This window comes from Schistocerca piceifrons, chromosome 1 (assembly GCF_021461385.2).
Source record: "Schistocerca piceifrons isolate TAMUIC-IGC-003096 chromosome 1, iqSchPice1.1, whole genome shotgun sequence".
NCBI classification, from domain to species: Eukaryota; Metazoa; Arthropoda; class Insecta; order Orthoptera; family Acrididae; genus Schistocerca; species Schistocerca piceifrons.
This window is the reverse complement of record NC_060138.1, coordinates 220,465,373-220,609,551: the sequence shown is the minus strand read 5'-3', so window position 1 is coordinate 220,609,551 and position 144,179 is coordinate 220,465,373. Positions and strand designations below refer to the sequence as shown.

The 144,179-nt window shown below is 44.1% G+C and overlaps 1 protein-coding gene across 1 annotated transcript; it reads left to right on the top strand.

The window, feature by feature from the left end:
* Positions 1-67,336: 67,336 nt before the first annotated feature.
* On the top strand, positions 67,337-136,172 carry LOC124802662 (androgen receptor-like). The gene is made up of 4 exons (XM_047263612.1): positions 67,337-67,477; positions 126,079-126,383; positions 126,521-126,632; positions 136,056-136,172. The coding sequence occupies exons 1-4, from the start codon at positions 67,337-67,339 to the stop codon at positions 136,170-136,172; spliced, it is 675 nt and encodes a 224-aa protein (XP_047119568.1).
* The last annotated feature ends 8,007 nt before the right edge of the window (positions 136,173-144,179 follow it).

Here is a 144,179-nt window from a genome sequence, read left to right as displayed (position 1 = left end):
CAACTGCTTCTGGAGAGACCGAAGGTTAATTGCTCCACACAGTGTTGAGACTGGCCGCTGTGGCCGAGCTGTTCTAGATGCTTCAGTCCGGAACCACGCTGCTGTTACGGTCGCAGGTTCGAATCGTGCCTCGGGCATGGATGTGTATGATGTCCTTAGATTAGTTAGGTTCAAGTAGTGCTAAGTTCTAGGGGACTGATGACCTCAGATGTTAAGTCCCGTAGTGCTCAGAGCCATTTGAACCATCTGAAGTGTTAAAGAAACTACTGTTGCCGTGCCTGAGAATGCTGGACACAGTGTGATACTTCTAAATATATATTTTTACCTTCAAACTTCTACGTTTTTACTTAAACTGATTAACGCAACTGAACCTTCTAAAACTGCTGAGTGAAACTGAAGTACAGTCACTTTGCTTGTCTTTACCGTTTGAACACTGACCTACAGAATTTTCCCTTACAAACACAACCCTAACTTATTCTAATCATCAACAACCCGCAATATACAAGTACAACGCAATCTGACTATTAATTAACACAAAAGAATGGCCCTGAATTAGAAGAAATCCTAACAATAACCTTTACATTTCGTAAGGCATTTACGTCACAGGAAATCTTCATGACACGAACTACAGCAAAAACAGCAGATATGCAGCCAGCTAAACAAAAAGATTGTAACTACTGTAGGCTCTAACTACTAATAGGCATGTGGTTAGTAAAAGAAAGATTTTGTCGTAGAGCAAAAAATGTATTTAGCAGATTTTACCTTAATAGTGTCACATACAGTTCCAAAAATTATATAATCGTCCGTGACTTCCAGTTCCAAAAATTATGCTATCGGCAATAATACCATAGCCCACATTTTACAATCCATGTTGTTGTTGTTGTGGTCTTCAGTCCTGAGACTGGTTTGATGCAGCTCTCCATGCTACTCTATCCTGTGCAAGCCTCTTCATCCCCCAGTACCTACTGCAACCTACATCCTTCTGAATCTGCTTAGTGTATTCATCTCTTGGTCTCCCTCTACGATTTTTACCCTCCACGCTGCCCTCCAATACTAAATTGGAGATCCCTTGATGCCTCAGAACATGTCCTACCAACCGATTCCTTCTTCTGGTCAAGTTGTGCCACAAACTTCTCTTCTCCCCAATCCTGTTCAATACTTCCTCATTAGTTATGTGATCTACCCATCTAATCTTCAGCATTCTTCTGTAGCACCACATTTCGAAAGCTTCTATTCTTTTCTTGTCCAAACTACTTATCGTCCATGTTTCACTTCCATACACCGAGCGAGGTGGCGCAGTGGTTAGCACACTGAACTCGCATTCGGGAGGACGACGGTTCAATCCCGTCTCCGGCCATCCTGATTTGGGTTTTCCGTGATTTCCCTAAATCGTTTCAGGCAAATGCCGGGATGGTTCCTTTGAAAGGGCACGGCCGATTTCCCTCCCAATCCTTCCCTAACCCGAGCTTGCGCTCCGTCTCTAATGACCTCGTTGTCGACGGGACGTTAAACATTAACCACCATCACTTCCATACATGGCTACACTCCATACAAATACTTTCAGAAATGACTTCCTGACACTTAAATCTATACTCGATGTCAACAAATTTCTCTTCTTCAGAAACACTTTCCTTGCCATTGCCAGTCTACATTTTATATCCTCTCTACTTCGACCATCATCAGTTATTTTGCTCCCCAAATAGCAAAACTCCTTTACTACTTTAAGTGTCTCATTTCCTAATCTAATTCCCTCAGCATCACCCGACTTAATTCGACTACATTCCATTATCCTCGTTTTGCTTTTGTTGATGTTTATCTTATATCCTCCTTTCAAGACACTGTCCATTCCATTCAACTGCTCTTCCAAGTCCTTTGCTGTCTCTGACAGAATTACAATGTCATCGGCGAACCTCAAAGTTTTTATTTCTTCTCCATGGATTTTAATACCTACTCCGAATTTTTCTTTTGTTTCCTTTACTGCTTGCTCAAGATACAGATTGAATAACATCGGGGAGAGGCTACAACCCTGTCTTACTCCCTTCCCAACCACTGCTTCCCTTTCATGTCCCTCGACTCTTATAACTGCCATCTGGTTTCTGCACAAATTGTAAATAGCCTTTCGCTCCCTGTATTTTACCCCTGCCACCTTTAGAATTTGAAAGAGAGTATTCCAGTCAACATTGTCAAAAGCTTTCTCTAAGTCTACAAATGCTAGAAACGTAGGTTTGCCTTTCCTTAATCTTTCTTCTAAGATTACAATCCATGTCCAACCAATATTAAATCTGCATGACAGACACACGTCCAGATCGTCCGCTCGCTCTAACACTGCTTCTAACCTCCATCACTGCTAACAGTTAACTTCTAACTGCAAGTCCTTCCAGCCACAGAGTCTCTTACAGAGGGCGCACAGCGCTGTCAGTGATATTAATACAGTCTAAAGTGCTGCCAACATACAAACATGTAAACAGGCTACATACAAATGTGCGACCTTTGATCCAGTGCGCGAGGTGTGTGACGACAACTGAACATTCCGTGATCCTCCGTTCGAAAACTGTTGCGAATAGTTGTCAAATGGAATGCCCAGTGCAGTTAGTCTGCCATGGATGCAAATGGTTATCAAATTAAGCAACGTTTGTAACCTGAAATGTAAGCGTGGTACAAAATTAACAAATTTTTCCCTTCCATTTGGAAATTAATTTTTTGTCAACGGTTTGTTCTTCATTTCTCTTCCGTATGTCCTTACAAATGTTCCCACAGCGTGTCATTGTCCCACGATCATTCGTTTTTCATGAGGGTCCTCTAAAGTAGCGGAAGTTTAATTATAACGACCCCGCACTTCGGGTGTCTCTGTCGAATTACTCCCTTCCTATACCGTGCGCGAACGGTACTCGTAAAGATCTACCGGCGGTAAACATCCTCAAGAGCTCTAATTTCTCTGAAATTTCTTTTTATTTACTTAATGAAATGTGTATGGCAGATAGTAATATCTTGCCTCATTCTTTTTTGAACGTGTTGTGGTCTTCAGTCCTGAGGCTGGTTTGATGCAGCTCTCCATGCTACTCTATCCTGTGCAAGCTTCTTCATCTCCCAGTACCTACTGCAGCCTACATCCTTCTGAAACTGCTTAGTGTATTCATCTCTTGGTCTCCCTCTACGATTTTTACCCTCCACGCTGCCCTCCAATACTAAATTGGTGATCACTCGATGTCTCAGAACATGTCCTACTCTTCTTCTAGTCAAGCTCCTCTTCTCCCCAATTCTATTCAATACCTGCTCATTAGTTATGTGATCTACCCATCTAATCTTCAGCATTCTTCTGTAGCACCACATTTCGAAAGCTTCTATTCTCTTCTTGTCTACGCTATTTATCGTCCACGTTTCACTTCCATACATGGCTACACATGATGTTCATCTTATACCCTTTATACCCTTCTTTCAAGACACTGTCCATTCCGTTCAACTGCTCTTCCAAGTCCTTTGCTGTCTCTGACAGAATTACAATGTTATCGGCGAACCACAAAGTTTTTATTTCTTCTCTTTGGATTTTAATGCCTACTCCGAACTTTTCTTTTTGAACGTACGTTCTCTGAATTATTGCGATGAGCCTTCACGTCATGCGCAACGTCTGTCTTGTAGAGTCAGCCACTGGAGATTAAGGAATACAAGAGGATCTCGCGTTTACAAAACGAACCTGTGAGGAAACCTGCCTTTTCTTTTGTATCTCTTCTATCTTCCCTATCAATCCCACCTGATATGGGTCACAAATTGATTAGCAACACACAAGAATCGGTCAAGCTACGGTTTTGCAAATTACTTCTTATCGCAGATGTATTACATTCCGTTCCAACAAATGTCAGTTCGTCAACTGCTTTACCTACAACTAGTTTTACCGACTTATTCCACTTTACGTCGCTGCAGACTCATAAATCGAAATGTTTTACATTTTTTACTCTTTTCGTTTACTGATCGTCAGTTGTAGAATGGAATAAAAATAGGTCTTTCAGCTTTTTATGTCGTAAACGTTATTCTGATTTATGCTGAAGATCAACTGCCAATCCCAGTGCAAAGCTTTGCATGTTTTCGTGCATTTCACTGTAATTTCCTGGGATTGTGATTTTCTCGAATGCAGTGGTACTGTCCTAGCACATTTTAAAACTTGACAAGGTAAAATGAAGTGACAGAAATGAGTAAAATTTTAGCAGTTTTATTTACAGATTCACATATGACTGTCGTCCACATCTTGTTGGACTGTCCACTTTTATATCCTCTGTGGCGGACTTTTAATCTTCCCAGCACCCTACCTTCAGTGTTTTGCGACAATGCATCAACAGCAGATTTAGTTTTACTTTTTATTCCTGAGGGGGTTTTATATCGTGCCATCTATGGGTGGGTATTTGGCCTTCTCTCGGCGGCCGCCACCCTCCTTCCATTTTTGCACTTTCTTTGCATTTGTTTGTCTTGGTGGTCGTCTTTTCCCTACATGTGTTCATCTCGCCTTGTCTTTTTGGGCCGGTCGGTGTGGCCGTGCGGTTCTAGGCGCTTCAGTCTGGAACCGCGTGACCGCTACGGTCGCAGGTTCAAATCCTGCCTCGGGCATGGATGTGTGTGATGTCCTTTGGTTAGTTAGGTTTAAGTAGTTCTAAGTTCTAGGGGACTGATGACCACAGATGTTAAGTCTCATAGTGCTCAGAGCCATTTGAACCATTTTTGTCTTTTTGGGATAGACATTTTAATGTGTTGCAGAGTGGCTGGTTCATACTCTTTTATTATTGTGATGAGCCAGCCCGGACCATCTGCTCTACGGTTTTAATACCTTCTTCTGCTTTTCCTTGTGGTGTATGTTTTCCCAGTGTTTTGTTCGTTCCATTCGTTTTATTTTTAAGAGTGGTTCCCCATTCCTTTTCCCCCTTTTTCTTTCTCATACCTACTTTGAGTGTTTTTGTTCCTGGAGCCATACTTGCGCCAGGAAAAAGGGACTGATGACCTTGTAGTTTGGTCCCTTTATACCCCAGACCAACCAACCAACCAACCAACAGGTTACGGACGTGCAGCATCAATGTTCATATTACAATTAGCGGCACAGTTGCAAATGACTGCTTGACGTCCAGCATTGGTCGCTAAATAGGTATGCCGCATAAATCAAACTACCCGTTACGTTATCATACACACAAAGAGTCTCACAAAGTTTCTGAAATGAACCAGTAGATCAGTTACGTATTCGAAACTTTGACGCTAATTTCAGTCCCTGAAGTTTTCATCACTGAATGACAAAGAGAAGAAGCGACACGTCTTACGAAACGTATGAAAATGATACACCTGAAGGCCTTGAAAGTCATTTTGATTCTCAACGCAGAATTTATCAACAACCATCATACTCAAGCAGGAATAGGTAACAGTAATTTTCCTAAATTCTTTATAGTGGGGAGAAAAATATCACAGCCCTCTCTTTCTTACTCTGACTGGACCATACGGTCTACAGCTGCTCTACATGAATATGTAACCAGAATATCGGACGATTTTTTAAAAAAAGAAGAATTAGTGGAATATTTCTTAACTGTAAACAACACTACATGTTTTGTTGATACTTTCAGACTGTTGCTACACATCAGAGAAATACGCGAAGCTGTACAGAAGAGCAGGAGAGCTACATTCGATTTTCCTTCTCCTCTTGTTTCTTGCTCCTTTGCCTCTCCTTCTGTCAGTTCTCTCGCAGCTCGCAAAAAAAGGGCGAAAGGATGCTATTCTGCAGACTCGCGTATACATCTCCTATTGTACATTTATTTTGAAATTTACTTCGCCGGGATTGTGTACGAAGACATAAATTACGCTCCGTATCGGTAGGAAAATACGGGCGCAAGACACTGGGGAGCGCGGGCGAGGCGCAGCGGTCAGCGGGCCTTTATAACGAATGGCAAGCGAGCTTCTGAGGATTAAATTTGATCAGTGTGGACATCAAGATTCATTGCACCATTACAGAAATGATCTATGTCCGCTTTTAGAGGGAAACTACATTTCACTAACTCTGGAGACGCGATCCTGGTGGCCCCTCCCACACCGCCCCTTCTCTCCCCCACCACTCCGCTGTGCTACCGCCCCTCCCATCGCCGCCCTCACGGACGGTCTCCGCTCGCCCCCGCGGCACCACCCAACCCCCTTGACTCGGGAGCGGCATTTTTATTATTATCTAAGAGCTGGCTACTTCCTGGAGCGGAGGCTCGGTCAGCGGCTGCTGCGCTGCGGAATCTGCGGGCATGGGAACACGTCGCTGTTGTGTGCGGGAAGATGCACAGCGGAAAGAGGAAGTAGGAGGAAACAGAGGGCCGAAGAAAGGTGTTCAGTCCCTCACTCTAACATCGTGAAAGCCGTTACAACTGCTCACGAAAATCCTTAGACTTAACTTTTCTGCAGACAATGTTCCATTGCAGGATAGTACAAAAATTATCTCGACTACTTGATCTCGGACACAAAGACAGATTCACGTATTTGATACCTAGCTTACCCGTCAGTTCTATTTCGCGCATCGTCTACTACGTTACGATAGAACATGGTACCAAGAGTGTTTTCAAATGAAATTGAAAAAAAAAAAATGTCGTGTGACTAGGGCCTCCCGTCGGGTGGACAGTTCACCGGGTACAAGTCTTTCGATTTGACACCCCTTCAGCGACTTGCGCGTCGATGGGGATGAATTGATGACGATTAGGACAACATAACACCCAGTCCCTGAGCGGAGAAAATTTCCGACCCAGCCGGGAATTGAAGCCGGGTCTTTGGGATTGACTTTCTGTCGAGCTGACCACTCAGCTGACAGGGGCGGACTTCAAATGAAATGAAATAAATAGCAAGAAATTGAAAAAGAAATGATTTTCTAAAGGACTGAGTCAGCGCATAGAAAAGTTAAAACAACCTTCGGTGAAATTAAAATCAAGAGCGGTAACATTAAGAGTACAACGGGAACTCCACTGTTAAAAAAATAGCTCTGAGCACTATGGGACTTAACATCTGAGGTCGTCAGTCCCCTAGAACTTAGAACTACTTAAACCTAACTAACCTAAGGACGTCACACACATCTATGCCCGAGGCAGGATTCGAACCTGCGACCGTAGCGATCGTGCGGTAAAGACTGAAGCCACTGTTACACAGAAGAGAGAACGGGTAGGTGGAAAGAATACATCGAAGGCCTCTACGTGGGGGAGAACTTATTTGATGACGTGCTAAAAGAAGAGTCGATAGAGAAGACATAGAGGATGCAATATTAGACTCAGAATCTAAAAGAGCTTTCGACAACTTAAGATAAAATAAGGCAGGAGAGGTAGAAAACCTTCAGTCGGAGTTTCTAAAATCACTGGGGAAGCTGGCAACAAGACGACTATTCGCCTATGGGTGTATGAGGCTGGCGATAAACTACCAGATTTTCGGAAAAAATTCGTCCACACAATTCCCAAGACTGCAAGAGCCGACAAGTGCGTGAGTTATCGCACAATCAGCTTAATATCTCATGCGTCCTAGTTGCTGACAAGCATAGCATACAGAAGAATGGAAAGAGGATCTGTGAGATGACGATCAGTTTGGTTTTACGAAAGGTGAAGGCACAAAAGACTCAGGTCTTACGTTGCGACTGATAATGGAAGCAAGACCGAAGAAAAATGGAGATACTTTCGAGGATTTGTGGAACTGAAAGAAGCGTTCGACAATTTCAAATGGTTCAAGAGGCTCGAATTTCTGAGAAAAATAGCCGACCAGTGTGGCTGAGCGGTTCTAGGCGCTTAAGTTTGGAACCGCGCGACCGCTACGGTCGCAGGTTCGACTCCTGCCTCTGGCATGGATGTGTGTGATGTCCTTAGGTTAGTTAGGTTTAAGTACATGTAAGTTCTAGGGAACTGATGACCTCAGATTTTAAGTCCCATAGTGCTCAGAGCCATTTTTTTTTCTTTTAGAAAAGTAGGGGTAAGCTATAAGTACACGATCCAGGAGGAAACTGTACGACTGGAAGACCAAGAAGGAAGTGCTCGGATTGAAAAGGGCCTAATACAAGAATGTAGTCTTTCGCCCTTGTGTTCAATCTATACATCAAGCAAGCAAGGACGTAAATAAAATAAAGGTTCAAGAATAGGATTAAAATTCTGGGTAAAAGGATATCTATAATAAGCTTTGGTGACGACATTATTATCCTGACTCAAAGTGAACAAGAATTACGGGATCTGTTTAATGGAATGAATATTCTAATGAGTATTAAATATGAAGTGAGAGTAAATCAAAGAGAGATGGAAATAATAACAAGTAACAGCATCAAGATTGATGGTCACGAAGTAGATGAAGTTAAGGAATTCTGCTACCTAGACAGCAAAATAATTCATGACGGCAGAGTAAGAAGGACATGAAAAGGAGACTCACTCTGGCAAAGGGGTATTCCTGGCCAACAGAAGTCAACTCCCAATAAACATAGGACTTATCTAGAGGAACAAATTTCTGAGAGTATACGTTTGGAGCACACCATTGTACGGTAGTGAAGCGTGGACTACGGAAAAGCGGAACAAAAGAGAATCGAAGCACATGAGATATGGTGCTACAGATGAATGTCAAAAATTAGGAAAAGATGGAAGAAGATTGAGTTGAACGTACCGTCGACATCGATGTCATTAGCGATGGAGCACAAGCTCGAATTGCATCAAGGGTGGGGAAGGAAATCGACCGTTCCCTTTCAAAGGAACCACGTCGGCAGTTGCCTTTAAGCGAAGAAAGTAAATCTGGATGGCTGGACGCGGGTTTGAATCGTCGTCCTCTCGAAAGTGAGTCCAGTGTGCTAACCACTGCGCTACTTCGGTCAGTTTGAAAATTAGGTAGACAGATGAGGTAAGCAGTGAGAATCAAAGCAGTATATGGAAAACACTGACAAGGGAACCTCCCCATCGCACCCCCCTCAGATCTAGTCATAAGTTGGCACAATGCGTAGGCCTTGAAAAACTGAACACAGATCAATCGAGAAAACAGGAAGAAGTTGTGTGGAACTATGAAAAAAATAAGCAAACTATACAAACTGAGTAGTCCATGCGGAAGACAGACAACATTAAGGATAGCGTCAGCCGAGGAGAGCCGTGATCCCATGGTTAGCGTGAGCAACTACGGAACGAGAGGACCTTGGTTCAAGTCTTCCCTTGAGTGAAAAGTTTAATTTTATATTTGGCTCCGTGGTTAGCGTGAGTAGCTGCGGAACGAAAGGTCCTTGGTTCAAGTCTTCCCTCGAGTGAAAAGTTTAATTTTTTATTTTCAGACAATTATCAAAGTTCAGGCACATACATATAATCAACTTCGCTCTCCAAAATTCCAAGATATGTTCAGATTTGCTTGGACATATGCATGATTTGACGGTCTACACACGGTAAAATTTGAAAACGTTAAAAACATATGTTTTGACAGACCACAGGGAAAACTGTGCGACTGTGAAACTGTTGCATTCATTTGTTGCAGCTTATGTGACAAACTCTTATGTGTTCATCACTTTTTTGGGAGTGATTATCACATCCACAAGAAAACCTAAATCGGGCAAGGTAGAATAATGTTTTTACCCATTCGCCAAGTGTACAAGTTAGGTGGGTCGACAACATATTCCTGTCATGTGACGCACATGCCGTCACCAGTGTCGTATAGAATATATCAGACGTGTTTTCCTGTGGAGGAATCGGTTGACCTTATTTACAAACAAATGTTATCGGTTCCCATTGGAGAGGCACGTCCTTTTGTCTACTACTCGCACGGTTTTGCGGTGCGGTCGCAAAACACAGACACTAAAATTCTTACAGTCAACAGAGACGTCAATGAACGAACGGACAAATCTTATCTTTGCGAAAATAAAGAAAGTAAATGTTTCACTAGAGGGAAGATTTGAACCAAGGACCTCTCGTTCCGCAGCTGCTCACGCTAACCACGGGACTACTGTGTTTCTGAGCTGATGTTCACCTTAATGTTACTTATCTTGCACATGGACTACTCAGTTTGTATATTTTGCTTATTTATTTCATAGTTCCCCACAACTTCTTCCTGTTTTCTCGATTGATCTGTGTTCACATCTTCAATTTTTTGGTCCTGTCCTCCTCAGTTGCGCGTAATACTACGGTTGGCATTAAAACAAACGTTCAGTGTATAGTGCTGTGGAATGCAGAAAAAACAGCAAATTGGCGCTCATAGGAAGAAGAACAAGACCAAAAATGCAACAGGAGCGTAATATGTAAGAAACTGTCTACGCAACATGCCACTGATGATGCCTTGCAGAAAGTAAAGGCGAAACGCGTATGGCACTAAAATTGTGTTTTATTCAGTTGCTGTCAGACGGTCCATAAGTGAAAATCATCAACATACCGTAGTGATCTGTGTTCAGTTTTTCAAGGCCTGTCCATTGTGCCAACTTATAACAAAATCTGAGGGAGGTGCGATGGGGAGGTTCACTTGTGAGAAGTAGAAGGGACAGCATGATAGGACATGTATTAACACATCAGGGAATAACTTCCATGGTACCAGAGGTAGATGTAGAGAGTAAAAACTGTAGAGGAAGTAAGAGAGTACAATACATCCATAAAATAAAAGAGAACGTCAGTTGCTATTGCTTCTCTGAGATTAAAGGGTTGGCACAGTAGAGGAATTCGTGGCGGGCCGCATCAAACCAATCAGTAGACTGATGACTTAAGCACAGGGATATACTCGTATTCTCTGTACCGACCGTTATTGACGTATTCTGGTTCTCCTAGCGCCGACCAGGGTGGCCGAGCTGTTCTAGGTGCTACAGTCTGGAACCGAGCGACCGCTACGGTCGCAAGTTCGAATCCTGCCTGTGGCATGGATGTGTGTGATGTCCTTAGGTTAGTTAGGTTTAAGTAATTTTAAGTTCTAGGGGACTGATGACCTTAGAAGTTAAGTCCCATAGTGTTCAGAGCCATTTGAACCATATTTTTCTCTCCTAACAGTTACTATCACTGTCATTTCAGTTTCTTTCTCTGTCATTAACTCTCCCGTTTACACTAAACACTAGTTTAAAATTGAAAAACTAACTAATTTTATTGTTATTTTTTGTAAGTCATCTCTTATAATAAACTGTCATGTTATCTATCAGTACGCGTGCTGCGAAGCATTATTATTACTCAGAAATTATACAGTCAACAGTTTCCAACTGCTAGAGTAATCTTATATTTGTTTAAGTAGTGTAAGACACGTCTTTAGTCAGTAGTTCGGACTGTGGCCGGCCAAATATACAGGATGAGCACAACGTCTTGCCCTGATACAGCAATTTATTACACAATAACTGTTTGACATAATAATTTACATTTTACGCCGTTACATAGGTTAGTATTACTAGTTTTCTTTAAGACCACTTACGTTAGTAAGCCTCAGCGTGTGCTCCCTTAGTAGCTCGGAGAATGTCGAGGCGGTATTCCAGTTCCCGCCAGGTGTTTCGTAACATGTGTTCTGTCACAGTACCCACAGCAACTTGTATCCTAGCCTTCAGTTCGTCGACGTCAGCAACTTGTGTGACGAAGACTCTGTCCTTGATATAGCCCCAGAAAAAAAGGTAAGGGGCGTAATGTCTGGAGAGGGGAATAATGTCCGGATCGGTGGATTGGAAGGAACCGTCCTACACCTTGGCCACCCCGCTCTCCAGACATCACGCACCCTGACTTTTTTTTTCTGTGGCCATATCAAGGACAGAGTCTTCGTAACACCAGTTGCTGACGTCGACGAAATGAAGGCTAGGATACAAGCTGCTGTGGGTACTGTGACAGAACACATGTTACGAAACACCTGCAGGAACTGGAATACCGCCTCGACATTCTCCGAGCTATAAAGGGGGCACACGTTGAGGTTTACTAACGTAAGTGGTCTTACAAAAACCTAGTAACACTAACCTATGTAACGGCATCAAATGTAAATTATTATGTCAAACGGTTATTCTGTTAAAAAAAATAATATTTAGGGCAAGACTTTCTGGTCACCCCGTATTGCTTGACGCTGAGGCTTAGAGTTTGGTTGGTCAGCGTGGTCGGGCGCACACGCGTTCTGTCCTCTACGCCACTCTGAGTTTCCACCTGGATGGCTTTGCCTGCCGTCGTATTGTTCAAAAATGGTTCAAATGGCTCTGAGCACTATGGGACTTAGCATAGAACTACTTAAACCTAACTAACCTATGGACATCACACACATCCGTGCCCGAGGCAGGATTCTAACCTGTGACCATAGTAGTCGCGCGGTTCCGGACTGAAGCGCCTAGAACCGCTCGGCCACCGCGGCCAGCCCGTCGTCTTGTAAAGTATAGCGATTTATTTTGTGCTGTACGATGTGAGCTTTATGAAGCTACGCCGGCCGGAATTATTGGTGAAACGTTGTTTGCTCACGCTGCGTTATTCCATGTTACATGATTTTGTAGAATCATTTACACGACGTTCTGTTCAGGTGTGTATGAACGTCAGGAACGGTAGCTGTTTGTTCGATTCACGTCTTTCTTATAACACGTGAGGCTCAATGCCCGTTTCTTATCGAGTCATCCAATGATATCGCTTGCTTTGCACAAGATCGTTTGACCGTTTCAGACTAACTCACCTTTCCACAGATGTGCTATATGTAAATTAACTGCCGGCCGCGGTGGTCTAGCGGTTCTAGGTGCGCAGTCCGGAACCGCGCGACTGCTACGGTCGCAGGTTCGAATCCTGCCTCGGGCATGGATGTGTGTGATGTCCTTAGGTTAGTTAGGTTAAAGTAGTTCTAAGTTCTAGGGGACTCATGACCACAGCAGTTAAGTCCCATAGTGCTCAGAGCCATTTGAACCATTTTTGTAAATTAACTTGTGACAGCTGCTCCATATACTACATAGGGCAAACCGGAATAAACTTAGTAATTCGATAGAAAGATGCATTGAATTAGTCCCTGTAAAATACCTAAATAAAACGAGTTTTACTGCCCGTCTGCCATATTCATTCAATTACAGACATAAAAACCAACCTCCATATCTTACACACAGTAGGCAAAGTAGGTGGACGCTCTGGAGCAACTAGAAACTTTCATCCATAACAATAAACCACCTGACACAATCTCAGATGAAAAAGTTGATGCTACAGGTAAACCATTGTTTCAGAAATGCAAAAAAATCTCTAACCTTGAAAAACAGAACAGTTACTCTGAAGCCAGTTAGCCAGATTTAAACAGTCACACAAATCATCCGTGGTCTAGGGGTTAGTTCGGCTTCGAGCTCCGAGCAGGAAGGTTCTTGTTTATTTCACTTGCCGCAGCGTCGCTTGTGTCAACTTTTCCTGGTTAAGTGTTGTTCTGTCTGCCGAGTGAGTCGTAGCGCCTCCGCTCCGCCTTACTGTCTTCTGTGTTCGTCTACTTGCAGCTGTGTGGGCCGCTCCGCTATGGCTACCATGGTTTCTACGTGTGTTCCACGAAAAGGTACTGTGAGCTTTACTTTTAATAAAATAACGCGACACGTGCAGCCCGGGTCTCTAGAAACCCATGACTGGCTTGTCGATGCAATTCATGTGAACTCTGATCAGGTCCATTTTGATGCAAACGAGTCAGTGTTTTACGTGAAATTTATGGTTCCCCTTCACGTTGAAATATTACTGTCGCGACATAGTTCTCAAGTCCCGTTCAAGCATCGCTATAATTCCGCTGGTTTGGTATCACTCGCAGATGCTGAATTCGAATATACCAGTGCTCGAGTGTTCAAACTCCCGCCGGAAGTTAATGACAACTTTCTGAAGGACATATTAACTCCTTACGGTACCGTGAAAAAACATCCGTCGTGAACGCTGGTCTACTCGACACAGGTTACAGTTTTATAGTAAAATTCATTCCGTGGAAATGCATGTCAAACGCAATATCCCATCGCATTTACAAGTGTGTGGTTGCCAGGTTCGTGTTATGTATACTGGACAAGACGAAACCTGCTTTCTGTGTAATGGAAGTTGACACGTTCGGTCTAATTGCGTGCAGAGGGTTTTTGTATTAAAGCCGTCATTAGTGCAGCTTCGCAAATTGACGGTTGCTGATCTTGTTCCTCCCTCTCCCGCCGTCGGATCTACTTCTGCTTCGGATCATAATGAACAGACAAATGGTTCAAATGGCTCTGAGCACTTTGGGACTTAACATCGGAGGTCATCAGTCCCTAACCTAAGGACATCACACACATCCATGCCCGAGGCAGGATTCGAACCTGCGACCGTAACAGTCGCGCAATGAACAGACAGACAGTTCTCATAATCGTGTCAATGACTTTACTTCCGCGACAGGTTCAGAATTCTATTGCTCCCAGGGTAGAACCTGTAACAGTGACACACAAGAGACGTCACACTCAGGATGGTGATGCTGAGGATTTGGCTGTGCCTTCTGCCCCAAGCTCCTCCGCATCGATTGTGTCCCTGCACCTTACGATGCTACGGTACCTCCCGTCCGTGGTACGATGAGTGGCGAAGAAGTTATCTCCAGCATCGCTTCTGCTCGCGAAGTGGCTCCTACTGAGCTACTTGTGTGTGGACAGGGAGAGGCATTCCCCCTTTCGTCTTCGTGTCCGTTACAGTCTGAGCCGATGCAATGACCTGCTCCTTCGTCTTCAGCCGCCGACGGTTTCCTGTATTTGTCGACAACGGTAAATTCCGAGGAGAATAAAATTGGCGACCAAGTATCACCTGTTACATCGGCAGTTCCAGAGAATGCTTCCGCCTTAGTGACTGGATTTGCATTACATGACCCTAATTGTGAGAGGCAGGTAGCTGTGCCCATGTCCCCTCCCACACCTCCGTCTGCAGAGGCCGACATGCAATGTAGCCGACAGAAGCAGCGTATACAATCTGTCCGTGCTGGTACACGTAAGAAATCTAAGAAAAAAGGTTGCGATGACGGGGGTTCTCGTCCCCCGATGTCTGATTCCTCTGTGAATTCCGCCATGGACCCTGATTCTCAACTGTCTACCTAATTCCTCTCGGACATTCCCGTACAACCCAGTATAGCTGTAATTCATGACCCAAGCCGACACATTCTTTTCCTTAAATGTTAATCGTGTGGAATCAGAATTGCGATTGGCTTCGCTCCGTCAGTTCATTTGTGATTCAAGTGCGGACATAGTCTTCTTACAAGAGGTGTTATTTAGGCTTTTCTCCTTACCTAGTTTTCGTGCGATCCTTAACGTAGCACCCGAATATTTTACGGGGACTGCCTTACTTTTCGCGAAGGCATTCCTATCGGCGAGGTGGAAATGTTGGATTCCGGTAGGGGAATAGGTTGTTAACATTGTAATATTACCTTGGTTTGTTGCCGCGAAACAAATCTGAGTGAATTTTGTGAGCGAGAGCCTTGGCTTGGAAAGCATCGCAGTTTCGTGTCTGGTTTGGAGACGCAGCTCCAGGCCCTGTATCGACCCATAGGGGCTGTGGTACGTCAGTCGAGTCCTTACTGTGGCGTGCAGTTCACCACATTGCAGTATCCCAACAGTGTATGGTGAGCATTGCACAGCTTTAGTTTGATAGTACTACTGGAGGTGTATTGCTCAGCATGTACGGCGTCCGCCCCTGTAAGCAACAGCAGCTGTAGTTCGACATAAATGTGGCGCATTAGCGAGTAGTTTGCCGTTCACTATCTCTGTCAATCCAGTGAATTATAGTCAGAATGCATTATCCACACTCCAAGCGGGAACTGTGGTGTAGGACTCCACTCAGTCCTGACTTTGTCAACTACACTGCAGCATTTTTCATCTTCTTTCCAATTAGAAGTAATTATGTTTGCTTAGCGTATTTCATTCAATTGTCGTTCTGGTAATAAATCTGCGTAATCAGATCCAAAACCTTTAATTACGGTACAAAACAGAGCCTACAACTCTTTTAAAATAACTTATGTGGGGGACGCTAGAAAGAGTGGAGAATCTACTACATTATGTACAATTCACATTCACCATTACGGCCGAAATATTAATTAGATAAAGTCAGATCTTCGTTGTGTATAGTTTTATAGTGGTGCTGCTGAAGGGTGATTATGTCACGTAGAGTAATACATGACAGATTAAAATAAGGAGTGGTATCTCACATTACAAAAACAGACCCACGTCACGGGCGTTCCGTAACCTCGCTCTGCTGCAAATATCAGACTTTAGCACCTAACTAAACTGTAAAATAAAGGCTTTTCTTGGAACACTTTTATTTTTAAAATGATGAAAGACATTTAGTTTGCGTGCTCGCGCGAGCGCGCGTGTTTGTTTGTGTGTTTGTGTGTGTGTGTGTGTGTGTGTGTGTGTGTGTGTGTGTGTGTGTGTGTGTTAGAATGAATGAATGATGAAGGAATTCGTGCACAGTCGCAAGTGCTACCCACAACTCCTTCTCAAAAAAGAAAGCTAACTATCCACAGTGAGAGTACACACTTGTTACATAACATGCTTCCCCTGCATTACAACTCTCCATTGCAGCACTTGCTTGACCTGCACACTGCATTCCCACTTAAAATCAAACAAGTTCGGATGTGTGCACTATACTTAATGTTCGCAAATCACTTCATTGCTGCATTCCTTACTTCCGAACTGGTAGAAATTGGACAACTTCCGACTGTTAATGCTTTGTGTCTAACCATTCTAATAATAACAACAACAATAATAATAATAATAATAATAATAATAATTGTGAACAGCACTATACTAGCCCTTTTGTAGTTACTCCCGAGTCATGCTGGCGATTTAATTCGTTTATCTGTTTTGAAGCGAGTAATGAAGCAATTTCTGGACTATTGCACGTACTATATACAACTTTGAGAAGGCATTTTCTTGAGATATTTAGCATTTGTTACGTATATGTCTCACTTTTATCATCAGCGATGTACGGGAAAAAACAAAACTCTCGTGTGGAAAATTGGAAGTTGCACCGCATTAATATTATTAATTGAGGAAAAGTAAATATTGATAACTTATATAATCAATATTAGAGTCTTAAAAACTGTGATAATACTAACGATCTTTCGTGACTGAAACAGAATCGAATCGTTTAGTTTGTACATCATCATCATCATTTAAGACTGATTATGCCTTTCAGCGTTCAGTCTGGAGCATAGCCCCCCTTATACAGTTCCTCCATGATCCCCTATTCAGTGCTAACATTGGTGTCTCTTCTGATGTTAAACCTATTACTTCAAAATCATTCTTAACCGAATCCAGGTACCTTCTCCTCGGTCTGCCCCGACTCCTCTTACCCTCTACTGCTGAATCCATGAGTCTCTTGGGTAACCTTGCTTCTCCCATGCGTGTAACATGACCCCACCATCTAAGCCTGTTCGCCCTGACTGCTACATTTATGGAGTTCATTCCCAGTTTTTCTTTGATTTCCTCATTGTGGACACCCTCCTGCCATTGTTCCCATCTACTAGTACCTGCAATCATCCTAGCTACTTTCATATCCGTAACCTCAACCTTGTTGATAAGGTAACCTGAATCCACCCAGCTATCGCTCCCATACAACAAAGTTGGTCGAAAGATTGAACGGTGCACGGATAACTTAGTCTTGGTACTGACTTCCTTCTTGCAGAAGAGAGTAGATCGTAGCTGAGCGCTCACTGCATTAGCTTTGCTACACCTCGCTTCCAGTTCTTTCACTATGTTGCCATCCTGTGAGAATGTGCATCCTAAGTACTTGAAACTGTCCACTTGTTCTAACTTTGTTCCTCCTATTTGGCACTCAATCCGTTTATATCTCTTTCCCACTGACATTACTTTCGTTTTGGAGATGCTAATCTTCATACCATAGTCCTTACATTTCTGATCTAGCTCTGAAATATTACTTTGCAAACTTTCAATCGAATCTGCCATCACAACTAAGTCATCCGCATATGCAAGACTGCTTATTTTGTGTTCACATATCTTAATCTCCCCCAGCCAGTCTATTGTTTTCAACATATGATCCATAAATAATATTAACAACAGTGGAGACAGGTTGCAGCCTTGTCTTACCCCTGAAACTACTCTGAACCATGAACTCAATTTACCGTCAACTCTAACTGCTGCCTGACAATCCGTGTAAAGACCTTTAATTGCTTGCAAAAGTTTGCCTCCTATTCCATAATCTTGTAGAACAGACAATAACTTCCTCCTAGGAACCCGGTCACATGCCTTTTCTAGATCTATAAAGCATAGGTACAATTCCCTGTTCCACTCATAACACTTCTCCATTATTTGCCGTAAGCTAAAGATCTGGTCCTGACAGCCTCGATGGTCCTCAACTAATACTCGCACTTTCCTTTCAACAATACCTGAGAAGATTTTACCCACAACGCTGATTAAAGAGATACCTCTGTAGTTGTTACAATCTTTTCTGTTTCCATGTTTAAAGATTGGTGTGATTACTGCTTTTGTCCAGTCTGATGGAACCTGTCCCGACTCCCACGCCATTTCAATTATCCTGTGTAGCCATTTAAGACCTGACATTCCACTGTATTTGATGAGTTCCGACTTAATTTCATCCACCCCAGCTGCTTTATTGCACTCCAATCTATTGACCATTTTTTCCACTTCCTCAAATGTGATCCTATTTCCATCATCATTCCTATCCCATTCTACCTCGAAATCTGAAACATTACTGATCGCATTTTCACCTACATTGAGCAACTCTTCAAAATATTCCCTCCATCTGCCCAAGGCATCCACAGGATTCACCAGCAGTTTTCCTGACCTGTCCAAAATACTTGTCATTTCCTTCTTACCTCCCTTTCGAAGACTGCTAATTACACTCCAGAATGGTTTTCCAGCAGCTTGACCCATAGTCTCCAACCTGTTTCCAAAGTCTTCCCACGATTTCTTCTTGGATGCTGCAATTATCTGTTTGGCTTTGTTTCTTTCTTCAACATAACTTTCTCTATCTACCTGGGTTCTGGTATGTAACCATTATTGATACGCCTTCTTTTTCCTTTTACAGGCTGCCTTGACTGTATCATTCCACCAAGCTGTTTGCTTCATCCTACTTTTACACACTACTGTTCCAAGACATTCTTTAGCCACTTCTAGTACTGTGTCCCTGTACCTTGTCCATTACTTTTCCAATGACTGTAATTGACTACACTCAACTAACTGGTACCTTTCTGAGATTGCTGTTATGTACTTGTGCCTGATTTCCTTATCCTGAAGTTTCTCCACTCTTATCCTCCTACATATGGGCCTGACCTCCTGCACTTTCGGCCTCACAATCCCTATTTCACTGCAGATTAAATAATGATCAGTGTATCAAAGAATCCCCTGAATACACGTGTGTCCCTCACAGCCTTCCTGAATTCCTGATCTGTTATTATATAGTCAATGACAGATCTGGTTCCCCTGCCTTCCCAAGTATACCGGTGAATGTTCTTATGTTTTAAACAGGAGTTTGTGATTACTAAGCCCATACTGGCACAGAAATCCAAGAGTTGTTTCCCGTTCCTGTTGGCCTCCATATCCTCTCCAAATTTACCCATAACCTTTTCATACCCTTCTGTTCGATTTCCAATCCTGGCGTTAAAATCACCCATGAGCAGAACACTGTCCTTGTCCTTTACTCTAACAACTACATCACTGAGTGCCTCATAAAAACTATCCATCTTATCTTGATCTGTCCCTTCACAATGCGAATATACTGACACAATCCTAATTTTCTTGCTAGACACTGTCAGATCTATCCACATCAGTCGTTCGTTTACATACCTTATTGCAACTACGCTGGGTTCCATTTCTTTCCTGATGTAAAGCCCTACACTCCATTGTGCTATTCCTGCTTTGACTCCTGACAGGTAGACCTTGTATTCTCCCACTACCTCTTCTTTCTCACCCCTTACCCGAATGTCACTAACAGCTAAAACGTCCAGCCCCATCTTACTTGCAGCCTCTGCCAGCTCTACCTTCTCCCCAGAGTAGCCCCCATTGATATTAATAGCTCCCCATCTCATTACCATTTGTTTGCCAAGTCGTATCTTAGGAGTCCCTGGTTTGTCAGTTGGAGGTGGGACTCCGTCACCTCCAAAGGTCCGAGGCATTTTGCTCTGATTATTAGTTTGTACCAATCAGAAAATTTCATTTTACCTCTCAGGGGGTAATTACCTCCTGGATGAAATCACTGCCATAATGAAATGATCGGCACCATATTCGCACGACAATCGTGGGATGCCGACCAACGCTAGCAGCAGCGTTACGGAAAAACATACTGCAGTCTCGATTAGCTGTGGTCTTGCTGCTCTGGGATTCCGACGCATTTTGGCAGACGTTTCTCCTTCTTACACAAGGCGTGACAAACTCACAACATTCCAAAGTGATTTTTGAACGAGAAACCTGCTGCGTATCTTCCTTTATGTACAAAATGTAGATATCGTAAATGCTCCTACTTTACTGTGTGCTTAAATACTAATAATTTGCATATCCAAGCAAGTAGAACCCTTCACGCAACTTGAGGTTTATTTCATCCCGTCTTAAGGTGCTGCAGTTTTAATGGCCAGAATGTATGGCAAAAGCATTTATCGGAGAGATATAGGAAATACGCACCACTTAGTCTACACTGACGTATACTGGAGCACATTTCTAGTTGAGCCACTAATCCAGTAAATTAAAATGGGTCGGTAGCCAACAGCAGGCCTGCTCGCCGTTCTGGTCGTGCGGTCTGGCTCGCCCTCACGCCTCAATAGCGACCAACCGGCCGGCTCACAGTGAGTAATGGAAGGAGATGAGCAGGGTGCGGAAGGACGAATCGGAAGAAGGCTGCTCGACGCGACAGACAGTTGTAACCCAGTCTGTTCCACGGCGGCTAATAGTTCTATGTAGATGTACCGAGTCATCTACATATATACTGCGCAAGCCACCTGACGGTGTGTGGCGGAGGGTACCCTGAGTACCTCTATCGGTTCTCCCTTCTGTTTCAGTCTCGTATTGGTCGTGGAAAGAAAGATTGTCGGTATGCCTCTGTGTGGGCTCTAATCGCTCTGATTTTATCCTCATGGTCTCTTCGCGAGATGTACGTAAGAGGGAGCAATATACTGCTTGACTCCTCGGTGAAGGTATGTTCTCGAAGCTTCCACAAAAGCCCATACCGAGTTACTGAGCGTCTCTATTGCAGAGTCTTCCACTGGAGTCTATCTATCATCACCGGAACGCTTTTGCGATTACTAAATGATCCTGTAACGAAGCGCGCTGCTCTCCGTTGGATCTTCTCTATCTCTTCTATCAACCCTATCTGGTACGGATTCCACACCGGTGAGTGGTATTCAAGCAGTGGGCGAACAAGTGTACTGTAACCTACTTCCTTTGTTTTCGGACTGCATTTCCTTAGGATTCTTCCAATGAATTTCAGTCTGGCATCTGCTTTACCGACCATTAATTTTATGTGGTCATTCCATTTTAGATCACTCCTAATGCCTACTCCCAGATAATTTATGGAATTAACTGCTTCCAGTTTCTGACCTGCTATATTGTAGATAAATGATAAAGGATCTTTCTTACTATGTATTCGCAGCACATTATACTTGTCTACATTGAGATTCAATTGCCATTCCCTGCACCATGCGTCAATTCGTTTCAGATCCTCCTGCATTTCAGTACAATTTTCCATTGTTACAACCTCTCGATATACTACAGCATCATCTGCAAAAGGCCTCAGTGGACTTCCGATGCCAGCCACAAGGTCATTTATGTATATTGTGAACAGCAACGGTCCTACGACACTCCCCTGTGGCACGCCTGAAATCACTCTTTCTTCGGAAGACTTCTCTCCGTTGAAATTGACATGCTGATTTCTATTATCTAGGAACTCTTCAATCCAATCACACAATTGGTCTGATAGTCCATGTGCCCTTACTTTGTTCATGAAGCGACTGTGGGGAACTGTATCGAACGCCTTGCGGAAGTCAAGAAACACGGCATCTACCTGGGAATCCGTGTCTATGGCCCTCTGAGTCTCGTGGACGAACAGCGAGAGCTGGGTTTCACAGGAACGTCTTTTTCGAAAACCATGCTGATTCCTACAGAGTAGATTTCTAGTCTCCAGAAAAGTCATTATACTCGAACATAATACATGTTCCAAAATTCTACAACTGATCGGCGTTAAAGATATAGGTCTATAGTTCTGCACATGTGTTCGACATCCCTTGTTGAAAACGGGGATGACCTGTGCCCTTTTCCAATCTTTTGGAACGCTACGCTCTTCTAGAGACCTACGGTACACCGCTGCAAGAAGGGGGGCAAGTTCCTTCGCGTACTCTGTGTAAAATCGAACTGGTATCCCATCAAGTCCAGTGGCGTTTCCTCTTTTGAGCGATTTTAATTGTTTTTCTATCCCTCTGTCATCTATTTCGATATCTACCATTTTGTCATCTGTGCGACAATCTAGAGAGAGAACTACAGTGCAGTCTTCCTCTGTGAAACAGCTTTCGAAAAAGACATTTAGTATTTCGGCCTTTAGTCTGTCAACCTCTGTTTCAGTACTATTTTGGTCACAGTGTCTGGACATTTTGTTTTGATCCACCTACCGCTTTGACACAAGACCAAAACTTCTTAGGATTTTCTGCCAAGTCAGTACATAGAACTTTACTTTCGAATTCACTGAACGCCTGTCGCATAGTCCTCCTCACACTACATTTCGCTTCGTGTAATTTTTGTTTGTCTGCAAGGCTTTTTCTATGTTTATGTTTGCTGTGAAGTTCCCTTTGCTTCCGCAGCAATTTTCTAACTCGGTTGTTGTACCGCGGTGGCTCTTTTCCACCTCTTACGATCTTGCTTGGCACATACTCATCTAATGCATATTGTACGATGGTTCTGAACTTTGTCCACTGATCCTCAACACTATCTGTAACTGAAATAAAACTTTTGTGTTGAGACGTCAAGTACTCTGAAGTCTGATTTTTGTCACTTTTGCTAAACAGAAAAATCTTCCTACCTTTTTTAATATTTCTATTTACGACTGAAATCATCGATGCTGTAACCGCTTTATGATCGCTGATTCTCTGTTCTGCGTTAACTGCTTCAAATAGTTTGCGTCTGACCAGAAGGTCTAATATGTTATCGCCTCGAGTCGGTTCTCTGTTTAACTGCTCAAGGTAGTTTTCAGATAATGCACTTAAAAAAATTTCACTGGATTCTTTGTCCCTGCCACCAGTTATAAACGTTTGAGTCTCCCAGTCTGTATCTGGTAAATTAAAATCTCCATCCACGGTGGCTAATTAATGTCTTTCGTGGCAAATTTATTTCCTGAAACTGTAGCATTGATGAAAAACGACGGTGAAATGAAACTTTAATTTCTTTTAATTGCTGAGGCGAAGAATATGGGGCATCTAAGTTCGAAACATGATATTTGTTTAGACTGATGTAACCTTACGATGAATATCGTTTACGGAAGAAGTTTATCTTGATAACATGTATTTCGTAAATGCAATATAACCCCAGTGAACCGAACAGAAGAGGGGGGAGCTGGAAAAAATTGGAAAATTTGTGGTAAGGTGTTATGGGACGAAACTGCTGAGGTCATCGGCCCCTAAATTTACACACTCTTTAAACTAACTTATACTAACTTACGCTAAGGACGACACACACGCTCATGCCGGAGGGAGGACTCTTAACCTCCGACGGGGTGGGCCGCGCGGACCGTGGAAAGACGCCCTAGACCGCGCGGCTACTCCACGAGCCGAGGGGGGAGTTGTTTCGGATAACAGTTCTTTCGGTTGAGCCATGAATATGCAATATATACTGTAGTATTTTGTTTTGTAATGACAGTACATACTTTTTGTATGTTTTGAAGGTCAAACGAATTTAAAAATATCTTTGTAGGCTACAGTTATGTTCTCTATTAAATGAAGACTACATTTTTAGGATTACGGTACATTAACAGGAAGTATACCGTATTTAACAATTTGCAGCCTAGCACAAAAATACACGCGCAGCTGGAAGAAACAGCCATTTTCATGCGCTATTGTTGGCAGTTTACCTTTGTTTTGACTGGTGAGTTGGTGGGTGTCGCAGAATCTCAGATTCACGGGTTAACCTTCCCAAGCACACTCTCTTCTCGAATTGTTTCCGTGAGTACAGTTTTTTTTATCTGAGTTTCGGAGGCCTTTCGTATAACACGGGTTTCGGTAGTTCCGAATTCGGTTAACCGGAATTATACTGCATTTTATTCAAACGTTAAACAAAGAATCGCTGCATGTCGATGACTACTACTTATTTTGGTTTGGCAAAATCGTCGAGTGTTTCGTATCACTTTCTGAGCTCCGCTAATTCGACGGTAAGCCTTTAAATTGAAGTCTATCAATGAGCTTCTGTGGGTAGATTTTATTACCGTCATGGCGGCAAAAAGCTGCTCGAACAAATATGTAGGTCCAAATATCGACGCAGTCGTAGATGTAAAGTTGTGAAGTCGTGGAAATTTATGTTAAGGAAAATTTCATTCAAGATTACATGACTTGTTTTATTACGAAACTTGTACGCAACAGACTGTCACCCTGCCGCTCTATCAGTTCTAACTGTAGCTAGGAATCCTGCACAGACGTGATAAAATTTGATACTAGTGTGTCTGACATTCGCTTAGAAGTTCCCAACATGACCATAAGGTGCTTTCCATCGAATTTAAGAGAGCTGCTCTCCACTTTAAGCACTGCGCCATTAAGTACTGAGTAGTTATGAATAATGTACATCTTACTCACACAGCTCCAGAGCGGCCTGTAATTATCGTAAGGCAGCGAAACTTGGTAGATATGCTAGTTCGTTAATGCCGAAACGATTTTCTCTAGCAAGAACTAGCTCCGGTCTGGGTCATCAGTTGCAAATCTGGGGCTGTACACTGTTTGTATTACGATGTGACGTCCCTCCTGTCATTTGGCAGTCCGTAACGTGACTGAACAGTATTGCTGTCGAGAAGAGAGACCGGGCGCTTTTAGTGAAACTGTTTTATCTGACCGGCAGCAATTTCAGTGCTGCATTGAGAGAGTATCACCGTCTGAAAGATCTGTGAGAGGCCCAATGTCATTAAATGCTTTTAAGAAGACGGTAATTAAATTCGAAAACATGAGTGAACTTGGTATGACACGTGGAAGAGGAAGGCTTCCTATCTCGCCGTAAATTATTGACGAGGTTGTAGTTGCTGTAAGTGACCATGCTGCACGTGTCCTGGGTAGAGGGTTGGGTTGTTTGGGAGGAAGAGACCGAACTGCGAGGTCATCGGTCTCATCGATTAGGGAAGGACGGGAAGGGAGTCGGCCGTGCCCTTTCAAAGGAACCATCCCCGCATTTGTTGGAGCGATTTAGGGAAATCACGGAAAACGTAAATCAGGATGGCCGGACGCAGGATTGAACCGTCGTCCTCCCGAATGCGAGTCCAGAGTGCTAACCACTGCGCCACCTCGCATGGTCCCGGGTAGAGATAGTGCTCGTGCAGTGCCACGAGAATAGTCCATCCGTCGGTCAACAGTACGGGACTTTTTGCTGTCTATTTTGCACTGCTACCGGCAGACGGTGTACCAACTGAAACCTCATGATCCGCAGCAACGTTCTGAATTTGCTCTTCGGTTTCTGGCACGGATCGAAACTGATCTGATGTGGTCGAGTAGTATTCTATGGAGTGACAAGGCACATTTTATACTCTAGGGTGCAATGTATACACAGAACAGTGGAATTTGTGCTACTGTCAAACCACGTGTTATGCACCGCAAGCCACTGCACACGGTGTATGTGATTGTGTGGTGTCGATTCACAGGTACCTTTACTCTCTGTCAGTTCTTCTTTGAATAGAATAAACCCAGAGAGCAAATCGGATGTACCATGACGTCTGCACGTTATCGTTACCTCCTTGTACAGCATGGGGTTCCCGCTTCGGAAGAGACGCAACTGTGTGGGCACCATTGTTTTCATGCAAGATGGGACAAAACCTCATGTCGCTCGCTCAGTGAAAGATCTGCTTAATACAAACTTCCACGAATGTGTTATCTCCAGAGATTATACAGATGCATTGCCTGGTAGTTCACCTGATGTGATCCATGTGCATTTTGGCTCTGGGGACATATAAAAGAACTTGTTTATCAGGGATTTGAAGGCACTGTACAGGAACACGTTGCTCATATTCCACCTGAACTGCTTCTGGCGACAGTTTATCAAGTCTTTTTATAGATGCAGCATCTCGTCGACGTCTCCGGTGCCCAAACAAATGGTGTTAGCTGCGGTTAATAATGAAATTAACATTATGCCTTTCTCACTTGTTTGACATTTTCTGCCACGGCCCGTTCCCAATCCACTACATGTGGCCATATTTCTACACTTCTTTCTTGCATTCACAGCGTCATATTTGCACATAGTTGCCGAAATTGGAATTCATATTTTCCTCAGCTTAAATCGTTTTCGCATCAAACGAATCAGAGCATCTACGAAATTTCCCTGCCATATGGTATACACCATATACTGTACCTCTGTGCGTGGTTGCACTTTTAATTATAACTGCCTGGTGTACAGGGAATTCGGAAATTCTCGTTAAAAGATTTCAGGGCTTGTATAGGGGAGTGAATACATAATATTTTGAAGAGGAACCCACGTACGGAAATGTCATCCAACGAAGCTACAGAGCGTCGAAGTTATAGGAGCCGGCACCTCTAAATGTGGTGATGGTGGTTAGTGTTTAACGTCCCGTCGACAACGAGGTCATTAGAGACGGAGCGCAAGCTCGGGTTAGGGAAGGAGTGGGAAGGAAATCGGCCTTGCCCTTTCAAAGGAACCATCCCGGCATTTGCCTGAAACGATTTAGGGAAATCACGGAAAACCTAAATCAGGATGGCCGGAGACGGGATTGAACCGTCGTCCTCCCGAATGCGAGTCCAGTGTGCTAACCACTGCGCCACCTCGCTCGGTTCCTCTAAATGTACAGGTTGATTATAATTAAACTTTCAAACCGCTGCAGAAATAACACCACTGGGCAGAATGACGTCAAATTGCAGCGGAATGTCATCGGAGAAGGGGGAAACGTATGGCAGAAGAAAAATAAGTAGTTACAAACGTAGCACTAGATAGCGTTGTAAGCATCATAATTTATAAGTGATCGGCTACAAACGACAATGGAGTCATACAACAATGCCTAAGATGTACGTCTGACGTCAAACAAACTGTACTATTCAGTGTGCATGGGAGCACAGGTGTAATAATGTTAGTTACGTAAGGCCATCCACCACGGTAAGCTCATATCACATCGGATGGGAACAATCGGTTTTTAATTGTCCGGAGGCCAAAAACCGCATATCCATGAGAGTACTTGGTCTTTAGTAATTTAATTATTAACTCAATCTCCCTCTTGTCAGTATCACGGAGGAGCATTTCATGTAACAGTTTCGGAACACTTTTTTCTAAGAGCGCTATTTGATTCGCTGTTGGGACTAGGTTTCTATTTAGTTCACCTGCTATATTCAAAAAGTGATTATTAAATACTGTACATATATGCGACTTATCAGTAACACGGACATTCCCACTACGTACTGATTCTATATCCTCGACCTGTCTCTGCAGACCAGCCACTTCCTTTACGACTCACCATATGGTTTTAGGAACGAGATTTTCACTCTGCAGCGGAGTGTGGGCTGATATGAAACTTCCTGGCAGATTAAAACTGTGTCGGGCACACAGTTTTAATCTGCCAGGAAGTTTCATATGGTTTTAATTGTATCCTGAGACTTAGCTATTCTATCTGCATACCACATACTTTTTGCCTTCCTAATAACATTTTTAAGCACCTTACAATACTGTTTGTAATGGGCTGCCGCATTTAGATTTTTACTGTTTATAACGTTTTGATATAATTGCCACTTTGTTCTACAAGATATTCTTATCCCTCTAGTCAGCTACCCAGGCTGCCTGTTTGTGCTAGTACCTTGTTTTGAACGTTCTAACGGAAAGCAACTTTCAAAGAGCACGAGAAAAGTCTTGAGAAAGCATTATATTTATCGTCTACTGTATCAGCGCTATAAACATCTTGCCACTCTTGTTCCTCGATAAGGTTTACAAAGGTCTCTACAGCAACTGGATCAGCTTTCCTAAACAGCTGATGACTATATTTAACACATGTTGCACCACCAAAAATCTTTTAGAGTTAAAATTTGTGCATCATGATCTGAAAAGCCATTCACCCTTTTGCTAACAGAATGCCCTTCTAGTAATGAGGAATGAACAAAAGTGTTGTCTGTGGTTGTTCTACTGTTCCCTTGCACTCTCGTTGGAAAGAATCCGGTTTGCATAAGATTATATGAATTAAGGATGTCTACCAGCATCCTCTTCCCTGCACAATCACTTATACAATTAATATTGAAGTCACCACATATAATTAACTTTTTGTATTTCCTATAAAGTGAACCAAGAACCTCCTCTAGCTTTAGCAAAAATGTTGTGAAATCGGAGTCTGGGAATCTATAAATAACAACAGTTAGAAGTTTAGCTCCATTAAATTTAACCACACCTGCACAACATTCAAACACCTTTTCAGTGCAGTACTTTGAAACATCAATTGACTCAAATGGGATGCCGTTTTTCACATACATGGCTACTCCCCCACACCGCAAAGAGCTCCTCGAAAAGCTGCCAGCCAACCTCTATCCTGCTAAAGGAAGCCTCTGGATTATCTCCTTATTTAAGAAGTGTTCAGATATACCAATAATTTCAGAGTCAACATCTATAAGCAGTTCACTAACTTTATCTCTAATACCTTGTATATTTTGATGAAATACACTAATTCCCTCATTACGCGGATACCTAAGCTTTGTCAAAAGTGGTTCCTTTGTTAGAGAGACTTACCTTAAGCAGGAACACCTATCAGCTGACTTCAATCTAAAAAAAGGTGCAGCTCTAATACCCACTACTGCAGGAATTTTCCCATGAGTGATCCCACCAACCCCACTTATGCTGTCACCTATAAGCTTTGCCAACCTCCCCTTCCCATACCTGTTGAGATGCAGGCCATGTGTAGTGAAACCCGTCCTGCTGATAGACTCCACCGACACCACTGAAATGTGACCCATGCTTTCTGTCATCAGCGCACCCCCAAGTCTCATGTTATTACGCATGACGGCTGTATTAAGATGAGGCCGATCGTGACGCTGAAACAGTTCCACGCAATGCACATTCGTGTTGCCAGTCTGGGTGGCTATCTTTTCCAGGTCACCATCTATGTCATACTCCCCATCCCTATCAATACTATTACCAGCCCCACCCACAATCACTACCTGATCCTCTTTAGTAAAATCCCTACATAACCTCCCTATGTTAAGTCACCTGAGTCAATACTGCATTAGGCTTCACAATGCTGGTGACCTGGTACTCACTCCCCAGCACTTCCTGCAACTGCTGACCTACACCTCTGCCATGAGAACTACCTAACAGCAGAACCTCCTTCTTCCTCTTCGACTTTGCAACTGTTCTAGCCACCGTAACTACTGAGGTCTGCTGCATACTTCCTCCATCTGCAGCTACTAGAGATTCCTCTCCACTAGACTCTGACAGTTGGTCATATCTATTGTAAACACCAATAGTAAAACTATCTGAAAATCTTATTCTCCTATCAGATCTCTTGCCGACAGCCAGCTCCCATTCCCCAACCCCATTCTCCCTCCTCATCCTATCTAGCTCCTCCTGTGCGTTTTTCAACTGCACCTGAAGGGAACAGATCTTACGCTCCTGCTCCTCTATCAACTTACTCTTGCTACATAACCTGCAGTTCCAGGAGAGGATCTCACCAGAATGCCCACTGGCTTCCCCACTGCATTCCCCCCAGTGAAAATACTTCGAACAAGTCTCACACCGTAATCCACTACTCACGAACCTACGGCAAAGCCCACACTTCTCACTCATGGTAAAATTTTGCTTTTTCTAAGTTCCGCTACTACAATAAGAAGGTGTTAAAAACCTGTCTACAATAATTGCAAACTTACTCTATAAGGGAAGTAACTACTATTATTAACAGTATTAATAAACAACAAATGTGAATATAACAAAAGACTAATACAGAAAGAGAATCAAACGTGTAATGACACAGTAACGAAGCTGAAAACAGTTCCCAAAAGGTTCTTCTGAAATTATTTCACCAGAAAACACAAAAACCACCGGTTGAAAACTACTTAAGTTCCTAAATAAACCACTATACACAAACAATTAATTAGTACTTAGCTTTCGATGCGCCGCTACAGCTGCAACTGGTCAGCGCGGAATGTAAACACAGGTAAGAGGTTACGTTGCTCGATACAAAACACTCACAAATATCAGGTCACAACACAAGAAAGGCAGAGGTGAATGAAGGAACCACTAATAAGTCACTTATATAGTAAATATTATCACAAAAACCGTTAAAATATGTATCTGAAACCTAAAAATATATAAAAACTTGGAGAGCGATCTCACACGCAATCACTCGTTTATGACGTCACACCAAAGATCTTTATACCAACTTCAATGGGTCGTGCGCATGACAGGTGTTTTCAATTACGTATCCTGACACATACAGCGCCATCTATTGCTACATTTCGCAACTATTTATTTTTCTTCTGCCATACGTTTTCCCACTTCTCCGATAATACTCCTTTGCAATATGACGGCATTGTGACCAGTGGTGTTATTTCTACAGCATTTTGAAAGTTTAACTTAAATTATAATCACCCTGTATGTATATAGATGGTGATTCAGTGCTGATAGAGACTTTCAAGGATGTTGGAGAAGGATAAATACATCAGTTTGAGATAAGCGAACTAGTTGGAAGCCAAAACCGTTCTCTATCTCTGACGGTGGAATAGATATGCCGCTACTGTTGTTGCTAAGACTGTAGAGTATGGAACTTCTAGAGATGGTAGTATGAACGGAAACAAGAAAAAATGTCTAGTAAACATCACATTAGAATGCATGCCTGAGGAGCTATGAGCAGCTGTCCGATAGAGAAGTGTTTCACACTAGCGAAGGTGGATATATGCTCATAGCTCCTCAGGTATGCATTTTAGAGCCCATGTTTGAAGACTTTTTTCTTCTTTTGGTACATAGTACCACCCATGAAAGTTTCTTGGCCGGCCGGGGTGTCCGAGCGGTTCTAGGCGCTACAGTCTGGAACCGCGTGACCGCTGGGGTCGCAGGGTCGAATCCTGCCTCGGGCATGGATGTGTGTGAGTTCTAAGTTCTAGGGGACTGATGACCTCAGAAGTTAAGTCCCATAGTGCTCAGAGCCATTAAAAAGTTTCTTGCCCCAAATCTTAGAACAACAAATGGTTCAAATGGCGCTGAGCACTATGAGACTTAACTGCTGAGGTCACCAGTCCCCTAGAACTTAGAACTACTTAAACCTAACCAACCTAAGGATAACACACACATCCATACCCGAGGCAGGATTCGAACATGCTGCCGTAGCGGTCGCATGGTTCCAGACTGTAGCGCCTAGAACCGCTCGGCCACACCGGCCGGCTAAGTAATTGCAGCAGCAGTTGCCTTCCAGTTTCTGGTTTAAATTGCCAATACTAGTGCAAGTAATCGAATGTCAGTGGTATCAGAATGATTTTTGCTTATAACTTTCGACTCGTTCGTTTCCGGACCTGGAATCTATAACTCAAACTGATACATTTATCCTTATCCAACAGCCTTGAAAGTTTATAACATTGTCTCTGAATCACCCTGTATATACATACATTTAAAGGCGCCGGTACCTGTAACTTTCACGCACTGTAGCGTCGTTGGATGACGTTTATGGACACGAGTTGCTATTTAAAATATTATGTACTCAATCCCCTCTGCAAGTCCTAGAAGTTTGTAACGGGATTATCCGAACACCCTGTGTACGCTTGCGTTTCAAACTTGGACGAAGAGCACACAGTTTGCACTTGCCCTGAGCTACTTTATGGCGTCTGTCAGCCACTTTTACTGCTAGTATTCACCATTCAGGCGGCGAACGAGCGTGAGCGGTGGCGCTCGCCTAGCCACCTGCTGAACAGGCGTGGACTACAGTGTTCCTTGCAGCAGATACTATTAAATCGTTGCTACTGCTGCTTACGTAGTATTCGTTCTCAGCAAGTCTTCGAGGACGGGCGCAGACGCATACAATTTTGAGCACCTAATCTAGCTTCCAGAGGCGAGGCCAGAGGACAGCGAGCGACAGGCGGCCCGGAGAGCCCGGCACGGCAGTAAGAAGGTGGCGCGCGCGCGCAAGTTTTTCTTTCCCACTTTGCAGTTTATTAAAAAGTCAGCCCAAGTTGCGCTGTTACGGGACGCACCTGTGGGCCCGTTACCGCGTCGCGGCGCTAGGGTTATGCGGCGCTATGACTAGCAACGACCCTCCAAACTGGCTGTTAACTACCAGCAGCCGCCGCGGCGGCTGGCAGCACGGACCGCGTGCATGCGGGGGTGGGTGGGGGCGGGAGAGGGGGGGGGTGGGAGGAAAAAATAACAAGGAAGAGAGATGGTCGGAGGCGCGGCGCGGCGCGGGATCACGCCGAGGTCGCACGGGGCGCGGCCGCCCCGGCGCCGCCTTAATGAAGTCGTATTCGTCGGGGCGCATCTCGGCCGCCCACACCTGCTCGTGCAACATTGATGACACAATAAATAGACGGTCGGCCGGCGCGCGGCGGGGCGCCTTTTGTGGCGGCCGCTTCCTGCTGGTTGCTGCCTGCCAGAGACGCCTCCGCCTCTGTAAGGGCCAGCGCCTCACCAGGCGCCGACAGCACAGCGCGGCTGCAGAACTCCAGGGCTTCTGGGCTCTGGGGACACACGGTCCACCACAGCGCCGCCACTGCTTCTGTGGAACCATGCGTCTAGCCGCAGCAGACTCTGGGACCCTGCACTGCTGAACGCACCGACAGCCGTCTCTGTCGCCAAGGCATCGTGGTCCTAAACTGCGGCAGTTGTTCTAGCAGACGAATTAAATCTGAAACTCGTTACATCTTTCACTTGGTACATTCATTGCACTTTTGGAAGCCATTGGTTACTCTTTTATAATGAGGACCTGACATTTTCATAGTCGTTATCTACTCATGAAGAGTGAACCAAAATTGGCGCACCCTGATTCCCCTCGTATAACACGACAAACATATGAAACTTCCTGGCAGATTAAAACTGTGTGCCGGACCGAGACTCGAACTCAAGACCTTTGCCTGGGCGTGAGCCGTGCTTGGGTAGCTCAGTTGGTAGAGCACTTGCCCGAGAAAGGCAAAGGTCCTGAGTTCGAGTCTCGGTCCGGCACACAGTTTTAATCTGCCAGGAAGTTTCATATCAGCCTAAACTCCGCTGCAGAGTGAAAATCTCATTCTGGAAACATCCCCAGGCTCTGGCTAAGCCATGTCTCCGCAATATCCTTTCTTTCAGGAGTGCTAGTTCTGCAAGGTTTCGCAGGAGAGTTTCTGTAAATTTTGGAAGGTAGGAGACGAGGTACTGGCAGAAGTAAAGCTGTGAGGACGGGTTGTGAGACGTGCGTGGGTCGCTCAGTTGGTAGAGCACTTGCCCGAGAAAAGCAAAGGTCTTGAGTTCGAGTCTCGGTCCGGCACAGTTTTAATCTGCCAGGAAGTTTCATATCAGCGCAAACTCCGCTGCAGAGTGAAAATCTCATTCTGACTACAAACATATGTCTAACAAAATCTCGTCCCATGCATATTTTCGGTAGAAAATGAACGTCGAAGAAAGACAATATCTGAACACTCTAATCAAACATACGATAAGTATCTTGATTTAATACCGTATACTTGTGCTATAAAGTTAGTGCAGTGGATAAAGTTTGGTTTTAGAATATTCGATTTAATACTGGTTCTGATGTGTTTTTCTTTTTCTTTCTTGAATGGTCCTACTAAGGACTACGATCCAATTTCAGTTCCTCATTTACTATTCGTTTCGTGTAGTACTCTTTCGTTTGTTCTCTATTTTTTTTCTTACTGTCTTCTCAACACTTCAGACTAGTTTTCTTCATGCTTCTACTTTGGAATTCTTCCATATTCAGTACCTTCTCTCTAAACACTACTCTGTCGTTTGTTTACTCAGCTTTTACATAATCTTTTTTTTCTGAAAGCTTTTTATGTAATGCATCCGACTTGTTGTTGACTTCTTCTCGTACAAATACTTTTGTTCATTTATTGTCCTGCATTCGATAAAGTCCAGACACTATCATTATCCTTCTTTTCGTTACTTCTGATACGTTTTCGATAAATTTTATCATTACAACTGTTACAGGAAAAGAAAGTTACGCTGTATGTAATGGGTGTGGTTCTCTGCCAGATTTTGGGAACTGTTTCAGGACAAGAAGGTTTAGCTGTATGTGATGGGTGTGGTTCTCTACCAGGTATTGTATCGACGGGCACAACAGTAGGAGAAGGAGGTCCTGGTGATGAAACAATAAGTTCTTTATTATTCCTTTACTGATTTATACGGCTTGCAATCCAATGTGAAACTACTCAAAAGTGGCTGTGGACTGGCATGAGGGTGAACAAATCAGCTCTTTAATTGACCAGATGGAATTACACATTCCTGGAGACATACTGAGTCTCAACTTTATCGTCTGTAAGGATAGAAGCTGAAGCAATGAATTAAAATTTGTGCGAAAGCTGGGATTTGCACCTGAGTCTTCTGCTTACTAGGCAGATATGACTACATCACCCTGGCATTGCGACCAACAGAGCTGCTAGGGAGGGCACCGGACTAGGTTAGTCCATGGAGGTATGTTAGCAACAATGTCAGAGTGGTGCAGTGGAAACACATCTGCCTTGTAAGCAGGAGAGACAGGTTGAAGTCCCAGCATTGATATAAATTTTAATTCATTATTTCAGCTTCTGTGCTTGTCGAAAAACTCTTCAGTTAATTCAGCCAAGTCTTATTGTCACTTGAATGTATTCCTGTCTTGGCGCAACATTCTAGCGCTAAAGCTGCAAGGAAGGTAGCAAAGTATATGGTCGATACAAGCTATCCGGGAGCTCAGGTCCCTGAGCTGACGCCTGTGGTGGACAGCGTTGTGCTGGCAGTAGTAGGCGAGCACCGCTCGTGGTCTTCTGCGACGGATGAGGCAGCCGATGTCGACTGGCGTAGCGGAAGGTCGCCGTGTCCCAGCTACACGACCATGACCTGGCGCAGAGTCGAAGTCTGGACTGACGCCGAAGAGCAGAGACTGGCGGGAGACGAATTATTGCCTGTCCGAGCAGCGCACGGAAGCAGAGGTCTCTCGTTCGCTGCCCAACTGTGGCAGTAGCGACAGCGGTGGCCCCGGGTGATACAGACTAGGCGCCATGTACTGCCCAGCTGGACTGGCTCGTGCAGACTTAGGTGCTGCTATAGCTCGCTGACTTTGCAGGAGGCGTGCTATTAGTGTGTCGCGGCAAACTGTCTGCGCTGAAGGCAATGGTCGGCTGTTGTATTGGGGAGTAGTTCTGCCAGATGACTGGCCTGGTGTCGGTACACAGACGGTTGAAGCACTGAAGTAGTAGACGTTCACTAATCTCCAAGGCCACTGACTGGTGCGTAGCTGACTCCGATATCCAGCCTGATTACCGTTTTGGCATTCCGTCACTGGCATCAAGTCCCGTTTAACTTTATCGTTTATACCACGTAATTTACAACCTTTTATAGTTTTTTCATGAAACTAATACGCGTATTTTCCTAACGTATTTGCTGTAGCTTCACCATCTCCTAAAATCCTTTGAAAGAAAATGAAGTCTTTCAAAAAATTTTCCTAATGATTCGCCTTTCTAGGATTTCTTATTTATCTAAATTATATTGTAATGCAAACCATTCGCTTAACTATGGAATTCTTACTTTAACACTGTGTTGCAATGCTTTATTTTTGCATTTTTATACTGAGTGTTTGGTTGTAAAAGGCTTTTCTTATAACATAAGTGCTTCGCATTTTATGTCTCCTCTCCTCTGTTGCAGCTTTTTCCAAAACTTTTTCTTTTGTTATCTTCCCACTATATTTTAATTCTTTCATCTTTTCACTTTCGCCATTATCTGATTTCAGAAGTTTCGGTGCATTTTCATTGTTCGAAAAAAAAAAAAAGAATCTGCAGAAATTCTTAAGCCGCTTCTACTGGCTATTTCTTCCAGAAGACTGACTGGTGTTACAGCAGATGCCACATTTCCAGAAAGCGGAGCAAACTCATCTGATAATGCGACGCTATTTATTCCGGTGTTTTTGTTTCCTACTCCCATCTGTACTGGTGATATCTTAAATTGCGTCTCTTTTTTATTCCAAATTCTCATTGTTTTTTTCTGGAATACAATTAAAAAGAATTAGGGGTAGGCCATCACCTTGCCGCACACCTATGTTTGTTGTGAAGAACTGAGATAGTTGTACCACAAATTTCACTTCAGTAACTGTGTCTGTAAGTGTTTCTGGAACTGGATTTGCTAATTCAGATTTTGTACCCTGAACTTTCGCATTATTTTATCTGCAGTTTTTCTGTCAACGTAGACAAGGGCGTTTCTAAAATAATTACTACAATATCTTTTGAATTCAATAATCTGTGGCGAATGATTGACTTCAGATTAAATATTTGTTCAGAGCATGATCTGCCCTTCATAAAACCGCCTTGATGTTCACCTAAATGACTGTCCAGTGGTATTTCTACTCGTTTAGTAAAATATTGTAAAATATTTTATATGCAGCTGGTAACAAAGAAATTCCTGTGTAGTTGGTAACGTTTTCTTTTTTGTGTGTAGTAGCTGTATTGAGGCTACCTTCCACTCTCTTGGGATTTTTTACTGTTTCCCAGCTTTTCCAGAATATTAATTTTAACTGATTTTTGTTTTTTATTCTTTTTATTTCTTCCTTAAATTTGATCTTCCCACTAATACTATAACACGTATAGGTGCCCCTAGCAAAGACTCTCTCGCCTTGTCCCTCTCTCATCCTTTCAACTTGTCTGTTTTTATATCAAAATTCAAATGTTCAAATGTGTGTGAAATCTTATGGAACTTAACTGCTAAGGTCATTAGTCCCTAAGCTTGCACACTACTTAACCTAAATTATCCTAAGGACAAACACACACACACACACACACCCAAGCCCGAGGGAGGACTCGAACCTCCGCCGGGACCAGCCGCATAGTCCATGACTGCAGCGCCTTAGACCGCTCGGCTAATCCCGCACGGCTGCTTTTATATCACTCTTGTTTTTATAGCTTACAATGTTACCGTTATTCACTATATACCTTGGCACCGCTGGTCGGTATTTTCCCTAATGCGTTTTGGAGTTTCTGACATTTTATGTAACCTCCTTCCGAGGTCTGCCTTTTGCCACACCTAGGAGACCAGTATCTCATGTCTCGTAAGTTTCCCTTTGCTATGTTTTGAACTCAGAACACTTAGCGGTATCCACGGGTACTAAGGATATACCGGAAACTGGGTTAGAACGTAACTAATGACGTCGTGTAAAACAACAGACTTAGACGATGCGTCTATGTGATTAGCACGGTTCTAGGGGAGGAATCAACTAGGACAAAAGAGACATGTGTAGATCAAGAACGAGAACGGTAAAGTCGTCTTTATCCCTTGGAAAAGGAAGCAATGGTGACAATGGGCTAGAAAGCATGGAGGGGTGTGGGGCGAAAGAGAACAGAGTGAACCATATTTCACAAACTTCTTTTTCTTTTAAAAAAGAAAGCTGTCTAGGTATCGAGTTCTCAAAATCGATGCACCGCGAAGGAATTATCCAAATGGCAGAGAAATCGGCAAATGCTATGTACATGTACAGAGAAACAAATGATTGCAATTTCAGCAAAATTGGATGATTCATTCAAGAGAAAGAGCTTCACAAATTGAGCAAGTTATTAACGCTTCAGTCCACCTCTGCCTCTTATGCAAGCAGTTACTCAACAAGGAATTGATTGATAGTTTTGTGGGACTTCCTTCTGTGGGATTTCTTGCCAAATTCTAGGCAATTACCTTGTTAGATAATCAAAATTACGAGCTGGCTGGAGGGCTCTACCCATATTGCTCCAACCATTTTCAGTTGAGGACAGATCCGGCCATGGTAGGGTTTGGCAAGCACGAAGACAGGCAGTAAAAACCATCGCGTTCTGTGGACAGGCATTATCTTACTAAAATTTAAGCCCAGGATGGCTTGCCATCATGGGAAAGAAAACGAGGCGGGGAATATCGTCGACGTACCGCCGATGTAAGGGTGCCGCGTATGACAACCAAAAGGGTCCAGCTATGAAAAGAAATAACACCCCAGACCATCACTTCTGAGGCCTCATGGCGAGCGACAATCAGATTGGTATTCCACTGCTGTCCGGGGCGTCTCCAGACACGTCTTCGGCCTGGAGTCGAGTGCACCAAAGTACACTGGAGTTTTTCGAATTATCGATATATTTTCAAATGAAGTGGCATGTTCTATTTATGGACAAAATCGATTATCGAAGTTCTTCTTAGCAGGAGTCGACTGTACACAGGAAGTGCCATAACCAGGTTTTCCAGAGACTTCACTCAGTGCAAGAGGGGTCAAAATAAGGTAACACGTGACTCGGCTTATCCGTAGGTACTCCACTGTTTCTGGAAACACAACGGTCTCGTTTTTCTAGCTATTTTCAAGGTACAGTACGTCCGTTTCATCGCGCGATATCTTAAGACAAAATGGTGGCACAGAGGTTAGCGTTGTGGCCTATTAATTTTGCGCTCCTCGTTCGAAACCCGTTATTACTTTTATTTATGTTTTTATTGATATACCCAGGTCTGTAGAAGATTGCTATACAAATGTTTTTCAGTGTATAGTGATACAACGTTGTACTTATTCGTTTACTAATTGTATGTCATATGACTGAATTAAAAAATAAAATAAAATAATATAAAAGAATGAGAAAATTATTTGAAGTTTTTTCAGTGAAATTATTACCCAATTGCAAGCATTAGTTATCGGAAAGGTGACAGCGTGCTAAACCTTCACCAATGTTAACGACGTTTCTTTCCCGAGTGAGTTTCAAGCGAAGAAATGTCGTTGTGACAAACCTGCCTTCGCGCGATGCTCGTTCTGTTCGGAATATATGTGTTTCGAATGTTTCTGCGGTCGGTATCATCCAAGCAAGCGCACCAGATCTTCCTGAAGAATTAACATGTGAATAAAATATAAGAACTGATGTGGGAATGAAATATCAGAATATGAGGATTTAAAGAAGGTCCAACCTCTCAGCTTATCATACACACATATATTACATAGTAAATGTATGACTGTTACTGTGAAAACCAGCTGTAATTTTACAGTTAATATAGCACCCTTGTATATCCCCTAATTTCGTTAGAAACATTCGTGTACTAGCCTTCTATGGCCATGGATAGATAATTGAAAACAATAAAAATAAAATGAAGAGAATAATCAAGTTTTGAACAAGGGTGCAAAATTTGCAAGCCACTACGCTAACTACTCGAACTACTCGTCTTTTTTTTTTTTTTTTTTTTTTTCTGGCTCGGTACTTCAATGAAAGTTCAACCGACTGTAGTCAAACTTAGCTAATATCTGCTGAAAATTGAGGAAGCGATTATCTGTAACAAGAAAGAGAAAAAGCTTCAGAATAACGAGGAAACTAGCTCACTACCGATTATCAATTTTTTAATTTATTTTCTATTTTTCATTTTATTTTATTGTTTTGTATAAGGCAAAATATTGAACGAAACAAAGCTTCACGTGACTGTAACCAGAAACAAGGAGGAATCAGAGAGCTCAGGTGAACTTAACCAATACCCTGCAGATCAAAAACAAGAAAACGCGTACTGACAAAAAGCGCTCGATAATGTGGGAACCGCAGCCACTTGCAGTGCACGGTCTCCAGGTACACTGTGTGATCAAAAATATCCGGACACCCCCAAAAACATACGGTTTTCATATTAGGTGCATTGTGCTGTCAGCTACTGCCAGGTACTCCATATCAGCGACCCCAGTAGTCATTAGACAGCGAGAGAGAGCAGAATGGGGCGCTCCGCGGAACTCATAGACTTCGAAAGTGGTCAGGTGATTGGGGGTCACTTGTGTCATACGTCTGTACGCGAGATTTCCGCACTCCTAAACATCCCTAGGTCCATTGCTTCCGATGTGATAGTGATGTGAAGACGTCAAGGGACACGTGCAGCACAAAAGCGTACAGGCCGACATCGTCTGTTGACTGACAGAGACCGCCGACAGTTGAAGAGGGTCGTAATGTGTAATAAGCACACATCTATTCCCACAATCACACAGGAATTCCATAATGCATTAGGATCCATTGCAAATACTATGACAGTTATGCGGGAGGTGATTTCATGGTCGAGCGGCTGCTCGTAAGCCACACGTCACGCCGGTAAATGCCAAAAGACGCCTCGCTTGGTGTAAGGAATGTAAACATTGGACAAATGAACAGTGGTAAAACGTTGTGTGGAGTGACGAATCACGGTACACAATGCGGCGATCCGATTGCAGGGCGTGGGTATGGCGAATGACCGGTGAACGCTGCCAGCGTGTGTAGCGCGAACAGTAAAATTCGGAGGCGGTGGTGTTATGGTGTGGTCGTGTTTTTAATGGAGGGAGCCTGCACCCCTTTTTGTTTTGCGTGGAACTATCATAGCACATGCCTACATTGATGTTTATGCACCTTCCTGCTTCCTACTGTTCAAGAGCAGTTAGGGGATGGCGATTACATCTTTCAACACGATCGAGCACCTGTTCATCGTGCACGACCAGTATCGTGTAGACAATAACAGCCCTGTAAGGGACTGGCCTGCACAGAGTCCTGACCTGAATCCTACAGAACACCTCTGAGATGTTTTGGAACGCAGACTTCGTGCCACGCCTCACCGACCGACACCGGTACCTCAGTGCAGATCTCCGTGAAGAGTGGGGTGCCATCCCCCAAGAAACCTTCCAGCACCTGATTGAACGTACGCCTGCGAGAGTGGGGCTAAGGGTGGGCCAACACCATACTGAATTCCGGTATTACCGATGGAGGATGCCACGAACTTGTAAGTCATTTTCAGCCCGGATATTTTTGATCACATAGTTTATTCGTGAAAAACACGGGGATCAGTGTCGTTCCCTCCTTCAGCAACGTAGTGACCCTGGAGTCCGACGATCACATTCGTTTTCATTTGAGGAATACGAAATTCATCCAAAAATCGTGTTCAGGCCCTCGGGAAACAAACTGTCAACGATTGCAAAAACAGACATAATGTCTTATGGGATAACAGCAATCAGTGATTTTATAATGTTACTCAAAATCCGTCTTGATTGCAATTTTTTTATTTTATTCATATGACCGGTTTCGGTTCATTCAGAACCATCTTCAAAAAATGGTTCAAACGGCTCTGAGCACTATGGGACTCAACTGCTGTGGTCATCAGTCCCCTAGAACTTAGAACTACTTAAACCTAACTAACCTAAGGACATCACACACGTCCATGCCCGAGGCAGGATGTGAACCTGCGACCGTAGCAGTCGCACGGTTCCGGACTGCACGCCTAGAACCGCGAGACCACCGCGGCCGGCGAACCATCTTCAGATCTGATATTTCAGTTACAGGAGTAACCCATCCAAATCCAGCAACTTTCACATGCTACGTCATATGTGAAAGTTGCTGGATTTGGACGGGTTACTCCTGTAACTGAAATATCAAATCTGAAGATGGTTCTGAATGACCCGAAACCGGTCATATGAATAAAAAAAAATTGCAATCAAGACGGATTTTAAGTAACATTAAAAAAACTGTCAACGAATCCAGAGCCAACGATCCCGTCCACAAGAGACCAGCCTATGAAGTAAGGTATCAGTCTGGTGTCATTCGTCACACTGAAGAGCCGAGCGATGCTCTATGCGGAAAAGACGGTCGCTAGTTGGTACCAAACGATGAACGATCCTATGCCACAACGAAGTAATCTCCATTGCTAATGTAGGAAGTCTAAGATGAGACCAGACAATTTTCAAGGATGTTGACAGGGAACCTGTTTCAACAGGGGAGAGGCAAGTCTTCGGTTGAAAGCGTATAAGTACCTAAGAAACAGACAGTTGTAAAGCATTTAGGGGTAAGTCTAAATTTATGGTTAGTCCTGCAAACATCGACAGAATGAGTCAGATCGATCCGTTGGGGACAGGAAAGTAAACGAGATGTAATGGAATACGTCTCACGTTTGCATGTTAAGACACTGCGTTGTACAAACAACGAGGGAAGATCCAGTTCTCCGAGCTTGCAGGGTCTGGCCACCATTTCATACTGAACTCTAAAGATGTGTCGTCGCCATAGGAATCGACGGGATAGTCATTTGAGTTTGCGGGCCATCATCACAGCGATCGGGAATATTTGTGCTATGTAATACACTTTACTGAGAATATAGGTGTCTAAAATCCGCACTTGGTCAAGGGGGCTAAGGGAACAGCGTTCGTGTTCAAGAAGCGCTCCCTGAACTTTTCGCCAGCTGAGAGCCACCATTTGGGTCGGGTTGCGATCCATTATGATACCTACAGTCTTGTGGCGATCGGTCATCGTCGCCTAAGGAATTAGCACTTTGTTAAAGCCCTGCAACGGTAGAAACGTGCGTTTGCAATCATTAATGTGGGAACCAGCAAGGTGACAAAAAGACACCAAGATATTCTTGAGACATGTCGTCGGCATTTCGTAGTGAAACCACGACGTCATCGGCGTAACCGTGGACTGAGAACCGTTCTCCCAATATAATCCAGCCACGTGATTGTAAGCGAGGAAAAGTAAGGCCCCCGAGATATTAGTGGCAGTGGCCACCGAAACTACATCCCCACGTTCTATAACAAAAGTCAGTATCGTGCGACAGACACACAGCTTTGGTGAACGGAAATGGCAATGGTTTTGTCGAGTAACTGAGAGAGAGATGGGCGTTTACAGCTCGAACGACAATTCTGTAGTTTATATTTCCTTTGCTTGGTAACACTTTTTTTTCATCAGACTACCGATTTTGGTCTATAATGACCATCTTCAGATCTGTTTTGTAGTTGGAGCTTAGGAGAGTAATCAGACGAAGTGAGTCAAGAACAGGTCGACATTCGGTTTCTAGGATGAGGATCATTTTACCTTTCGTGAAAAGAGCAGAAAGCGAGGCACTCCGTATCAATTCATTGACTATCGACGTTATTTTGTCACACATGAGAGCCCAAAAATGAGCATAGAATTGTTTGGGGATACCATCCAATCCAGGTGACTTGATTGAGACACGATAACATCATCGTATATATCGTCCCTGTGGAAATCACTCAACAAAACGTCATTCAGGGGTGACGACGCAAACCAGCAAAGAGAAGTAGTAGTCAGGAAAATTTTCAACCGGAACGTAGACATAATGCACTTCAGTAAAGTAGTTAAAAATTAAATTGAAACTGTCAAGGCTGGACTTTGAAACTCGAGCAAACGCTTTTCCTGCACGCCCGCATATAGGTAAGATGGTATAGTGAGGTCATTTCAGTTTTAAAATTAAATGTCATTGAGATTTCGTCTGGAGTCCTTCCATCTGAAGTTGTTTTAACTGCAGCAGTCTGGCTTTAATTCGCTGTACATCCGTAATCCGTAGAGAAGCTTGCCTAGCACTGCCGTGAAGTCGACGTAATATCGAGTAATAAAATTCTCGAGTACGCCGGACGTCTGCTGGCCTTACAGCATCAAAACGCATGAGAGTTTCTAAGTATTTGTGGCTTGGCGTGCTGTCCCATCATTCTACAATAGAGGTTTAATGTTCTGTAGCATGACACAGACAAGAGAATGGTCTTATAGGCTAGCTATATAGAGCATCCAGGGAATACGATACAATTTTACCAGCTGCTGCCCAAACGAGTAATCAAATGTGCCGAATACAGCACAACATCAGCAAAACAGGCGGGGATCATTTCAATGTCAAAAAGTTGCCCACACAATGAATCACAAAGGTAAAAGCTATCAGGTCGACTGTTAGGCGTGGTTATAAAATTGAGTTGGACTTGTGTAGGATACCGATAAACCCTTGCGTCACGTAGGTGCAAGGAGCGTACCACGTCATCGAGTTCTTCGCTAAAACTAAAATTAGGGAGACTGATCCACCGGACGGAGAGCACAATTAAAATCGCCACCCAATAAAATCTTTGTAATCGATTTATGAAACAGGTAAAAGATTTCCTCTTTGTAGAAACGTGAACGTTCCGTAGAACTAGCATAGCCAGAAAGGGCATAAAGAAGAAGTAAAGCGAGATCACACCATCTACTTATTTATTTATTGTAAAACTAAACATCTGTTGCCTGGTGTATTAAAGCAGGTGGTACATCCTACAGTTTTCATTTGTCATCTTTTTTTGTAGTTTTTTTTTTATCTATGACGTGTGACAGAGAATAATATTGTTTCGAAATAACAATAATTTAAGGTTAAAATTAAATAAAGTTTTGTTGTTTCAAGAAGAATGTAAAAATATGATAGGATAGAGGAGATATATGTTAGTGCTATCACCGATTGTGACTGGCGGTGAATGCCTCCGAATGGTTCCTTCGAGCTGTTGTGGGGCGGCGGGTTAGTAGTAAGAAATAAGAGATATTGTTCGCCATCTCTTACGAGAGCCCGAAAACTATTTTTGTGGTCAGCCAGAAAACGATGGAGTACATATTGACCATAGTTTCCAGTCTGCATGTCCAAAGACTGGTGATGTCATGGCGCTAGTAACAGTGAACTGGAGTAAGTCCCTGCGCACTCACTCGCCTCCGTATCTCTCAAATGATACAACGCTTGTTTTGCCACACAGTCAGAACAGAAACTTTGGTTAGTAGTAAAGAAATAGTACTGCTAATCCTATACATTAACATTAGGTGCTGATCCATGTATAATATTGCGCGCTTTCTTGGCTAGTTCGCCAGCACCTTACACTTATTTAATGTTACATTTCGCCGTCCTTCTCCTGTTCCTCTCAGTGTCACTGTTTTCGCTGTCACTGTGAGTGTCGCTGTCCACCCTCTGGAGATTGTTGCTACGTTGCATATAGGCGTGTCTGTTATGTCGTATCCGCAGGCACTCTTCATATGTTGTTTTTGAAATACTGTTTGTCAATGCATTTAGCTGTGCTCATTGTTCTTCCTCTCTTATTGGTGCCTATATATCTATGTTTGTATCTGTATAGTCTAAGGGTAGTGTATGTCTATTGTTAGCATATTGCGCACAGAAAAAGACAGTGTGTTCTGGGGAACCTTCTCCCTCGCATGTGCACGCAGGTGTTGCCTCCGACTCACGCGGTTGAAGTACGTGGGATAATGTCCGATCCAGTTAAGAAATGTACCATACCACGACTGGGATCGATATGTTTCTTTCTCACTCGCTCCAATATGTCAGGGAGGAAGTCGTGCAGTCTACGTCCCTTATCACTTACATCTAACTCACCTTATCATGTTTCCAAACGTCAACTTTTAAGATGTCTTGTCGTATGTATCGGTACACTAGTTATTGTGTGTACTTTATCTAGTCTCTCCATCTTAAACCACTACCTTGTAGCTCTGAACTTGATCGTGTTGTCTACGGGGCATATTCCCAGCACCGCACACAGTGCATCCACGGAGGTGGTACCGAAGGCTCCAGATAGCCTAAGTAGAACACTTCTCTGTCCTGGTCAGAGTGATGCTTTGGTAGTGACCAGGTTAAGTCGTTGCTAGCTGCGAAGCTGTGTACACATTCAAAGAGCGCACGGTGATATGTCTGTATGACTGGTAAAGGTAGTCTGTACTGACTTGATTTCGGCCTCATCAGTTTATGTAGTACTTTTACTGCTTTGTCTGTTGTTAGCCTTGTGTGTTTGTGGAACTTCAATTTCACATCTATGTGTAATCAAAGTTAGCGCTTAATATCCTACACCTCAACCATCATAAAGAACTTCGAAATCTCGTAATGGAATTCCTTTCTTATAAAACGAGGCAGTGCCTTTAGGAAGTTCTGATGCCACATTAAAAAAGGTCAAAAACCGAGGAATTTAAAACTAGACAAATAACGTTTCTGTAAAAGAATAACATCTGATTCTTATAAACAGTCGCAAAGCGGCGAGCCGGGGTTCAGTACCAGTCCTGTTAATATTCAGAGTGAGGAAAGTCTGTGCTTGGGTAGGCAACTGAACTGGAACAAAAACTACAAAATTAGGAAACCATCATCGAGTGGAATTATGTACCAGTATCCGTAGCAGAACGAATGGACGACATGGAAGGAGAAGAGGTGTGAACATCTGTCCCGTCTTCCAACTGTTTTTTCTTCTTCCGTGATGTGACTCTCTCAAGCTGCACGCGTTGCTCACTGTGGTCCTCGGAACTCCGCTACCTCGTACAGTTGTATGGCTGGGTCACGCAGGAAGTCCGTTTCCGACTGATAGGGGGACACCCCCGCACCCCCTCTCCTCGACGGAGAGGGACTCGCGTGTGGAGATTTATTTAGTAACGACGGTGTCCTCATGTCCTTGGACATCAATCAAGTTACACTCATCAAGAGGTTGTGACGTGGACGTCGCGACAGAGGGCGCAGTAGTAGCTCGGGAAGCTGCGACAACAGTCGAGGTGTCCGATGGTTCCAGAAGAGACAAGTGAGGTCTCGAAACAAATTGCTTAACAAGAGGCGCCGACGAGGTGGCCTGGATGACGGAGAATCGACAGATGACTAATCAGTAACCATCTGATCACATGCAGATGCATCCACGGCTTCCTCATAGACGAACTTAAGTCAGAGAAGAGGGTCCTATAATGGAGGGCTATCCGAAGGGCGAGTCAAAGAAAAAGTATCCTCAGCTGCATCATCGTCCCGCGATCTGCGACGCTTGCATTTGATAACCGGACGACATTGCGGGAGTGACGCCGTTGATACCCCTAAGCGTGGACACCGAAAGAAAATAACGAGCACTATGCTTCAAAGATCCACTAAAATCCTCAATAATCGCGGTTGGCTCGGCTGCAGAATCCTGTGGGAGAAGCCACACTTGCACCTGCTGAGAGAACGCTGTAAAAGGCGCATAAAGTATCTCGAAAATACAGTAGTGGTCATTAAAATTGCTACACCAAAAAAAAATCAGATGATAAACGGGTATTCATTGGAAAAATATATTATACTAGAACTGACATGTGATTACATTTTCACGCAGTTTGGGCGCATAGATCCTGAGAAATCAGTACCGAGAACAACCACCTCCGGCCGTAATAACGGCCTTGATGCGCCTGGGCATTGAGTCAAACAGACCTTGGGTGGCGTGTACAGGTACAGCTGCTCATGCAGCTTCAACACGATAGCACAGTTCATCAAGAGTAGTAACTGGCGTATTGTGACCAGCCAGTTGCTCGGCGTCCATTGACCAGACGTTTTCAATTGGTGAGAGATCTGGAGAATCTGCTGGCCAAGGCAGTAGTCGAACATTTTCTGTATCGAGAAAGGCCCGTACAGGATCTGCAACATGAGGTCGTGCATTATCCTGCTGAAATGTAGGGTTTCGTAGGGATCGAATGAAGGGTAGAGCCACAGGTCATAACACATCTGAAATGTAACGTCCACTGTTCAAAGTGCCGTCAATGCGAACAATAGGTGACCGAGACGTGTAACCAATGGCACCCCATACCATCACGCCGGGTGATACGCCAGTATTGCGAGGACGAATACACGCCTCCAATGTGCGTTCACCGCGATGTCGCCAAGCACGGATGCGACCATCATGATGCTGTAAACAGAACCTGGGTTCATCCGAAAAAATGACGTTTTGCCATTCGTGCACCCAGGTTCGTCGTTGAGTACAGCATCGCAGGCGTTCCTGTCTGTGATGCAGCGTCAAGGGTAACCGCAGCCATAGTCTCCGAGCTGATAGTCCATGCTGCTGCAAACGTCGTCTAACTGTTCGTGCAGATGGTTGTTGTCTTGCAAACGTCAGCATCTGTTGACTCAGGGATCGTGACGTGGCTGCACGAACCGTTACAGCCATGAGGATAAGATGCCTGTCATCTCGACTGCTAATGATACGAGGCCGTTGGGATCCAGCACGGCGTTCCGTATTACCCTCCTGAACCCATGGATTCCATATTCTGTTAACAGTCATTGGATCTCGACCAACACGAGCAGCAATGTCGCGATAGGATAAATCGCAATCGCGATAGGCTACAATCCGACCTATATCAAAGTCGGAAACGTGATGGTACGCATTTCACCTCCTTACACGAGGCATCACAACAACGTTTCACCAGGCAACGCCGGTCAACTGCTGTTTGTGTATGAGAAATCGGTTGGAAACTTCCCTCACGTCAGCACGTTGTAGGTGTCGCCACCGGCGACAACCTTGTGCGAATGCTCTGAAAAGCTAATCACTTGCATATCACAGCATCTTCTTCCTGTCGGTTAAATTTCGCGTCTGTAGCACGTAATCTTCGTGGTGTAGAAATTTTAATGTCCAGCAGTGTACATCTAAAACTTAGACTGATGTTTTTTTCGGAAACGGTCGCTTGTCTACGAATAAGGCAAGATGCAACTTCACTTATTTTGACTCCTCTTCCACTCAGCGAAGTTCTTGGTAAATCGGGTGTTGGCACTCGTCGCGTTCTCCTCGTTAGTTTGTGATTTAGTAATACAGTCGTGACATGCACTGCACGACACTTAGTTTCCTTATGTTTGTTATTCAACAGAAATTCTTTTCAGTGCGTTGAAACAATAGAGGCAGTAAAGACGGAAGGCTGAGCTTTTCCTCGGAACTTGAGCAAAAGTGCCGATGCCAAGTATGAGGACAGCCTCCCGGACACTCAGTCGAGCATTGTCGACGGCAGTAATGGAACGGTCAAGCAAGTGTAGTGGCGCGCCGCCATTACTTTGGCCGGCCAGCAGCGTCGCGGTTTCATCTCCGGCGGAGCCGCCGCAGCAGATGCTCGCGCTCTTGTGGCCCTCAAAAAGTTATAATCCGCCACGCCGGCGCACGACCGGCCAGGGCAGGCCAGGGTGCCGCCACCGGGACGGCCGGCGTGACAATCTCAATCTGGCGCGCGCATTAAACTTGGCGCTAACTGCGTCCGCCGCGATATTGCCGCGAAACTCCCGCCAGGGCTGCCAACTTGTCCCGGGGAATCCCCCGCTGCCCCGTTATGCACGCGTGGCAGCCCTGCTTGCTGCCCGCTGCAGCCTGTGGCGAGCCGCTGCGCGTTATTGCCGCTGCCGCCTCTCCGACTTCCTCTGTTGCTTATTGGCCTCACCGCCTGTCGACGTCTTTGTCACGAGGCGCATCGCCAGTTTCATCCCTTGGGCACTGTTATTGTATTTGTGGCTGCACAGAAAACTGCAATTGCAGTAATTCTACAGATTCTTCGAAGCCTCCAAATAAGTTTCTTAGTGTCATTTGCGCATGGTGATAGTAATTCCGTAGTTGCCGACATCTTATTGATTACAGCATTGGTCTGACGAAGAGCTCAGTCTGTCAGACTCAGCATATTTGCGTTTAACTTATTTTATCAAAATATAGGCCGATTTAAAGTACACTGCCGAAAAAAGCACCAACACAAAAAAAAAAATTAATGTAGAAAAAACAGTTCAAATGGCTCTGAGCACTTTGGGACTTAACATCGGAGGTCATCAGTCCCCTAGAACTTAGAACTACTTAAACCTAACTAACCTAAGGACATCACACACATCCATGACCGAGGCAGGATTCGAACCTGTGACCGTAGTGGCGGCGCGGTTCCAGACTGACGCGCCTAGAATCGCTCGGCCACTTCGTCCGGCCAATTAATGTAGAGTAATGAAATTTCAGGGATACATTTGTCTAGGTAACACACCTAAGCGATTAACATTGCGAGATCACAGGTTATTGTAAGCGTAGGACAAGTCATTGCAAACTTGAAATACTGGTATATTAATAACAGGTGTAACCGCCAGAATGTTGAACGCAAGTATGCAAACGTGCTTACATTGTGCTGTACAGATGCCGGACGTCAGTTTGTGGGATAGAGTTCGATGTCTGCTGCACTTGGTCGGTCACTACAGATGAGTGAATGTTGGTTGTGGATGATGCTGGAGTTGTGGGCCTATGATATCCATACGTGCTCGATTAGAGACAGATCTGGTGATCTAGGAAGCCAAGGCAACATGTCGACACTCTGTAGAGCATGTTGGATTACAACGACGATATGTAGGCGAGCGTTATCTTGCTGAAAAGCACCCCTTCGAATAATGTTCATGAACGGCAGCACAGCTGGTTGAATCACCAGATTGAAGTAAAGATTTACAGTCAGGCTGCGTGGGATAACCACGAGAGTGCTCCTGATGTCATACGAAATCGTTCCCCAGATCTTAGCTCCAGGTGTATGTCCAATGTGTCTAGCACGAAACAGGTTGGTTGCAGACCTTCAACTCGCCTCCTCCTAACCAAAAAACGGCCACCACTGGCATCGGCAGAGCCAGCTTTCATCGGAAAACACAACAGACCTCCACCCGGCTCTCCACTGAGTTCTCGCTTGACACCAATAAAGTCGCAAATGACGGAGGATTGGGGTCAGTTGAGTGCACACTACAGGACGTCTGGCTCGGATCTATCCGTGAAGTAACCGACCTGTTATAGTTTTTTGTGTCATTGTGGCGTCAACGGCTGCTCAGATTGCTGCTTCAGATGCAGTACAATGCGCTAGGGCCTTATGCGAAACACGATGGTCGTCCCTCTCGATAGTGGTACGTGGACGTCGGTTGACCGGTCTTTTGCGACCATACATTCTCTCGACCACCGCTGCCGTCAGTAACGTACAGTGGCTACATTTCTGCCAGGCTTTTCTGCAGTATCGTAGAAGGAACATCTAGCTTCTTCAAACTCAGTGTGGTGTTGATAACGGCATCTTTGTCGCCTTAAAGGAATTGGTTCAAATGGCTCTGAGCACTATGGGACTCAACATCTTAGGTCTTAAGTCCCCTAGAACTTAGAACTACTTAAACCTAACTAACCTAAGGACATCACACACACCCATGCCCGAGGCAGGATTCGAACCTGCGACCGTAGCAGTCCCGCGGTTCCGGACTGCAGCGCCAGAACCGCACGGGCACCGCGGCCGGCCTTAAAGGAATTCTTTACTAACATCGTCTCATCATGTTCAATCTCGAAGGTGGCTAAGGCTTACGACCGTTACAGCGTTTATTTAAAGCAAACCTGATATACAACCGTTACAAGCAAACCTGGTATGCATCGTGAATGTGGCACTACTAGCTTGTCCGGATGCCTAGATGTAAGAAAATACTAAGAAAGAAATGGAATAGAAAGTGAACAGGTAAAATCAGGAAACGTATAGATGTGACGTGGATGGGTTTATTTGAGAGGCTGTGATGTATGGGAAATTCTAGAGGCCTTCATCCACCAGTGACTGTGAAATGGCCGATAACAACGACGATAATGATGCTGAGTGCCTGCGAAACAAGTACGTATGCGCTAGAGTGCATTCTTGGCGGACCTTGAGGCTGGTCTATGTAAATTATGAGTTGGTAGTCAGGAGGGCTCGCCAATGAGCCCTTACTTATATTGCACGTAAGCGTGCGCAGCGCGAGTGGCTTGTTCTCCAAGTATTGCGAGCCTGATAAGTTCGACAGGCCATTGTTGTGCTACCTAGCGTAACATCTCTTGCATACTTTAGGGACTTTGACCGGTGAGAACCAGTGACAATGAAAGTGCATGCCGCCAAAATTCGGTTGAATCATCGTGCCTTAAAACAGGGAATTCTGGGCCCGGCACATATAGTTGCGTCTGGTGCTATTTCTTGCTTGTTTTTGTAGGCGGAGGTGGCAGCTGCGGTTTCTCAGCATGTTGCTTTTGGGTGAGACTGCTGCCTGGTGACGGTCGGGGTGGCCAAGCGGTTCTAGGCGCTACAGTCTGGAACTGCGTGACCGCTACGGTCGCAGGTTCGAATCCTTCCTCGGGCATGGATGTGTGTGATGTCCTTAGGTTAGTTAGGTTTAAGTAGTTCTAAGTTCTAGGGGACTGATGACCTTAGAAGTTAAGTCCCATAGTGCTCAGAGCCATTTGAACCATTTTTTTGCTGCCTGGTGTAGGCTTTATCCGTTCGATTCACTAGCATTCCCCTTACATTTCTTGCATTTCACGTACATTTCCAAGTCATGTTAAATCAGAACAGCTTCTCGGATCCCGTGTTTCTTTGATTTGCAGAGGAACTTCAATATGTGGACGGTACATGTGGACGGCGTAAAGGTATCCTTTCATAACTGTGCCGCCTATGAATATCAATGCCTCGTAACATTTGTTTATCTTTCTATCTATTTAAAAAACACGATAACATCTAGTAGCTTTAATTTTGGGCCTCGTCAAAAGATCATACAATATGAAAGCTTTTGCTACACTTACAATGACGGTTTGGATTCTGAATTTGAAAAAAAGAGGTCAGTTGCTTTTCGCAGCCGATATCATTAACGGCAGTGGAGGACAAAGGTTCTGTTTAAACCCAATTTGGCGATCGAAAAGGGTGGCCTCTTTTCTTTTTAACGTTCTGCTACCCTGTGACGGGAACCTTCTCCTTCAACATATCAAATGAATTTAGATTGATTACCGAGATTACTCATTAATCGTGATGAAATGTTTTTTCTTTCCGTTACTCCTGGGCAAGCAATATCGTCGCTCACCGTAAGTGAAAGCGTCGTTACATTAATAGATTAAGCCGTAGTTAAACTAACGATAAAGACATTAAGTTGCGCAACGGATAGAATGCTTGGGATTCTGTGCGACCACACGGTAGCAAGCAATCTTCTTTGAAATAATTCCTCTTATTGAAAGGCAACGTGTTTCTCGAATGATCTTACTATCATTTAATATCAGTAGTAGTGGAGAGCGTGAGAAGGATTAATCAACTAGGAATCAGTTCCAAGATCTGAATATTTGTTACATAGAAATCTCTCTCCACATCGAAAGCAAAAATTACATTATTTATATTACAATAATTACATTACAAGCAAGCTCACTGACGTCAGTTACGCAGTGAAGTCTGTATTTAATTAACTAAGCTGACGAGGAAGAATCATGGTATTTGATGCTATGGAAATTGCCAAAAGGTAACAACGTGGATCGTCACGTATAATAAGTCACACAAAGGGAGGAGGAAACCCAAGTGCATCACACCTGACAAAACCAAATTGTTTCAACAAAATCTGACCCAGGGATTCGTTACATTTAGGATAAGCAGTACCATGAGATTAGAGAGGAATACAACATATAGGTACCTGTAAGGGAAGTCGGACTTACTCCGCGGAATAAGGGACGTAATTCCAACAAAACTGGTTTGCAGAAAATTGTAATCGAGGTCACAGGGACTCTTTATACTCAGAGAGGTGTGCGTGCCCTCCGATTGAAGGGATCGATAACCGTAAAACATAGATTGTGAACCACGTGGTGGTCAGTGCCACACAGAGAATTACCGAACTCGTAAAACTAACGAAAAACCAACAGACCCCGTTTAAATACAAAAAAGTAAGATTTCTGAAGGTGGTTAAGTGAAATAATAATGAATACAATTTAGATTACAAGGAAACAGGGTGGTGGGCCTTCGCTCATGATGCCTTAAAATTATCCATGTTAGAACAATTTCAATGTCGATGCTTACCGACGGGACGTCGTTTGATGAACGAAGTGATTGTGTCGTGTGAACCAAACATTTACGAACACCGGCTATTTAATATTGGCTTCCATTATGATGGTGCAGTAGAACACAGATACTGTTTGTGTGTATAAATTGAATGCAAATAAGATGGCTGCAGGTGTCTTAATATTAATTTCATACTGAACAGCCGAAGTACTAGTAACCACCTACTACAACGATGGACATACAATGATTTATCTTGCATGCATTCTGTTTTAGACGAATCTTATGCTTTGATTTCTTCGAACTTGCTTTCTGTTACTGGTCTGTAGTTTTGTCCCTATCATTTTTATTCTGTATGTCACTGATGCTGTCAATCGGAACACTTGCAGTATGCCAACAAATGGCTCTGAGCACTATGGGACTTAACATCTGAGGTCATCAGTCCCGTAGAACTTAGAACTACTTAAACCTAACTAACCTAAGGACAACACACACATCCATGCCCGAGGCAGGATTCGAACCTGCGACCGTAGCGATCACGCGGTGCCAAACTGAAGCGCTTAGAACCGCACGGCCACAACGGCCGGCAGTATGCCAACAGGTCTGATGTCTCCACAGTCAGCGGACAGAAGACCGGCAGGCAAGAATTCTTTTATCTGCTAACAGGGAAACGGTGATCGGCAGTTCAGCTGATTTTTTTTTTTCATGCAATAAACGTTTATGGCATCTTCAGAGAGTAAGAAGAGAACATACAAAATTCTGTGCTATTTATAAAACTACCAGCTTAGTCTCCGCTGCTTCGCTCGCGTAGATTGTATGGTCTGCACATTTTTTTTTTCTTTAATCGAATTTTTGTGTTTTTTCACAAATTGATGATGTCGTGTGAACCAAAGATCTACGAACATTGGCTATTTAATATGTTGTCGTATTGTGACTAGACACGACATTAGAGTCCTCCTAGTTTACGTTGGTCAAGGGGACAGAAGATGTGTAATGGAATATCGGAACTTGTTGCATGAGTAAATTAAATGTAAAAGAGACGGCTACAGGTGTTTTAATTTACATTCAATACTAAACAGCCCAAGTCCCTGCAACTATCTACTGCAAGGATAGATACACACGCCAATCAAGGCCACAGGAGCATGGACTTTTCTGTTACCTGGACTCAAAGGTTTTTGTTAATCATGCCTTTTCCATGGAAACTTTCATCCCCTGACACACATTTTCTTATATCTGATATAGAAGTGAAATACAATTTGTTTGTAATGTAACTACATATTTTCTTAAAATTTTTCTTCCCCTCGTATCACCCCCCTGGGGGTTGAATTTCCAAAAACAGTGAGACATATTTTTTTTTTTAATTTCTAACAGAGAATCCAAATACAAATTTTCATAATTTTAGCTTTGAAAATCCTTCCTTAATGAAATAATCTCATAAAACTCTTCATCCCCTGTTCCTTTCCCTTAGGAGTGGAATTCGGAACAGTCCTTCCTTAAACGATGCCAACGGTGTAAGATAAATATCGTCTCCAAAGGGGTTGAATTTCCAAAAACTGTTGAACACCCATTTTTTTTTTTTTGTTTCTAGCTGAGAAGCCAAATACCAATTATCAAAGACTTAGATTTAAAAATATTTTCATAATGAAATGTTTTCATTTCACCTTATGGGTTGAATTTCCAAATAAATTTTTAAATTTCTAACGGAGAAGCCAAACACAAATTTTTGTAGATTTAGCTTCAAAAATGGTTTCATAATGAAATATTTCCATAAAAATTTTCTTCCCATATTTTATCCCCTTAGTGGTTGAGTTTCCTAGAACAGAGAAACACGTATTTTTATATTTCTGACCGAGATGCCAAATTCCAATTTTAATAGATTTGGCTTTAAAAAAGCTTTCATAATGAACCATTATCATAAAAATAATTCATTCCCCATTTCACTCCCTTAGGGCCTGAATTTACACAGACACTGAACTGCATTTTTTTTTTTTTTTTAAATTTCGATCCAAGAAATCAGATACCAATTTTCATAAATATAGCTTTAAAAACTAGTAGTTCTTTAACAACGATTTATTTTTCAAAAGTAACTTTCATACACTATTTCACTCTATAGGGGTCAAACTTCCAAAAAAGCTGAAATGAATTCGGAAGTAAAGTTCTATGTACTGATTTGGCAGAAAATCCTAAGAAATTTTGATCTTATGTCAAAGCGGTAGGTGCATAAAAACAAAATGTCCGGACACTCTGTGACCAAAATGGTACTGAAACACAGGATGACAGACTAAAGGCCGAAATACTAAATGTCTTTTTCTAAAGCTGTTTCACAGGGGAAGACAGCACTTTAGTTTCTTCTCTGGATTGTCGCACAGATGACTAAATGGCAGATATCGAAATAGATTACAGTGGGATAGGAAAACAATTAAAATCGCTCAAAAGAGGAAAGGCCGCTGGACCTGATAGGATACCAGTTCGATTTTACACAGAGTACGCGAAGCAACTTGCCCCCCTTCTTGCAGCGGAGTACCGTAGGTCACTAGAAGAGCGTAGCGTTCCGAAGGATTGGAAAAGGGCACAGGTCACACACGTTTTCAAGAAGGGACGTCGAACAGATGTGCAGAACTATACACCTATATCTCTAACGTCGATCAGTTGTAGAATTTTAGAACACGTATAATGTTCGAGTATAATGACTTTTCTGGAGACTAGAAATCTACTGAGTAGGAATCAGCACGGTTTTCGAAAAAGACGTTCGTATGAAACCTAGCTCGCGCTGTTCGACCACGAGACTCACAGGGCCATAGAAACGGGTTCTCAGGTAGATGTCGTGTTTCTTGACTTCCGCAAGGTGTTTGATACAGTTGCCGACAGTCGTTTAATGAACAAAGTTAGAGCATATGGACTATCAGACCAATTGTGTGATTGGATTGAAGAGTTCCTAAATATCAGAACGCAGCATGTCATTCTCAATGGAGAGAAGTCTTCAGAAGTACGAGCGATTTCAGGTGTGCCGCGGGGAAGTGTCGTAGGGCCGTTGCTATTCACAGTATACATAAATGACCTTGTGGATAACATCGAAGTTCACTGAGGCTTTTTGCGGATGATGCTGTAGCATATCGAGAGGTTGTAACAATGGAAAATTGTACTGAAATGCAGGAGGATCTGAAGCGAATTGACGCACGGTGCAGGGAATGGCAATTGAATCTCAATATAGACAAGTGTAATGTGCTGCGAATACATAGAAAGAAAGATCCTTTATCATTTAGCTACAATATAGCAGGTCAGAAACTGGAAGCAGTTAATTCCATAAATTATCTGGGAGTAGGCATTAGGAGCGATTTAAAATGGAATGATCATATAAAATTAATGGTCGGTAAAGCAGATGCCAGACTGAGATTCATTTGGAAGAATCCTAAGGAAATGCAGTCCGGAAACAAAGGAAGTATGTTACGGTACACTTGTTCGCCCACTGCTTGAATACTGCTCGCCGGTGTGGGATCCGTATCAGATAGGGTTGATAGAAGAGATAGAGAAGATCCAACGGAGAGCAGCGCGCTTCGTTACAGGCTCGTTTAGTAATCGCGAAAGCGTTACGGTGATGATAGACTCCAGTGGAAGACTCTGCAAGAGAGACGCTCAGTAGCTCGGTATGGGCTTTTGTTAAAGTTTGGAGAACATACCTTCACCGAGGAGTCAAGCAGTACACTGCTCCCTCCTACGTACATCTCGCGAAGAGACCATGAGGATAAAATGAGAGAGATTAGAGCCCACACAGAGGCATACAGACAATCCTGCTTTCCACGAACAATAAGAGACTGGAATAGAAAGGAGGACCGATAGAGGTACTCAAAGTACCCACCGCCACACACCGTCTGGTGGCTTGCGGAGTATGGATGTAGATGTAGAAGTAGATGTAGATGAAAGTCGTATTTGTTTGTATCCAACCAAGAAAATAAATATGAATTTTCGTATACCTAACCTTAAAATTTCCGTAACAGCGACATAATTTCAAAAAGCTTGTCGTCCACTATTTCAGCCCCTCAGGGATGGGATTAAAAAAAAAAGTCCTTCTTAAACAACGCATAGAGTACGAGTACAAGACCATCATACTTTGTAAATTTCAAGTTTCTATCCTTAGTTGTTTTGGTTGGGCGATGATGAGTCATTGAGTCAGTCAGCCGGTATATCGCCTTTTACATACAAAGTGAAATTACTGTTGCTTGTGCCGCGCGGGGTTGGCCGAGCGGTCTCAGGCGCTGCAGTCATGGACTGTGTGGCTGGTCCCGGCGGAGGTTCGAGTCCTCCCTCGGGCGTGGGTGTGTGTACTTGTCCTTAGGATAATTTGAGTTAAGTAATTTGTAAGCTTAGGGACTGATGACCTTAGCAGTTAAGTCCCATAAGATTTCACACACATTTGAACATTTTTTTTTTTTTTTTTGCTTGTGGGTGGAAAATGACTATAGATTGTAGTACTGTCAGCACCGTCCGTGAGACATAGTAGTCGCAGAATCAGCACTGGTGAAGACACCGATGTCGACGCCTCAGTCACTGAAACTGGCACCGATTTCTCCACGCCAGTGACGTCAGACGGCGCCGCACACGTGGGCGGCGGCGCCCTCGCTGCGGCCGTTAGTGCACATTGAATAAACCAGACCCACGCGCCTCCTCTCGGATTCATAAGCTGCTCGCCCGTGGCCCATATCCAGCAGGCAGGACACTCACTCGACTTGTATCCTGAGCCTGTCCACAACGGTGCCACGCAGGTGATTCTACTTGTCCAATAATACGACTCTGCAGCATCGCTGTCATTGCAGACGGCGACGTAGTTCAGTTTGGGAAGCGTGGGAGACGGAATCGTCCGTCCCTTGATGAATGAAACAAGCGATTTTGGTGTCTGCTCACATGCCCAGACGGCCGTCTCATCGATATTTCGTAGTTTCCTTAGATTTTCTTACGTATCTCATTGCGCAAGAAAGTGTTCTATTTATATTAATCACATACAAACCTGCAGATTTATTGCAGTTTCTCGTAGTCAGTTTTGAAACCACGCCCATGAAAGGTGCATTTAAAACCGTCACGTTGGCCCAACTAGGAATCTACCTGTGAATACCACGTTAAGAAGCATGTATGTTACCCAGAGACCAGAAAGTTGTTTTCTTTTTTTCTTCTTTATGTTACTGACTTCCCGATTCCTTGCCGGAAAGGCCAGAGCGGGATGTATGAGAACTAACCCACTGTAGAACCAGCACCACCTAGAGACAAGATCGCGGCGCGAAATTCATAGCAGGTCGTGACGTCACTCCGAGCGCCCCACCATGTTGTGTTTCGAAGCGTTTGTTTATCTACATGTTTGTGGGATCGAGTGCTACATTCGTGCTTAAAACTAGCGATTACAGTGTTTACGTGTAGTGAAGGTGGTGGTGGTAGAACTCGGTTATTTTCCATCAAATTCCAGCGAAATGGGAGTGGGGCAGATGGATTCCCGATTGGGTATCTTTAGAAGGGAATTTCCAATTGCAGGCAAGTACGTTTTAACCAACGGCCTTGCTGCAGTGGTAGCACCGGTTTCCGTGAGATCACCGAAGTTAAGCGCTGTCGGGCAGGGCTAGCACTTGGATAGGTGACCATCCTGTCTGCCGAGCGCTGTTGGCAAGCGGGGTGCACTCAGCCCTTGTGAGGCAAACTACTTGACTGAGAAGTAGCGGCTCCGGTCTCATAAACTGACATAGGGTCGGGAGAGCGGTGTGCTGACCACGTGCCCCTCCATATCCGCATTCAGTGAGGCCCTTGGGCTGAGGATGACACGGTGGGCTGTCGGTACCGTTGGGCCTTCCAAGGCGTCATCGGGCGGTGTCTAGTTTTCAGTTTTAGTTTTTAGCCAAGTACGTTTAGTCGACCGGGGACATTAGACCCATTTTTAATTTTTTCTGAGACAATATGAACGACTAGTGCTGGCATCTGTTAGTATGTGTAACATAGCGAAGTCATTGACTTATTCAACGTACACTACCTGTTCTAAAGTGTCCGGCCACCTCTACGTAATGCGGAATTTACCACAAGCTGTCACGAGACCCAGACCTGTCAGTATAAAGGAAGGCAGTAAGCGTTATGTTATATGTTCGTAGGCTTTCACGGCCTGTATTATTGTGAATAAAATAATTTTGAGTTTTGGTCAGTATCATTGTCAACTACTAAAACAACTAAATTGCTGACGTTTCGACCGACTCCCTGCAGTCCTCTTCAGGGTGAACCTGGAGAGGACTGCAGCAAGTCGGTCAGTCGATGGATCGGCAGATTAGTTCTTTTAGTCGTTTACAATGATGTGTCCTAAGACCCACAATTATTTTATTGGGAAGTATTATGTTGCGAGTACAGATGCAGTAACAGCAGTGTGGGTCGATGGGTAGAGCTCAGTGACTTCGAACGTGGACCAGTCACTGGATGTGACCTGAGTAACAAATCCGCCATGAACGTTTTAACTCTTCTAAGCCCGTGCGTGTCGACTGTTAGTAAAGTGACTGTGAAGTGGCAACGCTGAAGGAACACCCAAAATTAAACTAAGCTAAGACCTCGTATACAGACGGACAGGGACCGCCAACATTGCGGAGGGTGTCTATAGAATTCCCTTGAAATTAACGACGGGAGTCCATAACTGCTGGAATACTATGGTCGAGCAGCCCCTTCTAAGCCAAACATTTATATAGTCGATGCTAATCGGTCCTTGAGGTGGTGTAAATAACAACGCCAATGAACACTGGATGTATGGGAACGAATGATTTGGGATGATGAATCAGTCTTAGCCCTGTGGAAATGAGATGGACGCGTTTGGGTTTGGCGAATGCCTGGAGAACGTTGCCTGCCATTATGTTTAGTGCCAACATTGAGCGAGCGAGATGGTGCAGTGGTTACACAGTGGACTCGCATTCGGGAAGACGACGGTTCAAAACCGCGTCCGGTCATCCTGATTTAGGTTTTCGGGTTTAGGCAAACGCCTGGTTCGTTTCTTTGAAAGGGCAAGGCCGACTTCCTTCCCCAGCCTTACCTAATCCAAATGGTTCAAATGACTCTAAGCACTACGGGACTTAACATCTAAGGTCATCAGTCACTTAGAACTTAGAACTACTTAAACCTAACCAACCTAAGGACATCACACACATCCATTCCCGAGGCAGGATTCGAACCTGCGACCGCAGCAACAGCGCGGCTCCGGACTGAAGCGCCTAAAACCGCTCAGCCACAGCAGCCGGCTTCCGTAATCCGATGGGGCCGATGGCCTCACTGTTTGGTCCTCTCTCCCAAATCAACCAACCAGCCAACACTGAAGTGAGGAGTAGATGCTCTTTCAGAATGGAGATTTTTTTTCGCGGTTGGGGAGTAGTCCCATTACTGCGCTTAAAAAAAAAAGCTATAACGCAAGAATATGAACACATTTCACGGCGTTGTGTGCTGCGTACACTACAGGAATAGTTCACAGATCACGATTGTTTGTGTCAGTATGACATTGCACCCAGTTATAAGCATCACTTGTGAGGAAATATTTTGCATATAATAACATTCTTGAATTGGACTGGCTTTCCCATTCCTACCTGAATCGAATGTAACACCTTTGGGATGAGTTACGACGTCTGCTTCACTGCAGACTCCAGCGCCCAACAGCACTGTCTCCTGTGGTTTCGGCTCTTGAGGAATAGTGGTCTACCGTTCCTCCATACACATCCAGTTTTCAAGCCGTCATCGAAGTGAACGGTGGACACACATCGTATTAATGTACACTATTTGGTGTCGAGAAACTTCATTTAGCGTATACTATTGCGCAAAGTAGCATTCGTTTATTGCACCTGTTTTAGATTACCTCGTATGCTGGTTCTGCTACTCTGGCTCCATCTTTGTTCTCCTATTTATTCAGACCTTATATTGAAACCAGTCACCTAGAAATCCGAACCACTCCGCTATCTAATTTTCTGTCTTGTCATGTATCATTCTTTTATATGCTTATGTGCTATATATCTGTCTTTTCATAGGAAACTTTCAGGCCAGGTTTTTTTCAATAATATCTCACAGAAATTAGGCTATTGCCTTGGTTTTGAACCATTTATGTAAGATCTTCAGCAAGTGCTAAACACTTAATTTCCAGTTTCCTTCTTTCTGATGTGTTACGTTATTTTCGTTCATTCTGCTTCCAGAGCAGTTTCGCAGATTTTCATGAGTTCCTCAAAGACAATATTACAGAGGTTTGGTGACAGTCTGTCTCCTTGTGCTTATCTTTGTTTCTGAATAAATGGAAAGTAGTCGGAGAAAATTTACTTTCGAAATGGTGTCTACCAGTCTTTATTTAATAATTGCTCTCCTTTTCCAGTCCGTTCCGAAGTCCTGCGCCAGCCAATTAAATGCAAGGAAACTCTCCAGCCAGACATGTTGAAATCTCCCATGGAATTTTTTATATAGGGAGAATACACAGAAAGGGAAACAAAGTCAAAATTTTAGCTGCTAAGGCAGACTACAATTTTTTTTTAGTTCTAACAATTGGCGAATTTGTAGCTCTCTAGGGCCGCTGTGGCAGACAGTGGATGACAGACATAGTGAGCGCATATGGGGGTTAACGGAACATCGCTAAACAGATTACACTATGTAAGTAGGCTGTTTATGTTTTCTTATTGGCAACGTTACGTAGCGCTCTGTATGAAAATCACTGGCTGTGCTGTGTGCAGTCTGTGGCTAGTTTGCATTGTTGTCTGCCATTGTAGTGTTGGGCAGCTGGATGTTAACAGTGCGTAGCGTTGCGCAGTTGGAGGTGAACCGCCAGCAGTGGTGGATGTGGGGAGAGAGATGGCGGAGTTTTGAAATTTGTAAGACTGGATGTCATGAACTGCTATATATATTATGACTATTTAGGTAAATACATTGTTTGCTCTCTATTAAAATCTTTCATTTGCTAACTATGCCTATCAGTAGTTAGTGACTTCCGTAGTTTGAATCTTTTATTTAGCTGGCAGTAGTAGCGCTCTCTGTATTGCAGTAGTTCGAGTAACGAAGATTTTTGTGAGGTAAGTGATTTGTGAAACGTATAGGTTAATTTAGTCAGGGCCATTCTCTTGTAGGGATTTTTGAAAGTCAGATTGCGTTGCGCTAAAAATATTGTGTGTCAGTTTAAGCACAGTCATGTATAATTGTTCAAAGGGGTCGTTTCAACTACACATCCTATAGCAATTTATAAAGCTAATTTCAGTTCCCGATGATAGTTTCTCTGACACAATTTTTCATAATTACTATTCCCTCGAACCTGCGCCTCATTTAATATCTACAATTTACCTTTGCGGTATAGCCAAGTATTTACAACGAAAATAAAGCTTAGGCCCTATGACATAGTCGGTTGTACAGTCGATGCATGCTCTGACACATTAATTTATAACAGTGTCAGCGGTAAGCATCAGTGGATTACTGTTCCCGCAGCCTTATCTCTGTCTTCAGGAACATTAATCTAAATGAGGACCAAAACCTAAAAACAAAGCTGTTTACTTGCAAAAGTCTTGTGACAGGCGTAGCAAAATCTAGTTAAAAACAGAGAGGATAATTTGCAATGTTACATCCGAAACGTCTTCTTACCATCTGTAGAAAATAATTTATTGCTTTTCTCGGCCTCTTAGCCTGCGCATGACGATCAACGTCATCTCTGTCCTTAGGAGGATGGCCGGCCGGAGTGGCCGAGCGGTTCTTGGCGCTACAGTCTGGAGCCGCGCAACCGCTACGGTCGCAGGTTCGAATCCTGCCTCGCGCATGGATGTGTGTGATGTCCTTAGGTTAGTTAGAGTTAAGTAGTTCTAAGTTCTAGGGGACTGATGACCTCAGAAGTTAAGTCCAATAGGCGAAAATACTGTCAATATAATTCAGATTCCACTTGGAACTAATAGTGTGATTCAGCATCTCGTAAAAAATGTCAACAGAGAAAAATATTTTCCAGAAAATTGTCAGACAGTATAATTTCCGATAGTTCTTTGTTATATCGGGCTTATCGGCGGAACAGTGTCGTTAAAGACAATGTGCAGACTAATGGCCACGACCATTCCTTACTCCATCCGTGTCCTGTCTAAATAAAACTACTAATGGCTGTGAACTGCCTGAATGCATACTTTTTCATTTATAGTGTGTAATAGGTGTAAGGCCAATGTTTGTTTTTACTATAGATGAGACACTTTGAAATTTTGTAACAACTACAGGGAAATAACAAGCAGCTATTCGCCGCGCGGGATTAGCCGAGCGGTCTCAGGCGCTGCAGCCATGGAATGCGCTGCTGGTCCCGGCGGAGGTTCCAGTCCTCCCTCGGGCATGGGTGTGTGTGTTTGTCCTTAGGGTAGTTTAGGTTAAGTAGTGTGTAAGCTTAGGGACTGATGACCATAGCAGTTAAGTCCCATAAGATTTCACATACATTTGAACAAGTAGCTGTTTCAGTGTTAGCAAAACATATATTATTCAGAAAGTACCGTAAAAATTGTTATCACGTTTTTAATGCGAACAGAATAGAGTACCGATTAATGGAAGTCGTCGATAATGTAACGCCATACACTGTGTTTATTTTTTTTCCTCTGCTAGTCACGGGTGTAACAATTACATTTGCAACATAGCTGTTGATATGAACTGCAAGTTATTCAAGAAATTAGTGACGTGAAATACTTTTGCTGCAGTTTAAGTGCTTAAAATCGGGTGTGTGCACTTTGGACTTGGCGCTACACAGCGCTACCTCCTCTTACCACAGCTGCATCTGCCTATCGCCGATGTGTGCGCTAACAAGGGAACCTCCCCATCGCATCCCCCTCAGATTTAGTTATAAGTTGGCACAGTGGATAGGTCTTGAAAAACTGAACACAGATCAGTCGAGAAAAGAGGAAGAAGTTGTGTGGAACTATGAAAAAATAAGCAAAATATACAAACTGAGTAGTCCATGTGCAAGATAGGCAACACCAAGGCTAATATTAGCTCAGCAGTGCCGTGGTTAGCGTGAGCAGCTGCGGAACGAGAGGTACTTGGTTCAAGTCCCCCTTGGAGCGAAAAGTTTACTTTCTTTATATTCGCAAAGTTATGATCTGTCCGTTCGTGCATTGACGTCTCTGTTCACTGCAATAAGTTTAGTGTCCGTGTTTTGCGACCATACCGCAAAACCGTGCCATTAGTAGACGAAAGGAGGTGCCTCTCCAATGGGAACCGAAAACATTTGTTCGCAAGGTCATAGGTCAACCGATTCCTCTACAGGAAAACACGCCTGATATATTCTATACGACACTGGTGACGGCATGTGCGTCACATGATAGGAATATGTTGTCCACTCACCTAACTTGTACACTTGGTGAATGGGTAAAAAGATTCTTCTACTCTGCCCGATTTAGGTTTTCTTGTGGATGTGATAATCACTCCAAAAAAAGTGATGAAAACATAAGAGTTTGTCACATAAACTGAAAATAAAAAATTAAAATTTTCGCACTAGGGAAGATTTGAACCAAGGACCTTTCGCGTCCCAGCTGCTCACGCTAACCACGGGACCAGGGCTCTCCGGACATCATATCATCCTTTTGTTACCTATGATGCGCATGGACTACGCAGTTTGTATATTTTGCTTATTTTTTTCATAGTTCCACACAACTTCTTCCTGTTTTCTCGATTGATCTGTGTTCAGTTTTTCAAGGTCTATCCACTGTGCCAACTTATAACTAAATCTGAGGGGGGTGCAATGGGGAGGTTCCCTTGTAAGCAGGAAGAGCTGAACAGACTGCTGTTATAACTGATTCTTCGTGGGACAGAAATGAGTAAGTTTAACATTTTTAAAATACTTGCAGTGCGCCATAGAAGCTAAAACTTTGACAGTACACTTCTTTCGGTGTATTATTCCTGCGTGAAAAATTCCAGTATAGGTTTCGAGTTGTCGGACTGGATCAATCCCTCGCGAGTTACAGGACTTTTTCAAGTTTACAAAAATTAGAAAACTTTTGTGATTCCTTATTTTTGGTGTTTTTAAATGCTCATAGGGCTATGCATGACCTCCCGTTCCTGAAGACACCATGATATTTTCCATTCTCTGTTTATTACTTCGTTTGAGCATAGTTTGTAAATGTAATTACAGAGACTCTTCGATACCCTATCTTACATCAAAGGTAGGAGAGCTTATTTCAGTTACCACATTCCTGCAATGAGGTAACAGATTCTGTCTGTTACATTTCTCTTGTACTCTCCCACATTTCTGCAATAATGCCTTCTTTACTTAGCGTTTTGTTAATTTGAAGCTGACTGATACATTTAATATAATTGTTCTGGTTTAGCTTTGAATATACTCCAGGTACCTGCAAGAAACGGCCATTACCAAAACTAATACACAATTCTGCGCATCAGTTGTATTACCTTTCTTATGAACAGGAGTGACTTTCCAGTTTCATCTTTCCCTCATGTTGACATCTGATCCGAAATACTTTTCAGTACCTTCTGCATCACACATTCTGTGTTTCATGCTTTGTCTCTTGTTCATATTTTCTTCTCTCTCCTCTGGCTGGACGCTCTGATATCTCATTTACTCCATTTTGTATTGTCTTTCTGTGATTTCTAGCTCATTTTCTGACAGTGAAGTTTTTCTGGCGTGACAAAAACGACTTGTTTTTGAAACTTTCCTACGCGTATGCTCTCCTAGCCCCTATCGCTTTTCTTTTGTTCTACTACCGTCACTGCACACTATATTCCTCCTTTCCCTCTGGCTTTCCCATCATCTGTATTCCCACTTTCCGCTTCACCTCCTACCCATCATCTCCATAGTTTCCCCACCTAAGAGACCCCTACCTTTTTTACCCACACCACTCTGCCTCTATGAAACATACTCTCTCCTTCCAGAGCAATTCTCATGCAGTGCAGGTCCTTCAGATATTAATTTAAAGCGCAGTAGTCCAGTGCTTTTTCGTAGGAGAATATCACCACAATGCAGTTGCGATATTTTTTTGTTTTACATTGTATACAGCTTAGTCCTTTTAGCAGTCCATCATTTATTTTTTTTATTGAAAAGGATAAGTCTTCATATTCTGTTTTCTCTCACCTTTGTTACAGCCGGGCGGGGTTAGCCGACCGGTCTAGGTGCGCTGCAGTCATGGACTGTGCGGCTGGTCCCGGCGGAGTTTCGAGTCCTCCCTCGGGCATGGGTGTGTGTGTTTGTCCTTAGGATAATTTAGGTTAAGTTGTGTGTAAGCTTAGAGACTGATAACCTTAGCATTTAAGTACCATAAGATTTCACACTCATTTGAAGATTTGAACCTTTGTTACATCTTTGAGAATTCTCTTGGCTGAAGATCGACGGGGCGGGGGGGGGGGGGGGGGGGAGAGGGGTGTTTGGGTGGGGGTGGGATGGATGAAATAAAAATAAAGAAGAAAAAGCTCTCCAAGCATTTTCTCCAGCACTTTCGTCCATTTCACCAGTATTTCGCGAACCACACGATTCGTCTCTTGTTCCTTTTTAGCTGCGTTGTTGACGGAATCAAAAAAAGTGGGTTGACATATACACTCCTGACAACTAGCTGCGAAGCAGATAACGATCGCCGGCGTGACTGGCAGGAAGAGTTTCGACGAAAATTCCTTGTCGCCCACCTCTGGCGTTCAAAGCAGCCGGCACCCGTGCCGGTAATTGAGGTAATAACTGCCGGAATTGTCAGCCGCAGACGGCGTCACGGCGGGATTAAGTTAGCAGCGGCGCAAGGCCGCCCCCTCCCCGCACCTAGCAACGCCGTGCTCCGCTTCGCCCGGAGCGCATCGCGCCGCAGCGGGCGCTGCCGGGCCGCGCCGGCTCGATCCGCCGCGCGCGACTGACGTCGACAAATGAATATCGACAGCCGGCAGCTGTCATGTTTAGTTGTTAATGCCGCCGTTTGACGCGGGCGCGCTGCCGTCTGCTAATGAACTGGCCGTCACCGCCGCCCCGTACCCCCACCACCGCCGCCGCCGCCACCACACCTACCAACCCCTTCACCCGTCGGTGCGGACGCCGAATGAAAAATCAGTTCGCGCGAAAATCTTCCACCCTTCCGCGGTCGCCACTCTGGCAGACAACGCGCGCTCATTACGCGCGACGCCATTCGCCGGCGCCGCGTCGAATTAAATACCTGTTAGCAGTTTTCCGTGCGGGCCGCGCGGTTTGATGCGGCGTCACGCGGCCACCCCGGCTAATGAAAACAGCCGCTCGGGAAATTGTCGTCTGTCCGGTGGAGCTACCACCCCCTTCTCTCTGCCCCCCCCCCCCCCGCCCCGTCAACTTCCACCACCCGTTTTCCCCGTCGCGGCGTCAATAAATCAAGGCAGGTGAATGAAGGCCGATCCGTTTTTAGCGGCGGCTTGCGGCGTGGCGAGTTAATTGGCGGATTCCTCTCGTGCGCCTCGCGTTGCGGCTTGTAATTGCGGCCGAAATTTGATAGATTTGGCAGTGTCACCGTCAGGTTACACGGTGGCACAAAAGCGCAAAAAAGGAAAAAAAAAGACGAGAGAGAGGCGGACGGCCGCAGCTGTTAATTTCATTTGCGTTTCGCGGGCAGGCGAAACCGCGAAGCGGTCACGGCCGCGGGCGTCTTGTGTAAAATTACTCTCTGTGTCACTGATGTTGTGCGCACTGTTATCTGTCGTTAATCAAAGTCCTTTGTCTTCATCCGCACCCAGCACCTGACAACATAACGTGAGCACGGTTGTTCTACAACCGCAAAACACAGAAAAGCTGTTTCGTCCCGTCATAAAACAATACCCTTTTAGGTCTCATTTACTTTCCTATTTCTAATATCATTAATTGAACTGAAAGGTAGCCTTGATAGTACACACTCCATCTTACTGTTAAGGCTCTGAGCACTATGGGAAGTAACATCTATGGTCATCAGTCCCCTAGAACTTAGAACTACTTAAACCTAACTAACCTAAGGACATCACACAACACCCAGTCATCATGAGGCAGAGAAAATCACTGACCTCGTCTTACTGTTAAGGTCATTTTATGGCGAAAGATGCTGTTCCCTTACTAAGAGAAAATGTTAGCCGAATGAAAACACTCATTTATACATAGGCAACAAATAGTCAATATCTCCAAATATTTTACTGCTTCATTTTAAAAGCCCAGCCATTTAACTGCATTTTTATGAATGGGTGACCAAAGTAAGCTTTGACTGCATTTTTTATTTCAGTTGTAGCATATTTAAAAACCTGCCACCTAGTTGGAAGAGAATGTCGCACGTTTTACGATTTTGCATGATAGGACATTGTTCCATATTTCTGACAAAATTTGTTTTGAGGAATGAAACAGGAGTAACAATAATGAGCTAATAAAATGAGCGTAATTTGAGGAAAAAGAAAACAGAAACAATTTGTTTGTTTAAAAAGAAGCTAATAGATGATATGTGAGGTCTTTAGCGGAAAAAGGCGTCCCACTAACTCGCTGTTCCAGGTGGGAGGGCATCGGAACAACTTCCATCCCGTCTCAGACGGAGCAGCAGTTTGCTTAGATCTAAATACGAATTGTATTGAATTGTATTATCTAAAATTTTTCATTATATAGTATATATCAAATTAGTATACTAGTCACATATTAATTTTACTGTTACCTTCATTGTTAGGGCAAGTGCTCTGCTGCCACTCGGCCAAGAACTTCTTCCTAAACTGAATCACTGATCTGGTCCGAGTATTTCTCACATTCGCGACAATGTCCATTAATTGTCTAAGTAGGAGGCTAACAGCTACAAATCTGCAATTTCAAACATGAGAACTCTCATAATCTTCCCAATATTGGCACTGTCGTTAAGATCAGGCCTGTTTGCAACTACAAGGTCTGAAATATTTCCATTCCGTATGATTTGTCGAACTAGTTACTCAAGACAATCTTCGGAAAATGTGGTCAGAACTAATGCACACATCTGTCTATTCCACCGACAATTGATCCATAAACGTGACAGCTGTTGTACCACGAAGTTCCCAAGCCGGCTCCACAACGTGAAGCCAGGCGAAAGGCAAACTTACCCTCCAAATTCCGCCAGAGGTGGAAAAGAGCTGATCCAGTAAGGGAAAAGCTTTGTGCTGTGGCAATGTGGCGAGCGTGGTTAACATACCCCGAGACCTGATGCTTGCTGCCTGGACCACATAAGTGACTGGAAGTCACCAGATGAGCAAGGATAGATAGTAGCTCCCATACCTGACAAGCAACAGGAACCGCAATTGATTTGGACACTGGATGAAAAGAGATTGTTTACTCTTGAATGCTATGCAGAAGCAGTGAATGAAAGAAGAAGAAGAGGATGCAAAAAAAAAAAAAAAAAAAATCAGATGGTGGATGTATAAAGGTAGAAAACAACTATGAGGAAACGAAGGGGATAGAAAATGACAAGACTAGATGGAGAGGTAAATGTGATGACCTACCCTGTGACAGAGTACTGATGATGACGATGATGATGATGATGATCATCATCATCATCATGATAGATATCTAGTACGAGGGGAATTCAATAAGTAATGTAACACATTTTTACAAAAAGCATATTCGTTTTATTCAGAAACCCAATACATCACATGATTCCCCACTATTTTGGCTAGAAAACCATGTTTTTCAACATAATTGCCGTTCAGTGTGACGGCCTTGCGCCACTGTATGTTGTTGTTGTTGTTTGTTTGGAGGGAAGAGACCAAACAGCGAGGTCATCGGTCTCTTCGGATGAGGGAAGGATGGGGAAGGAAGTCGGCCGTGCCCTTTCAAAGGTACCATCCCAGCATTTGCTTGGATCGATTTAGGAAAATCACGGAAAACCTAAATCAGGATGGCCGGACGCGGGATTGAACCGTCGTCCTCCCGAATGCGAGTCTAGTGTGCTAACCACTGCGCCACCTCGCTCGGTCGCTGTATGTTGACATGGTACCACTGTACTGGTCGATGCCGGAGCCAACATCTTGCTGCATCAGCAACCTCCCAATCATCCCTCGTACTGCGAGGAGTGCATCGTCCACTGGGACAAACAGATCAGGGGGTGTGAGGTCCAAGCGGTGGAGTGGATGAGCAAGAACACTCCACTGACATTTTGCAAGCTCCTGTCGGATGCGTAGATTTGTGTGAGGCGTTTTGTTGTCATGGAAAGGGAAAAGATCGTTTGCATTTTCATGGCGACAAACATATTAAAGTCATTTCTTCAGATAATAGCACAGTTCATTTCAGAGTTGATAGTTGCACCATGAGGGAGATCATCAAACAGAATAAAACCTTCTGAGGCCCGGAAGGCCATCGTTGACATTATCCGCTGGGGGCGCGACTTCGAACTTTTTATTCGGTGGAGAGGTGGTGTGGTGCCACTCCATGGATTGCCGTTTTGTATCCGGTTCGGAGTGAGTAATGAACCTATGTTTCATAGCTTGTGGCGAAGTTCGGCAGGAAAATTTCACGGTCAGCATCGTAACGCGCAAGTAATTCCGTACAGATGGTCCGTTGTTGCTCTTTATGGTCTTCCGTTGGGTAGCGAGGAAACCAGTGGGCGCACACCTTTGAGTACCCCAACTGTTCTACGAGTGTATCAGCATCACCAACAGAGACGTCCAGTTGTGCAGCGAGGTGTTTGTGATCCCTCGATCTCCTAGAGTGAGAGTGTCCGCACGTCCTAACACAGCAGGAGTCACAGAATGGTGCGGGAGGTCGGACAGGTTTGAACGATCTTGTTCCGATGGTGACAGACGCAATGGCTCAGCGTGTTTTTCTTCACTACCAAGTCTCCGTAGACATTCTGCAAGCGCCTATGAATATCTACGATGTCCCACAGCAAATTACGCATTTGTTCAACCGAAATGGCCAAGAATAAAATTTTTGCGTTACTTCTTGAAAGCCTTTCATAGGAAGCTCTGTATGTAATACGTAGTGTGTACGTCGATGAAACTTGGTAATGAATGTATCTCATTTGGAACAGGTTGTTAAAAGCTTCAATGTATGATATTTTCGGTTGCTGCATGGTGCCACGGCAAATGCGGCCAAATTGTCTTTGACGACTTTCAGCAATTTTGGGAGAATGGATACTCCCATTTCATATCAAAAGTGCACGATAGAAGGAGCGTTTTCTGCTACTCCCTAAATCTTCTAAAGGGTTTTGACTAAGAGAGGAAGTTTTCAGAGGGTGGAGCATCCCCAAAATTCGTACTCGTAACGGCCACCTGGAGACACGGCACCGCATATCGCTCGTCGGGGTCGCGCCAGAGCGTCGCCACTGGAGCTGGCTTCCAAAATATCGTTCAACTGCATTCCCAAGCTGCTAAGATAAACCACGAGTTTTCAACAGAATTTGCCTAGTTTCATGCGTTTGTTAATACACCCACAGTCATTCAAAATGAGTGGTCATCCATATTTCGGACAGGTGGTTATCTGTACCTGTTGTCCCGACTATCTGTAACTATAATTAAGGTGAGAATAAGGACACACACGTCAAGGTTCGTAGCGTTATCTTCCTCCCTGGTATATAAAATATGGGCGCGAAAAAATATGAGCGAATGTAGGTCGTCGACCGGGGTGGCCGAACGGTTCTAGGCTCTTCAGTCTGGAACCGGGAGACCGCTAAGGTCGCAGGTTCGAATCCTGCCTCGAGCATCGATGTGTGTGATGTCCTTAGGTTAGTTAGGTTTAAGTAGTTCTAAGTTCTAGGGGACTGATGACCTCAGATGTCAAGTCCCATAGTGCTCAGAGCCATTTGAACCATTTGAATGCTGGTCGAGCACAGATACCTTGCCGAACTTGATAAGGCAAAATCACCAATATTAGATGACAGGTTGATTGATTGGCATCCTTCCCATGGACACTATGATCTCTGCTGAACAAGCGTGTTGCTACCACTGCATTTATGACTCCATGACGGTCAAGGAAGTGGTGATTTGTAACTCTTGACCAACAAACCATCCTGCAACGAAATCTTAATACATACATCCAAAAAAAGTTTTGCATTGTCCCGGTTCCCAGAACTCCTGAAGCTAGACGTTGACTGTGGATATTGTATCACAGATGTAAACCACAATGCATGAGCAGCGCGTATTAGACGGAGGGCGTCCGACAGCCGATCAGTTCCAGCCATTCCGCCAGAAAGGAGCTTCACGGCTCGTGTTGTCTGTAGTTCAACCATGCCTAAACGGCCAGTACCGCCGTTCGACCGCGTCCGAATTGTTACTTAGTGCCAGGAAGGGCTCTCAACAAGCGATGTGTCCAGGCGTCTCGGAGTGAACCAAAGCGATGTGTTCGGACATGGAGGAGATACAGAGAGACAGGATCTGTCGATGACATGACTCGTTCAGGCTGCCCACGGACTACTACTACTACAGTGGATGACCCTATCTACGGATTATCGCTCGCAGGAATACTGACAGCAACGCCACCATGTTGAATAATGCTTTTCGTGCAGCCACATAACGTCGTGATACGACTCAAACTGTGCGCAATAGGCTGCATGATACGCAACTTCACTCCTGCCATCCATGGCGAGGTCCACTTTTGCAACCACGACACCATGCAGCGCGGTACAGATGGGACCAACAACATGCCGAATGGATCGCTCAGGACGCTCAGGACCGCTCAGGACGTCACGTTCTCTTCACCGATGAGTGCTGCATATGCCTTCAACCAGAAAATTGTCGGAGACGTGTTTGGAGGCAACTCGGTCACGCTGAACGCCTTAGACACACTGTCCAGCGAGTGCAGTAAGGTGGAGGTTCCCTGCTGTTTTGGGGTGACATTATGTGGGGCCGACTTACGCCGCTGGCTGTCATGGAAGGTGCCGTAACGGCTATACGATACGTGTATGCCATCCTCCCACCGATAGCGCAACCATATCGGCAGCATACAGGCGACGCATTCGTCTTCATGGACGACAATTCGTACCCACTTCGTGCATATCTTGTGAATAACTTCCTTCAGAGTAACGACACCGCTCGACTAGTGGCCAGCATGTTCTGCAGACCTGAACCCTGTCGAACATGCCTGGGATAGATTGAAAAGGGCTGTTTATGGACGACGTGACTCACCAACCACTCTGAGGGATCTACGCTGAATCGTCGTTGAGGAGTGGGACAGTGTTCAAAAACAGTGCCTTGATGAGCTGGTGGACAAAGGAATGCATCAGTGGAAAAGGACGTGCTATTGGCTATTAGAAGTACCGGTGTGTACAGCAATCTGGACCACCACCTCTGAAGGTCTCGCTCTATGGTGGTACAACATGCAAAGTGTGGTTTTCATGAGCAATAAAAAGGGCGGAAATGATGTTTATGTTGATCTCTCTTCCAATTTTCTGTACAGGTTCCGGAAATCTCGCAACTGAGGTGATGCAAAACTTTTTTTATGCGTTTAGTTGTAGCCTGAAGAGTACTGAAAACATCTTAGAGAAGGTTAAGCCGCGAGAGAGTTTGTAATCTGCTTACAACAGCTAGTTTAGTAAAAATAGCCTGAATTCTGTACCCAAGGAGAAAAGGTGTTTCCATTTTCCGTAAAGGTGAAAAGAAAACTACTGCAAAACGTCTGAATGAATTGCTGAAATACGTAGGACTCTTACGACCTTCTGGCATTATTACAAACTGAAGATGCCGAATATACTACTGAAGACTGTAACGTCAATATTGGCGTAATTAATTCCATTATTGCATAAGACCTGCAAGATGATTTACGAGACGTCGCATCTTGATGCTCTTGAACCGCATTAATTTGTTCTTGAATGTTGATACCAGAGTTTCGAAACACATGGTGTCTAAAACTTAAATGTAGACTTGTTTCACTTCACTGCAATACATGAATTAGGGCTTGCAAAGAGACCAGAATTTGATATTGTCCAAGGTGGAACAAAATTATTTAAGAGAAAAAGTAATTTTGGAAACAATACTGATGTATGATTTCACCGATTCCATTTTATTACAATGAAAACAAATCAAAAAGCTTATGATGAAGACAACCAGAGCGCAATCGGAAAAAATGGGGGCTCATTCATCGATCTGTGAAATACGTTGCATCTGAACAGAGAGCGTATACTAATATTTTATATTGGGCGTATAAGTTTTTGACGTATTACAGCTAGGACCTTAGAAAATATTCTGGTAGACATAGTCGTTTCACGAATAAAGTTATCCTCGTTGTGTTGGATGAACGCCTGACATTTCATTTGATAAGTGAGATGAGATAAACGTCTTACGTTTCGCAACAATGAAAGGAAGATTGATGCTCAAAACTCCCTCGGGTCGTTGCCTGGTAACAGCCGTTTCTTATAAGTTGCTACCACATTTCGCAGCTAAAGCGCCCTGGAGTGACGACTTCGTTCCTGCCACGAGTGGTCTAAGTTTCATCGAGTGCGGGTTCCCAGCATCGGAACCTGGAGTCTGCGCCTCTGCCTACCGTCGGAAATTGCTGAGTATCAAAGTATGCCACCGCAGCTTCGGTCGTACAATCTGTAAGTACACTCAACAGCAACGTAGCAGAAGATGTTATAAGGGAGGTTATGACGCAGTAGTCTTTGAGCCTAAAAACTTAGAACTCAGCATCTCAAGGAATAGCAATGAGACGAAAGGACATGGCATTTCTATGCAAAGAGAATAATAACACTAAAATTGCCGCGATTTATCATTGTCCCCTGGACATTACATGATCCTCAAGAGGGTGGCAATGCATACTGCGTAACGTGCATCGGTGATTAACTAGAGTTCACGTAGGCCGGCAACTCACATCCAGATCACTTTGCAGTTAGACTCAGTTTCGACCTCGATAGACACAATATTTTTGTTGACTGCAATGAACATTCCCCATCGTGTAGCATATAACCTGGCTTTCATGTACATTACGTGCCTCGTTAAATATTTCAGAGCTTTCTCCTTTGATTTCTATCCAGCTCTCGGTTATGAATATGATTTGAGGTCAACAGCTTTCCTGGAGGGTGGTAAATTCAAGAAATTTGTTACAAAGGCTTCTGCAGTTTACTGTTACAATTTGAGTGTTCGAAGTACATTTCCTTTGCATACAGGTTTATTTAGTTCTCCGTGTATCAAACGGATAGTACTCATGAGAGGATCTCAATTTATCGTTCAGTCTCAAAAACCAGCATGCACACTACTCAAGTATTTTACTATCCGAGAGTCTACTTCCTTTGTGTAGTACACTCATGGACTATGAAGGGAAGTCCTACAATTCTCCACCGCTTTAATCAGGTCCAGAAATCTGCAGCCAAAACCGTCACAGAATTGACAGAGCCTCTGGTCGAGACCCTCCATTTGGGCCCAAACAAAAGGACTCGGATTAAATCTGGGAAAGAGACAGTCAAATTTAAGCTGTGCTTACACCCTGTGAGCGAAGCCAGCAGACTTCATTTCTGCGATCCACCCGCACAAAGCTATCCTCAACAACTGAGGATTGCTTCAGAACCCAAGGAAAAGGCGTCATTGGCACCGACGTGAACCACGACTTGAAGATGATTGCGTCCTATACCCTCGATGGCCGCTGGCAGGGCCTCCACCACATCTCGGTTGAGGCCCACCGGCAGACATACCGAGCACGCATTCGACTTCTTTCCAGACCTGGATGCTTTTTTTCTGAAGAGACTCCATAACAAGCTTAACATTTGACCTTCTGATAATTAGCAAACCCCTCCTCACAAGTGCCTGCCTGGATCTTACTAAAGGAGCAACCACAGTTAATGTACGAAGCCAGAAGACAAGTTCCCGCATTGAATTTCCACTATTACGCTATAAGGCCCCTCTACAGTAGAGCCCGTGGGTTTGTGCAAGTGACATTCGAGGTGCCTCCTGTGATGTCCCAGTTTCTCTGCCACCACTACACCCCAAGGCAGTAGGGCTACAAATTTCCATCCTCAGCAGTCATTACACTACCATGTTAGCAACTGCTGCATGTTCTAACACATGTAGCACTAGTTTGTTCTTCCTTAGATTAAGGCTTCCCATATACTTATTTTCTCTTCAGTTTTCCTATGAAACTTTTCATTTCTTAATCTCGTTTCAGTGCACATGTGTCTCTATCACTGTGGTTGAACGTTCGATCCTCCCGTCTTTAAGTGATGTGTTCTTCTAATTTTATGTAGTAGATCTTGGATGTAGACTTAGCATATGCCGTCTTTTGCATCTATGGCATCATGGCAGCTGAATGACTATTGTGATTCCTGTTCTCAAGAAAAAATAAGTTTTTAATCTTGTTTCATTTTTTTGTTACTTGTTTTTCATTATACATACTTTCTCCAAGATTCAAAAAAAGTATCATATTGAAGATAAAGTGCATTAAAATTTTTCACACTAGAAAATAGTATGTTTCTGAATGTAATTGTGCCTGTAGGCGTTATTTTTTATGACAAAAGTTGAAAAACTATATCAAAAGTCCTATTTCGTGTTTGTTTTAGCTTTTTATTCTGTATGTGTTGTCTTGTGTTGCTATCTGATAATTATGTTTAGGAATGAGTAAAAATTTAACACCTAACTGATACATACTTCAGAAAATTGTGCTGTTTTTTTATATATCAGCTTCAAGTTGAATTTAAATCTAGTAAATTCTTTGAAACTTGTGTGTGTGTGTGTGTGTGTGTGTGTGTGTGTGTGTGTGTGTGTGTATTGAAACATAGACTATTCTCATACGAAATGGTAAAATAAGCCCCATGAATGAATGAAAAGTTTCGTGAATGCGACAGATTGGTTTTAATGTGTTTTAGATTTCCGTTTATAGTGTCCAGCTATGCTATGAGGCAGTTGTCAGAGTTGTAGACTCAAAAATTCAGAATGCAAAACATTGTTAACCAGGTGAAAGACTAATTTCCTTGCGCACATGTTACTGTGGAAGTTCGGTGAATCTCTTAAACCACAAATCTCATGTCACCGCCCAGCAACATTTCATACGTAGCCTTACGTTACTTAGTTGCAAAAATCTAACCAGTACGAGTAGAGAATGAGATTCTCACTCTGCAGTGGAGTGTGCACTGATATGAAACTTCCTGGCAGATTAAAACTGTGTGCCGGGTGGAGACTCGAACTCAGGGCCTTTGTCTTTCGCTGGCAAGTGCTCTACCAACTGAGCCACCCAAGCACGATACACGACCCGTCCTCACAGCTTTAATTCCGCCAGTACCGCGTCTCCTACCTTCCGAACTTCACAGAAACTCATCTGCAAACCTTGCAGAACTAGCACTCCTGGAAAAAGGCTACTGCGGAGACATGGCTTAGCCATAACCTGGGGGATGCTTCCAGAATGAGATTTTCACGCTGCAGCGATCCGTTACTTCTTCCACATGCATGTACAAACCAACCATTTGCCTTTACAGTCTCACTAGCTTATCACAACATCTCACTCGCTTGTCCAATACACGCAGTAGGTGCCCCTATCAACATGTTATCCACAGAGTAGCAAGAGGAGATTTATGTACCGTCCAAGAGTCTAGAATAGCAAGAACTCATATCAACAATATCATCTCATGAATAAATCACTGTTTCAGCACAGCTATATTACTTTTAGAAGACTTAAAAACGGTAACTTGGCCCCTCCAACCAGTCATTTGTAAGGCAGGAGTGTAAGTTACCAATAATTTCAGTAGCCACAGAATCTACAGTTCTTCAACTGGTGATGCAGCCGTATGCCTTTCGGCTGTCTTCCGAGTCAACAGGAAAACTAGACCTACAGTACTCGCAACCGTCGTTTCAAACACGAGAGCTTCTCCTCTGTGCTTACAACTTCAGAATGCACAAGATTCAGAGATGTTCGGGATGTTCGGTGGCAAAGAGCTTTGTATATGTATTTGTGGTTGAACGCTCTTTCCATTCTGAGATACCTATGTATGAACAGGAGTTGCACTGTAGCAACTTCTGTGTGAGTTGATCAAAGAAAGTGCCTGAGTCCATACTTCGTCAAGCCTGAAACAGAGTCTTTGTATAAATGAATTTTTACAGCTTCCTTCATCACCGAGTCTGTCAGTCCACTCGACCCGAAAACTAGACGGACTTAAGTCCGTCTCCGTAACTAAGTACCCAGAGTATCTGACTACTATGCTGGAAACCATGTTCAATGCCCTGCACCACTAGGGATGTTTTTTGTGGAAGAACTGGAATGGAGTGCAGGTAGCCTCGTGGCGCCAGTTAAGGAGTTACTTGAGTAAGAAGCAGCGGCTGTAAGGTGTGTGAAACACAATGGCCAGGAGACTTATTGCACCTCCATACCTCACCCAGACGACGCTACTGGCGAGGATGACACGGCGGTCGGTCGTTACTGAATTTGTCCGACAAAGCCTGTAGCCGAAGCAGATTAAAAGACTGAAACATCAATTGAAGAAATGGAGTTCCTGTGGTTGCTCTGCAGAAATCTAATGGATAAGTCATTATGATGAGATCGTACAATAAACGCAAGGGCACCCTAGACCACTACTCCGAGGACGAGCCGTATGGCAGACTGCAGTCAGATTGATATACTACGGCCGTCTGGGACATCTCTAGTTCAAAGCGGGACTCGTCACTGAAGACAATCCCAGTCTACTGAATTTGATTCTAGGCTAAGGCCGGTATGGAGACTTCCCAGACAGCGATGGAATACCAACCTAACTGTCGCCGGCCATACAGGCGGGGAACCATGAGTGGTGATGGTCTGGGGTGCCATTTCTTCTCATATCAAGATCTCTTCGGATGTCATCTGCGTTAACCATACACCACAGCGGCACATCGACGATATTCAATGCCCAGTTTTGTTCCCCTTTATGGCAACCAATCCTGGGCTTACATTTAAACAAGATAATGGTCCTCCCTCCGCCCCCGTATATGGCAAGAGTTTCTACTGCTTGTCGTCGTATTTGACAGACCTCAAATTGGCCAGCAAGGTCGCTGGATGTCTTCCCAGTTGAGAGCGTTTGGGGCATTATCGGCAGGGCCTTCGAACCAGCTCGGGATTCTGTCGATCTAATGAACCAACTGGACAAAATCTGGCACGATATCCCTCAGGAGAACATCAAACAACTCTCTCAATCAGTACCAAGTCGATTTATTGGTTGCATAAGGGACAGAGCCGGAGGAAAGTGTTGTTGGCTTGGTAGGGTTGTGACGCTGTTTTCCTGGAAACCAGTTTCTCTGAAGAAAAAAAGCACTCCGACTTCAGGCCACGAGTGGCCTACCGGGACCATCGGAACGCCGTGTCATTCTCAGTGGAGGATGCGGATAGGAGGGGCGTCGGGTCAGCACACCGCTCTCCTGGTCGTTATGATGGTATTCTTGAGCGAAGCCACTACTATTCGGTCTAGTAGCTCCTCAAGTGGCAGCACGAGGCTGAGAGCACCCCGAAAAGTGGCAACAGCGCATGGCGGCCTGGATGGTCACCCATCCAAGTAGTTTTTTCTGAAACTGTCATCAATTGTTTGTTGTACATGTCTTTTCTCTGTCTTAAAATTTGTTACGATAAAAATGCAAGACGATATTTCAGTTTTCCGTTAGCGGAAATGCTGGCCATGCTACTCTTGTCGATAGAGCACTTGACTCCTACCGTAGGGTCTCAGGTTCAGTCCTAGATCGAAGCGGGAATTTTTCCTCGTCCCATACACAGTCTACCTGCTATCACATGCGTGCTGGAGATTTTTCCCGGGAACAATTGGTAATCAGCGTTTGGCGTCATTGGCCTGGAGGCCCCTTACGGGGCAGGTCTGGTACAGGTCTTATTACATTCGACGCCACATTGGGCGACCTGCCCGCCTGAACAAATGGTGCCTGGGGCGATGTGACGTCCACCCTCCGCCTGCTAGAGCCGTGATGACTTACAGTCATGCCAATAGCAAAAAATGGTTCAAAAGGCTCTGAGCACTATGCGACTTAACTTCTGAGGTAATCAGTCGCCTAGAACTAATTAAACCTAACTAACCTAAGGACATCACACACATCCATGCCCGAGGCAGGATTCGAACCCGCCACCGTAGCCGTCACTCTGTTCCAGACTGTACCGCCTAGAACCGCACGGCCACTCCGGCCGGCCATGCCATCAGCAGGGTCAGGAGCTTGCGTGACAACTGTACTTTACTTTACTTGTAAGGGCGTAATCGAGGATGACGGTGAAGAAATGATTGACACGCTGCAGAAAGAAATGGGAGAAGTGAACTTCGTCGATCTGATGTAGAGCCAGTAGTAGTAGTAGTAGGGTGAGATTGAGCAGAGAGAGGCGAGTAAAGCACGAAGTGTCGCAGAATGATGCAGCTGCTGGACCACCACTCTCAGAACACGAGACGAGGCATTCAGCACGGGATACACGACAGATAGGCCGCTCCAGTGGATCGCGAGGTGAGTGATGTTCCGATGCGCTCTGGTGCGGTGGCGGGCAGCAGGTAAGTGCGCCCGTTTCGCGGGCTCCGCTGCGCCATCTGTCAAGGCGCGGGTCAGCGGTGGACGGCGTGACCTCAGCGCCGGCCAGCTGACTGGCCGCGTCATATATAAGCGTCCCGCGGAGGCGGCGCCGCCATGCGTTACCGAAGCCTTTTTATTAAAAGAATTCCGAGAAGCTCCTGCGCAGGGGGAAGCTGATGTAGAGGGCCCTGGCAAAAAATATACATGTATAGAGAAAAAAAAGGACGGAAAAGGAAGGCTGGCAGGCGTATATCTCGGCCGACGGCCGGGAAATGCGATACAAGCCGCCGGCGTGCTGCCGCAGGGTAATTGACTGCAATAGATTTCTCCCGCGAGGGCGCAGGAGGCGGCGATGTGCGCGCCGGGTATCAGCTGTACGTCATGCGCGCGTAATTAAGTTGTTAGTGACCGGCTGCGCACTTGTGACGGATTTACGGTGGCCGGGCGGGACTGCTCGTTACAAAGAGAGCCAGCGCGGTGGGAGCGCGCGGTCACTGCCCGCCACCGGCTTACCTGCCCGCCTACCTGCGCTGCCGTCGCCGAAACTCGCGTCTCTTTCTGGGCCGTAGCGCTCGGCGGTGTCACATTCGCCTATTTCGAAGCAAGTTCATAAATACAAAGTCGGGAGCCGATTGCGGAAACCCGTTTGCTGAGCGTGGAATAGCAAATCTGACAGTAAAATTTACGCCGAGGCAATTCCAGTAACTGCTGATTTTACTGTCATAAACTACGTAGTGTCTTCTTGACCATCTATTGCCTTCTTCTCGAAAATCAGAAGGTACCATTCTTACCAAGACCCCAGAGGGTAATTCAAAAAGAAAGAACAGATTTCCATTGTTTATTACAAACGGCACTACTGGCCATTAAAGCTGCTATACCGAGAAGAAATGTAGATGATAAACGGATATTCATTGGAGAAATATATTATACTAGAACTGACATGTGATTACATTTTCACGCAATTTGGGTGTATAGATCCTGAGAAATCAGTGCCCAGAACAACCACCTTTGGCCGTAAAACGGCCTTGATACACCTGGGCATTGAGCCAAACAGAGCTTGGATGGCGTGTACAGATACAGCTGCCGATTCAGCTTCAACACGATACCACAGTTCATCAAGAGTAGTGACTCGAGTATTGTGACGAGCCAGTTGCTCGGCCACCATTGACCACACGTTTTCAGTTGGTGAGAGATCTGGAGATTGTGCTGGCCAGGGCAGCAGTCGAACATTTTCTGTATCCAGAAAGGCCCGTACAGGACCTGCAACATGCGGTCGTGCATTATCCTGCTGAAAGTAGGGCTTCGCAGGGATCGAATGAAGGGTACAGCCACTGGTCGTAACACATCTGAAATGTAACGTCCATTGTTAAAAGTGCCGTCAATGTGAGCAAAAGGTGAGCGAGACGTGTAACCAATGGCACCCCATACCATCACACCGGGTGATACACCAGTATGGCGATGACGAATACACGTTTCCAACGTGCGTTCACCGCTATGTCGCCAAGCACGGGTACGACCATCATGATGCTGTAAACAGAACCTGGATTCATCCGAAAAAATGACGTTTTGCCATTCGTACGCCCAGGTTCGTCGTTGAGTATACCATCGCATGGTCTCCGAGCTGATTGTCTATGCTCCTGCAAACGTCGTCGAACTGTTCGTGCAAATGGCTGTGGTCTTGCAAACGTCCCCATCTGTTGACTCAGGGATCAAGACGTGGCTGCACGATCCGTTACAGCCATGCGGATGAGATGCCTGTCATCTCGACTACTATTGATACAAGGCCGTTGGGATCCAGCAAGGCGTTCCGTATTACCCTCGTGAACCCACCGATTCCATATTCTGCTAACAGTCATTGGATCTCGAACAACGCGAGCAACAATGTCGCGATACCATAAACCGCAATCGCGATAGGCTACACTCCGACCTTGATCAAAGTCGGAAACGTGTTGGTACGCATTTCTCCTCCTTACACAACAACGTTTCGCCAGGCAACGCAGGTCAACTGCTGTTTGTGTATGAGAAATCGGTTGGAAACTTTCCTCGTGTCATCACGTTGTAGGTGTCGCCACCGGCGCCAACCTTGTGTGAATGCTCTGAAAAGCTAATCATATGCGTATCACAGCATCTTCTTCCTGTTGGTTAAATTTCGCGTCTCTAGCACGTCATCTTCGTGGTGTAGCAATTTTAATGGCCAGTAGTGTATTAGACAACCTGACCATGCTCATCCATAGGCCAAAGCTGTACGACCATGAGTAATCTAAAAGTGCTCATATAAAGCATCTAAGGAATTTAATTCGATTCTTCTAGCAGGAGACTGCTTCAAAAGGCTTTCTACCTAACAAACATACCACAGCAAAGCTTTCACCTTCATATAAATCCTATCGGTGAGACGCTAGGTACAGGAAGAGCTATACACTCCCCTTTCGGATGTATATTACTTACTGCAGTATACAGTCTCATTACAGTGAGCACTTGTCAAAATCCTGCATAATCACGTTTTGCAGCACGGGTCGCTGCAAGACATGCAGGAAGAGAGTCAGTGAGGACCTGGGAGGTACCGACAGGGATGTCGAGCCATGCCGACTCCTGTGCCGTGGGCAGCAGCACGTACAGCCCCGTCAAGGTGGTCCCACAGATTCTTGGTTGGATTTAAATCAAGGAGTTTGATGGCCAGGGGAGTACCGTAATTTCATCCTGGTGCTCTTAGAACCTGGCACATACACTTTCAACTGTGTGACACGTTGCACTTTCCTACTGGCAGCTGCCACCATGGCAACGAAAAACAAACTGCATGTGTAGGTGGACGTGATCCCCAATGATAGATATACGCTTGCGTTGGTCCACGATGCCTTAAAGAATGACAGGATCAGTCAGGGAATGCTGTGAAAGCATTCCCCAGACCACAGATCATAACGCTCACTCCTTGTTCGCTTTCAGAAGTGTCGCTCCTTGCACGCCAATGACCAACTGTCCTACGAGGCGTAAAACGTGATGCATCTGAGAAAGCTGGTTGTCATCCCTCACCGGGCGTCCAGTTGCAGCACTGGATAGCAAATTCTACAGCTGTCAACATGGTGCATGAGCCAGGTGCCTGTAGTGGAGGCCCATACGCCGCAACGTTCGCTGAGTGGTCATTGAGGAGACGCTACATCTACATCTACATCTACATTTATACTCCGCAAGCCAACCAACAGTGTGTGGCGGAGGGCACTTTACGTGCCACTGTCATTACCTCCCTTTCCTGTTCCAGTCGCGTATGGTTCGCGGGAAGAACGACTGTCTGAAAGCCTCCGTGCGCGCTCTAATCTCTCTAATTTTACATTCGTGATCTCCTCAGGAGGTATAAGTAGGGGAAAGCAATATATTCGATACATCATCCAGAAACGCACCCTCTCGAAACCTGGCGAGCAAGCTACACCGCGATGCAGAGCGCCTCTCTTGCAGAGCCTGCCACTTGAGTTTATTAAACATCTCCGTAACGCTATCACGGTTACCAAATAACTCTGTGACGAAACGCGCCGCCCTTCTTTGGATCTTCTCTATCTCCTCCGTCAAACCGATCTGGTACGGATCCCACACTGATGAGCAATACTCAAGTATAGGTCGAACGAGTGTTTTGTAAGCCACCTCCTTTGTTGATGGACTACATTTTCTAAGCACTCTCCCAATGAATCTCAACCTGGTACCCGCCTTACCAACAATTAATTTTATATGATCATTCCACTTCAAATCGTTCCGCATGCATACTCCCAGATATTTTACAGAAGTAACTGCTACCAGTGTTTGTTCCGCTATCATATAATCATACAATAAAGGATCCTTCTTTCTATGTATTCGCAATACATTACATTTGTCTATGTTAAGGGTCAGTTGCCACTCCCTGCACCAAGTGCCTATCCGCTGCAGATCTTCCTGCATTTCGCTACAATTTTCTAATGCTGCAACTTCTCTGTATACTACAGCATCATCCGCGAAAAGCCGCATGGAACTTCCGACACTATCTACTAGGTCATTTATATATATTGTGATAAGCAATGGTCCCATAACACTCCCCTGTGGCACGCCAGAGGTTACTTTAACGTCTGTAGACGTCTCTCCATTGATAACAACATGCTGTGTTCTGTTTGCTAAAAACTCTTCAATCCAGCCACACAGCTGGTCTGATATTCCGTAGGCTCTTACTTTATCAGGCGACAGTGCGGAACTCTATCGAACACCTTCCGGAAGTCAAGAAAAATAGCATCTACCTGGGAGCCTGTATCTAATATTTTCTGGGTCTCATGAACAAATAAAGCGAGTTGGGTTTCACACGATCGCTGTTTCCGGAATCCATGTTGATTCCTACGTAGTAGATTCTGGGTTTCCAAAAATGACATGATACTCGAGCAAAAAACATGTTCTAAAATTCTACAACAGATCGACGTCAGAGATATAGATCTATAGTTTTGCGCATCTGCTCGACGACCCTTCTTGAAGACTGGGACTATCTGTGCTCTTTTCCAATCATTTGTAACCGTCCGCTCCTCTAGAGACTTGCGGTACACGGCTGTTAGAAGGGGGGCAAGTTCTTTCGCGTACTCTGTGTAAAATCGAATTGGTATCCCGTCAGGTCCAGTGGACGCTGTTGGTAATCCCATGGTTCATCTGGGCAGTCATCATTCACCACTGTCATGTATGGCCCGTGGGGCACCACAGTTGCTTCGGGGCCGAGTTTGGATAGCCCACACACTGCATACTTAACCACGGCAAAACGCGAACAGATTACTAACTTGGCTGTTTATTTAATGATCCCACCCTTGGCCCGAAAGCCAAGGGTCAGCCCTTTTGGATGTCAGATAAATCGATCCGTTTCCGCATTACAACAATAACTGTACTGTTATCCGTGTCCCCCTCGATATGCTTTATACCTCCACCACTGTTAATACCGCCACTTGCCGTCCGTGAGGCGTTAATGCACGTTCACATAGACGGAGGTTACATTATAAACAGGGAGAAAGGGATAATGTAGGCAATTTTAGACCTATTGCTACGCCATCACTGTTTGCTAAAGTTATTGAAAAGGTTGTCTATGGAAAGATAATTGATTATTTTATTTCACATTATTTGCTATCGAATGAACAGTTCGATTTTAGAAGTCAAAATGCTATATTCTCTTTTCTCTGTGAGGTGCTGGAGGGTGAAACAAAAAGTTTCGAACACTAGGCACCTATTTGATTAAACTAAGGTGTGTGATTGTGGACCATTACGGGATACGGGGAGTAGCTCACAGTTGGTTCACGTCTTATTTTAACAACAGACAGTAAAAGGTCATTATGTACAGTCTTGAGAATGGCAATGATGTGAGGTCTGACTGGGGTACGGTGAAGTGGGAGGTGCCCCAGGGAGCAGTGATGGGGCCTATCTTGCCCCTTGTTTATGTAAATTATATGCCTTCTAGTACTATAGGTGATTCTAAAATATTACTGTTTGCTGACGACACTAGCTTGGGAGTAAAGGATGTTGTGTGCAACACTGGCACTGTTTCAAGTAGTGCAGTTTATGACCTAAGCTCATGGATTGTATAAAATGAACTAACGCTAAATCGGAGGTAAGACTCAGTTCTTACAGTTTGTAACACACAATTCAACAAAACCGGACGTTTTAATTTCACATAATGGGCATATGTTCAGTGACAATGAACAGTTCAAATTTGTAGGTGTTCAGATAGATGGCAAACTGTCGTGGAAAGCCCACGTTCAGGACCCTGTTCAAAGAGTAATGCTGCCATTTTTACTCTTCGAACAGTATTTGAAGTAAGTGATATTTCGACTAGAAAAGTACTCTACTTTGTTAATTTTTATTCGCTTAAGACGTTTGGTGTTATATTTTGGGGTAACTATTTTCATTTGCTTATTCTCATTCGCTTTAGATGTTTGGTATTATATTTTGAAGTAACACTTTCCATTCTCAAAGGACGGCTCAGAAACGAGGGGTTCGGGTAATAAGTTACGTAAGTTCGCTAAAAACCTCGTGCTTTCACAAGTATGTTTTGTAGCAGAGTCTGGACGCCTGAGCGCCGCTGCCCTGTCACATGGAAAGTGGCAGAAGCTCCCATCCGTCTCATCTGCTTTCTACCTAACAAGTGCCCATCCCCTTCTTTACTTCCGGTTATCAAATCTTACAATGCTCCGCTCATAGCTGCAGGACTCCTCGGCGCTAGTCAGCCTACCTGGACGTGCCCGCAGACCGACCGGCGCCACCCAATGTGTCTGCACAATGAGTCCAAGGGACTTAGCTGTCCGCAAAGGTTTTCACCCAGGTTTCACAGAAAAAAAGCTCCCCTCGGCTGGCGTACACTTTTACTGCAGTCAGTTAACTCGCCATCCTCTTTCTTCGAACGCAGATAAAGCCTACGGCTATGCCTTCACTAAAGCCAACAAGCAAGAGTGTTAACTACTGCCAATCATTTCATCATATGAATGAAATCAGACCATATGAAATACAGCATCCAAGAAATAAAGATGATGTTCCCTATGAACATTAAGCAGCATGACACTGTATCAAAAGTGAGGGTGCCGTGCAGTCTCACAGAGTTCTTTGAAAAATTATACTGCTTCCTATGTTATAGTGTTTCTTGTGTTTGCATAAACTTATGGCTTGTCTTTTTTGGGTTCATAAACATTTTATTTTATCTGTTATTATTTTTGTGTCGTAATTCCATGTACTGACACGTTTCATGACCTTAGAGATTTTCTCCTCAATTTGGTCCTAAGGAACTAGATGCGTAAAGAAAATAAAAAAAATTGTGACTCGACCATGTAGATTAAACATCATCGCCCTTTCAGTCTACTGAGCTGGCACTCGTTCTCTATGTCTTATATATCTGTGTTGGTTGGCTTTTTTTCATATTTCTAGTTGGAAAATCTTCTTATACCTGTGTAGGCATTGTCGTATCTTTTTCAAGTTGTATGTGCTGTAGCATTCTACATATGCTTGACCAGTTTATGCCACCAAATTCTGTACTTCTGTATTATATATCACTCTTTCCTATGGCTGTAAACTTGCTTGTCTTTTCTAACACGTACTTTAAAATTTTCTCCAAAAGCAGATTTACTGCTTTTCCTTTGATACATGATGATCTACTTCAGTATGTATCGCGTTCTCTTTGCTCACTACAGTTATATTTTACTAAATTCCTCGCTCTTTCGCCATGCCTTGTCCTTCTGGATGGCGACATACATATTTTTTAACATAGATAACATTTAATGAAGTCATTAAACTTTTCATTGCTTTCCAGTGTTATGAGATACCTAACCACAATTCTTCCATAAAATCTGCTTGAGTAGGAGGGTTTGAAGCGTCTGACATTCATTTAGGTTCCCTGCCTGAACTTCTAGTTTTACATAACAAAGACACTGCAACTTTCCTTGTTTTGCTACACTCCTTTTTGATATTTTCCTCTTCTTGACAATGTTCACAAGATACTTCCTGTTTATCACAATATTTTGTCAGCTTTAGCACAATGTGCACCGCCTCACTAAAAGACAGTCTTCTAGTGACACTGACTGAAAACTAAGAAATACTTTGTGAGACCCGTTCTAACCTCTAAGCTCATTTTAATAAGTTAAAGGACAATATATTTTTTTTTTGTCCAGTCTAGTCCTGAACCATTATGTACACCCACTTTCGAAGCTTTCCCTCGCCTGTTCACATTCAAGGTTGGACATGTTTTTTGTGTCTTTTAACTTCTTTCCATCTGTGACTTCTGAGCTGTCGTAAAGTGTCATAAATATTTGATGAAGAAATACAGCATTTATTTTTTCCCGTTACTGCGATCAGAAACGATTCCTGTGACATCTGTGAGTGTCTGAGCTATAACATCCGACCAGAGGTTTTGTGAGTTTTTTGAAACGTCTTTGAATAAGATGCTAGTACAATAGTCGTTCAAGCTTTCACGATTTCACAGGCAAACGCGTTACATTGCTATGTGCAGTTAAGTCGAATTGGGAGCTACCGAATACACTCAGGCACAATTCACAGTAAAATTACTTCGTATCAGCTTTTGTTAGCTGCTTAAGTGATGGCGAAATACATGCTAATGTTCAGAATGTCTCCATTATTGCCAAAAAGTGTAGCGAAATGGATACTGTGGAACAATTAACAAAGGCATATCCTTTATTTTCGTGATGAGTGCAATATTCTGGGAACAGTTGCTCTAGACGCACGCCGTACACCAAGCGTAAGGTTCCGCCAAGAGGTTCAGCCTTCCGACGGAATTAATTGACACCGATATTGACGTTACGCCTATTAAGATATTAATTGATTTTAATTAGCGCCAGCGATATTAAACCAGTCAATAACTTAATCGACTCGATACCCTCGCTTTTTATTATTTTCAAAATTAAACGATCGAAATTAGAAAGAGTAAAGCAAAGGCGGGAGGAAAAAAGATCAGTACGAAGCTCTGCGCAAGCGCAGGAGGTGAGCACGGTGGGCAGAATATTTCACTTTTTTTTTATTTCTACTTTTCATATCTCGCGCTCGGCCGCACTTTGTTCGCACGTCTCGAGCTGCCGGCCACAGGGCCGCGGCGGCTCCTCGTCTAGATAAGGGGATAGCCGCCGTCGCCGCAGCCGGCCCGACGCCTAAGTAATGGTCCTAAGAGCACGTCTAATTACTGAGCGCCAGATGCCGGCTGATAACATTCGCGCAAAGTCGGCCCATAATGCAGCGCGCGGCGGGCCGACCGATTTACGATGCGAGCCATTGTTCTTCAATAAATATCGGGGCCCGTCTCTGTGCCTCCACCCCCTCCCCGTTCTCCTCCAGCTCCCCTGTACCTCTTCCGCAGAGGGGAGGAAGGGGCAGGGCAGGGCTAAAATGTGAGCAACAATAAGCCATGAGTTATGGGACGGGGCATTCCTTTCTTTGGCAGGGAGAAGCTTTTCTCATTTAAACAAATCAAGCGTTTTGGCGTGGCGCGTCCCTCCCACGGCCCCCATACCGGGCATCCATCTCCGGCACTGGCGCAGCCCTGTAATTAAGTCCCGGACACGGCAGATCTGTGGCGGACGGCCGCCGCCGCCGTGCTGCGAGCACGCATCGCTGCTCCTGCCGCCAGCTGCCACGCTCCGCCGCGTTCCAGGGGCCAAAGTGGCGACTGATTTCGACACATAAGCGGCACTTGCAAGTCGCGACAAGTGAGTCAGAAAGACAACGGGGCGTTTCCCATCGTACCGAAAAGCAGAGTCAGTTCAGTCTGCTTAAGGACGTAAACAGTATTTCCAAGGGAATCATTCGCGCAGCTTGTCACTGATTTTGTTGATAAAAAAAAATTGGTTCAAATAGCTCTGAGCACTATGGGACTTAACATCTGAGGTCATCAGTCCCCTAGAACTTGTTGTTGTTGTTGTTGTTGTTGTCGTCTTCAGTCCTGAGACTGGTTTGATGCAGCTCTCCATGCTACTCTGTCCTGTGCAAGCTTCTTCATCTCCCAGTACTTACTGCAACCTACATACTTCTGAATCAGTTAGTGTATTCATCTCTTCGTCTCCCTCTACGATTTTTACCCTCCACCCTGCCCTCCAATGCTAAATTTGTGATCCCTTGATGCCTCAGAACATGTTCTAACAACCAATCCCCTCTTCTTATCAAGTTGTGCCACAAACTCCTGTTCTCCCCAATTCTATTCAATACCTTCTCATTAGTTATGTTATCTACCCATCTAATCTTCAGCATTCTTCTGTAACACCACATTTCGAAAGCTTCTATTCTTTTCTTGTCCAAACTATTTATCGTCCACGTTTCACTTCCATACATGGCTACACTCCATACAAATACTTTCAGAAACGACTTCCCGACACTTAATTATATACTCAATGTAAACAAATTTCTCTTTTTCATAAACGCTTTCCTTGCCATTGCCAGTCTACATTTTATATCCTATCTACTTCGACCAGCATCAGTTATTTTGCTCCCCAAATAGCAAAACTCCTTTACTACTTTAAGTGTCTCAGTTCCTAATCTAATTCCCTCAGTATCAACCGACTTAATTCGACTACATTCCATTATCCTCGTTTTGCTTTTGCTGATTTTCACCTTACATCCTCCTTTCAAGACACTGTCCATTCCGTTCAACTGCTCTTCCAAGACCTTTGCTATCTCTGACAGAATTACAGTGTCATCGGCGAACCTCAACGTTTTTATTTCTTCTCCATGGACTTTAATACCTACTCCGAACTTTCCTTTTGTTTCCTTTACTGCTTGCTCAATATACAGATTGAATAACATCGGGGACAGGCTACAACCCTCTCTCACTCCCTTCCCAACCGCTGCTTCCCTTTCATGCCCCTCGACTCTTACAACTGACATCTGGTTTACTGTACAAATTGTAAATACCCTTTCGCTCCCTGTATTTTACCCCTGCCACCTTTAGAATTTGAAAGAGAGTATTCCAGTCAACATTGTCAAAAGCTTTCTCTAAGTCTACAAATGCTAGAAATGTAGGTTTGCCTTTCCTTAATCTATTTTCTAAGATGGCTGCAGTGTCAGTACTGCCTCACGTGTTCCAATATTTCTACGGAATCCATACTGATCTTCGCCGAGGTCGGCTTCTGCCAGTTTTTCCATTCGTCTGTAATGAATTCGCGTTGGTATTTTGCAGCTGTGACTTATTAAACTGCTAGTTCGGTAATTTTCACATCTGTCAGTACCTGCTTTCTTTGGGATTGGAATTATTATATTCTTCTTGAAGTCTGAGGGTATTTCGCCTGTCTCATACATCTTGCTCACCAGATGGTAGAGTTTTGTCAGGACTGGCTCTCCCAAGGCCGTCAGTAGTTCCAATGGAATGTTGTCTACTCCCGGGGCCTTGTTTCGACTCAGGTCTTTCAGTGCTCTGTCAAACTCTTCACGCAGTATCGTATCTCCCATTTCATCTTCATCTACATCCTCTTCCATTTCCATAATATTGTCCTCAAGTACATCGCCCTTGAATAGACCCTCTATATACTCCTTCCACCTTTCTGCTTTCCCTTCTTTGCTTAGAACTGGGTTTCCATCTGAGCTCTTGATATTCATACAAGTCGTTCTCTTATCTCCAAAGGTCTCTTTAATTTTCCTGTAGGCAGTATCTATCTTACGCCTAGTGAGATAAGCCTCTACATCCTTACATTTGTCCTGTAGCCATCTCTGCTTAGCCATTTTGCACTTCCTGTCGATCTCATTTTTGAGACGTTTGTATTCCTTTTTGCCTGCTTCATTTACCGCATTTTTATATTTTCTCCTTTCATCAATTAAATTCAACATTTCTTCTGTTATCCAAGGATTTCTACTAGCCCTCGTCTTTTTACGTACTTGATCCTCTGCTGCCTTCACTACTTCATCCCTCAGAGCTACCCATTCTTCTTCTGCTGTATTTTTCTCCCCCATTCCTGTCAATTGTTGCCTTATGCTCTCCCTGAAACTCTGTACAACCTGTGGTTTAGTCAGTTTATCCAGGTCCCATCTCCTTAAATTCACACCTTTTTGCAGTTTCTTCAGTTTTAATCTACAGTTCATAACCAATAGATTGTGGTCAGAGTCCACATCTGCCCCTGGAAATGTCTTACAATTTAAAACCTGGTTCCTAAATCTGTCTTACCATTATATAATCTATCTGATACCTTCTAGTATCTCCAGTATTCTTCCATGTATACAATCTTCATTTATGATTCTTGAAACAAGTGTTAGCTATGATTAAGTCATGCTCTGTGCAAAATTCTACCAGACTGCTTCCTCTTTCATTTCTCTCCCCCAATCCATATTCACCCACTATGTTTCCTTCTCTCCCTTTTCCTGCTCTCGAATTCCAGTCACCCATGACTATTAAATTTTCGTCTCCCTTCACTAACTGAATAATTTCTTTTATCTCATCATACATTTCATCAATTTCTACATCATCTGCAGAGCTAGCTGGCATATAAACTTGTACTACTGTTACTACTGTAGTAGGCATGGGCTTCGTGTCTATCTTGGCCTCAATAATGCGTTCACTATGCTGTTGGTAGTAGCTTACCAGCACTCCTATTTTTTTATTCATTATTAAATCTACTCCTGCATTACCCCTATTTGATTTTGTATTTATAACCCTGTATTCACCTGACGAAAAGTCTTGTTCCTCCTGCCACCGAACTTCACTAGTTTCCACTCTATCTAACCATAATCTATCCATTTCCCTTTTTAAATTTTCTAACCTACCTGCCCGATTAAGGGATCTGACATTCCACGCTCCGATCCGTAGAACGCCAGTTTTCTTTCTCCTGATAACGACGTCCTCTTGAATAGTTCTCGCCCGGAGATCCGAATGGGGGACTATTTTACCTACGGAATAGTTCACCCAAGAGGACGCCATCATCATTTAACCATACAGTAAAGCTGCATGCCCTCGGGAAAAATTACGGCTGTAGTTTCCCCTTGCTTTGAGCCGTTCGCAGTATGAGCACAGCAAGGCCGTTTTGGTTAGTGTTGCAAGGCCAGATCAGTCAATCATCCAGACTGTTGTCCCTGCAACTACTGAAACGGCTGCTGCCCCTCTTCAGGAATTTGAAATTTAATAGAGCATAAAATAATGTTAGAAACTTTATTTATATAAATAACAATCATCTTTGAAAGTTATAAAAAGCAAATTGAGACCCAAAAGAAGCAGTAAAAACAAAATACTGTATAACTGAAAATGGTAAAAACACACAAAGATTGCAGCTAAAATGGATGGAAATCATAGAGACATACGGTAAACGGAAAACTAGGAAGCAGGATAATGGGACAAAGGAAAGAATACCATTTTTACATACTAAAATCTTTTATATGCATTTTCAAGTATGTACAAAGCACTAAAGACTTTGGTATATTGTACAGAAAGATCAAAGACAAGATGATTCTGTCTAGGCATAGTGAGCCAGATTATGTGGGAGACAGAGAAACAAAACAGTCAACTTCTGGTTTTCTGTTTTTGTTATTCCATGGACCGATAACGTGATCCTATCAACATCAAAGAATGGTGACTTTGAGCACTACAGAAGCAGAATTTGTGACAGCTAGCAACGCCGTAGAAGGTCTCCTATGGTTGCGAAAGCTGCTAAGTTATTTTAGAAATAAATGCGATTAAGCAACAAAACTTTATATGCCTAATCAGTGTGTGGTAAGACACACAAAAAATCCCAATTTTCATAAAAGACTGAAAAACACTGATACTGAATGTCATTTAATAAGAGAAAAGTATGAGGAGGGAGCAATCATTATCAAGTATGTTCCAAGTGAAAATCAGTGTGCGGACGTTTTCTCCAAATCACTGAGCAAAGAAAGGTTTGTGATGTTGCCCACAGGTTTAAACACTGTCAGAAATGGATTTTAAAATGCGAGAACAGTGTGAGTGTAGAAATTGAAATGTTACTCTTGTTTTTAAAATCATTGTACGTAAGATATTGCTGGCACTACAGTAGCGTTAATTTTTAAGTTCCTTGGGCGTTGCCCCTTTTTGTTTATTCCTTGTATGAACTTAGAACTACTTAAACCTAACTACCCTAAGGACATCACTCACATCCATGCCCGAGGCAGGATTCGAACCTGCGACCGTAGCGCTCGCGCGGTTCCAGACTGTAGCGCCTAGAACCGCTCTACCGCAGCGGCCGACGTGTTTGATGATCCGGAGGAGCACTTTGGGGACCGCATTCTGGCTCTGGGGTGAACAGAGGCCACTGGCATGTGGATTGTTTGGTCACCATATTATTCGGATCTGAAAACATGCGATTCCTTTTTGTGGGACTATATTGGAGATAAAGTGTACTGCAATAATCCCAAAACCATTGCTGAGCTGAAAACAGCCATTCAGCAGGTCTTCGCCATCATCGAGGTTCCGACAGTTCAGTTGTTCATGCATAACTTCGCATTCGTCTGCGCCACATCATCGCCAATGATGGTAGACATATCGAACATGTCATAACCTAAATCCGAATATCTGTAGTGACGTTGACATGTTGAATAAAGTGTGTGCACACGGTAGTTTGTAAATAATTTACGTCTTTTTCTCATATAGTTCATTAACTGTCACCCTGTTATATTACTCTATAATTTTCACCCTGTCATATTACTCTAAAAGTAATGAAATTCTCTCATTACAAAAATTACAGGTATTTGAACCAATTGTGGTACTTTTGACATAACGAAAACAAAGAGAGCACACACTAATGTAAACTAATGAATGTTATTGGTTACGTTATGGACAAAGATTTACTTCAGTTACTAGTTCTGAAAAACAAACTTTTCATTATATACCAATGTCTATAAGGTACAATACATATGTAGAATTGTGGACAGTTGGGAATGTGAGTCTCACGGGAAGCGTGCAAGGGATAAGTCCCTGCAGTCGCGCTATTCATCTGTGTCCTCGGTGGCTCAGATGGTTCAGTGCGGCTCTCGCAGCCGAGCGAAGCATTCGTGCAGTGTGTGCTCTCCGCCGTCAGCGAGGGCCCGCGCGCCTTGTTTACTTTCTTCGGCCGACACTAACGTGACGCCGTAGCGCTACAAGACCATGGCAAATCAATGCAGAAGATCCACCTTCAAATTAACATTTCGGGACGACTTTACCCGACCAAAGGCGCTCGAAGTCGAACGCTTTTTAAAAGAAGAAGCCAAGGTCCCGGCTGCCGACATTGTCGGCATTCACTTTCCGATCGTCAGTAGCACGGTCGATGTAAAGCTCATAAACGAAACTACATGCGACAAGGTGCTTCGTGGGATGAAACAAGACCTCCGCTTCTGCCACGCAGATGGCAATGTTGGCAACGTCGAGGTCGGCCATGCCGCAATGGGACTGCGGACTATACGCATATTCGAACTTCAATTTGAACTCCCGGCGGCAGAAGTTGTAGCGGCGTTCCGCCCCTACGGCACGGTACACGAACACGTGGCTGAAAAATGGACCCAGTTTAAGACGTATCCAGTACTCAATGGAGTACGCCAAGTGCGCATTGATCTCCAACGACACGTGCCATCCTATCTACAGATAGGAGGATGCCGGCCCATAGTTATTTATGACGGCCAGCCGAAGACGTGTTCCGGATGCGGCAAGGAAGGTCACCTTCGTTCAGGGTGCCTCCAGCGTCGGATCACACAACTCCCACCGAAGGACGTTGCACCACCAGCGGCGAAGATTATTCTACCCGTGACTTACGCGGCGGCGCTCACGACGTTCTCCACACAACAGACACGGCCGACCGCTTCAAGGTACAGGAATCACTTTCCACGGACAAAAACCTGGATGATCCGCCGACCTGGCCAGTGCTGGAAAATAGTACTACGACTCTGGAGCTACCGAACGCGACAGACATTGACGCCAGCAAGATGGCAATTGATTCCCTTATTGTACCGACCGAATCGTTTGTTCCGGCGGAGCGTGAGTCAGTGCCGTCCTCTGACAATGAAGGCCATGTACGGAAACAGCGATCACCGAAACGCCGAAAGCGCCGTCGTCGGACCGTGTCGGAATACAGCGGTTCGCATTCGGCCGGGGAAGAACAACTGACCACTCAAGAAGCCAGCCGCGAAGCTGAGGCTGTTTCCACTGACTCCAACCTTGCAGAACAGACAGAAAAACATGCAGCTTTCGACCATCAGCCCATTGACAGAAACAGTGAACAGCGGGAGGGTACCAGTGCAGGCAGCGAAGTCGCCCGGTCCCTTACTATCAATCCGAGGCTATGGAACATGAACATACATCCGCGCCCGCTTCGTGGGCCGAGGACGTCGAGACACAAGATCCAGATCCGCCGCCAGCTGAGGCGCCGCCGGATCATGCAGCATAAGCAGCACAAGGAGGACCGCGTTCGGCGGGGGGCGACATCACTTCCGATGTTCGCTTCTCTCCAACTTCAACATGGATAACCTCGTCCAAGCAACGCGTTGCCAGGCTTACCGCCTGGCGACAATGAATATCAACATGATCAGTTCTCCTGTCAAGATCCAACTTTTGAAAGAAACCATACGAGCCATGGTAGTTGACTTTGCTTTCCTACAAGAAGTGATAACGACTGCACTCCCACACTTTTACGGTTACGCCACACATGTGACGCCCGGAAGCCCTGCAGACACCGGAGTGGCAATATTAGTGCGTGAAGGTATTGAAGTTACCGACGTCACGTATCTTCCCTCCGCGCGAGGAATAGCATTTACGGCGCTCGACACCCGATTCATTAATGTTTACGCGCCTTCGGGTGCCACAAGACGTCACGACCGCGCCAGATTCTACTCCACAGATGTCGCTCCCCTTTTCATTGGACGATACGACCACAGCGTCTTCGCCGGCGATTTTAATTGCGTACTTCACCCCAAGGACCAAATCCAACATTACATGCCTTGTCCGGAACTGGGTGCGATGGTCCAAGAACTTCACTTATGCGACACGTGGGAAAAAGTCCACGGTAACAGCTCTGGCCACACTCATCTTACCAGTCATTCGGCCAGCCGACTTGACCGCATATATGTGTCACAAGATGTCACACAAGGTGTGGTGGATGCCGAACTATGACCTCAAGCCTATTCCGGTCTTAGTGCCTATATCTGCACTATACACCTACGCCCCCAACAAGTCTGGCGCAGCAATGGCTTTTGGAAGCTCAACATAACTCATCTCCAGGACCTGGATTGCCGTCGGCAAGTTGCAGCAACGTGGACTGACTGTGAACGCCGCCACCCACGATACACCTCGACCCTGGAGTGGTGGCTCCTCTGTGCCAAACCAGCAATTCGTAGGACACTTATGCAATATGGCAAGGACGTGACTGCGTGGCATCGACAGACCCTCGATTTTTACTACGCGGCATTCAGGGACCTCGACGCCTTACCCCCTTCCCCGTAGAGACAACATGACCAAAGCAGAATCAAGGCTCACATACTATCATTGACGAAGCGCCAACTAGAAGGTGCAGTAGTCCGCTCGCGACGGCACGATCGAACGGTTGCAGAGGTACCCACTATGCACCACGTTGTGGCGGATAAGCGCCGACAACGCCAACATTTAATCACACAACTCAGGACACACGACGGTCGCTTATGTACGACCCAAGCAACCATAGCAAAGGCGGTGGAGGATCATTTTCGTCATCTTTACAAGGAAAGAACCGTCGATGACGAGGCCACTACTGAAGTGTTACAGCAGGTAACACGTACTATCGACGAGGCTACCGTGAATGCACTAACAGAGGAAATCTCACTCGAAAAAGTCGAAGACGCCGTGGACAAAGGTGCGGCCAATAAGTATCCTGGACCTGATGGACTGCCCATCGAATTATACCGGACTTTCCGTGACATCTTGATGCCTCGCTGGGTTATAATATTCCGCGAACTTATGTCTCCAGACTGGGTTGTGCCGCCAGCGTTTGTAGAAGGTCTTCTCATACCGGTACACAAGCCAGGTGGAGGGCTATCGATTAACGACTATCGGCCGCTTACAATGCTGGACGCCGATTACAAGATTTTCGCCAGGATTATGGCGAGCCGTATTAAGAAGACTTTGCCGATGATCCTTGCTCCATAACAGACGTCGCAGGGGGGAGAAGACAACATACACATGGCCACCGGTGACTGCAGGGACTTAACAGCGATCGCTTCTGCGTGCCGTCTGAGAGCGGCGATCGTCTCCATCGATTTCAACCGCGCCTTTGATAGAGTGCACCACAACTTCCTCCTACGAGTGATGGACTGTATGGGATTCCCCCCGGGCCTCATCGACACCCTACGGCGTCTTTGGACCGCAGCCAGCTCACATGTCCATGTCAATGGAAGGACGGTAGGATCAGTACCCATTAAGAAGTCTCTACGACAGGGTTGTCGCCTTTCTACCTACCTTTATGCAATCGCACTCGAGCCACTCCTAGGGGGCCTCAACCACCGCCTATCTGGCATCACGCTGCGGGACGTCACCTTTCGCTATAGGACATACGCTGACGACCTGCTACTGCTGGTTCGTTCCAATGACGAAGTTCGAAGCGTACTAACCTGGACTGAGCGATACGGACAGGCCGCAGGCAGTCTTCTGAACATCAACAAGTCGGCGGCGTTGGATATTGGGCGTGGTCTCGGACCGGAAGCCCTCGCTCCCCTCCCACCAGTTTCTGATCTGCGATATTTGGGAATCACGTTCAAGAAAGATGTACGTAAAACAGCTGCAGCAAACTACCGACGGTTATTACAGATCATACGCGCAATGGTGCGACAGAACCTGCTCCGGGACTTGAATCATCTACAACGTGTTGAATATCTGAACCTCTACGTGGCATCAAAACTCAACCACGTGGCACAGGTCCTCCCACTACCGCTGCAGATAGGTCGCCGGCTTCAGGCGGCCTTCAGTTACTACGTTTCCGCAGGTCATATCTCTAAAGTACGATACGACACTCTTACCCTCCCAGTGCACAAAGGAGGGCTGGGATTGGTCAACGTCGGGGCGAGAGCAGTTGCCCTTTACATGAGCAACATAAGGAAACGATGGAAAAGTCAATATAACTCTCACTGGTCGTTTACTACAGGTTCTGAAGCCAGTCTCTCACGTCCCGCCGGTGTCGGTGGCGCACGTCGCATCACAGCTCTCCCATGTGTCGACCTTCATTCTTGATTACAGCTATGTCAGCTCGAACCTCTCCGCCACACGTCCACCAAAGGCGAAAGATTTTTATACCAACCTTCTGCGGGCTGTTCCCCATAACGTGGTGGAAAACAAGTACTCTACGGTTCACTGGCCAAGAGTGTGGAAAACGATACATCACAACTTTCTGTCATCAACGGTGCGTTCGAAGTGGTATCAGATCGCCAACAAAAAATATGCCACACGACAGCGACTATTGGACTGGCAGACTCGCCTTATTGCCCAGATTGTCACCTCTTGGATACCGATGAACATCGTTTTACTTGCGCATTATCGTCCGGCGTTTGGCGACTAACACAGAAGATATTGGCTTGTTACCTCCGGGTCACACCTGATATAATTGACCCTCAGACCCTACTCTGTCGAGATGAAACTTACTTTCCGGCCGCAAAATATCATGCGCTTACATGGCTCAAAGGCCTTACCGTCGCCTATATCTTTAGCGACGGAGTGAAAGAGCAGATTGATTACTGGTGGTTCCTACAAAATGCTCACAATGCCCTCGAACGCACACCGAAATACCGTACACTCTTCGCAAATTATTTACGCAGCGTTTTCGTTAACCCCCCACTCAGCTGGGGAGTGCCAAGCTGCGGTTATTTTTCTGTGCCGCATCACACTAACGGCTGAACGTTCTGCCTTGTCAGCCATGAGCGACGGAAGAGACAGGCTGCTGCATGAATGCTGTTTTCCTTGAGGCACTAGCGAAGCAGAATGCCTCCGTTGCAGATGCCCTTCAAAGGCGCTGTTTGAGATTTCAGATAACGATGGCGAAGCACCAAGTGGAACCAGTTACATTCATTAAAGAACCTTTTAGTTGGAATTGTATCAGTGATTTACATTTTTATTTTTTTGATTACTCTTTTATGCCACCTTTGTTGTTGTAACACCTACTTGTAACACTGAGTTCCTAGAATTCTCATTTGTACATGTTTCCTAAATGTAATCATGTAAAAAAATAAATGAATACATTAAAAAAAACTCACCTGGACCGTATAATTTTAATTTCTATATTCGGTTAGAGTACATTCTCGGTAAAAAAAAATGGATAGAGCGTCTGCCATGTAAGCAGGAGATCCCGGGTTCGAGTCCCGATCAGGGCACACATTTTCAGCTGTCCACATCGAGGTATATCAACTACACCTGTTGGCAGGTGAGGTTTTCAGTTAGTCATCATTTAAACTTTTCATTCTTGTACGTGCACTGGTTACCTTGCAGTATTCCTCCATATACCTTCCTTAGCCACACAGTCAAGAAAATATATGTAAAGTAAAGTTTTTATCTTCATAATAAATTATTCCAGTTAATTCCTCCCAGATTCACAAATATCAGATCACCTTCTCTAAAAGTCGACTGCCCGCTGCTGTGCCTCTCATAAGAACGCCCTAACGCTGTACAGCTGCTGGCGTTAAAACACCGAGCCAAGGATCTTATCCACTATTCGTGCGGCGTCATCATGCATCTTTGTCCCAGTACAGTAAAAGTGAAATATTTACAGTAGCAAAACACTTAGGAAAACCTTACAAACTCTGCAAATGGGCCTACGTGTTCAGTGAAGTTCGATGTGGCTTCCATTTGTTGTCCTACACACATCTAACTGATATCCTAGTTCTCCCCACACATGTGCAAGGACAACTGACGCAACGTAGTGAATAGAGTCTGTGATTCTCTGTTTTAAATGATTGTTGTTGCTGATACGTTCACGGTATGCAAGTTACTTCATATGACCCCAAAAGTAAAAGTCTAATGACGTTAGGTCCAGGGATCGTGGTGGCCATGACTTAAAATCACCCCTTCCTATCCTCCGATGGAGGGATTTTGTATCCAGAACCTCGCGAGCATTGTTGGCGTAGTGTGGAGGAGCGCCGGCTTGGTGAAAGATGACACTTGTAGTGGGACGAAATTAAACGTCACCCATCCACCAAGTCAGCCCAGTTTGCAGGTGACTATAAGTTTAATTTAGTTTTGTTTATGTGTTTTCTTATTATTTGTAATAAATGTGAATTATCTAAAAGTTTGTATTTTTTTTATGTGTTTCATGTACGGAGAGATCGGCGCAACGAACGGGGACAGCATCTTCGTTGCCGCGACCAGAGAGGAAATTGCTGGCCGCTATACGTCGCGGGTCGACAGCCAAGGAGCAACAGAAGATCCTGGAACCGAGTTGTTGCGTCGTGTTTCTAAAAATTAAAAATGAATTTTTATACTCTTTTTGTACAACAATGAAAAAAAAAATAGAGCTGAATCTTATTGAGATGTTAGTCACTGTCTGTCAACGCTCAAGTTCACATCTGTATGTGTAGGAAGCTAATAAAATAGTGTATGTTACTAAAGGTGAAACACGTGTCTTGAAGATTTATTTATGAAGAGTTATGTGAACGGATTAATAATATATTTGACAAGATTATTGATTCAGACAGCGTTGGCCGAAACTTTGAATCTAAAAAGTTTATTTAATGTGTGATTCTGATATCGATTAGATCAAGATAACGTGTGTCGATATAATTTTCTGAGGAGAAACAAACGAACTTTAAATTCGAAAAAGTTACGAAAACCAATTGGCCCAAGTGATGTAATTCTCTGCACACGACTCAACTGATGTTTTACAGTTTCGTTCAAGAACCATTCTATGACAATTTAAAAAGAATATAAATCATTTTTGAAGTGGGTTGTAACTGACGTAGGTGACGAAGTCTGCACATGGTCATACATATATCAAACGAAAACTTAATACGTCGTTACACCGCACCGTGGCGACCTTAGAAACAGGACTTGTGTGCAACTAAGGCACACAGGTACGAAACGAAACATCAAGAGTCCTTCGGAAGTCAACGCGAGTTTTCGTGGAGCCTTCACCAGCCAGCGGCGACTTCGCGGGTGTGGGCATCTGACGGAGTGCAGCCAAGCAGTACGGTCACGCAGTTGTTCCACGAGAAGGCGCGTCTGTTGGGCAGCAGCTGAACGCTGCAAAACCCCGACAACCTTTTTTCTCCCTAAACTAATAGGCCCAGTACGTCAGCTGCGGGGCGTTCCTCCGGCTGGTATTAGAGGTGTTGCTGAGGGCTTCGCCTGTCTACGGCGGTGCCGGGCGTGGTTGCAGCTAGCGACGTTTCCGGGGTTCGACTCAGCGTCCTGCCGGTTGCGGAAGCGGGGTCGCAGCATCTCAGCGGCTGCATCGACGGCTGTTACATCTGCAGCCCATAGCAGCACACTGATCATCGAGAACTACAAATTACAATATTAGTGTCCGGTGAGTTTGTTTCAAGTTGGAAGTGGAGTGTTGTATATAGGGAGTGTGCTTTTATAGGATTGTTGATTACAAGTCTGCGTGTGTAAATAGTTAATATCTTACAATAATGTCGGGAAGTGAAATGTCAGACGAAGAGCAATCTATGTCCGATAGGAGCATGAGAGCCCTTTTTAGGGCGATCGCTAAATTAAAACAATCTAACGAGGAATCTACTGCTAGATTAAAAGAGGAATTGAAACAATCTAACGAAGAATCTACTGCTAGATTAAAAGAGGAATTAAAACAGTCTAACGAGGAATCTACTGCTAGACTTAAAGGGGAGCTAACAAAATCAACAGACAGGTTGCAGGAATATCTTAATGAAACCAGTCGAGAATTAAGTGATAAAATAGAGTCTTCTAAAGTTGAAATGCAGGAAAAACTAGTAGGACTTAGTAATAAGATTGCTGATAATTGTAAAAGGTTAGAAGAACATATCCAGGAATCACGCGAGGAAAAAGCTCGCATGCGACACGATATTACTGACTTATCCGAGAGACTAGATAGTGTCAATATCTTAGTTGTAAATGAAATACAGAAAAATAACGATATGTTACGAGATGAATTTTCTATGCAAACAGAAACTGTTCGCAGAGAATTATTGAAATCTATTAAAGAGGTCTCTACCAAACCTGTAGAGATTTCTTCAATAGATAATGTAGAATTAGAGACATTAACTCATCAAGTAGAAAAGGACCATACCGAAATCGAAAACATGAAATTTTTAATTACTGAAATATGCAGTAATCTTGAGACTGCCAAAGATAATAACATTGATGAAGGTACAGAGCGTTCACATCGTGAGCACAGTGAAGAATCGATATTAGCTAATCGAGTATCCAATACAGAAATGCGGATACAGGAAATTACTAAACGGTTATCGGAATTAGATAATAACGAGAACATTTCAGGTAGCAGAGGTAATAACATAATCAGAGACAACAGTCGCATCGAATTTGCTAGCTCGGACGACAACAATATGAATAAAGCAATCACGGCAAGCCAATCCGATGCAACTCCGTCTCTGCAATCTAAACAAAATCCGACTATTTCTCTCGCAGAATGTCTTGATGACATAACGACAAATTCAAATGTAGCAAGTCGATTTCCTGTATTCAAACCAGGAGGCGAACTTCACCCTATAATCTTTATAAAAGCTTTTGAAACATCATTATCTCCTAAATGGAGTAATGAAAAACGCATTCGATTTGTAATAGGACATTTAGAAGCAGAAGCTGCGGAATGGGCAGTACTGCATAGAACTGAATTCAGGGATTGGGATGATTTTGTTAAGCAGTTTAAACAAAATTATTGGTCAAGACGAAAACAACAACACTTAACTTTAGAGTTGTTAGCCCCTCCTCCATATTCTAAACGGTGGAGAGGTTATAGGAATTATTTTGAATGGCATTTAAACCGTGCTAAATTAATTGAAGAACCAATTATTGAGAGTCATTTAATACGAGTCCTAAGTAGTAGGTTACCGTATTACATAAAGGAAAGAAAAATGTTATTCTACGAATTATACAAAACCTTAATAATGGGGACGAAACAGTTAACACCCGGGGTGTGTGGTTATATTTTAACGACTTGTTGTATTGGAAAGCACAGAGGGAACACCAGAGATGGAAAATCTGCATTCCGGAAACTGTTGTGGACGAGTTAATTACTTATATTCATGAAGGTTACGGGCATTTTGGAATTCATAAATGTATTAAACATCTAATAAAGTATTATTATTTCAAAAATATGTCACGTATTGTGAGAAGTATTATTAGGGCTTGTGAAACCTGTCAAAAGGTTAAAGTTAATAACAAATCCAAGCGTTATAAATTATATGCTGTAATTCCTCGAGGTTTGTGGGATCTACTATCATTAGATTTTTTCGGCCCTCTGCCTCGGAGTTCAGGAGGATTAACATATGTGTTTGTTGTAATGGAATGTTGGTCCAAACATGTGAAACTATATACTTTGAAACGAGCGAATACAGCAAGCGTTATACGCTGCCTCACCCGAAATTACTTTGTTAACTGGGGCATTCCTAAACGACTTATGTCTGACAACGGTAGTGCCTTTATTAGTCAAAGATTTCAAGATATGATAAGACAATAGGGAATCAAACATATCTTAATTTCGAAATATCACCCTCAAAGTAATTTAGTAGAAAGAGTCATGAAAGAATTAGGACGATTATGTAGAACTTATTGTGCACATAAACATACTCGGTGGGCCAAACTAATGCCTGAATTCGAAAAGATATTAAATGAATTGCCTCACCTAACGACGGGATTATCACCTATAGAAATTTTAGGCAAACGAATTATAGGTGAGCCTTTACTAGCTGCTTTACCTTGGCCACCAGTAAATGAGATACAACAAGATATTCCAGACGAAAAAGTTTGCGAACAGATTGTAAAAAATGCCGAACGGAGAATTAAAAGTTATAATCAACAGGCTGTAGAACCCTCATTTCAGGTAGGAGATCTTGTGTTAGTACGATCTCATCCTAAAAGTTCTAAGATCGATAAGGAATGTAGAAAATTCTTCTTTATCTTTGAAGGTCCATATGTTGTACATAAGATTGTACATCCCAAAGCATTACTTCTGATGGAACCTTCATCAGGTGTAATTAAAGGATTATATAGTGTAGATCAAATGAAACCCTTCATTTCTAAATAAGTTAATATTTAGTATATGTTACATACGGAAGAGCGTTCATAGTTTATTCATGTGAAGTTTTTCGTGATAGTTACGTGTTATTTTAAATAAATGACAGAAAGCTTAAACATGTGTTCTACAATAATCTACTAGTACTTCAAAAAGAGAAAGATAACCCAAAGGGGGATTTATATGGAAGAAATTTTGCTCTTAGGTCAAAAGGAATTTTGCATATTTTAAATTTACTCGGATAGTAGGAACCAAAGGGGATGGTTAATAGTTTTAGGGACCATGGGCGTCCAGAGCTATATGGCTCACGAGAACATAGCAGAGTGCCTTTAATAGAGGTTTGCAATAGTGTTAATATAGAACACACCAAACGGGGCTCTCTCGCTTGTTTCTCCTAAATAAATGGCCATTACCCAACAAGGTGTCCGAAGGTAAAGAAAGCCGTGCCGAGATTCTAAAGAGAGTTTTGCTTGATTTCTTCTTGACCTCAGGCATAAATAAGGCATTAGGGAAGAGAATGACGTAAAGTAAATAGTACTATTAGTTATTGTGAGAAACTTATTAGTAATATACATTCTTGAGAAGAATAACTCTAGTAAATAAATGAAACTGAAACTAATCTATCACAATTTGAACGCTCTATCCTAATGTACAACGTTAAAGAACGTACTAAATTAGTATTTATTAGCAACTATTAACTGAAGAGGAGCAATCTCCCTATATTCGGTTACGAATTACCATAAGAGCACAATTAAGAGTAAATGACAAATAGTCACCACGGTATCGTGTTAAAAGGATTAAATCTATCTAATAGCAAGGACTTGAGGTTACGTAAAATGTGAGGAAAATGTATTAACAGTTAAATATTGTATATTGAACAGTTTTAATTCCGGTTAAAACCTGACAAACTGAGCTTGTGGGTGGGGTATGTAGTGGGACGAAATTAAACGTCACCCATCCACCAAGTCAGCCCAGTTTGCAGGTGACTATAAGTTTAATCTAGTTTTGTTTATGTGTTTTCTTATTATTTGTAATAAATGTGAATTATCTAAAAGTTTGTATTTTTTTTATGTGTTTCATGTACGGAGAGATCGGCGCAACGAACGGGGACAGCATCTTCGTTGCCGCGACCAGAGAGGAAATTGCTGGCCGCTATACGTCGCGGGTCGACAGCCAAGGAGCAACAGAAATCCTGGAACCGAGTTGTTGCGTCGTGTTTCTAAAAATTAAAAATGAATTTTTATACTCTTTTTGTACAACAATGAAAAAAAAAATAGAGCTGAATCTTATTGAGATGTTAGTCACTGTCTGTCAACGCTCAAGTTCACATCTGTATGTGTAGGAAGCTAATAAAATAGTGTATGTTACTAAAGGTGAAACACGTGTCTTGAAGATTTATTTATGAAGAGTTATGTGAACGGATTAATAATATATTTGACAAGATTATTGATTCAGACAGCGTTGGCCGAAACTTTGAATCTAAAAAGTTTATTTAATGTGTGATTCTGATATCGATTAGATCAAGATAACGTGTGTCGATATAATTTTCTGAGGAGAAACAAACGAACTTTAAATTCGAAAAAGTTACGAAAACCAATTGGCCCAAGTGATGTAATTCTCTGCACACGACTCAACTGATGTTTTACAGTTTCGTTCAAGAACCATTCTATGACAATTTAAAAAGAATATAAATCATTTTTGAAGTGGGTTGTAACTGACGTAGGTGACGAAGTCTGCACATGGTCATACATATATCAAACGAAAACTTAATACGTCGTTACACCGCACACTTTCTGCAAATCGTGGCACTGCATATAACTGCAACATGTCCAGGTAGTTGTCTGAAGTCATAGTCTGCTCCGCTAAGAAAAATGGGCCTATAACTTTATCATGCATCTGGGCACATCACATTTTCACCTAAATGGTGTTACGTTCGTATCCAATGTAAATATCATTTTCTGATATTATAGGGCTGAACATGAGCACGAAAATGCAACACAACCTTCTTCAGATCGTTCATTATAGCCCATCTCATTAAGCATATCTGTAATAAGTTCGAATCTTTTGGATCTATTAGTGAGTTTGATAGCTTTCAACAGCTGCATTCTGTAACACCAAACACGAGGAATTTTCTTTTTAAAACTGATGAATATAGTATTTTTCGGCCTAATTCTCGAGCAGACGCACGTACCGAGTTTTTGGGGCTCTTTAGGAAGCTATCCATTACAGCTTCTAAATACTCGTAACTTAACCGAAGACCTATCAAAACGGGGTTTGTCCAACAAACTACCGATATCCTCTAACTGTTTATCCAACAGGTTAATGTTTTGTCTTCGTCGCGGCCCTTCGTGCACAAGCGATGACATTCATGTTGAACATAAGTCATGTATTCGAATTTAGCAAACCTCAAAATTCACTGAACGTTTCTCTATACCGTTGTAAGTAGGCCATTTAGGTTTTTATGTTGGTAACGACACTTAGCACACTGTATGAAAATCACCGACTGTGTTGTGTGCAGTCTGTGGCTGGTTGGCATTGTTGGAATATTATCTATTGTAGTGTTGGGCAGTTGGATGTGAACAGCGCGTAGCGTTGGGCAGGTGGAGGTTAGCCGCCAGCAGTGGTGGATGTGGGGAGAGAGATGCCAGAGTTTTGAGAGGTTACTATAAGCGGGCGATCTGGCGATCTGGACGTGTGTCCGCCAGAAAAAGGAAGGGTGGTCCATTGATCGTGACCGGGCCAAATATCTCACGAAATAAGCGTCAAACGAAAAAAGTACAAAGAACGAAACTTGTCTAGCTTGAAGGGGGAAACCAGATGGCGCTATGGTTGGCCCGCTAGATGGCGCTGCCATAGGTCAAACGGATATCAACTGCGTTTTATTTTTAAATAGGAACCCCCATTTTTATTACATATTCGTGTAGTACGTAAAGAAATATGAATGCTTTAGTTAGACCACTTTTTTCGTTTTGTGATAGATGGCGCTATAATAGTCACAAACATATGGCTCACAATTTCAGTCGAACAGTTGGTAACAGGTAGGTTTTTTAAATTAAAATACAGAACGTAGGTACGTTTGAACATTTTATTTCGGTTGTTCCAATGTGATACATGTACCTTTGTGAACTTATCATTTCTGAGAATGCATACTGTTGCATCGTGATTACCTGTAAATACCACATTAATGCAATAAATGCTCAAAATGATGTCCGTCAACCTCAATGCATTTGGCAATACGTGTAACGAAATTCCTCTCAACAGCGAGTAGTTCGCCTTCCGTAATGTTCGCACATGCATTGACAATGCACTGACGCATGTTGTCAGGCGTTGTCGGTGGATCACGATAGCAAATATCCTTCAACTTTCCCCACAGAAAGAAATGCGGGGACGTCAGATAAAATGAACGTGCGGGCCATGGTATGGTGCTTCGACGACCAATCCACCTGTCATGAAATATGCTATTCAATACCGCTTCAACCGCACGCGAGTTATGTGCCGGACATGACTTCACAGACGCACTGTACTTATATGTAACAAATGCTGTTATAGTAATCTGTTCTAGCCGTTTGTTGAATACAATGCGAGAGCGCCAGCGCTCGAGCCGCAGAGTTAGCACAAGCGATAAAGGAGGCAAATTAAAAGTCTGTTCGCACTGCATTTGAGTCTTCTGATATTTTTGCTCTCCTAGCACCAAACGCTTGTCTCACTACAACTGAAACAAGGATAAGAACACAGTGGTCAATAGTAGTATCTAAAAGAATCTGTCTGCGCCATAGCAGGTAGGAAATCAGTCGTTCCTCAAACAGCAGACACAGCTCCTTTTTTATTGTTGTTCTAAAAGCAACGTAAATGTAGTGCACATCATTCAAGATGTAAGATGAAACTGGCTCTTAAACTACTTCATTCACTCTGAGATAGGCAGTCCAAGTTATATCATCCACACTACAGCTAAGATGTAAGGTGGGTTGATTATCGTAAGGTATATGAAATACAATGACAGAAAAAGAAACCGCTACACCGAGAAACAGTTTTGCGACGTAAGCGAAACTTGGTACATGTGTTTCCACATCTGAAAGATGATGTCTATTCAAATTTATCATCAGTCACATGAGAGTGGAACTAGTAGCGACACTACAAGGATGCAAAACGGACAACGAGGATGCAAAGCGGATTTGCTTTAAACACACGTTGTAACGGTTGTGAGCGTTAGTTACCTTTGATATTGGACGTGGTGACTTGACGTTAGTCAAGGATGTCTTTAGAGCACAAAGACACCATTATCAACGTCTCACTGAAATTGAATGAGCTCGTATAATAGGGCTACCAGGAGCTAGATGTTCCTCCTGCGATATTGCAGAAACACTTGGCAGAAAAGTAGCTACTGTACATGATTGCTGGCAGCGGGTGGTCAAGACAATGTACGGCTGCAAGAGGACCAGGCTCGGACAGCCACGTGGCACTGCCGAGAGGGAAGACCATCGTGTTTGGTGCCTGGCTCTGGTGCGTCGTAATGCATCTGCAGCAACAATCTGAGCAGCAGTTTGCACCACAGTGACAAAAAGAACTGTTACAAATCGATTACTTCAAGGACTGCTCGGAGCCAGACGCCCTGTAGCGTCCATTCTACTGACCCCAAACCGTCGCCACTTATGACATCAGTGGTGTCGAGGGATTGTGATCACAGTGTGTAAGGTGTTAGGCAAATCCAACACTTTCCATGAAAACCCTGACATAAGCAAATCCGGCAATATGTCACATAGCTCCGAATAAATCTTGACATTAAATTAACCAAAGTAATACGATCAACGAGTGAGCAAATGGAATACCACAGACTAACACAAGAACGCCTAAATGTATATCATACCTTCCCACCATGAAACAGACGCAGTTCCGAGGGGAGAAACGAGAACAGAAGCCGAGAGCAGAACCGTGTTAATCTAGAAGGCCCTACGATAAGGGATGGACACCCACGTCGCCTGCTGACCGCCAAACCCCCCCCCCCCCCCCCAGCCCATGTTAAAAGATAGAGCCCTCCAGAAGAACAGTATACATCTTACGATAACACTAAAAGGGCCGCACCAGCTGCAAGTTTTCGCGTGAGACTTTTTTGCGTCTCTGTTACGTTGCAAACGTTAGAAACATTGCCCCACCACGAAAAGTATAACGTTTCTCATTGGATAGACAGACTTTTTGTAGGCGGAGCTTAAGGTTGACATTGAGACCCTGATTGGTCAGTTGAAAACACAGCCAGATAGCTTTTTTTAAACCAACTTCGGTAAATTGTAGTAAGGAGAAGTTAGGAGAGAGTTGCTTCCGAGACGGTGAGGTGTGGAGCTGCGCCGCCCGCTGCCCCCTGACCCTGCCTAAACACTGACAAGGTAATGAACGCACGCGATGCCGCATTTTTGAGCGCATAAGGCTTCACTCAGAATTGCAGAAGTCTCATCTGTTACATCCCCTTTTTGCGTAATACTAGTGTCGATGGTGAGTTAAAGCTCATGGTATTCACATTTGCTACGTAAGTTAAAATCTGAAACGCGATGATTTTTCTGTTATATAATTATTGAGAAGCCACATCAGCCACTTAAGGCTAACTGAATACTTATACCAAATAAGTGAGTAGGTATGAGGTATTACCTCCCACGGAAATTAAGACAGACCCAGCAGGGATTGTCTGTTCTGCTCCAGTAGCAGACGCCTCTTCTTCAAGGTCTGGGCAGACATGGAGGGGGAGGGGAAGGGGATTGCTGGATGTGTGTAACTTTAACATAAGTTGTGTGATTATACTTGACAAAAGAGTTGTAGGAGGTTCAAAAAGTTAATGTGCACGTGATGTGTAGATTGGAAGGAATATTGCAAATGGCAGAGGAAGCACCTCTGGGAGCAATCAAAAGTATTGTTTGCAGTCAGCTGCAGATTGTCATTCATTCTATCAGCAATGACTGAAATCTTGAGACCTTAGACAATTCTTTCCTGAGACTGACGGAAATGGTGAAGACAAGAAGCCTCAGTAATTAAGTTTGACATGAACTGTCAGTTTACAGCAATATTCGGAGGGTTGACTGTTGTCTAACCTCTCACTCAGTGGAAGGTCTAAACTGGAGGCCTCATCAGTTCTACATTGAGCTTGACTGCAGATTCCTTGCGTGCAGTGAAGAACTGATACTAATAGAATTGCTCTGAATAGTTCACATGTATCTTTGGTTAGGCAAAACTCCAAAACCTGTATCAAAAATCTGGCGAAGGAGACACTGGTTATGGAACTGATTGGATAAAAATATGTCAAATGAGAATATTGAAATAGCAGTTTTTAACTGCCAAAGAATTTGCCGCAGATTTCCAGAACTCGTGCCTTTCCAAAAAAGCAGTCAGCCTCACATAATAATCAGAGGATCTGAGCTTATGTTGAAATAAAAGTTAGACAGTAGGTAAAGTTTCAGTGACATGTAAAATGTATCAAAAATATAGATTACACCTCCGAGAAAATTGAAGGTCATAGCAACAGGCAGCAGAAGCATTAGATCTAAAAAGGTCCAAAATTAGTACAGCTGCAAATTTTAATGCAGAATAGTTACCAGTGGTGACAGAGTTAAATTAATAAGTGGATGTTTCCACTGGTTGTCATACTGACATACTTTTAGAGGTACACCCTATTCAGCAGCATAGAAATATCCTGATCTTATGGTGGCGTAGTGGTGCACAACTAAGATGGTGGCTCCATGATGAGTTGTGTATGGAGAGAGATGGAGAACGCTTTGTGTTGTCACCAGTGTGCACTCTCTCTCTGTCCCAAGCTACCCCCTTCATCCATTGCTTGCTTTGGTAACAGGCAAGGTGGGGTAAGTGTCACACTGGACCAGAATTTCTACTTCTGATTCTCACTGCAAACATTTACACACTTGGGAAACTATCACCGTCTCTTCTTAAAGCAATACCTGTCGTGCTTGCTTTATGCCATCCATAGTGAACCCTACAGTGGCTAAACACCTTCAGCATACGTTAACTAACATGAAAATCAATGCTGAAAATTGTATATACATACTACAGACATGTTAAAAGCATGCTATTGGCTGGAGCATCGCGTGATACACTGCAGCTTACCATATGTACTGCCCCATGATCCACTTTCTTATTTGCATACAACTTTAGTAGGAGGTGACTTTAATTTACCTAGTACCGACTAGGGAAAACTGCACATGTACTATTGATGCAAACATAGTTTGGTGAAGTAATACTAAAAATGTTATCATCAAACTGTTTTGACCAACTAGCCCAACACACATGCAAGAGAGATTTTGGACCTGTTGGCTACAAATAGACCCAAAATGTTTGAGAGAATTATCATAGAGACGAGGATAAGCAATCAACCATGTTGCTATTACAGACAATGGTCAGCAAAGGCAAGAAGTTCATCAAGAAAGCAAGGAAAGTTAAATAACTAATTGAAGATAATTGAGGGCCACTGTAGACCATTTTGATAGTTTTCTCTTTTATGAAACTTAACTTAAATCTAGATTATAGATGTGATATGGCATAGGTCATCCTTCGATCCATTGTAGAACTTCTAAACCCATTCAGGGAATATTCGTTCACATTTTTGTTGAACGCAGTTGGTTTTTATCATTGTGTATTAAATCATTTCCTTTTATCAATAGTGCAATTTATAAACAACGTTTTGTGAGTAGAATAAAATTTCCAGTGGTAAACGTAACTGCTTTTTCGACGTTATTTTACCAGCTAACTAAAAAAATAGGAACGCCTTAAACCCATTCCACTAAATTTAGTTAGTATTAAGATTCTTTTACAGGGAGTGCAGTGGAGCTGACACTGAAATCATTAAGTGTTTGATTATATCATCGCTAGTCTCACTGAACTCTTCTGAACTCTACATGTCGTGTGTGGTCTGGCGTCTCCTTACCAGCAATAGGTCCCAGGTTCAAACTAGTCAATTCCCTAAAAAACATGCTCAGAGCGTCGTTGCGCGAAAGTGGTAGGGAGACACGACTTAGAACGAACAGACACCACGCAGAATGCTAGAAGTGGTGTTGACTGAGAACTCAATGAAGGGCGCGGTGGATGTCTGCTGTGTTTCTGATGCAACCTGGTTCTGCCTCGATGCCACTGATGGCCATATGTTGGTTAGAAGGTGGCCAGTTGAGGACCTGCAACCACTCTGTCTGCGTGGTACACACACGATCTACACCTCGAGCTACGGTCTAAGGGTGCGGTTTCGTATGACAGTAGAAGAACTCTCGTGGTTGTCCCACGCATCATGACTGCAAGTTTGTATGTCAATGTGGTGGTTCGACCTGTCGTGCTGCCATTCATGAACAGCATTCCAGGGGTGTTTTCCAACAAGATAACGTTGGCTCACGTACCGCTGTTGTAACCCAAAATGTTCTACAGAGTATTGACTTGATGCCTTGGCCTGCTGTATCACCGGATCCGTCTTTGCTTGCATTCAAAATTTTGCGGTTACATCTGTTATTAATGTACCAGCACTTCATATTTGTTACGGCTTATTTCAGGCTTGCAGTGTTGCAATTTTGCAATGTTAAAAAATGGTTCAAATGGCTCTGAACACTATGGGACTCAACTGCTGTGGTCATTAGTCCCCTACAACTTAGAACTACTTAAACCTAACTAACCTAAGGACATCACATACATCCATGCCCGAGGCAGGATTCGAACCTGCGACCGTATCAGTCGCACGGTTTCAGACTGCGCGCCTAGAACCGCGAGACCACCGCGGCCGGCTTGCAATGTTAATCACTTGAATATATTACCTAGAGAAATGTCTTCCCGAAATTTCATTACTCTACGTTAATTATTTTTCGTGTTGCAATTTTTTTCCGTCAGTGTAGTTTCAGTTCAGTTTGCATCAAGACGAAATCACTAAACTCAAAGGAATTATATGCAAAACTTGTCACCGATTTTGCTGACATTTCATACGTTGACAGACCGAACAGTGCGTCCGTTAATCATGGTGCTGTTTTAGTAGGTCACAAAAAAGGAATGAAGCAAAGTGAAAATCTGAAACAAAATGGAAATGAAAAAGAAACTCTCCAAGCGTGCATACCCGTTCAGAGAAGTTCAATGTGGCTTCCATTTGGTGCCCTACACTCATCAAAACGATATCCAAGTTCTTCTGATACACGTGTAAGGAAAACTGATATAACAGAGTGAATACCGTAAGTCATTCTCTGTTTTAAATGATTATGACGTTCATTCGTTGATTGTAACCACGTTGGTTCACATAATCCCAGAAATAAAATTCTAATGGCCTTATGTCCGAGGATCGTGGTGGCCGTAACTTGAAACCACCCCTTACTATCCACGGCTGGGGAAATTTTGTATCTAGAATCTCGCGAACACTGTCGGCGTGGTGTGGAGGAGCGCCGTATTGTTGAAAGATGACACCTTTAATTTGTGGCGTTACATACAGCTGCATCATATTGAGGTTGTTATTTGGCGTCATAGTCTGCTTTGCAAAGAGAAATCGCCCTATAATTTTCATCATGCGTCACGCCACATCACACGTTCACCTTAGTGGTGTTTCGGTCGTACTCATTGTAGACACGAGGATTTTCCGAATCCCACATTCTGATGTTATAGACATGAACATGACCACAGACATGGAATCTGGTTTGATCGCAAAACTCAATCTTCTTAATAAATCGTTCATCACAATTTGTCTCATTAATAATATTGTAACAAACTCGAATCGTCTGGATCTCAGTCGGTTTGACGACGAGTAACCCGAAAAGTAGAGAATATGAACTGTAGTCTTTGTTAGACCTAATTCCCTAGCAAAATCACGCACCGACTTTCAGGACCTCCTTAGGCAGATATCCTGTATAGCTTCTTCAGACTCTTCACGTACCCACGACCTGCTAGAACGGGGTTTATCCAACAAACTGCCGGTATCCTTTAACTGGTTATCTCACTGATTAATGTTTTTTGTGTGTGGTGGCTCTTCGTTGTACACGTGACGATATTTACTTTGACCATTGATCACGGATTCGGAACTAGCAAGCAACAAAACACACTGAACTTTACTCTGTGCTGCCCACATCGCTACTCATGTGGGCTGATCTGTTCTCCTACACGGTTGTTTGTGTTGCGTCGTCACGTGCACACCAGGGGACTTCATACTACAGAAGCACTTCGCGATACTTTCCTATGTAGAGAAGGTTTCATCCTTTCGCATCGTTTCCAGTAGCCACAACAAGCTTTCATAACTGCACCGTAACTTACGGTCGCACTTTACTTAAATGTAACAAATGCTGCCTTCATAATCGAGTCAGTTTAATACCATACCATAAGACAGCGCCAGCAGGAGAGCTGCAACAGATTAAAGAACTTTTTGCCCCCCTAAAAAGAAATACTCGTATCACTACAACTGAAACAGCGAACAGTAATAATAATGAATATCGTACTGGTACGTACTAGTATCGAAAAGAAACTCTCTGCCCCACAGCAGATAAAGTAGCAGGAAACCGCCGACCATTTTACGATTAGAGGATGCAGCGTTAATGTAATCACCCCTGCCTATGGGGAGTTTATTGTCACACAATTCGCTGCCGAAACCACACTTCGCAGGTCACTGCTGACGTCTCCAGGACCATTCAACCCTTCTCTGAGGATATCGTGGGCCTGTCAACCACGTGAACGTGATCGCACCCCTATGAATTGTAGTGGCACTGCAACTTACGCTCTTGTGTACAGGGTGGAACCACCAGAGACCGTTCAAGAGCATCCCACGAAATTTTAACGTGATCCGAAGCAGCAAAGGGCGTTTATGCTTTTTTAGCCCTTCTGCTTGTAATGTAATTTTTAAAAAAATTTAATTTATAATATCTCCTTTGATAGCTTTTAATAAAGTGACGTCAATACCAAAGAGAAATAACTCTAATAATACTATGAACAATGTAATGTAATTTAATTTAGACCGACGCGGATCAGCAATCAGCAAACTAGCTCATTACTCAGGGTGGTTACGGGACCATAAATAATTAATTGACTCTGTCTTGAATCATCACAGATATTCCTATATATATATATATATATATATATATATATATATATATATATATATATATATATAAAATCAAAAGTATAGGTAAAACTCACTTGCTTATAGTACCAGATAATATTTCGTATGCCAGTTCAATTTCAAGTAATAAAACCCGTAACTCCATATCGTGGTTTCGTCTCGAATACCAATATAAGATAACAAGCATAATCTTTTGCAGATGGCATCTTATATTAGAACTAAAATCCTGTGAGCAGGCCTTTCTGCCTTGGATGTTATCACGCAACCCTGAGAAAATCTGAATATGAAATATATTAAATTATTCGTAGCGGCCACATAGCTCGTAGAATCTGAAAGAAAGGTTAGTGTCCTAACCTGCGGCACGTCTCGGAGATGAGCTGAAAGCAAATTACTAATTATTTTCTAGTATGACGCCTGACAATGGTCAATATTCCGTTAAGGCCACGTCTACTCAGGACAAGTAAGGTTGAAGAATACACATTATTGAATACAGTGAACAAATTTTAAGTTATGAACAAGTATATTTTTTCTTCGTTTTCAACTTACATAGGCTATTACAGCAAGATGAACTTCAGACAATTGTTCTTTTCTCTTCAAGTCCAATAATAGAAGAAGACGACAAAAGAATAGAGAGTTCAGACACAGAATCTCGAATGTCCATGGAATTGCTGTATAATGCATTTGTTCACTCGCTGGCATGCTTCGCCAGCTATTCATACAATAACTATCGGTATGTGGCATTTACACACTTAAAGTTCATGATCACCTCATGGGATACAGTACATGCTTTCGCGCCCTCTTACGGCGTAAACATGGGGGAGTACTATGTTGAGACACACGTGAATAAAACGGGAAAGGATCGCTTTACCAACCCCTAGTTCGGCAACACCCTCGGTCCCAACCGCCCATCTTTATTGGGAACTTTAAAATTGTCCCTTTACAGAAATGGTTCAAATGGCTCTGAGCACTATGGGACTTGACATCGGAGGTCATCAGTCCCATAGAACTTAGAACTACCTAAACCTGACTAACCTAAGGACATCACACACATCCCTGCCCGAGGCAGGATTCGAACCTGCCACCGTAGAAGTCGCGCGGTTCCGGACTGAAGCGCCTAGAACCGCTCGGCCAAGGCGGCCGGCTCCCTTTACACAGACAGCGTCGACATGACAAACTTCCATTCCGACATCTTATAGATATCACATGAGCCCAGCAGGCGCTACTCCAGTGACGTAGCGCCACTCAGCTGAGGTTTGTCGAAATAGTTTCCCAATGACGCCTAGGTATCAGTGAATGGCTGTCTTCTGATAACCACCTCGCTGTAGCTCTCCTTGGAGCTGGCTTCTGTGCCACGCTGCCATTGTGCCATAGCATCTCCAGCTCTTTCACCACCTCCGTATCGGAGGCGCCTTGCTAATCAGCACTGACGGCTGCTGTGACGCGATATCTCGTGGGCGGCGCATTTGTCCTCGAGCGTCTTCTGGATGCTGCTTCAGGGCCATGTTGTCTTTCATGTCGCAGTTGTCATGCCTGTCCACACCGACGTCAATTCACCTCACAGTGTCTTTACAATGCCGTCTCCCCAGCGCTTCCATGCCTCCGCGCAACACGCCCTCCATGCCACAGCCATCGAGCCTGTTCGTACCGACGCCTGTCCATGCCACAGCAGCTCCACTGAGCTGGCACGGTAGCTCAGCTTGTTCGGTCAGAGGGGTAGCTGCCCTCTGAAATAGAAAGAAACTGAGTGACTGGATCAACGATGTACTAGAATGGGGGTCATGGGACGGCCGACCCAAACAAATGTAACGAACAATAACCAGCAAAATGAGGTATAAAAAAACAGCAGCCACCGCTGCCACTGTATCGCCACCGCCACCACCACCACTGCCGTAACGGCTCAGCTACAGTACCATACCATCTCTGTGCTGCAGCCGTCGTGTCTGTGTGTCTATCCGCAACGGCACCTCTCCGTGCCGCTGTGTCTAAGTGCTGCGTGTCGCCACTGCTCTCGCGCTATGGCATCTTTTGCGTGGTGCCTGTTGTGCCGTGCCTACATACACAAGCCGTCAACACCGATCCAGGATGTAGCACCTCCACCTCCACCGCTGGCACTGTCACCGCCGCCAATGATCTGCCTCATTTCCGCAAAATCGCTACAGCATTTCCGCAATGTCTCCCCACCACAGGAAACAGCTCCTGGCCTTGCGTATCGCAGCGTATCCCACTCTAGCAGCGAGTGGGATAATTTTAAGGTAATTACAGCAGCAGTTGCCTTCCACTTTTTGGTTTAAATTGCCAGTCAAGCCTGTCGAAATAGAGAGATTATTAAATGATTGTCGGTAAGATGCTGTTGCGAGTGATACAAGTGGTCCTAGCATGCAAAAGGAAGAAATAGGTTGAGTGCATCGAAGTCAAAAGAAATTGGCTCAGAAAGTAGCAGGGAAATCAAATCCAAAGTCACACAAAAAATCGGGTTTTGATAGTTAATTTAAAAAGATGGATTCCAAAACAGGGCGTATAAAATCGAGATGAGAGGTGGGATCTGGTGTTGATAGTAAGTTCGGGAGCATAAAGTCTCAATTACTTGGGGAGTTAAAACCACAGTTTGTAAATAGTATTAAAGAAATTAAAAGTAGATCTTGCAGGGGAGGGGTGAAATAAGTAACGTAGGTGACAATTTTGATCAGTTGGAAGCCACATTCACAAATGCTGAGAGGAGATTTGAAATTAATATTATATTGGTAAAGGAAGTTGAGCAGAGTGTAGATAGTGTAGAGAAAGATTCCGTTACTTACAACTTAGCTGTGCAAATCGCTCATGTGGCAGATTGAAATAAAAAAAAAATAGATGTAAAATTTATGAAAGGAAAACATATGTAGAATCCAAAAAAATAGTTTGCTCGACTGAGCAAATCAAAGATCAAAACAATTCTGATTTTCTTATTTTGACATTAGGGGTATCGCGCATAAAGAATTTGATCCTCCAGGACAAACTGTTAAGCCGAGCGGGGTGGCCGAGCGGTTCTAGCCGCTTCAGTCCGGAACCGCGTGACTGCTACGGTCGCAGGTTCGAATCCTGCCTCGGGCATGGATGTGTGTGACGTCGTTAGGTTAGTTAGTCTTAAGTAGTTCTAAATTCTAGGGGACTGACGACCTCAGATGTTAAGTCCCATAGTGCTCAGAGCCATTTGAACGATTTGAACAAACTGTCAACCAAGTGATTTGCAAAGATGTCCTTGAAAGGCTCAGGAAAAGGGCCAACCGAGTGAGACGGGACGTTGGAGACAAGTGGATGCTGCATCATGACAACGCCCCACGTCACACGATCACTTCCATCAAGGAATATTAATACCTCAAAAGACATTCCTGTTGTTCCACAGTCCCCGCTCCCCTCCCCTCAATTCACCTGATGAGAGTTATTGAGACTATTTTCTTTGCTTTAAATTGAAGAATATCTTAAAAGGGACTCTGGAGAACAATGAAAAGATTGTGACCGATATGTTAAGGGCCCTGCCAGTTAAAGCCTTGAAGCGCTCTTACAAAGACTGAGATCAACGACCCCGCTGGTGTATAGCTGCCAGAGGGAACTGCTTTGAAGGGTACGATATAGTTGTTTGAAAAACTTAACAGCTTCGGCAGACAAAAATTCAATCTCGTAACTTTTCTCACATACGTTGTATACCACGGGAATCAGTGAAAATAGGAAGTGTACTTTAAGAAAAATGTCTGCTAATATCGTTCTGTAATTCTGTGCCAGTTCCGACACAACGTCTCAAATTTCAATTAGGAACACGACACAACTCCCACAGGTTCCCATTTCTGGCGTATTGACATTGCAGAGATGGTCCTTCAATAACAACTGCAGCCCTGATGATAAAGATGTGGTTCGAAGTGTTCACTGGTGAAGAAAAACTATACTGAGAATACTGCAGAAGCCTCTTTATCGTGAAGTTTCACACTGATTTCAATGTCTCGGTTTTAGCAAGATTAGCCACTATCGCCAATACGACAAGTCAGTGAACACCACTCAAGGATTCGGGCGTAGGCTTGTTCTGAGTAGCCAACTGTTGCTGACTAGAGAGCAGGGCGAGCTATCTGTCATCGTGATCAGCGTGTCATCAGTCCCTCGACCCGTTACTGCCAAAAGATGCATAGATTTGTGTTGAAGAAGCACCGAATTTGGCCCCACCGGTCTGAGTGGACCTCTTTCCTGAACGTCTACATCTGGGTTTTTAATTAATTTATTTTTATTGCAGGTAAAGAGGAAAACACATCAATGTTACTTCGTAAAATTGGTTCCTTGTGGTAATAAATCAAAGAACAACAGATTCTACAATAATGGAAAATAGAAACAGAGCGCACTCGCTGCGTAGCAAACAAAAAGCTGTACATCCGAGGCTGTGTGCTAGTGGTTGCACGGTGAATCCCTCGTCCTGCACCGAGCGAGGTGATGCCGGCACGGTAGCTCATCGTGTTCGGTCAGAGGGCTGCGTGCTCTCTGTAATAAAAAAAACTGGGTCAAGGAACCAACGATCAGTTTGAACGGATGTCTTGAGAAGTCCACCCCGATCAAACGCAACGAACTATATCGAACAAAATGAGTATAAAAAACAATAAACAAAGGTGGTGCAGTGGTTAGCACACTGGCCTCGCAATCGGAAGGACGACGGTTCAATCCCGCGTTCGGCCATCCTGATTTTGGTTTTCCGTGATTTCCCGAAATCGCTTCAGGAAAATGCCGGAATGGTTTCTTTGAATGGACACGACCGACTTGCTTCGCCTTCCTTCCCTAGTCCGATGTAACCGATGACGTCGCAGTCTGGTCTCCTGCCCCAAACCAACCAACCAACCAACCTTGTCCTGCAAACGAGGTCCGTGCACGTCGACTCGAAAAAACTGCCATATCTCTCTATCACTGTTCCTGTGTATAGAATTAGGCACCATTTCATGCCCAGCACACTCCCAGCTGCGGAAGGGATGGCGGGGGTCCAAGAACACACTGCCCAAAACATTGGCATGGTACTGTCGATAACGGAGGTGGTAACCGATCCTGTAGAAATGCCCAAATCAAGATTGCCCTTGTCACTGTCGTGGAATAGATAGATATCGACATTCCATTGACCCATATAGCGGCATTAGTCTTAGTGTGAGAGAAAACGTCGTCTCATTCGCGAATAAAAGGGAGTGTGACTCCACTGTGTGTGGGGGCGCGCAAAAGATGGGCAAGCATTTTTCTTATGGGCTTTCACATCTCCGCAGAAGATCCGCATTCCAGGCGATGTGCATCCGTGTCAGCAGATGACGCAATTGGCAAAGTGGAGTCAGCCATAATAATGACTTAGTCATTGCTACGTCACACGTTTTTGGTTGACCATCAGATACCAGGTCGTCTTGGCATTCGTGTCGAGAATGGGGTGATATACTGTTCGCCAAACCACGCGCCAAGCTATCGTAGTATGATGTCATTCCATCACATTTTGGTTATGTCCTCTCATCATCAAAGGTGCAATGAGGATATACACTGAGTCATGGGAAAGCGATATACACATACGCAGGTGGTGGTAGTATCACATTTACAAGGTATAAAAGGCAGTCCTTGGCGGAACTGTTATTTGTACTCAGGTGACTCATGTGACAAGGTCTCCGACGTGACTATGGCCGCACGACGGGAAGTAACAGACTTTGAACGCAGAATGGTGGCTGGAGCTAGACGTATGGGACATTCCATTTCGGAAATCGTTAGGGAATTCAGTGATCCACAGTTTCAAGAGTGTGTCGGAAATATCAGATTTCAGACACGGATAACGCAGTGTCCGACGGCCTTCTCTTAACGACTGACTGCAACGGCGTTTGCATTGCCTTGTCAGCGCTAACAGACAAACAACACTGCGTGAAATAAAGGCAGAAATTGATGTGGGAAACACAAAGTGTGGTGTCACCGCCAGACACCACACTTGCTAGGTGGTAGCCTTTAAATCGGCCGCGGTCCGCTAGTATACGTCGGACCCGCGTGTCGCCACTATCAGTGATTGCAGACCGAGCGCCGCCACACGGCAGGTCTAGAGAGACTTCCTAGCACTCGCCCCAGTTGTACAGCCGACTTTGCTAGCGATGCTACACTGACAAATTACGCTCTCATTTGCCGAGACGATAGTTAGCATAGCGTTCAGCTACGTCATTTGCTACGACCTAGCAAGGCGCCATTATCATTTGCTATTTATCTTGTGATGCATGTACCGTCAGACCGATGTTCACCAATTATGGATTAAAGTTAAGTATTTCAGCAGCTTCGTACTTTATTTACTAGACTCAACTCATTTAAGTGTTCCAGATCTGACGCCAGCCTGCGTGAGCTTAAACGCGTGCCTTTCGGTTTCATCTCCTAGTGGCTTGGCTGTCTTGCCAAGTCACAACACAAAGGACGTATTCTTTAGGACGGTGTGGCGAAGTCTGACGCTAATGGGCCATCGCAACAGGCGACAGATGCAACAAGTACCTTAGGTAACAACACGAAATAACCTGCAGCGCCTCGTGACCGTATCGGTTGAACCCTAGAAGACTAAAAAATGGTGACCTGGTTAGATGGGTCTCGATTTCAGTTGGTAAGAAAAATGGCTCTGATCACTGTGGCACTTAACATCTGTGGTCATCAGTCCCCTAGAACTTAGAACTACTTAAACCTAACTTACCTAAGGACTTCACGCACATCCATGCCCGAGGCAGGATTCGAACCTGCGACCGTAGCGGTCGCGCGGTTCCAGACTGTAGCGCCTAGAACCGCTCGACCACCCCGGCCGGCGCTCCATAATGGTATGGGACGTTTCTACATGGAATGGACTGGGTCGTCTGGTTCAACAGAACTGATCATTGACGGCATATGGTCATGTTCGACTACTTGACGACCATTTTCAGTCATTCAATGATATAGTTCTTGTGGATGGGAATGTACCATGTCACCGGACCTTAGTTGTTCCCGATTTGTTTGAAGAATATTCTGGACAATTCGAGCGGATGAATTGGTCACCCTGATCGCACGTCATGAATCTCATAGAATATTTGTGAGACATAATCGAGAGGTCATTTCGTGGGCAAAATCCTGCACTGGCAACACTTTGGCAATTATGAACGGCTATAGAGTCAGCATGGCTCAGTGTTCTTCAGGGACTTCCAGCGACTTGTTGAATTCATGCAAAGTTGAGTTGCTGCTTTACGCCGGGGAAAAGAAGGTCCGACGCGATATGAGGAGGTATCCTATGGCTTGTGTCACCTCCGTGTATGCGCCATGGAAATGGCCGGGCCGGCCGGTGTGGCCGAGCTGTTCTAGGCATGTCAGTCTGAAACCGCGCAACCGCTACGGTCGCAGGTACGAATCCTGCCTCCGGCATGGATGTGTGTGATGTCTTTAGGTTAGTTAGGTTTAAGTAGTTCTAAGTTCTAGGGCACTGATGATCTAAGATGTTAAGTCCCATAGTGCTCAGAGCCATTTGAACCATTTGATTTGGGCGGTAGTCAGGTGGGGGGGAGCCAGCTCTTCGATCAACGTGCGCGTTAGGCTGCGCTGACGTCTGGTCCAGAACTCTACATCGTGCTGAGTCGAGGGCCACCACTCGTACTTGGATGTTGACGGGACTTAGCCGCCATCACTGGTGGGTAGGGTGAGCGTATTGGAGGGAACTTTTAGTATCACATCCGCACTCGCTATGAATCCAAAGACCGCGATTAAACATTGAGTCACGGAGGCCGTTTTCCGTTGATATCTACTTCTACATCCATACTCCGCAAGCCACACGAGGGTGTGTGGTGGAGGATACCTTGAGTACCTCTATCTGTTCTCCCTTCTACTCCAGTCTCATATTGTTCGTGGAAAGAAAGATTGTCGGTATGCCTCTCCGTGGGCTGTAATATCTCTGATTTTATCCTCATGGTATCTTCGCGAGATATACGTAAGACGGAGCGATATACTGCCTGACTCCTCGGTGAAGGTATGTTCTCGAAACTTCAACAAAAGGTCGTACCGAGCTACTGAGCGTCTCTCTTGCAGAGTCTTCCACTGGAGTTTATCCATCATCTGCGTAACGCTTTCGCGATTACTAAATGATACTGTAACGAAGCGCGCTGCTCTCCGTTGGATCTTCTCTATCTCTTCTATCAACCCTATCTGGTACGGATCCCACACCGGTGAGCAGTATTCAAGCAGTGGCGAATAAGTGTACTGTAACCTACTTCCTTTGTTTTCGGACTGCATTTCCTTAGGATTCATCCAATGGATCTGTCTGGCACCTGCTTAACCGACGATTAATTTTTATATGGTCATTCCATTTTAAATCACTCCTAATGCGTACTCCCAGATAATTTATGGAATTAACTGCTTCCAGCTGCTGACCTACTATATTGTAGCTAAATGATAAAGGATCTTTCTTTCTATCTATTTGCAGCACATTACTCTTGTCTACATTGAGATTTAATTGCCATTCCCTGCACCATGCGTCAATTCTTTGCAGATCCTCCAGCATTTCAGTACAATTTTCCATTGTTACAACCTCTCGATATACTACAGCATCATCCGGAAAAAGCCTCAGTGAAAAAAAAAGTGTGTGAAATCTTATGGGATTTAACTGCTAAGGTCATCAGTCCCTAAACTTACACACTACTTAACCTAAATTATCCTAAGGACAAACAAACACACATACCCATGCCCGAGGGAGGACTCGAACCTCCGCCGGGACCAGCCGCACAGTCCATGACTGCAGCGCCTTAGACCGCTTGGCTAAAGCCTCAGTGAGCTTCCGATGTTATACACAAGGTCATTTATATATACTGTGAATAGCTACGGTCCCACGATACTCCCCTGCGGCACACTTGAAATCACTCTTACTTCGGAAGACTTCTCTCCATTGAGAGTGACATGCTGCGTTTTGTTATCTAGGAACTCTTCAATCCAATCACACAATTGGTCTTATAGTCTATATTCTCTTACTTTGTTCATTAAACGACTGTGGAGAACTGTATCGAACGCCTTGCGGAAGTCAAGACACACGGTATCTACCTGGCTGAAGATTAGATGGGTAGATCACATAACTAATGAGGAAGTATTGAATAGAATTGGGGAGAAGAGGAGCTTGTGGCTCAACTTGACTAGGAGGGGGGATCGGTTGATAAGACATGTTCTGAGACATCGAGGGATCACCAATTTAGTGTTGGAGGGCAGCGTGGAGGGTAAAAATGGTAGAGGGAGGCCAAGAGATGAATACACTAACCAGATTCAGAAGGATGTAGACTGCAGTAGGTACTGGGAGATGAAGAAGTTTGCACAGGATAGAGTAGCATGGAGAGCTGCATCAAGCCAGTCTCAGGACTGAAGACCACAACAACAACAACCTGGGAACCCCTGTCTATGGCCCTCTGAGTCTCGTGGACGAGTAGCGCGAGCTGGGTTTCACACGATCGTCTTTTTCGAAACCGATGCTGATTCCTACAGAGTAGATTTCTAGTCTCCAGAAGAGTCATTATACTCGGTTTTGTCAGGGATGACCAATGTAGCCACCACGAGAAGTTATTAATTTTTGTAGTTTCAACGACGGAGACGGCTTTCTTGGCACGCAATTGTTTCCAGCCCAAGCGCTGCGTCGGCTCACGTGAACTGAAACGGCGAGCGCGGGGTTGGAGGTGTGGTGGACGTTCCGCTTCCAGGAGGCGGGAAACAAAGGCCGCCGCCGGCGGGGGCGTCCCGGCGCTGTCCGGCCCCCGAGACGGACGGGCGCGGGCCGCCATACATCAGGCCACCTATCTGTCTGACATCGTAAAGCATCGCCGGCCGCCGCCGCCGCCCCCGCCCGCCCCCGCCCGCCCCCGCACGATTCGTGTCCCGTCCCTAACTCCTCCCAGCGCCGCCGCCGCCGCCGCCGCCGCCGCGCTCTCGCTTGCTTGACTGAATTATGGCACACACAATTTATGAACATTTGTAATCCTATTCAAGGTTTTATGCAGATATTACTCACTCAAGCAGGGAATATGAGTTTATCAAGCTTTCAGACGTAAATCATTGCTGCTCGCAGTTTATCTGTAAATTGCACTTTCCCGGTGAAGCAGGACGCTCCGGTGGCGCGGAGGAGAGAAGCAGACAGCCCCGGAGGAGGGGCGGAGGGTGAGCCTGGGAACAGCAAGAGGGTGAGGTGGACGGCGGAGAGCGTTTTGCTCCGCGGCCGCCGCCGTTGCCAGCTTCGCCGCTCCTAATACAGCTCCCTGCCCATACATGCGCGCGCGACTCCTGTCGCTACTCCCTCCCTCCACTTCCCCTACCCCTCCCTCAGCCCTCCTCTCACCCCTTACCCCTTCCTCATCCGTGAGCTCTGGAGGCCTGCCGTACTGGCACAAATCATTCCGAATTTTGAGAACGGACCGCGCGGGGGGGAAGCAAAGCGGTGTTAATGTGTATCTGGCGACCTACGCCGGTACACGTCTGTTCAGCTTCTTCCCACTCTCACGCACACACACGGGGCGAAAATGCAACGCCATACGCCAGGCGCGCGTAAGAGCTCTGTATGTGTGCTTGCTGGCGCTTTCTCCCACCCCTGTATCGGGGTGTTTGCGTCCGAGTGAACGGGAAAGGGACAGCGAAAGAGAACTAGAGAGAGAGGTTGGGGACGGGGAGAGGGGAGAGAGAGTGTGAGAATATCAGGCGCAGACAGTGTCGGCAGAGAGCTCTGGAATAAAAATACATAACTTACGGTCGGCCGGCGAGCGGGCATCTCCCCGCAGACTTCCCTCCTCATTCTTCTGTGCGGAACCCTTAGTCCTGTAGCAGGCCCACCCCTACGACGCCGGCTGTTTTCGCATACGCGCCGAGAAAAAGTAATTTCAATTTATTATTTACGAAGCTGTAGATAAACTACATTCTAACGTTTTTAACGGAATGGATGGCGGTGACGGAGAGGGTGGGAAAAAAATAAAAGGCGGGAGCGGAGAAAGAAAAGATGATAGGTGGCGACAGGGTGGGGAAAAAGGGGGGCGAGGGGGAGAGAGGTGTGGATAAGGCCCGCGGACTAGTGCACTGCCGTTGCCACTGGGACCGAGTTTAAAAATGATGACGAAAGGAAGGAAAAGAAGCGAGGCTATTCATTTTGGCGATAACGGGCACTGTCAACGGCCTCAGTCCGAACGCTTCGGAATCAGTGGAAATACGGCCGGCGGAAGGCGAGCGGCCCGCCTTCTCCCTCGCGAGGGCAGAAAGAGGCCCCTGGTTATTGTCCGCTAGCTCTGAGCTGGCCAGTGGGTTCTGGTCTGCACGCTCTTCATCTTGGCGAGGACAGTGCACTAAAGCCGTCGACAAACGGAACCAGACAGCTAAGGTTGACGTGCACAGAGATAGGCTACGCATGATCACGAGAGACAGTGTCGTCGGCACACGATAAGAGCTGGGTCACATGATTATGCGCTCTCAGTGCTCTCCGGCGGCAGTTATCGGCTTTCTTTGGCTCGCAGACCGTACAGTTTGTTCACGAAAACGCATGGCCACGATACATAGTCCCGTCGGCACTCGCCATGAGCTGGTTAACGTGGCTTTGCAGTCTCGGTGCTCTCCAGCGGCAGTTTCCGGCTCTATCTGGCTCGCAAGCCATGCAATTTGTTCACGGGAATACAAAAATATAGAATTAAATTAAAATGCGTGTCTCCTTTCCTGACCATATACTAGTCATATTCCTCTGTCTGTGGTAAGCTTCAGTATCCGTGGACGAGTAATAACAGAAAAATTAAAAATACATGTCCCAATGGTTCAAATGGCTCTGAGCACTATGGGACTTATTAACTGAGGTCATCAGTCTCCTAGAACTTAGAACTACTTAAACCTAACTAACCTAAGGACGTCACACACATCCATGCCCGAGGCAGGATTCGAACCTGCGACCGTAGCGGTCGCGCGTTTCCACTCTCAAGTGCCTAGAACCGCTCGATCGCACCGGCCGATAGTACATGTCCACTCAAGAAGGACACCAGCTTATGAAGGTTCACCAAATCGAAGCAGCTCACTCTTGACAGACAGCGCACTTATATTCACGTAACATCAAATCTTACAGAAGCTACAATCTGCTAAAGGCCTTAATCGCCGATGAGCTATTGACATTTAACTGCAGAAAATCCTAAAAAAAAGTACGATGCTTTTTCATGAATCTTAATGAGCTGATGCCTTAAAATGGCTAACTCTGGTAAAACGCGAGTTATAACGCGAAAGTAACAAAATACGAAAATTCTTTGACGACCAATATGACGTTTCCCGTTACTTTATTACGGCAAATCGTACCCATAATGATTCGTTCTCGAGACATTCATTGCGCGGGTGCCTATAACAGCATATATTCATAGAATGTAACGTACAACATAAAACACGCCAAGTATGGGCATCTACTGAACACGACAAATAAATTATGTCGTTTTACTTTCTTCTTGTGATGTAGGGAGCATTCTTGTTTCGTGCTGGATGTAATTTACATTGCACGTTGCCGAAATATTGCAAAAGTTATCTTGTGTGTCTCGTAACGAGATGGCTTTTTGGCGAGAAATAGGAGGATGTGACGTCATAAAACTTGTAGAGCGCCACGTAAACGTTAACCAACTCGTTAACTCCGTCGACGACCGATGTAGCTGATACCATCGCCCGGAAGTACAGATTTCGGACGCCAGGCGGTAAAATTTAAATCAGTCTGTTTTCTTCGGTCGAGTCTGCCGCATTCTCACACTGGAAATGTGGCCTGTTAGCAAGTGACAATCTTTATCAAACTTAATCTTTAATCAAACTTAATCTTCAAACTTAATGTTTATGAGTTCGTGGTATCCTGAGGACGAAGAATACCACAATTGTGATATTGCTCGGAATCTACGAGCCTGAATCGCATATTTATTAAAACTCCCAAGTGGGCAAACATCTTATCGGATATTTTTGGCGTAAATTACAACCTCGAAAAGTAATTTCTTCAAGTGAGTAGTGTGGCTTACCTTATTTTTAAAGTTACTGTTATGGATCTTTTTTGAGTTATGGTAAGTTGGCATTAGCTGTCTACGAATTATTATTGCTATTTACTGGTATTTTTTTTATGCCAGTTGGGTGGTGATTCTGCTATGCCGAAAGGTTTTTGTAAGTCTGGAAAATTTCCACGAAGGAATGGAACATTTTCATTGTGCCTTCATGGTTGATTATTACAAGGATCGTATAAAGAAGTTCAACAGTATACGGAGTACAGTTCAGTGTTGACAGCCGTCTGAATTGGTCAGTGTTTTCGACTGCGATTGAAAATGGAGAAAACCGAGTTTCATGCTCTTATTAAACCTTTTCGTTTGAAGCGTTGGACTCCCGCACAAATCAAAACAGAGTTGGATGAAGTTCACGTGGACTCTGTACCATCATTGAAGATCATTAACTTTTAGGTTAACGAATACAACCGTGGTCGGACAAGCGCCGAAGACGAACCGCGCTCCAGCCGTCGAACTGATGTCACCACCAAGGAAACCACTGACAAGCAAGCCATGATATAGATCTGAACTGAATGAGTGCGTAAAATCCTACACGGAGAATTGGCTATGAAGAAGCCGTGTGCGAAATTGGTTCCGCGATTGCTCACAATCGACCAAAAGCTCATTCGGCACAACATTTCAACGTAATATCTGGTAATGTTTAATCGCAATCTGCAAGATACTTTGTGACTGTTGATGCTGAATCCATCATTACTCATCAGATTCAATACTTCAGTCAAAATAACGGACAAAGGCTGCTGACAGTGCACTGAAGAAGGAAAAGACCATTTTGTCAGCTGGTAAGGCAACGGCGACTGTCTTCTGGGATTCCTATGAACAATCCTCATAGATTACTTCAAAACGGGCAGGACCATAACTGGCCTTTATCATGCTTCATTTCTGGATTGTCTAGAACTTGTGTTGGCTAAAAACAGAGCAAGGTTGGCATGCAAAATGTGCTCTTTCAGTAGGATAATACCTCATACCACATATCAGCGATAACAATGGAGAAAATGCATGAACCGGGCTTTCAATTGGTTCTTCATCCACCCTATTCACCAGATGTAGTCCCAAGCGACTTCGTCCTTGCTGGGGAGAAATGTCGTCAAATGAGGAAGTGATAGTTACTGTCAACGAGTATTTCGCAGTTCGACATAACCCATCTTTCCCATGGGAAGAAAATATTGGATGAAGCGTATATCCCTCAGAGGAGACTATGGCGAGAAGTGTGGTGAGCTGTTTACGAAAAAGGTACTTTTTGTTCCTTTTTACTTAATGAACCTTTCAAACCACCCTCGTATGAAGCGGTTTGCAAATGTGGTGTATGTTTTTCCACGTTTCAGTGCTGTAGGTATTCAGGGCATCGTATCGTGAACTTTATATTTTACACGTGCATTGAATGGCAGTCTTTGAAGGTTAACTGACATGCACCTATTTTGCTGAACTTATCTGAAGTTGTGCAGAGTCATCTAGAATACGTAACGGAATATTTCTCTCGTCATCTCATATTTTCGTAAAACTTACCTGGTTATTCTAGTAATTGAGGACAGAGTGTACAGTACTCACCACGTTCTTTTCAAAACAGATATAGGCTATAACAGAGTCTAATCCTTATAGAACAGAGTCTCACGTCTCTGATCGTGGCAAAATCTGAAGAAGAAGATCGGGCACACTGTCACCATGAGGTTGGCCGATGTCATCAAACACCTCTGGCAAGGATGTCTGGCGATCGTTCTCGATGCCGTTGTGGTCTCAGCCTAAAGTGCCTTGGTCGACCCACTGTCTGTTTCCCAATCCACGGTCTTTTCTGTAGTCAGTCATCCAAGTACCTTAAGACGTGCTGCCATACGCACGTGACATATAATGAAGACGGGAGTCTCAGTCCTAGCTGAAACTTGAACCAGTCTGGGATTTGTGGACTAGTCTTAATGCAAACGCTTTGCTTATTTCCTGGAATGCTCCGTTATTTTTAGGTAGGTTTCGTGTGTGGGTCCGCAGCTGCTATATACGATTACCTCACATACACACCTGAAATTTTATTAAAACATTGTTTGGCCGATACAACAATGTCATTCAGATCTCCTCCAAATAAAACTTTTAATAACACATATAACATACATTTCTTCGTTGGATACTTGCTTACGGGCCACACTGTCTTTCTCAAGGGCTCATCGTCAAAATGAGCGAACTGACTACAGCGTGCCTGATTTTAGCGAGAATGGAGCCGTGCACCCAAAACTGATAGTAATGAAGCTGTAACAAAACAAGGTAACTTTGGGGCTGTCATTTTCAGAAAAAAATAATACTTTGCAAGCTATTTCGAAACTAACTGTGGCTATAATTCGCCATCAACAGACGGGTTCTTATACCAAAACGCATGAAAAGTAAATCATTACACAGAGTAATTACGTTAATTCTGAAATATTCTTTTGTTTACTTTCGTGCTTATGTTCAATAACGTAATTTACTTTTTAAAAATTACTCTTATGCAATTCATTAATTCAAATGTTAATTTCTTTACACAATAAGTAACGCACAAGATATTTACCTTTTGTTAGTGACATTTATTTTTGGCGAAGGTTGAAACACTTAACTTACGACAGAGACGCGACAACTAGTTAGGATTTAAGAAGTGTAATATGTGTTAATTACGTGGTAGCATTCATTGACTAGGTGACTGTTTTCAAAACTTCATGTTTGTACTTCAAAGCAGTCCACTGAACGTGTCAGTTAGAAATCCAAAGATTCGGGGACTAATCCTTCGTCCATCCCATGACTGTTTTCGTTATACGCCGCTTCTTTCCTATCGGTAGTGACTTGTTTCTGTGAAAAAATTGCCGAGCAACACCGTGGGTCGGAACCTACTTCCCATAGGTTACCATGATGTTCCTCAGTCCTGGGCTTAGATTTTAAGAATGAGAACTTTCTATTACTGGTCAATGCATTGTTATGGGACAAAAACAAGAGTAAAATTCTCAAAAATCGTGTGATTTACAAAAAACTTAAATATATGCAATACTCAGAAAACTCAGTATTAAACACCTACAAATTATGATAGGACAACGTGGCCTGGAAACCATATTGAACATGATCTCACACTTTGGGGTGCAGTGTGACCGCAATTTTTGCTCTGTTTTTCAGGGAGGAACCATTTGGAACCTTTCAAAACCATTCGACGAAATTTCGAAGTGATCCGAAGCAGTAACGGGTTTTTATGCTTTTTCAAACTTCCCGTTTCACGCCCCCTGGGGCGTGATCACTTAGGGCTGCGACATTGACACATGCGAGAAGGATACATGCAGTTTACGTAAGCCTGGTCATATCTCTGAACAAACTGCGGAAAAAATTTCGAATAAAGACGGCTTCGTTGTACTTCTGTGAAGACGGTGTGTGACGCTGATCGTTGGGTAAATGGATCGGAATACATACCTACGTTTCCACGTTTGTCCTAGCTGTGGACTCGCATTCGCAAGGAACTTTAAATTCTCTCTCTGGGCATCAGTTTTATGTTTGCCTCTGTTTCCCTAAACGATTATGGTGGGGTCTGGAATGACGCCTTCATTAAGAAAACAGCCAGTTTTCCTCCCAGTTCTTGTGCTAGCCAAGGCTGTGTTCCGCGTGTGATTAACTCGTTGTCGATGGAACGTTCACTCTTAATTTACCTTCTTCTCGTATTCGACTCTGGTCTGGTTAAGTTATATATATATGTAGAATGGTATGTTAATGTGGGGAATTATTATCTTATTTTATTTAATTTTGGTTTCACTGCAAATATTTTTTTTAAAACTACGGCAGCCACAGCTGAAGTAATCATACATAATTGACGGACCAATTCATACAGTGTAAAAGGTGTTTCCACAGAGGTGTTAAAACTATTAAAACGTAATACTGAATGGGAAGTCCAATATTCCGCCGTAGATGTGTTTATTTAAGTCGATTAGAGACTAAGATATCGGCTTCGAAACTTTTAAGTTGCATCTTATAGTGTATGTCATATTGTATAGGGAATTATTATGGAACGCCGCAGAGTAACAGTTGGCATGGCTAGGCAAAGTTCTCGGCATTCTTTCATTGACACAAACCATCATCAATGATGAATGTCCCGTTTGTGTTAAAATCAGAAATGTTTTCACCTTTACCGATTAAAACACATTTCTGTGGGTCTACGTCAAGCAACAGACGATGCCCCTCGTAAATGTTATCCAGGAAAATATTGTATCCGGAAGCCAACACGCTTATTTGTGTTTGTCACCGACTTAATAGCAATCGTAGCGAAAGATAACACAAGCTACGAGGTGTCCATTGTGTTGCCGGGACATGTATGGTGCCTGAAGTCTGTGTATTAAGACGGTTAAGGCAATTGTATTAAAACAGACAACTCGGAAGATAAGCGCACTACTCGTGCTCTGCTGAGGGACTGCCGATACCATGAGATATAGCAAAACATACACCACAAGGTGCAACTTACAAGTTGCGAAAACTGTCGCGTGAATCTGTAATAGACTTTTATTGTTGAATTTTTCATTCAGTTTTCCATTTTAGTAGTTTTAACGCTAGTAAGTAAACACGTGTTATGCTGTAAAAATTGATCAATCAATTATGTTTATCATTCCGCTTGCCTTTCATTTCAGTGTCTTGGTATTGACAATTCTAGACAGTCACTATGACTATCGTGGATTGTAATATGTTATACAGTGAAGCGCCAAAGAAACTTCAATGGGCATGAGTATTCAAATACAGTGATATGTAAACAGGCAGAAGACGCCGCTGCGGTCGGTAATGCCTATATAAGACAACACGTGCCTGGCGCAGTTATTAGATCGATTACTGCTGCTACAATGGCAGATTATCAAGATTTAAGTGAGCCCGAACGTGCTGTCATAGTCGCCGCACGAGCGATGGGACACAGCATTTCCGAGGTAGCGATTAAGTGATGATTTTCCCGTGCGACCATTCCACGAGTGTACCGCTAATATCACGAATCCGGTAAAACACCAGATCTCCGATATCATGCGACAGAAAAAAGATCCTGCAAGAATGGGATCAACGACGTCTGAAGAGAATCGTTCAACGTGACAGAAGTGCAACGCTTCCGCGAATTGCTGTAGATTTCACTGCTGGCCCATCAGCGAGTGTCATCGTGTGAACAATTCAACGAAACATCATCGAAATAGGCTTGCGGAGCCGAAGGCCCACCCATGTATCCTTGATGACTGCACGACACAAAGCTTTACGCCTCGCCTGGGACCACCACCGACATTGGACTGTTGATGACGGGAAACGTGTTGCCTGGTCGGACGAGTGTCGTTCCAAATTGTATCGAGCGGATGGACATGTACGGGTATGAGGGCAACCTCATGAATCCCTGGACCCTGCATTCACACAGGGGACTGTTCAAGCTGGTGGAGGCTCTGTAATGGTGTGGGGCATGACCAGTTGGAGTGATATAGGACCTTGATATGTCTAGGTACGGCTGTGACAGGTGACACATACGTACTCGTCCTGTCTGATCACTAGGATCCATTCATATCCATAGTGCATTCCGACGGACTTCGACAATTCTAGCAGGTCAATACGACACCCCGCACGTCCAGAATTTCTACAGATTTGCTCCAGGAATACTCTTCTGAGTTTAAACACTCCCCTGGCCCCCAGAGAACAACATTATTAAGCATATGGGGGATGGCTTGCAACGTGCTGTTCAGAAGAGATCTCTAACCCCTCGCACTGCTACGAATTTATGGACAACTCATTTATAGTGTCAGTTCCTTCCAGCACTACAGACATTAGTCGAGTCCATGCGCCGTCATGTTGCGGCATTTCTGCGTGTTCGCAGGAACTCTACACAATGTTAGGCAGGTGTACCAGTTTCTTTGGCTCTTGAGTGTATTAACCTACACTATCTCACTCCGGAGGTTAGACCACTAACTTCAGAGTACGGTAGACTTCATTTAGCATTACTTTGTGACGAGATTATCGCTCAGTAGCAGCAGTGTGCCAAGAACAGTAATGAAGTAACTAGGTGAGAGGTTTTGAGGTGGAGAAGAGACTAAAGGGCTGCAGCACCGACCTCTTCACTGTAAGCCATACTTTCTCAACAGCACGTAGTTGCAAACCTACGGTCCTCATTTCACAAAACCAATACAGATTGCTGAGGAACAGAAGTAAGTACACACTGGGATTGCGCTGCGGTATTGTATAAGCTTCCGCAACGGCCAACCATTCCACTTCGGCACTTATTCACTGTGGCGGAGAGTAAACTACCTGGCCCGCTAGCAATTGACATCATCCGCCGCCGGCCCCTGGCTCCGTTCCGCACAGCAACTGACTACCTGCAGCCGTGCAACCATTCGGGCAAATGGCCCGCGAGATTCTGCCGGCAGCCGATTGACAAACCCTTCAAAGTCCCGATTAGGCGCAGCGCCACAAAAGGACGTTAATGCAGGGGCACAATTGGCCGGCGCAAACATCGACAGCAAATAACAATCGCTTATTTATTCGGCGAATTTCAAACGGAGTTATCAGCGGACGTATAAACAGCGCGGGAGCGAATAACAGGCGGCGGACAATGCGCGCCCCTGACAGGGGCTGACGGCCGCAGTGATAGCTGCGCAAAACAGTCCTCTCCGCTCTGTCTGTGGGGGCGGCGGCGGTAGCGGGGGCGGCGGGGGCGGCGGCGGGCCGGGCCACGGCCTGTTTTGAGGATCAACTCTGGGCTGGCAGGGGCCTCTCATTACACCGCATTCATTGCTACCCGGCGACACTCCTAATATTGCGCACCCCGTTGACGCTAACCGATAGGGAACAGCTGCAGCAGATACAATGACACGTACATCCCGCCACAAACGTTTCATGTTAATCTTATACACATGATTTACGTCATTTTGTGATTTATACGAGTTGTGGCTATAAGATAACATTACTGATGCTGTCCATAGAGTAAGTACACGTGCACCAAAGATGAACGATCAGTAACTGTGAAGTGCGAAGCCTTCTCAGTTGAATGAAGCATCTCTGGTGTCTGTAGGCAAAATCATCGTGGCCGTTGCGTTCGTTTGTGTGAGACCTGTTACTTCCTTTTCCCGGAAAAATGATAAGTGTAATAATGGAGCAATGCACTGTCGGGAAGTTTCACGTGTAGCTTGGGAAGTGCTATTCGGTCGTATCTGTTATTAAAAAAAAAGGTTCAAATGGCTCTGAGCACTATGTGACTTAACATCTGAGGTCATCAGTCCCCTAGAACTTAGAACCACTTAAACCTAACTAACCTAAGGACATCACACACATCCATGCCCGAGGCAGGATTCGAACCTGCGACCATAGCGGTCGCGCGGTTCCAGAGTGAAGCGCCTAGAACCGCTCGGCCACACTGGTTGGCTTGTTATTAAAAGAAGTGGACTGCGAAGACTGTTTATCACGTACACGAATTTTTGAGTCGTTAAAGCGTTTACAAGATGACGGAGAAGACGTTGAAGGTGACTCACGCCCGGAACGCAGTTAAAAATCAGAAACGGGTGAAAATATCAAAACAGTAGATAATCTGGTTGATATGACCGTCGTTTATGTATTCAATTGATTGTTGTTTTGCCAGAAAAGTGAAAAGTGTAATTATAGAGCAACGCATTGTCGTGAAGTTTCACATAAACTTATAAAAACTTCCACTGAACTAGAGAAGTGTATTACAGAGACTTTTTATCACGTACTCGAGTTTATTAGATTTTAACGTTTCAAAGATAACTGAGAAATCTCTGAGGATGACTCACGCCCGAGATGCCCTTCAGCATCAAAAGCGGATGAAAATATCGAAGAAGTTGATAATGTAATTCGATGTGACCGTCGGCATAGTATTCGATCGATTGCTTAAACTGTAAGAATTGACAAAGAAAGCGTAAGGAAAATTTTACATCACCAATTTAACACGAGAAAGGTGTGTAGGAAAGCGGTGCCGAAAATTCTCGTCGTCGAGCAAAAAGAACCTCTTGACAATATTTGTACAGACTCTTCGAATACCATTGACAATGATCATAATTTCTTGGAATGAGTGGTAACCTGTGATGAATCTTACTTTTTCTCTTATGATCCTGAAACTAACGGCCAATGCTCGTGTTGGAAGGACTCAACTTCACCAAGAGCGAAAAAAGCTCGAAGTAGCCAATCGAGATTCAAAGAGATGATTTTTTTTTTCGATATTCACAGAATTACGTGTCTTCGCTGGATAGCTGAAGATTATATTATTAATCAACATTGCTTCTTTAAAGCTATTGCAGGACGGAGTGGCCGAGCGGTTCTAGGCGCTACAGTCTGGAACCGCCCCACCGCTGCGGTCGCAGGTTAGAGTCCTGCCTCGGGCATGGATGTGTGTGATGTCCTTAGGTTTGTTAGGTTTAAGTAGTTCTAAGTTCTAGGGGACTAATGACCTCAGATGTTAAGTCCCATAGTGCTCAGAGCCATTTGAACCATTTAATGCTACTGCTCAGATTAGTGAAAAATAAGAAGGAAAATGCCCCTTATAGTTGAACAACACGTGATGTGTTTCGCATTCAGACAACGCACCAGCTCGTATCGCATTGCCTATGAAGAGTCTTCGAGTCCAATGTTAGACCACTCACCTCTTTCGCCTGACCTGCATCATATGACTTTCATCTATTCCCCAAGGTCGAGGTTGCATTAAAAGGGACTAGATTTTAGTCCGTTCATGCACACTTCTTCAAGGAAATCACAGAGGAAGAGCTCCAGCACGGTTTCCATCAATGGAAAACTCGTATGTAGCCTTGTACGGGCAGAGGAAAGGAGTATATTGAGAGTGACGATAACTAAACACGTGGTTTTTTGAAATAAAATGTTTACAGTAATAGTCCCTTTATACACATACCTCAAAGCTACAGGTTGATAATTATAGAACTATATGAAATAAAATCGTCATAACTTCTGAACGGTTTGCGTTAGGACGTTCAAACTGCACGGCTCACCGAGGGACGTGATGCGGATTAGTATGCGCATGAGTTGTTTGGTTTGTTCGTCAATAAGAAAAATTGGCGCATTTGGGGGACTGAGAAACCGCGTTTCGCGATCGAGAAGTCTCTTCGTCCTCAACGGGTGACTGTATGGTGTGCAACGTCCAATCACTGAACAATCGGTGCGATATTCCTTGATGGTACGGTGACTATCGGACAGTACGTGAAGGTTTTGGAAGATGATTTTATCCCCATTATCGAAAGTGACCCTGATTTCGAGAAGATGTGGTTCATGCTAGACGGAGCTCGACACCATCAAAGCAGAAGAGTCTTTGATGTTATGGAGAAGCACTTTGAGGACCGTATTCTGGCTCTGTGGTACCCAGGGACCACTGACATGGGTCTCGAATGGCCACCATATTCTCCGGACCTGAGCACATGCGACTCCTTTTTATGGGGGCTATGTTAAAGACAAGGTGTACAGCAATAACCCTTTACACCTTTATACCCAAAAGTAACCAACCAATAGCCCCAAAACCATTACTGAGCTGAAAACAGCCATTCTGGAGGTCATCGACAGCATCGACGTTCCGACACTTCGGCGGGACATGCAGTCTTTCGCTATTCGTTTGCGCCACATCATCGCCAATTATGGCAGGCAAGGCCGGCCGCGGTGGCCGTGCGGTTCTAGGCGCTTCAGTCCGGAACCGTGGGACTGCTACGGTCGCAGGTTCGAATCCTGCCTCTGGCATGGATGTGTGTGATGTCCTTAGGTTAGTTAGGTTTAAGTAGTTCTAAGTTCTAGGGGACTGATGACCACAGCTGTTAAGTCCCACAGTGCTCAGAGCCATTTGAACCATTCTATGGCAGGCATATCAAACATGTCATAACTAAAATCCGAATATCTGTAGTGACTTTTACATACTGAATGAAGTGTGTGCACGCCGTAGTTTGTAACTAATTTACGTTTTTTTGTGTAGTTCAATAATTGTCACCCTGTATATACTGTTGGCAAAAGAAAAGACAAACGAAATTTTGTTTATTGTGCGTATACACAACACTTGATCAAAGCTGTAAGTGATTTGGGGTATACAGGACGCAAAATGTACTATATGTACAGGCCGCCTCTAATTGCAGCAATGGCTCTTACCAAGTGACATCAAACAAAGGATATTACCGGCTAGGCCAAACAGACGTAATCCTGTTACATACCCAGTGGCACCTCGTAAGGCCAAGTGCTGGCCTGTATGACGACGAAGAATGCAAACAGTCAGGGTCTGTTCGCCTCGGATCCACCGGGTGTCCATCTAGGCGCTGCTCGCACAACCAGAACTCGCCTGAAACGAAGACGACGTCATGTCTACTGTTGTCGCTGGGTGCAGCGTTGTCGGTGTACCTCTGTCTGCACCAGAAGTTGTCGCACTGTAATCCACAACTACATTCGGCAATTGAGCTGTGAACCATAGTACTTACGTTTCCACTATGGTATGCGCCGGTTTTAGTGCGCCCATGTCATTCAATAACTATTGTATCGCGCCCAGCATGCCTTGATACACATCTTTTAAAATTTTGGAATTACATCCTCGTCATTTATCAGATCGCATTTCTCCTTAGCGACTTGATCGAATGGTTTCCTAATTTTGTCTAATAGTTCCTTTACAACTTTACTAAAATTTCCTTACATCCTCTCATCTAAGCTTTTCGCAATGCGATCAAAATTGTTTTTTAATTGTTTTGACAGTTCCTTCTCAGTACTGTTTAATGCAGCACTCATCATAGCCTCCAATTTATGATATATTACAAATGATTCTGCTATTGCAGAGGTTTGTTGAATCGTTTCGGTAGGACACGGATGCACTAACACTTCCGTCTCAATAGCGGACGCGTTAGTATTTCTGTCGGTCGTCTCCGTCATACTGCAGTTTTCCCATTTTCTTGACTTCGTATTTCTTCTAAGTGATCTATATCTTCTACCTTGCCAATTTTCATCACAACACAGTCAATCTTTTGAAATCTAATGCTATTCACTTCACCTGAGTTTGCTTGCCTGTCAGTAGTGGAGTCAGTCTCGCTGAAATTCTTCCTGAACTTTGGAGAAGAGTCACAGCACATTAAAGACAAGACAACATCCTGCGACATTTTAAACACGTGGAATGCAACAGCGACCATCTTAATGCCACGATCCCTGACAATCAAACAATAACAGTAATTGTAATTGTTAAAATTTCAAATTAAAAATTTATGATGGGATACTCTTCGCCCACTGTGGAACCTTAAGATTCGTCACATTTGATAGCAGAGATAAAACAAGAACGTCCTTACCTGGTATTTTTGTTGTGATGATCAGAATTACTTTATAACATGATTTTCCTTGTTACCAAATAAATACAAATGGATATGCCTAGTTTTATTAGTTCCTTCTCGATGTGGGTTTTTATATATTCTTTTCCTCATGTTAGACATAGCGTCGGCGTATTACCTGTAACAAAGAGATTAATTTTAATACACGTACATACATGAACTGCAGTATTTTCATAAGTACGTGCAGTCGTGCGCCGCCAGTTGTAGTGTACTTTTCCTTGCTGGCAAATCAAAGTGTGAGAATTATTTAAATGAATGAAAAATATGCTGTGCCGAACTATAATTTTGCTTTGGAAAAGACACGATAGAGATGCGATGTCACGGTGTGTTTAGTTACTTTTCAGGTATCTGCATACAAATAACTAATCCTTTTAGTATACTGAACTATTACCGTTTTTTAAACCTATATGTCATGACTGTTATAGTCTGCCGATGTATCAAAACCCTGGTGGTTATTGTGCATCATCACTGTTTGAAGGCTTGTTGATCGTAAAATATTTTTCGATCGGATTTTGTAAATATAGTTCTGCAGTTTCGACTTTTGGAGAATAGAATTTTTTGACAACATGACGCGATAAGCAATCGGTCGCCTTGCTTTCAAATAATGTGAGAACAATTTCCTGATACATCTGCCTGAAAAATATGAAATCATTAAACAAGTTCAATATATTGACATCAACAAATTCGCTACAGAAACTGCAGAAGACGATATTTATGAATGAAAATGTTATTATTTCATAAAAAAATCTATTACACGGAATTTAATCAACATACATCGAGTGGCAAAACAGCAGTATATCATAACAATAGGACTTCTCAGTTTCCTTCCATTGTCAATTGTTTCCTTAGATAAATGAATGTAGCTTACTTACAGACGTTACCTTCTTCCAGTTCATACATACAATCTTTAAGTTAGTCATTATCATGTTTCACTTAATTGCTGACATATGTATTACTCGTGAAACAAGAATTTTTACCGTTTGAAAATTCCTTCACTACATAAAAAATAGTTCAAATGGCTCTGAGTACTATGGGACTTAACATGTGAGGTCATCAGTCCCCTAGAAATTAGAACTACTTAAAGATAACTAACCTAAGCACATCACACACATCCATGCCCGACGCAGGATTTAAACCCACGACCGTAGCCGTCGCGCGGCTCCAGACTGAAGCGCCTAGAACCGCTCGGCCACTCCGGTCGGCATAAAAATAAGTAAAGAATAAAACGTATTTTTGTAAGGAACGCTTTAACAGCAGTGTGAATAATATGCCCGTGCTCTCGAGCTCTAGTCTCGTGGATCATCGAGTATAGACCTTCTGTATCCATGGATTCCATTTCTGCATCACAGTCGTGGGATCTCGATCAGCGGAACGTCAGATCGCAGTTTCCATAGGCAACGATCCTGCTGTTATTGAAGTCTATGATGCTTCCTGCCAGTTTAATTTTTGATGTGTTTCGCCATTATGGTGCTGCAGTCTTGATGACTAGCAGCGTAGCTGTAAACGCAGAGGTGAAACAAAAATCAGTGCCAGTTAAACTATTCGTTCACTCTTTGCCGGTGATACGGTGTCGGTATCCGAGATACGAAGGAGGGGGAGAAAATAATGATAGCTCCCGCGTAAATACATACATTTTGCGCGGTTCTGGAACCACGTTTTTTCATCGTGCTGTCGTATTGCGTTCTGAGACATCTTATGGTGCTCCAAGCCACTCCCCTCCCACACACACACACACACACACACACACACACACACACGCATTCTTCTCCGTAATTTTCTTAGCACATACTGCTACGTATATGTTTAAGACGTATGTTACTAATATGAAGACGTTAGCATTAACGGTGCAAAAGGAATTTGGCTGTTAAACAGAGAGTAAGCAGCGGCTAGGCGCGCAGTCCGGAACCGCGCGACTGCTACGGTCGCAGGTTCGAATCCTGCCTCGGGCATGGATGTGTGTGATGTCCTTAGGTTAGTTAGGTTTAAGTAGTTCTAAGTCCTAGGGGACTGATGACCACAGCTGTTAAGTCCCACAGTGCTCAGAGCCATTTGAACCAAGTAAGCAGCGGATAAACTGAAAGAGTATATTTAGAGGCTCTACGACAAATTTGGCGGATGTGGTAACGCCCGTTGCTACCAGATAGTATATCGGCGCCAACGATGAAATGTTACTACACCAGTTATATCTGTGTGATACCTTACCACTTCGACAGATCCTTTCCTAAGGATGACAATGATGGATATTGTCGAAAGTTTGTATTTTCTTGTACAATAATCACGGCAAGCGCATTGAGAACACTAATATAAGGCGACTTCAAAAGATAAACTAGACATTATCACGTCAAACGAAAAAATTTCTACTCAACGATGCTCAGGCGTCAAAGGGACACCGACAACTGCCGCAAACTTCCAACATAATTATGAAGTCTCTACAAACAACAGTCGGAACGTTCTACTAATCGTTCAATTCCTTGACGATAGATATCCGCTCCTTGGTAAAGGAATCATTCGAGAAACGCTATGTGAATTCCGTGTCGTTGTCAAATCTCTTCTCCCCCCCCCCGCCCCCCCCCCCCCCACCACCCTTCCCCCAATAGTACTTTCAGCTTGCCAAAAAGATGGAGATGGCATGATGCAAGATCCAGAGCAACATCGCAAACGTCTGTAAGACCTTGGTAAAACTGCTGGGCACCATTTTACTACGGCTGGGTGCGACATTCATTTTAATACATAAACTGACAGAATATCACGGTTAATCTGCGAGGAGTTTAGACATTTTGCCCCACAAAAATTGTACTGTTCCGCGTACTTCAACTTTGGAGTACGTGTCCAGTTTTCGTATCACTTCAACCCGCACGCTGTGATCTTTACGCAGCAGAACTGCATCTGCAGGAAATTCGGAACATGTGCTATATCCTGACGATGTAACACCATTATTGTGCAATGATCTTGTAAGAGGTCCGAGCAGATGTAATTTCGATGTATTGCTCATGCGCTGCCTGCGATATGCAGGGTATAAGAGAATCGCTGACCAGAGACCAGTGTTGACTGCAGTAGGAACTGTGTAGCTGTAGCAGTAAGTTGTTGCTAGTCTGCGCTAGTCTGGAGTCTGCTCTGGTCTGGTATAGTGTATCGTGTTGGCTGAGCCGGTCGTGGTGCAGCGATGCCGGAGCCTGAGTATTATTGTATAAGGTAAAAAGCAGCCTCGCACATATCTAGTAATGTTATCTGAACTCCCATGTAATTTTTTTAAAACATGTACTAATAATAATCTTTGTCATATAAAGTAATTTCTAACAAGCATTCATTTCAATTTAAAGAATTTACTAATTTCTCCAATCCATGATCATTCCGATTGTTGCAAAAGAACAATCAGTTGCTTCCTTTCATAAAT

What these genes read in the sequence shown, in the direction of transcription:
- LOC124802662 (XM_047263612.1), top strand. Translation starts at nt 67,337, where the DNA reads ATGCCGCCGTTTGACGCGGGCGCGCTGCCGTCTGCTAATGAACTGGCC. An exon ending in GGACGCCGAATGAAAAATCA is followed by an intron (nt 67,478 to 126,078) that starts GTTCGCGCGAAA and finishes AATTGTTTCCAG; the next exon opens with CCCAAGCGCTGCGTCGGCTC. An exon ending in AGCCTGGGAACAGCAAGAGG is followed by an intron (nt 126,633 to 136,055) that starts GTGAGGTGGACG and finishes CGCCCCTGACAG; the next exon opens with GGGCTGACGGCCGCAGTGAT.